Below are 114,364 nucleotides of genomic sequence, written 5' to 3' on the forward strand. Positions count from 1 at the left end.
AAAATCATTTAGCATTAGTAGACAGGGAATCCCACACTGGATTTGATGTCTGATGTGTCGCTGCATGAAATTTTCAGCTATGATGGTGTGAATGAGCATGCAAAAAAAGATTGGTTGATAAAGATGATCAGAAGAGAGCAATATATCTAGATGAAATGGGGAACCAAAAAAAAAGGAACATTGGCTAAATATTTAATTAAAAAATGAAAACAAGACGGAATTCCTTGGAGATGCAAATAGATCTTTAAACCCCTGCCAATAGGGTGGACGTCTACACCTTCAGAAGGGGTTGTATATGGCAAGTATTTTCCTATTGCTAATTTCAAATTTGCTACAGTCACTGTCAAAATTTGTGGATTTGATTCAATAATATATTTGCTTGAGTGGCTTTCATAAATAACCACGAAGGTAAAAACTAGGAAAAAGGTTCGGTTGATCGATACAAGAATAGTTGATATACTGACTACCAAAACATATTTCAGAGTGGCTGATCTTTCACACATTGCTGAGGATATGGAAGAAGACGATGGTTTGATAACTTCAACTCCCCACTAGACCATCGGTGAACGAGGGCTACCTCAAGTTTCCTGACCTGCAAACATTTTGCCCATCATTAGGAGAAGGGCAGGAAGCAGATGTTATTCAAAGAATCAATCAACTCTTGATCATTTTGTATCATATGGCCTCTCCATTCTTGGCAACAGATTAATATCATCAGGAAATAAGCAATCCAGAACTAGGCGTTCAGTTTATAGAAATCATGGCATTTTGTTGGGACTAGTCTTATCGGTATGGTAAAATGGAAAATAAGCTCAGATTCTCAGCTATATACATGGGAAGCAATTCACTGATAGGGCTCAGGATATATCGCATCTAAGGAGTATCAAAATGCACACACCTAAAACTTAAGGAGTTACAACAAAATTATTTTACTAGAAAAATTTTATAAGTACATTCGGTAAAATGTAGCTGGTCATGTGCTTTATCAAATTACCATCACATTCCCTCACCCTCGGGTTTTCTAGGTTAGAATTGAGAACAACAGTAAGGGAGCGGCACAGGGAAAAGAAGTTAAATCTCAAAACTTGGACGCCAACAGATAAGATGGTCCTATAAGGTAATGCCGGCTCCAATATGCAAAACTTGGACAACAGCAAATAAGATGGTCCTCTAAACTAATGCTGGCTCCAGTATACAAGGGAATTCATGGAGCAGGGCACTAAAGTAGAGAGTTGTAGACCTTCAGAATTGTTAAAGCACATATTTAATTCAGAAACTTAGCAATCCTTGATAACTAGCAAAAGACATTTAATCATCTCTCCTTATTCCGTAAGCTACTGACAAGAGAAAATAAATGAGGTAAGGATGCCGAGAAATTAATAAACAAATGGACTAACCCCCCCCCTACCCACCTCTCTCTCTCTCTCTCACACACACACACACAAATCATCTATGAGCGGGCTACTCCAGGAACTAGACATTGAATTTGACAGGGTCCAAGAAACTTGAAGTATTCACATATGGAGGGAGTTTATCGCAACTCACCCAACTTGACCTACTCCATAAAGAGCTAAACAAAGATACAATCAGCCAAGATTAGTGATTGCAAGACCACTCTGACTCAACCGAACAAAGCCTTGTAACATGAGAGTGATTCAGGTCTTCTACTTCCAGTCTTGAAATAAAGCTTAATTCTGGCATAATTCATCGCAGAATTTATCATTCCCCACTTTCCGGTATTTCAATCTCTTAGACCCATTACCAAGTATGTCAAAAATGTTGATTTTATGTGGACTTATGAAGATAGAAATTCAGTCAAACAGAAGATAATCACTCGTATCAACTTCTCCATCAGCTTCACTACCTCAACCCACTCTATCACACTCTCCACTTCCCCATCCCCCTCCACCTCTCTCCCAAATAATCAATAAACATGGTGGAGCAGAGAGATCACAATAATCAAATGGGTCTGACAGCATCTAACTCCAGCAACAGGAGTGCAAAAAATGTGCCTCTTTGGCCACCTTATATGGGATCTAAAAATCTTTCCCTTTTCTTCAACCTATAGCTAGTTTGGGAGTTTAGAATAGAAAAGAAAAGAAGAGAAAGGATAAGTTAGAAAAGAAAAGAAAGGATGGAAAAGGATCCAAGTTTCTATTGAAGTTGTTCGAGAGTTTTAAGAAAGAAAAGAAGGTAAGTAGTTTTCTTTTGTTTAGGAGTTGAATACAAATGAAAAGAAAAGATATTCAAACAAGTTACTTTACAAATATGCCCTTTCTATAAAAGTGAAAGGAGGTGCTTTGGTGAGGGTTTTGTAGTGGGGGGACTCATCGGGGATTAAAATTTTTTGTATCAGGATTTTAAGGGTAGTTTTGTCATATTTGAAAATTTACTTAAGACCTCCGCACTTTCCTTCCCTTTCTGACCAATTTTGGATGGAAAGTTTTCCTTTACGTGAAGGGAGATGAAATCTTTCCAAATCTTTTCTTTTCCTTCCCATTTTTGCTCCCAAACAATGGAAAAACTTTATTATCCTTTCAAAACCTTTCTTTTCTTTTCATTTCCTTCCTCCCAAGTTAGCTACTAGACTATGTATTTCGGACCATTATCTGCAGTAATCTTAGAAAATTTTGGCCAATGTGGGTATGGATAGAAAATGGACTAGTACTTTCAATCGAGTGTTGGTTTTCTGACTAATTATATCTCGAGTTTGGGCCCAAATTGAGTGTTGGTTTGGAAGATCAATGAACATTTAATGGTGAAAGGGTTGTTTCGGACTATTTTGGGTTTTTGAGGTTCAAACCATGCTCTGCACATCAAAAGGAGTCTATGCATGTAAAGTTTGTGTGCGGTTTGTCATCTTGTTGAGTGGCTCTGACTCTGGTGGAGGTTGTGTCTGAAGCCTAGCCAGCAGCATATTTGCGATTGCAGTGGGAAGTGAGCAAAGGAAAACAAGAGAAGCAAAAAACAAAAGGAAATATAAGCAAAAAAAGAAAAGAAGAAAGTAACATCGATTCCATCTTAACACAGTGTTCAAACTCCTGTATGATACAAAAGAGAATTAACCAAATCCCAGTATCACGGACGGCAGGTCTTGGGTAGGTTTGATACGTCAAATTTCCCATTTGTAGCAAACTAGCCCTGAATTGTTCGACTCCAAATTCTCAGGCATACACAAAAAACTATAATATACAGCATAAACATTATCCTGGTGAAAGACAAAATTATATGAACATTCAGATCAACCGTATGCCTACTATGGCCAAGGAATTCATAAGAGTAGATTCAATTATAGATATTTAGGTAATGCATCATATCCATCAAGCCAAAATTGAAACCAAAAGGGAAAAAAGAAGAGAACAAAAAACTAGTAAAATAGAAAATGTGCTCCATTATCGAGATGCCAGTCTCACATTTTTACACCATACATATATAAAAGAATCAAGAGAAATATCAGTTGCATTAGATAAAGAATCAACATTATAAAAACTGATAGTACACCAACCTGCCGCACAATGAAAGGTTCTTCTGCAAGGCTCAATGGTTCAGTCAAAATAGTGAGAAAACCATTTCTATTACCATAGACAATATCTGTGAAGGGTCGGTCACCCACCTGCCACAGCCACAGCCACCTGTATATTACTTATGTAACAGAGCAAGAAAAACAAATACTTGAAGATTCTCTACTTTAACAAGTTTATACTACCATTATAAGTCTTGAGGATTCACAGTTAAATTGCCTTTCAATCTCCTCCGCTGTTCCAGCTGGCTTCTTCGTCTCTAGAGTTTAACCAACAAAGAAGCGAATAAACAATGACAATCCATCCAACATTTCAGAATTTAGTTCTATCAAATTAATTACTTTAATTGACAATCAATTTAATCCTAATAGAATCAAATCATCTTCATATTTAAAATAGTACGCCATCAAGTTGCATTATAATCTTAGAAATGAAGAACAAAACTTACTATGCCTAATTACTTTAATGCCAATTGCACCTTCAAGGGCCCTAGCTTTTTTACCATCAGGATCATACTCATGAAGTCCTAAAATCGAAACAAGAAGTAAAAATCAGATACTTGTAACAAAACATACAAAACATGAACACTTGCGAGTCAGATCAAATTTACCAGCGGAGTTGCTAAAGACAGCAATATTGTTGCCAAAAAGAGATTTACACTGTTCTACAGATGATTCAAGAGGTGGCCACAAGCTCAAAGAGTAAGGAGCAGTAATTGTGTTATCCTTATCAAAGACTACACCTTTAAACCCTCTTCTCTTCAGCTCAGCCCAATCAATGTACCTAATATCAGGTATCGCAACATGCGGGATAACCAAATGCTTATCTTTAGCCACAATCCCAACAGAAGAAGCAATACCCTCCATGTTAATTCTCTGCCCTAATGCAGCTTTCAAATCTACCCACCACATGTTTGTAAAAATACCCGAGTGGATCTCTAAATCACTATATGGTGTTTCTAGATATTCTCTTTTCTGGGTTCTCTGAGTTTCAATGGAAGAGTAAAAACCTTGTGAAAATGAGGTTTTTTTCTGACATGGGTACTGGGGGTTTTTTGGGCTTTTTCTCCTTTCCTGTTCTTTGCTGCAACTGTTTGTTGCTGTAAGTGTCAGAGGGGTCCTGGTGAATAACGTTTCTGGGGAAGAGAGGGAAGAAGCATTGCTCGAAAAATGGAGATTTTGAAGGTAGAAACGTTTAGGGATGGGATAATAGCAAGTGTTCCATGGAGTAGCCGAGGTTGTTTGCATGTTCAACCAATACTACTGTTTTTCTGATTAATTTAAGATCAAATATGGTTTAAAATGTCGCGATTGGAGATTGGATTTTTAATTTTTCCAGCGGAGATTCGGCTAATAAAATCCAATGCTGGCCTAAGCCACAGAAGCATGATACTGGAATGAATTGATGCTGGGTCAGTGCAGCAGGTTCTGTGCCAACCATAGGCGACGTTCTTGATGGGGTGATGAAACTTTCTGATAAGTGATGAAATCCGGTTGTCTTTATAGTCCGGCCTGTATTTCCTTTTGGGTGAGATTTGCTCTCGGGCCTGATTATCCAACCAGGAAAAGAAATGAGAGAGAGAAGTTGAAGTTAGCGTCTTCTGATGAGTTTCCTTAGTTGGGACTGGTCGACTGTTATCACCATGGCAGCTGACGGGCTTTATAACATGGTTTGCACTTGTTTAGATTTGGGCCTACTTAGGTGCTTCAACCTCATGTCATAAAACCATTTCCTTAAAAAAAAAAAAGTTTCCAGTAAAAATTTAACATGCCATAGAGTAAAGAGTTATTCATAAATTAATTATTTAAATAGATTTTTAAAATGAATAAAAACAACTAATCTTACATTCAACAAAAAAGTGGAGAAGACCTTGCATTATTTTGACTGGAATGCAGCTATGTAAACACATTTATCCAATGTTCTCTTAGAATAAAGATATCTATTTGGGATAATTTCAGAAACCTCCCTTAAAGTTTCATGAAATATCACCTAGCTCTTCTGAACTTTTCAAAATCTTACTTAGCACCCTTGAGTTTGAAGTGATAGTAGGACCATATGCTAATATCAAAGGTGATGAATTGTCAATAATACCCTCATATTTAAATTTTCTAAACTTGTTTTTCTTTCTCTAAATGTCAATGAAATATAGGATTTAATCAATGAAATATTCAGTACATTTGGAGAAAAATAACTGCAGGTTCTTTTTTTCCCCTTTTTTTGTGTTTCACAACTTTATTTATTTATTTAGTTATTTGTTCCTATTCATGTAGAGAAATAAAGTAACTAAAACTCCGAACTGCAATTTTTCAAATTCTGAGTTTTTTATAATAAATTTTCATATTTCATACCCATAAAAATGTCGGTCTATTTTGAGTAAATTCTCTGTATGATATTGAAGTTGAATTTCATCTATTGCTGAGTTTTTTTGGCTCAAATGTATGATTTTTACATACTAATTGCCTTTAATGCTATGGAGGGTTTTATTTATAGAAATGGTTTAAACAAATATTTGCTTTTACTGTCTCTCTCTACTATAGAAATGATTAGTGGTTGTAACATAAAATCTTATCAATTTTCATCTCCTCACTTTTAAGATAGTTCCAATTTAGTACTTTTTTTCCTTGGTTTGTAAAATGTTCATTTTTCTATAGCCTAAGGGTATTAAAGGCACTAAAATAATCTCTCTCTTCAAACATGAATTTTTTAATATTACTTTTGGTTAGAAGGGTGACAATGTTACCAAAATGTCAATTCAAGAGATGCTAAATGAGATTTTGAAAACCTCAAGGCAACTAGGTGATATTTCATGAAACCTCAGGGGAGGTTTCTGAAATTATCCCTATCTATTTTAGGTCTCCACGATCTAACCTAGTAAGCAAAGATTAATTAGCTGATCAATTCGACTCTTGAACTCTTTCTTTTTTCCCTTTTTCCTTATAAAGTTTAGAGTCTCTTAATTTTTTTTAAAAAAAAGGACTATTGTATGCAATAAAGCAGCGATGGTATATAGCACAAGTGTAGCAAATGAATTCAAACTTAAATTGTTTTCTCTATAATTATTGGTTTTGAATGTTTAAGGTTGATGCCAACCCCTCCCCCCCCTCCAAAAAAAAAAAAGAGGTTGATGCCAAACCAAATTCACATAACCCTGTTATGGTTTAAAAATAGGAGGCACCATCAATATTAAAAAGCCAAAATCAAACAGTTGAATTGACAAATTTACACTTTCATTATTTCTTAATCATTTTGTTTTGTATTTTTTTTTGTAGTCATTTAGGGTTAAATGTCTCAGTCCTGTTAATCGGGGAGAAATCGTGTCGCGTTCTCCCTGGGGTGAAAACGTTTCTTTTGTTTTAGTAGGCACACGACTTTGTGCATTTCTTCTAATCAACGGAATGTCACCTTGAAGCTGCACAAAATAGTGAAAACCACGGTGTTTTCAATCCAATGAATTGACTGATTAGAGGATGGTACGGTATCATTGATTTGTTTGATGAGTGGCATGTGAAAAAGTTTCCTTTACCAAAGAAGAATTAATATTTAAGAAGAAAAATTTTATTAGGACAATGGCCTTGTTTGGATTGTTATTTTTCTTCAAAAAAATATTTATATTTTTCGTGAATACATTTTTTAATCACCGTTTCTTATATCCTTATACTATATAAGAATGAGTTTAGAGTAAAGATGTTCCATATCCTTATACTATATAAGAATGAGTTTAGAGTAAAGATGTTCTTTGGATTTCAACCGTAAGGGTAGGGCTATTTTGGGAATGTAAAAGTATTTGAAGTGCAATTGGAGTATTGAATACAAGTCATTATAGCTAATTTAGTTTTGTTGTAATTACTTAGATGTCCTTTTAGACATTTAAAGCTAGGGGTGACAGATATCCGATTGAACAGTAGGTATAACTAAATTCAGCTTGTGTTTTAGTGAAATTACATAAAAGCCCTTCTAATCATTTAATTGTATTAACATCAAGTCTCTTAATTTCCTAAAGCATTTCTCATCAGTTATTTGCAAACTTATGCTATATAGATATTAAGACACAATTACTGCTAATTAGTAGAGAAGTTTGCTTTCTTGGCCGTTACCTCCATCTGTTCAAATTCATTTCATTTACTTACAACTTTTTTCCACCACAATCATGTAGCCTATTAAATTCGTATGTTGCTACATTAGCTACTCATTTTGCAACACCTTTCTCAATAGGTATATTTTCTTTAGCCAATCTACTTTTTGGTTGTAAGAAATCTCAATAGGTATGTTTTCTTTAACCAATCTACTTTTTGGTTGTAAAAAATCTGTAATCTTGATGGTTGTATGTGCGATAATTTTTTAGTGTTTTAATTCAATTGTCCATGTTAGATAGGCATGATAGGGAGGAGATCACATTTGTTAATTATTATTTGTGATTTAAAGTAAGTTTATCATCATAAATTTTTCCATATGCAGATTGTATCTACTTTTGTTGTTTTAACTATTAGTTATGATAATTTTCAAATTGTTTGCTATTTTATTGATGATTCCATTTAGGCAAATCTTTCATTTCATTTGATTTGCCAATAGGTTTAGCTATCTACTTAGAACTATTTGGCTACAAATCTAAAGTATGTACTTCATTACTTTTAATTGTTTTCTTGAATTGAGTGGTCTAAGATGTTTTAATACTTTATTTGATGTGGTTATTCCTCTAAATTAGCATGTTAGTTGTTGTATATCTTTGCAACTAGATCAAAAACTGATATTTAGTGATTGTAATCCCTATCGAGAAGGAGATGCTTTACTAATGTTCTAAATTATACAATAAATCATAATTGATTGATCGGTGAATGTGGAGGTCTCATGATGATATGTTCTTGGAATCAATATAAATTCAAGAATTTGGCTTGCAAGAACCGAAATTCCACTAGCAATAATTTTCTTCAAATATGCTAATTGTTCAAATCTCACTTATATGACAAGATAATGTGATGGACTGCCCTTATATTAAGATCAAATTCAAACTAAACAACAGATTTTAATATCCATAGAGTGCATGAGCAGATATAAGTAGGTCTTTTATTTTATTAGGTTAGGTGCAAAGTAGTTGATCATAGCTTATAATTCTGTTTCATTGCATATTAGTATATTTTTTAACTCAATATGTAACTTATGATTTTTCTGTTTAATATCATATATTAAAATTGTCATACTTCAATTCTTATACTATAAAATACCAAATAATAATTATTAATCATCTTTAATTATAGGCACTAAACTCCCACGCGTCGTGCAAGCTTTTCCCCCCTAGTCTTATATATATATAAAGGAGTTTGTAGGTGACTGTTGAAAAATTTTCATCTGTCATCTTTGGGGATAATTTAGGTAACGAAAAAATCAAATACAAGTGATTAAGCCAAATGTGCAACATTATAATGTATAGTTGAGTTGGGTTTGACTATTGTGTCATCCCATTTGCAATTGGTTTTATATTCCACGTGATTATAAAACTTTTAAGTGGTGTTTAAACCATTTACAAATGTAATTACAACACTCTTCATCTTCTTTTATAATTGTTGGGTAGCTTTTATAGCTACAATAATAAAGGGTCTTAATGCTAAAGATGATTGGTTTAGGAAGTACTTAATAATGAATATGATTGGTTTTGGTTCATATTTTCAATCCGTTACAAATGTAATTGTAGTGCTCTTCAACTTGACAATAATGGAGGCTTTTAATACTGAAAAATGTTGCTTAAAGTACATGTGCTCAATCTTTTGTTGTGGGTGTTTAGACAGGTATGCTTATTTACTTCCTCTCTTACTTGAGTTTTGAATTTTAACTGACATAATAAAAACTGTGCGTTTTCTACTGTAATATTTTCTCAATAGCTATTGTGTAAATATGAAAATTTCATTATGGAATACATGATACATGCATATGAACATCCATAGGAACCTTTTTATAGTTTCTAACTATATTTTCAAAACTAATGTTTATGGTTGCAAGTGGTTAAACTGCGACTAAAGATTATCTATTGACTGCAATTTCATGACTAAGGTACGATCTAAATCTGATCTTATAGTTTATGCATGTTAATTGTTGATTGGATATGGCTATGATTGTGTTATAATGGTGTAGTAACAAAGGTAATGACATTTTTGCTATTGTTATTGTTGTATGGTGTGATTATCTACTACAATCCTATTTCTTTTACTTACACAATTGTTTTCCTTATAAATTTGTTTTCCAAAATCTGATGTTGTGGTTGCAAGTGGTTAAATTTGTGACTAAAAATTATCTATTAACTGCAATTTCATGACCAAAGTAGGATCTAAATCTGATCCTATAGTTTATGCATGTTAATTGTTGATTGGATATGGCTATAATTGTGTTATAATGGTGTAGTAACAAAGGTAATGATATTTTTGCTATTGTTGTTGTGATATGCTGTGATTATCTACTACAATCCTATTTCTTTTACTTATAAATTTGTTTTCCTTTATAAGTTTGTTGATTTGGCCAATTTACTTATAATTTCATGCACTTCAACTGATTCAATTAAACCAATTACCATGAAATTCTAATTATACTATCTTTTTTATGAATTTATTTGAATAAATATTTTATCACATAGGTCAAAACTCCCACGCTTAGCGCGGACTTTCCCTCTAATTATCTCATATATATTAAATCATTATAACACTTTTTTTTTTGTATAAAAACCCCATAAAATATCAATTCAAATGGCCTCTAACTTTGAGTGCATCGTGCTTGCTTGACGTTCTATAGATGTACAACACCATGTACTTGAAATTAATCATGTAACCCGAAGAAATGCACAGATGAGGGATTTCAATAGATATGGTTCTAATTCTTTAAGAAAAACCGTGGAATGTTTTTGTAAATAAAACTAAATAAAGATCTTATGTTAAATTAAGTTGTATTATGCGTATATTTATATACCTATACACTAGATTTTGGCAAATTTTTTACAAGTGTTGAAAAGTTTAAATTTGGCAATGTTGAAAGCCAATGAAACAAGTTTGGTGATAGTTATTGTTAGGGCAAATTACACTTTATCCCCCTGTGATTTTTTTTTTAGAACCCTCCTATGGTTTCATAAACTATATATAACTTCCTCATGGTTTGAATTAAAGTGTTAAAGTAACAGAAATAGTCATTTGTAACCGAATTTTTAAAAATGTCGAAATTACCCTTATAAATACATGACACACTAACCAGTATGATTTGTGTATTTCACCATATGGTCTAATACTTTACCATATAAGCACCTTATGATTTTTAAAATATACACATAATCCCCCTTGGTTAATAAATAATTTTCAACTTTATATAAGGATATTTTTGACATTTTAGGTGACTCCGTTACAAATGATCAATTCCGTCACTTTGACACTTTAATCCAAATCATGAAGGAGTTATGTATAGCTTTTGAAACTATAGGGGAGTTATGTAAAAAAAAACTAAACCAAAAGGGGATAAAGTGTAATTTGCCCTTTTTGTTAAGTAGAGATGCATTGCAATTCGAGCTGTTTCAAAAAGTTAACCAGATGATTAGTCTATCAACTCAATAAATTGGAATTACTACACTTTTATGGTAACTCGCCAAAATGCATGAAGACTTTTGGTTGTGTCATTAAGACTTTGAAGCTGGCTGCTCCTGTCATGAGACTTGAAGGAAAGCAGCAGAAATTGATTTCAGGCCATGATATGACATGCTTCTGCCCAACTTATGATAATAAATGCCAATATATACACGTTTATTACAATACCGAAGAAGGTCAAATTGTCCAGAATAACGTTACAGATTCTCATTCCAGCTTCGTTATCAGCTAGACAAGGTCTTACCAGTGTGGAGTTTGGTCATGGCCATGAGAAACAAAATCCCACCAGAGAAGCCTCACTTCTTCAAGCCTATCCTTCCAGGCTTCGAAGATGGTGTCGTGAGTTTTTCTCTTTGGTCTTCGAATTAAGTCCAGGTTTATCGGTTTATGCATGTCATTTATATTTGTCAGTCCAGCTTTACATCTAGAAAATGTGCTAGCACTACGAATCAAGTTCAGGACAACTGAGCCCAGTAAATTTTTTCTTTGGTTGCTTTTTAATTTGCAGAAAATTCCAGATTCTTTCTTGAAGTATTTAGATGGAAAGATACCTCAAAACCAGGCAGTATTACGAAGGGGTGATGAGGAATGGAGGGTTAAAATTAGTGACCAGTTTCTGAGAGAAGGCTGGAGAGCATTTGCTGTGGAAAACGAGTTGCATGTGGGAGATTTTGTAGTGTTCGAACATGAAGAAAATATGGTGTTCGAGGTTTTGGTTTTTGATCCTAGTCATTGTGAGAGGCAATTTCCATCTATTGATGATGATGGAAAAGGAGGTTCCGAGAAATCTAAAGCTGCAGGTTAGATTTTTTTCCCCCCCACTTTATGCTTGCACATGAATATGCGTTTGTCATTTCTGCATGCACATGTTAGTTGATGGATACAAATGAAATGTGATCAATGTTCTTCTGAAGAAGCTGAAGAGATTCCAAGAAGCAAGAAAGTTAAGTTGGAACAGTCTGATGATCAAGAGGAATCTGATTCTACTGATCAGATTTGCTGTCCGTATTTTATCTCTACCGTCAAGCCAAGTACCCTTCTCTATCATCGATTGGTAAATGTGATTTCTCTCGGTTTTTCTTTTGATATATATGAGCTCTATGTCTGTAGATCTATGTTGTTTTCTTTTTGGCTCATTAATCATAACATATTATCTATACTCTGGAAAATAAACAAGGAACTTTGTCATAATATATTGATCAGCATGCTTTTATACAAAGAAAATAGCTATGCAAAAATCTTGTGATCAAGTTAAATTGGTCAATAAGCCGTGACAGCTCATAATCCAGGGATATGCTCCATGAAAAATACATGAAGTTCTCTGTTTTATCGCCCACAAAACAGCTCCTACAGGCAATTAGCATCAACTGCTATCCATATTTGTAGAAATTACCTTGTCTTAGTTTTGATTTCAGCACATTCCTATGGATTTTGTGAGGGCGAATGGTCTCCGCAAATGCAACATGATGCTTAGAGATCAGAGGGAAATTCTATGGACTGTAAAGCTAAATTTGGAGCCTCGTCGTGCAGTGATTAAATGTGGATGCAAAAGTTTCCTCAAAGCTCAAGAGATGAAGGAGGGAGATGAATTCATGTTAGAGCTGATCAGGAATGGAGAGACGCCAGTCTTCAATTTTTATGGCAAGTCTCTGCCCTCTAAAACATTTGTTGACCTTCAAATGTTCAGGGTGCATGGGAATTCCCTCCTCGCACCAATACCAGTGGAAAAGTAATCTTTGACGTCCAGCACTAAAACTTTTTTATTTGTAGTATATCATATGATAGATTAGATATATTTTGGTATGACATTGATGTATCAGAAAGTGTTTCTGGCGAATAGTAGTGGACAAGGCATGGTTTTTTTAAGCGTTGAGCTTAAAAAAGTCGTTTATCATGCATGAGGAAGTGAATAGAAGATGGAGACTTTATAATAGTTCAAGTAATTACTACTCGTAATTGATCTTTTTCACCAACGAGCATCTAGGAAGAACATGCAAGATAATATAGAAGTGCACCAAATGGTCTGCTCACCCTCATTATCCTGTTTTCACTGATGAAGCACCTGAGGATGCCGTATATCTACTAGTCATATTGATCATCATTTTTTCAGTCAAGATGAAATAATTGAGTTTTCCAATGCAGCACTCCATACTTCATAGTCAAGTCCATTCCTTGTAAAGGAGGGACGCTTCAGGATTTTAGACCATGCATCAATGTATAGCAGAGACACTAGCTAGATAGAATGCTCGAGAGTTTTGAGAGTTCTCTATGATGATATTGACTAGCTATGGAAAATCAAGTCAAACAGTAATTTTTTGCAATCAAGTTGTGTGTTGTAAATGAGTTCTATCCTGAACTCTTTTTACTCATGCAGCCAAAGAGGGGTTGTCAACTCGAAAATCAGGACACAAGCTGTCTTTATATGATAAAGAACCTGGTAGTCCTCAGTTTATATCAACAATTGAGCCTCACTGCATCAAGCGTCGTATCTTGGTAAGCCTTCTTATCTCGTCACTCAACTATTATGGCACATTGTACCTTAATTTGCAACCTCTTTGGAAAATCCGATGCAGTATTTTCCAATGGAGTTTGCAAGATCAAATAACTTAAGCGACAGAAGCTGCGACTTGATCCTCAGAGATCCGAAGAAGAGGGTATGGCATGTAGAACTCAAGGCAAGAGGCAGGCGAGTTTACATCTTTTGTCATGGATTGGACGAGTTCTTTACTGCAAATGGCCTCAAAGAAGGAGACGCTTGCAAGTTTGAGCTTGTGGAAAATGGAAAAACACCTATTATTAACTTCCTTGCAGACTTGACAAAAGATGATCAGCCTCAGCCTCAGCCTCAGCCACCTTCATTCATGAAGACGAATAGCAAAAACAAAGCCAAGAGACTTGAGGCTTCTTCTGAGCCCGAAAATGACGATCATACTTCTTTTGTCTCCACCATTAAGCCTTACAACCTCAAAAAATACGTACTGGTAAGCATTGGAACTTCTTAAACTGTCATAGTCCATTTATGTAACAAGCTTTCAGTAACTCTTGGGATTTCTAAGATGATTTGCCCTGTAGCGTCTACCAATGAAGTTTGCAAGGCGGAATGGTTTAACTGAGATGAAGGGAGATATGATCATCAAAGATGAGAAACAAAGGCTGTGGAAAGTAAAATTCGAGCATAGGGCAAATGGAGTTGCGATCTCACGCGGATGGGGTTATTTCTCCAAAGCAAATGGCCTTAAAGTAGGAGACAGGTTCAAGTTTGAGATCATCAAGAAAGGAAAGAGACCTGTTATGAATTTCCATTGTGAGTAATGCATGCATTCCACCAACCCTACGCTTTGTTGGTTAACCTTGTATCGTGTATGCTATTTTGATTCCTTTATTTATCATGCACCTTGATTTGAATATTCAGGTGTATAGTACTCTTCAGTGATTGCTGGGATATCCAATTATATAAATTTAGAAGAACAAAGAGGAATAAAGTTAGTGAATTAGACTTTTAAAACTCACAAGTTTACTATAGTTGAGCAATACAAGTACGACTACTGAAAGCAAATCAGCACATTATCATGCAAATGATCTCATCCTGCTTCAGTGGTTTTGCGTGTGAATTTTGTGAATTAATTTTACATTCTTCAATCAAGTTTTATGCTTCTCTTGATGTGTGTTAGCTTAATCGTTGATCTTTCTGAAACTGATGTGATTTGCAGGTAACTTTCCTGAAATATGAAGAGGACAGTCCACCCCAAATAGATTCAGGATTCCAACTTCAAGTACATTATTGGCACTGTTCAATTTCTGAAACTCTGTGCTTTCTTTTCTGATTTCTTCTTTTAAGAAAATGTTATGTGCTAGAGTTTTTGACTTAATTAAACTCGCTTGTACCCCCGCTCTTAACCGTGCTTTTCCGTTCCACCGGACGAATAATTTAGATGGAGAAAGAGACGTGATTTTTTTCTTATTATCGTATTAAACATGTAGAAGACAAAACACAAAAAAAAAAAAAAATTATGAGGAATGCATGGTACTGGCTTCTGATAACCGTCATCAGCAAAAGTAAAATAATGTGTAAAATGAATTCTAAAAGTCATCATGGAAAATTTCTATAACTTTGCCTTTCGTGGTACAAGAAGTTCAGAAAGTTTCGGTATAGAGCACAGTACTTAGAATACTATGCTTCTGCAGTACATTCCTAAGAAGAAAGTAATTCATCAGGGGACTAAAAGGCATGAAAAGATAGCAACTTATTTAAAAAGATATATGGTGGATGATATATCAATTCATGTATTACGATTTAGCCAATAGACCCAAAGGGCACTCGTTCACAGAGTTTAGTTTCAGGTGTTAGCTCTTTGAGAAAGTGTAATTAATTTGGACAAGTATCTAAATCTAGGGTGTAGTAATTTACTGCTAAATGACAACATTAGCACCCTATCTAAATGCAGGGCATAGTTTATTTTGGTATTTACTACTAAATGACAACATTAGCACCCTATTCTTGACAGCTATCGCCTATCAAGAATGCTGTGAACAACAAAGGGACTCCTGACTCTGTTAGCTCCGTCACTCCAAATCAGAGAACCCGAAACGATGTCATTATTAGTCACCTTGAAGCATTGGGACTCCCCTACTCCTAGTGTTTGGAAAGACAAGATTGATGGTTCCACTTGGATCACAAAACCTGTAGGAGCGTCAATGGTGACTCCGTAAGTGGAGGTCGGACTACCTACATTAGTCACGTTTCTTGACAAACTTTCAGAAACCCAGGTGTTCTTTGGTGCAAAGACAGTAAATGACGGGTAATTCAGGTCCGAGATAGATTTGTTAAAACCAGGGGTGCATGTCCTATTATCCCCGGTGATCAGCTCCAGGTATTTTGTCCCGTAACCTTCACCACAAAGAGCTTGCAGAAAATCTGGACTGTCCAATTCATAGACCAAGCCTGGAGTTAATGAATCCAGAGGACTGATCTTACCCGCCCCGTACCCAAATTCGGCAACATAGTTAGCTCCACCATTGATCATGGTGTAGCTGTATTTGAAGAATATTTTTGACATCAAACAGACAACAAATGACCAATTAGCAATAGCACTTGTAGCCTAGTCTTTAAGTAGCTGGAACCTTTCCTAAAGCTATAGAAAGCCAAAGCCTTACCTGTAGTTATCATTGCAGACATGATTGCCGATGGCGACCAAGTGGGATGAACACTCTTGATGTACGCTGCAACGGCAGATACATGAGGACATGCCACTGATGTCCCCGACTGAAAGTTGAAAGTGGACAAGTCGATCATCTCCTTGTGCTGGTGTGAGGGCAGCATTTGGCCAAGCTGCCAATGTTAGTATATTCAAAGACTTACTCTACAAATCAGCTGCGTCTATTTGGTTTCGTTCTAAAATTGATTATTGGTCCGGTAGTCTCATGCACTGTTATCTAGTTGCAGAATGTTACCCAGTTATCCAGTTAGAGGTGCTCTATCTCGATGATCGTATCAGCTTCCAAGCAAGCGAGCACAATTCTCAGTAGCAAGTTTTAGACAATGATACAAAGAATTCATGCAGCATATATTACATCAGAATGGATAAGGGGCTCTAGAACTGCCAAAACAAAGTTTAGAGGTAAGGTTGATGATGGAAAGACAGACCAATTTGATTTTTTTTCTTTTTGGGAGTATTGATTTTCAGAAAAATTTAAACACGGCGGTTAAGATCCATGGTTGATAAAGTTTTGTCCTTTCAAGTGCAATGCGACTTCGAAAAATCCCGAGGAACACCAAATTATTTGGTGCCCCATGTAAGAACATCCTAGAGTTGCAACTTGCAAGTCGAACTCGTTAACAAAAATCTCAGCAATGCAGATAAGCATCTATGCTCAATGGGTAGAATGGTGAATTCACAAATTTCAACTTCAGAGAGCAGACTATGCATGTCAATAATGGAATGATAGTGTATGGTTACTTTTTGCAGAATTATCTTCTTCTCTTGAATATTTGTATCGATGACTTTTCCAAATTCATCAAAATTTAGCCAATTTTGCATTTTTATTCTGACAACCGACCAAAGCCTATGATTCTTCTCCCCGTACTGAGTTAAACTGACCCAAAACTGGAAAATTCTACAAAAAGATGACAATTTTAACCCATAAATTGTATTATCTGCAGTGAAGCCAAAAAATGACAAACAAAAAGAAAGGACAAAACATAATGCAACCCACCAGTTAAAACCACAACTAATCTTCTGTCTCATTTTCTGTGCCACACTATGTTCCACTTTTTATTATGTTGTTATTTTCATAGTTATTAAACCCGATCCGACCCACACAATTGAATTGGTCGGCCCCGATGATCCGGGCATCAGATCGGACTGGGTCTCTAGTTTAATCGGACAAGCAATTGGCGTCAAATCCAGATAAATTCATTTGATCCAGTGGTTCGACTAGGAGCCCGTCCAATTTTTCAATTGACCCGGTTTACCTTTTTTTCCTAATAATTGTGGGTCTTTTTTTTTTAAACAAAATGTATATATGCGTTTGATAAGTTTTGTACATTGGATCTTCATTTAAATATGTATATAAAACTTTACCACTTGCTTAGTTTTTATTTGATAACTAAATATTTTTTTAATAAATTTTTTTATTTTTTTATCATACAATTAGTCCTTTTAACTTTTAAACTGACAATATTTGATTAGTTAGAAAATTACTTTGTTTTTAAACAAAACATAAAATAATGAAAAAGTAATGCTATATTTTAAAAAATAAGCGATATAAATTTTGTTTTATACTTGACTATATTATTTATTTATTTAAAAGTACGATAAAATGAAGTTAAATCTTCTATTAATATCTAAATATTTATCATATATCTTTTTAAGTATAATAATTAGTATCTAAAAACTCTTTATTATATATTTTATGTATATTAAAATTATTATTTTATATTTATAAATATGAAATTAATATTCACCGATTCAACCAGACCCATTGATCCAGTCCCTCTGCCAAGTTCTTTATTGGGTCGGGTTTAATAATTATGACTATTTCTCCTTCATAAACATTACATTTTAGTTCTTTTTTGTTTTATTGAGATCCAATAACTATTAACTAAGTAAATGAGATTTTTTATGAATTTTAATCCAGTTAATAAAAAAAAAAAGAACCTCGGAAACAAAAAATCTCAGAAACCTTTTGTATGGGACCGGTATATGGGGCCCGCGTAGTTGACCTTACTAGAAAGGAAATGTCCAGGAGATAGATGGTAGGAAGCAGCAGCCAGCATTGCAAGTTTAGTTTGTTAAACACAAGAGTGTGTTTGCATATGCAGAACATTTCCTTCTTTTTTTTTTAGAAGCTTATGCAGAACATTTTCAGATGAATACTACTGAGGAAGGTCTGAAGTTAAACTATTCACCAACTAGATTATCTCGGGGAGTCGTTAAAATGAGAGCAAAACCAAATTGAGCTGTCTGAACATATCACAATTTAAGGTCTGAAGTTCTCTCAGGATTGAAAATCATTCCTCTATTGTCTGGTTAATTTTTCCTAAAGGAATACCACTTAAGGTAACAAGACATGCAAATTGCTTCCACTTAAGGAATCGTGTATCGCCCTGTTCTATAGTTAACAAGATAAATTTGTAGTACTAGCATAGCCTCGTGGCCAAGAATTAGAATGGATTTTTTTTTTCCCAAGAATTAAGTTAATCATTTGCAAATAATGGTATTTACGAATTGAATTGCAAATCAATGTTTAGGAGTATTAAATTACAACTTTAGATCCTAGGAGCTTCTATTTTGGCGTTGAACTTTAAAATGGTCGGCCAGAATGGTGATAAAGGAGAGTAAGAGAAAGGCAAATGTCCAGACTTGCAAGTTAGAAAAACTCAAGACAACCAAGCGTACAATGTAGAAGTCTTGCTCAAATCAACATGTTGGGGAATCAAAAAGATGCCCTTCAAGGATGCAACAAGCTTGTAGCCTTCAGATCAAACAGACTTTGCTGGTATAGATCTGAAAGAGCAATAAAGAACTCCAAAATTTCAGGTGTTACATAGCTGTCTCCAGTTTCCACATAGAGTGCTTGGGAGCGTAAAGCACTGGATTTTGAGCCTTCTGAAAACCGAAATCTCACCTGCACGGGTTTGCACGCTCCATCCTCTCTTTTTCTCACTAAACTATTATTGCCAACTCATAAACTTGTTGGATGCTTCCTAAACGTAAAAGTCAGCGAGCAATTCTTCGAAACCCTACCTATATAAAGGCATCCCTAAGAAAACCTCAAGCATCAGTCCATCACGGTGCAAATTACATAGTAATTGCATATCCCTTCTACTTTTCTTTAGCGCTCAAAAGACCTGGAAATGTCACCTTCAGGAATGCTTAAACTTTGCATACTAATGGCTTCCTTCATCTTGGAAGCCTCAGCAGCTTGTAACTTCTACAGGGATGTCAAGATCAATTTTGGCGATGGAAGAGCTAAGATAGATAAATCAGGCCAGCTTCTCACACTGTCTCTTGACAAATTATCTGGTTCTGGTTTTGAATCCGAATATGAATATATCTTCGGTAGATTCGACATGCAAATCAGACTTGTACCTGGGAATTCAGCTGGCACAGTCACCACATTCTTTGTGAGTGTCAAACAAGCTCTCCTTTTTGTATTTCAAATTCATAAGCAGAAAATCAAGAGTTTTTGCTGTCTCTTAACTCTTTTCTGACAAACAATTTTTTGTGCTATCAATGCAGTTATCTTCTCAAGGCGAAAGGCATGATGAGATTGATTTTGAGTTCCTAGGTAATGCATCTGGGCAACCATATACCCTTCACACCAATGTTTATGCACAAGGAAAAGGAAACAGGGAACAACAATTCCGTCTCTGGTTCGATCCAACAGCAGCCTTCCACACTTACTCTATAGTTTGGAACCCCCGGAGGATTATGTAAGTTACAGTCTCCTTGAATTATTTCTAATCAGCCAAAATAAGCAACCATTTCAGTAGTTCCTGATATATTTCCATTATCTCTGGATGTTTGCAGTTTCTTGGTAGATGGTAGTCCCATCAGAGTATTCAACAACGATGAAGGAGCTGGCATTCCATTCCCAAAGAACCAGCCCATGAAGGTTTACTGCAGCTTATGGAATGCAGATGATTGGGCAACACAAGGTGGACGGATCAAAACAGATTGGACACTAGCCCCTTTTTTGGCCTCTTATAGAAACTTCAACCCTGATGCTTGTGTATGGTCAGCATCAACCGGTTCATCATGTGCTTCCAGATCCCCTGATTCTATCAATACACAAGCATGGCAAACTCAAGGACTTGATGCTAAGGGAAGAAACAGAATGCGATGGGTCCAATCCAAGTTCATGATCTATGATTATTGCAATGATTCCACAAGGTTTAATGGACGTTTTCCTGCAGAATGTAGGCGTTCAAGGTTTCTTTAGGACCTCAAATGGCAGTTCCCTGTTTGAAATCAAGTTTTTTATTCACTTTGTACAAAACTCATATGCTATTCATTATTCTTTTCAAGAACTGGAATCAAAGAAGCACTATAATCGGACAAGTACTTTTGAGACCTCCCATGTAACGATAGGCATATCAATTCCTTGGCAAGAACATATCCTAACAATTAAAAGGCAAACCTTAAGATGCTTCAGAAGGAGAACGCTTCACAAGCCTTGAGATATTTCATTACAAAATAGGCTATATTTGTTCAGGAGTTCAAAACACTCTTTCTGGGAGAAGTAAAACAAACAAGGAAAACTAGAACTCTCTGGCATTTCTATTTTCTAACTTCACGTAGTCAAAGATTAGCAGCACCATACTAAACCTATGGCTCTCGACACATTCTAGCAATAAACAGGCAGAAATCAGTTTTGAAGCAGATTCATCATTCTCATAGATAACGCAACCGAGCGATAGGGTCTTGGGAATGGGAAGGCAAACGGAGCCAGGAACTTTGATCAGAAACGGACCACTCAATTTGAGAACCACAAATTTCTTGCAAGTATAAAATCTAGGCGGCAAAACAACTGATACAAAGCTAAAGCTGAACTTGAAGATTTATTGGTTTAGATTGGCATCAGAACCCCAGATTGGATATCATGTTCATGTATTTATGGCCAAGCTCAAAGACAGAACTTGTCGATTGATCGAGCATTGTGCTGAAGCAAGAACCGATGAACAAAATCAACAAAATCCTTTCCAGTTTCACTTTCAATAGAATAATCATAATCATAATTCTAAAATTCCCACTTGTCATCTATAAATTCTAGGCTTTGAACATTAGTCCACATATATGACCATCTTTTGGATAAAACACCAGACAGCATGTTTTGTGGGAAGAAGTGAAAAAATATGTACCAAAATTGCACCTGGCAAACTACTGATGCTATCAACTGAACCCGAAAATTTGTCACATTTGAAGCTTGAATTTTGCAGCAGAAGTTGGTTGATAACTACCCGTCAACCCCAGATGTAGAAAAACACGCCCCAATTAGGAATGTTTTATCTACTAATGCAAAGTTGTCAAGGTTGGAAAATGATTTTTAGCATATACACTACTACATGACTGAAGGCACAGATTTCTAACGTTTTTAGTGAAAACCTTAAAGTACCTAAATGAGTAAATATCCAGATGGATGTGGTCTAGGTTCCTTGTCATCTGTGACATCTGAATCGCCCCGTGATAGATGAATAGTCCGATATTAATTCTCGATTTCTTGTTCTTTAAGGGTTGGCAGATATTCTAGGTATGTTTGTTTGAAATCCTTAGATGTGAAAAAACAAACCAATATTGATAAATTCATACCGTTTGGAATAATAGAAGATCCCTTTGAGAATTTTGTTAGCAATCTTGTTAAACAAATTGACAGATATGCAGTCTAATCAACTCAACTGCAGTAACCTTGTATTAGATCTTCCCTCAGGTCACATGAATATTTTTTTGGGTATATTAGCTAAAGATACAGTACTTTGTAAGTTGTACTTCTTAAAGGTTAGGTGCACTCAAACTCAACTCCATTTTGAACTTCATGAATTTTCAAGAATCACACAAAAATAAAAATGAAGTGGTTGAAGCCAGCCAAAAATGGTGATAAAGAGGATTAAATAAGGCAAAGAATGAGACACCTATTAGCGGAATGAAGAGTAACTAGCAAAAAATTCATTCATTTTTGGGTCATCATCCACTCAAGCTAACAACTTGAGGATATACGCAACCGATTGTAGAATGGAAAAGTTTACTCAAGGCCTATTACAACTTCAATGAAATTATACCCTTCTTCCTTTTCAGATAAGAGAAACAACTAGCACCTTCAGATTATATACAAAATTTGCTTGCTGTTTTCGTAATCAAAATTGCAGGTGCTAAATATCATTTTCCAGTTTCCACAATGCTTGCTTAGACATGCAAAGCAATTGGATTTAGGTGTTTCTGAAATTTGAAACTTTACCTGTAAGCATTTGCACATTCTGCCATCAATAATCTTTAGTAAACTATAATTGTCAACTCGTAAGCTTGTCTACATCTAGAATACTTCCTAAAGGGAAAGGTCATCCCTAACAAAACTTCAAGCAAAAATTCTTCATTGCATTGCATGCTATCCCATTTTATCTCTAGTTCTCAGAAAAAGCTCTCAAGAGTCGCATCTTCAAGAATGCTGAAATTTGGGATTCTAACTTCTATTGGCTTGCCTAATCATGGAAGCCTCAGCTAGTAATAAGCCATGAAAGCACGACATTTTTTCTCAAACCACATGGTCTCAAAAACGGTTTAAGCGTTTTTTACAATTTCTGTGTCATGATCAAGTCTTAAAACTTAAGCTTTTTTACTTCTAAATACACTTTTAATGTATGGCTCGGTTGACTCGGTTTGTCAGCCAAATCAAAATCAAGAATTGATTGTTGTCCCTCATAACAGGACGCTTGCAAGACTTACCACATTTAGGCCATCAAGTAATTTTGTAATCGATATGCAAAAAGTTGGACTTGAATTAACACTGAGTTGAACTTCACAACTGGACTAAGATTAAATGGAGCCCGAAGTCTCGAGCCCATTTACGCACACAAATCAGTATAGTACATTAAAATGTTCTGCTTAAACTACACACAAAAAATTAAAAACAAAAACAAAAATAAAGCTTTTAAAACAAGAGAGTAGTATTTGCAAGCTAGGCTGAGTTTAAATAACTTGACGTTTTCTTTGCTTTATTATTTGCAGAGGCTGAATGAATATAGAGATTAAAAACGAAAGAAAAATCCAAAAGTTATTATAAAGCATCACAAGTTATGATCGTTGGTCATACATGAAAACAACTTGCAGTTTTGAAGAAATAAAAAATCCCTTATGACTTAGGTTGAAACTTCAGAAATTAAAGGTTTTAAATTTAATTCTCTCCTTCTTTTATCCCGCTTCTTAAAATCCTACATCTCACCTGTTAAAAACATAAAAGTTTCCTAACATCAAATATATGATAATTTCAAGAAAAGGCAGATGTTGTGTCGCAAATGAAAATCATCTATCCACAATATTAGAATTGAGAGCCAATATTAGTCAAATTTTGATGAACATTGGGCACCGACCATTACCACTACTGCCACCACTTCCAAGTTTGGATGGCAACTATAACTTAAAAGTAGGGGCAGCATTATGGAGAATTTCCAAAGGAGTTGAGTGCTCAGATTGTCAAAACATCCAACAGTCAGTTACTGTCTGGCAGAATCCAGCCTAAAATCCAAGAGCTTTAGGCACTTCTAATGCTGTTAAATCTCGATTGTTACTTAGGTCTTTTATTTGACCAGCCAACGTCTGGCGATTTCAGAGCTGGATTGTTCTGCCGTTTTGACCACCTCAATTGAAAATCATTTGCGTATGGCCAGTGGGGATAATGTGCATTTTCCAATATTGGTCATGTTCAAACTCAATCAAGAAGAATTTCTTAAAGACACAAAACTAGAAATACTTGGGGAAACCAACAAAAAAAAAATGATGAAATAAAATCTTTGAATAGGTGAACTAGCTGCATTATGTATAAGAATGCCAAGAAACTCCTTGGAACTTACCAAAATCTGGTGAACTGAATTAAATCAATAATGTCTTTGCTCCAATTTTTTTTTTTGGTTCAACGAAGACGCTTTACAAGACAGGAGGAGGCTTGACAATCCAATACAGAGTCCATATTCAATATCTTCACCAGATGAATCGGATCTTGAGGATGAATTAAATCAATTTCAATTAGATAAGAAAAGTTATCACTACTAACGTAAGGGCTATGTTGCCGTGCAGTTTGTAAAAATATTTATAAATAACTTATGGTACCGATCTAACCCATAGTGGTGATTGGAGGCGAAACCTTCCAAACTTTTACGCATCGAAAAGAAATTATCGCAATATATTTTCCATGTACCATTGATATTAACAGTAACGATGATGACTCTACTAGTAGAGATTAAGAAAAAAAATGGAAGGAATGGCAAAAATAGTCTTTGCTAAACTGGCGGTCTCTGTCACCATCAATAAATTTTTTAAAGCTTCTTTACTCCACGCGCAGCAACGCGTTCTTGGTTGCATCAACTTTATAATTGATTATTCTGGAGTGAACGCTAACGTTTGCCAGCTAAATAGTAAATACTACGTTTGCCGTCTGACTTACAGTTGTTTATTTGCCTTTCTAGGATACCTCTTCGACAGCACACGGACAAGAATTTTGACTTTCGTACTAGGAAGCAGCCATCAACTATATAAAGCCTTCATTTGTCTACTCCCAAGCATAGCAAACTGAATACGCAAAAACCTCTCCTTTCTTCTGAAGCTCTCCACTTTTCGTGTCCGAGTAAAAATGATCTCCCTTGCCTTCTTTAAAGCTTCATTCCTCCTGCAGTTTACCATAATTGCATCATTTCTATTAGCTGCCTATGCTGGTAATTTTTATCAAGATGTTGCCCAGACTTTTGGGGATCAGAGGTTTAAGATTCTCGAGGGTGGCCAACTTCTCACGCTGTCCTTAGACAAAACTTCAGGGTCTGGATTTCAGTCCAAGAATGAGTATTTGTTTGGAAGATTCGACATGCAACTTAAGCTTATACCAGGCAACTCTGCTGGTACCGTGGCCACATTTTATGTAAGTCCGAAAATTTTCCATTTTTCAGTAACTTAGGATTGTTTTTTCCATTTTCACACAAAATTGCACCATCTTTGGTACTCAGCTCATGAGGGATTGTACCTTCTTGTGCAGTTATCGTCCCAAGGACAAGGACATGATGAGATCGATTTTGAGTTCTTGGGAAACTCTTCTGGACAGCCTTACACAGTCCACACCAACGTTTATGCTCAAGGAAAAGGTGGCAGGGAACAACGGTTTCGCCTGTGGTTCGATCCCACAACATCCTTCCACACCTATTCAATTGTTTGGAATCCTCAAAGGATCATGTAAGCCCTTTTCATCAATTCATCATCTTATTCAATTCACTGCTCTGCCTGGAAAAAAAAAACAAAGAGAGACAAAAATCTTGTTGCTTAGCAGCTTTTTTTCTTTATTATTATTAAATGAGTTTCTGGGATTTTTTCTTTTAATCAGATTCTTGGTGGATAACATACCAATAAGAGTCTTCAACAATCAAGAATCAAATGGAGTACCATACCCCAAGAACCAGGCCATGAGAGTCTACTGCAGCTTGTGGAATGCAGATGACTGGGCTACACAAGGCGGCCTTGTTAAGACTGATTGGACGCTTGCCCCATTCACTGTTTCTTACAGAAACTTCAATGCAAATGGATGTGTTAAGGTGCCTGGATCATCAGCCTGTGGTTCCACAAATTCGCTGAACAATGATCAGGCGTGGCAATCTCAAGGGCTTGATGCTAAGGGAAGAAACAGGATTCGATGGGTTCAGCAGAAATTCATGATCTATAACTATTGTAGTGATGCTACTAGGTTTCCACAAGGCTTTCCTACTGAATGCAGGGGCTCTGGGTTCTAGATTGCTGGAAGATTGTCTTTTCTTTGTAAACATCAAAAGTGAAATTCTTTATTCGTTTTGTAAATTTTAGACAGATATTGTGAAATTCTTTATTCTTTGTAATTTGTGGAATGAAAATGAATTTTGATTACGCGTTACATTGTTCGAGTAAAAGTTGAAATAGATTCCATTTTATTTTCTAGTTCGGCTGAACATCAATAATTTTTCTTTTGACAGTCATACACCCTAAAATAAGTCTTTAAGACTTCATGTATGCATAATCTGAATATATTCAAATTTTTGGACAAACATTTTGAGTTTTAAGAATGTGCTTAATCAGCTGAAATATCCCTAGCCTTGAATTTGTAAATAAAAGAGAAATACAAGAAATTTCTCCACAAGCATTTGATAAAAAAAGAACATAATTTTTGCAATATATCTACTAAGGGGCATAGGGCATAGTTCATAGAGAAATTTCGTGCAAATTGAGTTTTTAATCTGATGACGTTGTCAAAACATTGGTTAATCTGCCAGATTAGCAGTTTTTACTTATCCTTTTTGGCCCTTTTGATGTAGCAAAAGATATTAATAAGTCAAGTTAAATCTGGCTACTTTGGTCGGTTTGACTAATTTACTTGACAATCGTTTTCCAATTGGGAAGCTAAGAATCGTTTATCTCTCTCAGAACTTGATAAAAAGTGGTCAAAACTTAGTTTGAAAAATTAGGCTGGGCTAATTAAGCTGAAAAAAAAAAAACTGTTCTTGAATTAAAAATATTGGGATTGTAAGTTATTTGGGATTATTTGGGATATTTTTACTGTAGCACTTTTTGTGATGTGATGTATGTGAGATAAAAAGATATTGGGAAGATAAAAAGGTGTATTGGAAATTGTAAAGATGATGTAAGCAAATAAAATTGGGGAAATATGAAGCAATCCAAACAAACCCATTACTTGCAGTGCTGCAAAATGGGGTAGAATGAATTTATTTCTTTGGCTGTTTGTGTATAGGAGAGTTAAAATATTTCTTTTTTTTCTTTTTGATGCAGTATAATTATATAAAACTTTTGATTGAGGCATTTGAGGAAAGATGTGAAATCCCTCTAGCTGTTTACATTATTTTGGAGGTATTTGATTTTGTAAATTATCAATTATTTTAATAGTTGGTGTATTATAAACTCAAATACCTATTAAACGATCCGAACAACTAGAGCGATTTAGATAAATTTCAAATCCTTTATCAAATTCCTCAATCCAAACAAAACCACAGTATATGTAGTATCTCGCAAAATACACACCATAAACATGCTAAAAAAATGTACATAATAAGTGAGAACTACTGTAAATTAAACAGTGCCAATCATAAGAAAGCTAACTACATATACTTTTTGGTATGGACCGTATGGTATAAATACGAATTTCTGCCATGACATTGGAGAACTTTATTAAGGATTTTCATGTTCTGTACCCTTAGGGTCCGTTTGGTTCACGAACCAGATGAGATGGGATGACTCATTCTTAGATTATTAATCCTGAGTTGAGTCATCCTCAGATAAATAATTTCAATTATCTGGTATTTGGTTAATTCTGGATTGGATGGGATATGGTGGAAAATAATCCTATCTTGTGTTTGATGGGAGATTGGATGAGATAGAATTACTATTTTAATGACCAAAACATCCCTTAATTTGTAGATTATTTTTAATAAAATAATTTAATAAAAGATTTAATATTTATAACTTTTATTAAAATAGAGTAGTTTGAAACTTCAGAATTATAAAGCAAATCAAGGGTTTTGATATATAAAAATTTGCATTCACTCAAACTCAACCCATTCGATCCCTTAAAAATAGATTTTGACCAAGTTTTTGAACCTAAATTTGAAATCCAATTAAATAATAGGCATAGTTTTGACTAAGTTAGGGTTAAATCGATTAAAACCTAACCCATTTAAGAGCTTTAAATGAGTCGAACTCAAGCTAATATAGAAGACTTTTCTTTAGACCGAGTTTGAACTTATTGAAGTCCTCATTCGTACCAACAAGGGTTGGTCCGAGTGGTAAGTGGCTCGGATTCGCTTAAGCAGGTCTCGTGTTCGAGTCCTAGTGTACGCAGACACCCCTGTTAGAAGACTCACCCACCATAGCCAGGTGCGCGACGCAGGTCAGGTCCGGATTAGTCGGGGCAAAACTTCAGATACGGGGCGGGCAACCAAAAAAAAAAAAAAGAAGTCCTCATTCGTAAACCCAATTGATAAGGGTATGTATTTGTGTAGAATTTGGTTTAGAAAATAAGTTTAGTAAGGGTAATTTAGTCCAAGGGCAATATATTCCCTCTATTATGATGTTAGTATGGCACATTAGTCAAAAATTTAAATTAAATAATATGGGTAAATTATTCAAAAATTTTAAAATCATGAATAGGGTCAAATTAGTCAAAAAAATTTAATATAATTAGTATGGGCTAATTAGCCCATTTATTATCATATTAATAATACGTGAGAATATAGTTATATAATAGCGAGTATGAATTTGAATCATTCATAAGGGAAAATTAGTCCAAATATTGTTATGTTGGTAGTAGGAACAAATTAGTCAAAAAAATTTTAAAATTAATTAGTAGGGGCAAATTAGTCCATTTGTATTATACTATCGTGTGAGAGTAAGATTACATAATTATAAGAGTATAAATTTGTATTTTTTGTAAGCATAAACTAGTTTAAAATTTTATCATCCTATCTGTTAGTTATTCCGGAAGAACTAATACTACCCCCCCCCCCCAAAATGGGATTATTTTATCCCATGAATAAGGATTATTTCGGTTAGGAAGGATGTGTCATACCATGTATAAAATGCAATCAAACATGAGATAACACAGGATAATTAATCCAATCTTGTATCATCCCATGAACTAAACGGACCCTTAAGGCACAGGATAAGCACACAAAATATAATAAATGAAAGAACTTCAAATTTTAAACATTATCCCTAAATTTAGGAAACTTGCCAAAAAATTTTAAAATTTTCTAGACAACTAACACTTGGACCCATTTTTTCTTTTTTTTGCACGTGCTCTAAGGGCACAAATAGAAGAACCATTTATTTTATTAAATTAATGTAAAGTAATAAGCCATGGCAAGAATATGGCTTTGTTAGACGGCGTGTCACCTCTATTTTATTTTGTTTTATTTTATTTTATTTTATTTTTATGGGGAAGGACTGCTCTCCTGGATGTTAGGCATGAACCCAGAGGCTTTCACATCAAAGTTAGCTCTTCCCATGGTCCATACTCCATACTCGGCGACGCGTTATTCCGTTGCTGTGCATGCCTGATTCGCAATAATGGTCGTAGTCAAAATCATTCGAACTTTTATAAATTAAAAATAATTATTGCAATGTATTTTTCACCTGAATATTATTATTAGTGACGATGATGACACCTAGATTAAGAAAAAAGAAAATAAAAGGAATGGCAAAAATGGTCTTTGTTAGACGTTTTCTGTCACCATCAATAAATTTTTTGAAGCTTTACTCCTTGGCATGAAAGCGAATAATAATTGAAAGGAGCTTTGAAATTAAAAGTTTAGCTCTCCAAGCGCAGCAACGCGGTCTTGGCTGTGCCAACTTCATAATTGATTATTCTGTAATGAACGCTAACTTTTGCCAGCTAAATACTACGTTTGCCATCAGACTTACAGTTGTTTATTTTACTTTTCTAGGATACTTCTTCGAGAGCACACGGACAAGAATTTAAGCAGCCATCATCTATATAAAGCCTCCATTTGTCTACTCCCAAGCATAGCAAACTGAATACGCAAAAATCTCTCCTTTCTTCTGAAGCTCTCCACTTTTCTTGTCCGAGTAAAAATGATCTCCCTTGCCTTCTTTAAAGCTTCATTCCTCCTGCAGTTTACCATAATTGCATCATTTCTACTAGCTGCCTATGCTGGTAATTTTTATCAAGATGTCGCCCAGACTTTTGGGGATCAGAGGTTTAAAATTCTTGAGGGTGGCCAACTTCTCACGTTGTCCTTGGACAAAACTTCAGGGTCTGGATTTCAGTCCAAGAATGAGTATTTGTTTGGAAGATTCGACATGCAACTAAAGCTTATACCAGGCAACTCTGCTGGTACCGTGGCCACATTTTATGTAAGTCCGAAAATTTTCCATTTTTTAGTAACTTAGGATTGTTTTTTCCATTTTCACACAAAATTGCACCATCTTTGGTACTCAGCTCATGAGGGATTGTGGTTGGGGTTGGGTTTGGGTTGGGTTATAAGTCCTCGGGACACCCTCAAGAGTTGCCGGCTTTTGAGGACTGTTCTGGGATTAGATTTATAGTTTGACAAAAAAAAAAAAAAAAGCTCATGAGGGATTGTAACTTCTTGTGCAGTTATCATCCCAAGGACAAGGACATGATGAGATTGATTTTGAGTTCTTGGGAAACTCTTCTGGACAGCCTTACACAGTCCACACCAACGTTTATGCTCAAGGAAAAGGTGGCAGGGAACAACGGTTTCGCCTGTGGTTCGATCCCACAACATCCTTCCACACCTATTCAATTGTTTGGAATCCTCAAAGGATCATGTAAGCCCTTTCCATCATTTCATCATCTTATTCAATTCACTGCTCTGCTTGAAAAAAAAAATCTTGTTGCTTAGCAGTTTTTTTCTTTATAATTATTAAATGAGTTTGTGGAATTTTTATTTTAATCAGATTCTTGGTGGATAGCATACCAATAAGAGTATTCAACAATCAAGAATCAAATGGAGTACCATACCCCAAGAACCAGGCCATGAGAGTCTACTGCAGCTTGTGGAATGCAGATGACTGGGCTACACAAGGCGGCCTTGTTAAGACTGATTGGACGTTTGCCCCATTCACTGTGTCTTACAGAAACTTCAATGCAAATGGATGTGTTAAGGTACCTGGATCATCAGCCTGCGGTTCCACAAATTCATTGAACAATGATCAGGCATGGCAATCTCAAGGGCTTGATGCTAAGGGGAGAAACAGGATTCGATGGGTTCAGCAGAAATTCATGATCTATAATTATTGTAGTGATGCTACCAGGTTTCCACAGGGCTTTCCCACTGAATGCAGGGGCTCTAGGTTCTAGATTGCTCGAAGGTTGTTTTTCTGTGTAAACATTAGAAGTGGAATTCTTTATTCGTTTTGTAAATTTTCAACAGATTTTGTGAAATTCTTTATTCTTTGTAACTTGTAGAATGAGAAAAAAAAAATGTTGATTAGATAATTATTTTTTGAGTAAAAGTCGAAACAAGTGTGAACATGAATAAAATCTTTCTTACAAATTGTTCGAGTCTGAACATGAATAAAATCTTGCGAGTCTTTCTTATTTTTTGTCTGCAATTATTCAAGTGTGAACATGGATAAAATCTTTCTTACAAATTGTTCGAGTCTGAACATGAATAAAATCTTTCGAGTCTTTCTTATTTTTTGTCTGCAATTATTCAAGTCTGAACATGAATAAAATCTTTCTTGTAAACAAAATGTTCAAGCATCAGTTTTTCATCACATTGCATAGTATCCCTTTTATCTTTAGCCCTCAAAAAGTTCCATTGAATCTCATCTTCAAGAATGCTGATACATGGGGTTCTAATGGCTTGCCTAATCATGGAAGCCTCTCAATCACATGGTTTTTAAAAGGTTTAAGCGTTTTAAAAGTTAAAGCTTTCAAAACAAGAGAGTAATATTTGCAAGCTAGCTAAGTTTAAATAACTTGACGTTTTCTTTACTTTATTATTTGCAGAAGCTGAATAAACATATAGATATTAAAAACGGAAGAACAAACCAGAAGTTATGTCTTTGGTCCTAAATGAATAAAGTTCCAAAGAAACCGAAAAATTCTTAACGGTTAAGGTTATAGTTCGACGAATTAAAAGTTTTGGATTCAATTCACTTATTAAATCCCCCGCCTCACTTATTAAATACCATCACTCCACTGCTAAAAATTGAGCAAAGAAAAACAGAAAGTTTTTAGGCATCAGGCTTATAATTTCAAGAAAAGGTAGATGTTGTGTCAAAAATGAAAATCAAATCACAAATATGAGAATTGAGTGATGATGATGGCAACTACATAACTTAAAAGTAGGGGCAGCATTATGGAGAATTTTCAAAGGAGTTGAGTGCTGATATTGTCAAAACATCCAACAGTCAGTTAACAGTGTGGTAGAATGAGAATGGGAGAATTTTACTTCTCCTCAGTAGCCCCTCCCCTCCTACATCCAGCGTATACAATTCAAGAGCTTGGGCCATTTCTAATGTCGCTAAATCTCGATTTGTTTGGTAGTCTTCTTGACCAGCCACTGTTGCTGATTAATTCCAGGTCTGGATTGTTTGGCAGTTTTGACCACTTCATTCGTATGGTAAGGTCAATGGGGAAAATCCCATTCCCAACACAGGTCATGTTCAAACTCAATTGAAAAAAAAAAAAATTTTCTTAAAGCCACAAAACTAGAAATGCTTGGGGAAACCAAGAAAAAAAATTTAAAGATCTTTGAATAGGTGAACTAGCTGAAGTAAGTATTAGCATGCTAGGAAAGCCCTTGGAACTTAACAAAAACTAGTCATGTCCCTTTTTTTCTTTTTTCTGGTTCAAGAAAGACGCTTTACAGGACGGAAGGAAGCTTGAGAATCCGATACAGACCTCACATTCAATATATATCTTCACCAGCATGAACTGGGTTTTGAGGACAAATTAAATCAATGTCAACTTCTGGTATCAACTTTGTACAACTAATAATACATCTGTAATGAACGCTAGCGTTTGCCAGCTATAGCCTATGCTGCGTTTGCCATCTTATTCGCAGTTGTTTGTTTTACCTTTCTAGGATACTTCCTCGAGAGAGCACACGGACAAGAATTATGACTTTTGTGCTAGGAAACCATCGACTATATAAAGCCTTCTTCATTAGCCCACTCCCATGCAAGACAAATCTCTTCTTTCTTCAGAAATTCTGAGACTTCCTAGCCAAGTAAAAATGATCTCCGTTGCCTTCTTTAAAGCTTCAATCACCCTGCAAATATCTGTAATTGCATCACTTTTACTAGCTGCCTCTGCTAGTAACTTTTACCAAGATGTCGACCAGACCTTTGGCGATCAACGGTTTAAAATTCTTGAGGGTGGCCAACTTCTAACATTGTCCTTGGACAAATCTTCAGGCTCTGGATTTCAGTCCAAGAATGAGTTTCTATTCGGAACATTCGATATGCAACTTAAGCTTATACCTGGCAACTCTGCTGGCACTGTGACCACATTCTATGTAAGTCCGAAAATCTTAAATATTTGGTAACTTGGGGATGTATGTTTTTTCAATTTTCCCGCAAAACTGCACCATCTTTTGCACTTCGCTAATGAAGAATTGTACCCTTTCGTGCAGTTATCATCCCAAGGACCAGGACATGATGAGATTGATTTTGAGTTTTTGGGGAACTCTTCTGGACAGCCTTATACCATTCACACCAATGTTTATGCTCAAGGAAATGGTGGCAGGGAACAACAGTTTCGCCTGTGGTTTGATCCCACAACATCCTTCCACACCTATTCAATCGTTTGGAATTCGCAAAGGATCATGTAAGCCCTTTTTATCATATTCATCATCTTATTCATTTTACTTCTCTTTTATATATATATATATCTTGCAGCTTCGAAGTTTTTCCACTACGTAACTAATTGTTTTCTGGAAATTTGCTTAAATCAGATTCTTGGTGGACAACATACCAATAAGAGTATTCAACAATCAAGAGTCAAATGGAGTACCATACCCCAAGAACCAGGCCATGAGAGTCTACTGCAGCTTGTGGAATGCAGATGACTGGGCTACACAAGGCGGCCGTGTTAAGACTGATTGGGCACTTGCCCCATTCACTGTTTCTTACAGAAACTTCAACGCGAATGGATGTGTTAATGTGCCTGGATCATCAGCCTGTGGTTCCACAAATTCATTGAACAATGATCAGGCATGGCAATCTCAAGGGCTTGATGCCAAGGGGAGAAACAGGATTCGATGGGTTCAACAGAAATTCATGATCTATAACTATTGTAGTGATGCTACCAGGTTTCCACAAGGCTTTCCTAGTGAATGCAGGGGCTCTAGGTTCTAGATTGCTGGAAGATTGTTTTTCTTTGTAAACATCAAAAATGGAATTCTTTATTCGTTTTGTAAAATTTCAACAGATGTTGTGAAATTCTTTATTCTTTGTAATTTGTGGAATGAAAATAAATTTTGATTGCGTGTAACATTGTTTGAATAAAAGTTGAAATAGATTCCATTTTATTTTCTAGTTCGAGTATTTTTCTTGTGACAGTCATACACCCCAAAATAAGTCTTTAAGACTTCATTTAAGCATAATCTGAATATATTCAAATTTTTGGACAAACATTTTGAGTTTTAAGAATGTGCTTAATCTTCTGAGATGTCCCTAGCCTTATAACTAAAAAAGAAATACAAGAAATTTTTCCACAAGCATTTGATCAAAAAAGAACATAATTTTACAATATATCTACAAAGGGGCATATTTATAGAGAGGTTTCATGCAAATTGAGTTTTTTTTTTAATCCGATGACGTTGTCAAAACGTCGGTTAATCTGCCAGTTTAGCAGTTTTATTTATCCTTTTAGGCCCTTTTGAAGTAGCAAAAGATATTAATAAGTCTAGTTAAATCTGGCTACTTTTGTTAGTTTGACCAATTTACTTGACAATCGTTTTCCAATTGAGAATCGTTTATCACTCTCAGAACTTTGATAAAAAGTGATCAAAACTATGTTTGAAAAATTAGGCTGGGCTAATTAAGCTAAAAAAAAAAAAAAAACTGGTCCCGAATTAAAAATATTACTTGCAGTGCTGCAAAAGGGTGTAGAACGAATTTATTTCTTTGACTTTTTGTGTATAACAAAGTTAAAATATTTCCTTTTTTTTTCTTTTTGATGCAGTATAATTATATACAAGTTTTCATTGAGGCATTTGAGGAAAGATGTGAAATCCCTCTAGTTGTTTACATTATTTAGGAAGTTTTTGATTCTGCAAGTTATCAATCATTTTAATTGTTGGTGTATTATGAACTCCAACACCTATTGAGCGATCCAAACAATTAGAACGATTTGAATGAACTCCAACACCTATTGAGTCTCTGCTCTGCTGGATTCCTCCGCGCACATACCGTGCTTGGGCTGGGCTGGGGCCACTGGTCGGGCCACAGGGGATTAGTCGGGCCCCGTAAGAATTGACCCGGACACCCCTGTGTAGACAAAAAAAAAAAAAAAGAATGAATTTCAAATCATTTATCAAATTTCTCGATCCAAACAAAATAAACAGTACATGTGAGAACTACTGTAAATTAAATAGTGCCAATCATAAAAATGCTAACTACATATAAGTTTTTGGTGTGGACCATTTGGTATAAATACGAATTTCCACCATGACATTGGACAATTTTATATGAATTTAGTAAACTTTAGCCGAGAAATTTTAAATTTTTCTAAACAACTAACACTTGGACCCATTTTTTTTTGCACGTGCCCTAAGGGCTAGGGCACAAACAGAAGAACCCATTTATTTTATTAAATTAATGTTAAGTAATAAGCCATGGCAAGAATATGGCTTTGTTAGCCGGTGTATCACCTTTCTTTTATTTTTTTTTTATTTTTTTTTAAATTTATAAGGAAGGTCTACTCTGGCTGTTAGGCATGAACGCGGAAGCTTTCACATCAAAGTTAGCTCCCCCCATGGCCATGGTCCATACTCCATGCTTGGCAACGCGTTATTCCGTTGTTGTATCTTCTTTACAACTACTACTACAGAATAAATCAACACTGCAATTGCCAACTCTGCTACTTTTGTGCCATCTGATTTACAGTTGTGGCCTGTGGGTGGTTTCTCACTTTCTCTCCCTTTCTAGGATACTTCCTCAGGAGCTAGCTAGCTATCATGTGACCTTTGTATTAGGTAACCAACAACTATATAAAGCCTTCGTTGCGCTAGAACCCAACCATTGCAAACCAGAAATCATTTTCTCTTCTTTCCTTCAAACATCCTACCAAGGCTACTGCAAGCTTTTCCTGATCCCGAGTGAAAATGTTTCCCCTTACATCGTCTAAAGCTTCATTCCTGCTACATTTCTCTCTAATTGCCTCACTTCTGCTGGCTGCCTCCGCTGGTAACTTTTACCAAGATGTCGACCAGAATTTTGGGGATCAACGGTTTCAGATTCTTGAGGGTGGCCAACTTCTTACGTTGTCCTTAGACAAGTTATCTGGTTCTGGATTTCAGTCCAAGAATGAGTATTTATTCGGGCGATTTGATGTGCAGCTCAAGCTTATACCTGGCAACTCTGCTGGCACAGTCACGACCTTTTATGTAAGTCCAAAAATATTCCAAATTTGCTAAATTTTGACATATTTTCAGTTTCTCATGAAACTGCATTGTATGGACTCCCCAATGTCTAACCAAGAAACTCTTTTCTTTTTGACAGTTATCATCTCAAGGATCAGCACATGATGAGATTGATTTTGAGTTCTTGGGCAATTCTTCTGGACAGCCTTATACAATCCACACCAATGTTTATGCTCAGGGAAAAGGTGGCAGAGAACAACAGTTTCGCCTGTGGTTTGATCCCACAACATCCTTCCACACCTATTCAATTGTTTGGAATCCTCAAAGGATCATGTAAGCCCTTTTCATCAATTCGTTGTCTTATTCATTTCACTTCTCTTCCTTTACACCTTGCAGCTTAGAAGTTTTTCTACGACGTAACTAATTTTTCTCTGGAAATTTATTTAAACCAGATTCTTGGTGGACAACATACCAATAAGAGTATTCAACAATCAAGAATCAAATGGAGTACCTTACCCAAAGAACCAGGCCATGAGAGTCTATTGCAGCTTGTGGAATGCAGATGACTGGGCTACACAAGGCGGCCGTGTTAAGACTGATTGGACACTTGCCCCATTCACTGTTTCTTACAGAAACTTCAATGCAAATGGATGTGTTAAGATACCTGGATCGTCAGCCTGCGGTTCCACAAATTCATTGAGCAATGATCAGGCATGGCAAACCCAAGGACTTGATGCTAATGGCCGCAACAGAATCAGATGGGTTCAACATAAATACATGATCTATAACTACTGCAATGATGCTTCCAGGTTTCCACAAGGTTTTCCATCGGAATGCAAGGGTTCTAGGTTCTAGCTTTCTCAAAAGTCTTCCTTTGTAAACATCAGTTCAAAATTCTTTATTCATTTTGTAAATTTAGCCCAGGGTAGAAAAAATTCATTATTCTTTTGTAACACATGGTATCAAATAAAATGGAATATGTTATTCTTGCAAGCACAAGTTACACTTTTATCCATTGCTTTGGTAATAGATTCTGGCAGTTTGGCAAGCTTAAGTTTACTTCAAATCAACCAGAGTGCTGATTCTCATGCTGCCGATTATACACCACTTTGAAATCCAAAGTGTTAAATTTTAAACCCCTTCTATTCACATTTATTCAACATATTCAAGTTGGGACAAACAATTTTCAATATTTCACCGCTGCTGTCCAATTGGTTTTGAGATTTGACCAGCCTAAGCTATTTCACCACTGCTGTCCATACGGTTTCTTCTGTTTTCTGAAAAAAAAAAAGACTTAAATTGGGACAGGCGAGAGTGTTTTTCTTGAGAGTTGTAAAGATTGACCCTTAAAAGAAGACGAGCTACAAATAACCTTAGTTTTCAAAACTCAATCTAAATCTACCCGGATCAAACACAGATAGAGCACAGTTCATAGATGCATGAACTGAGAAAATTAATAAGCAATAAAATATGTAGTATCCTAGAGTTCTTTTCACAATACTGCGTAGAATGAAATGGAAAACGTAGAAAAGTTATTTCAAGTAAAAGGTAGAATCCAAGCATCGAGAGCTGCTAAATAAAATAAGCTGCAGGCACGTATGGTTCTCGCAACGTGGCCAGAATGAAAAAATGTAAATACAAGCAAATTTTAATTAATATTGCTACAATGCTCAACCGGGGGAGAAAATAGAGTGTGACCTAGGTAAGTTGTTGCTCAGGGGCGGGGAATTCAAGATGTTTCTATGAAGTAAGCATATCATATTACTATGATCAAAGGAAGTTTCCAGCGTCTCATGTGTATTAGATCAGTCTAGTTTAATGTAGAAAGTCAAAAGGATGGCAATTGTGCATGGATCCTAATGTCAAGGCACTAAATCAGCAAGTGAGTAAGCAAATACACGCTCTTCAGCTCCCAAGACAAGAGGCTCAATAAGGGAAGGCTTATTTGAAACCATGGACTGTGGGTCAATCTATTCTACTTCCTTCACTTCAGTTTCATCTAAACAGTGTTTGTCAACTTCAAAACCATGCAATCGCAGCTCAGCTCCTCAGTGTCTGTACCGGCTCTTTTCTTCCTCTCTCTGGGATGTTTCCTACGAAACAAGGCTGATGGATGGTGGTCTAATGACACTGATATTTAAAGGCTTCAATTCCCAGTCTCGTCCACCATAAAGTAACTGAACGTGCATCTGTTTAGCTTCTTTACCTGAAAATATCTTTCTTTTCCCACTCTACAGCTATAGCATTGCTACTAATCTCCAGTGCCCTGAGTACTCTCATGGCAGCTTCAGCTGCAAACTTTTACCAAGATGTTGATATTAATTTTGGCAACCATCCAGTCCATATGCAAAATGGTGGCCAACTTCTCACGCTGTCACTAAACAATTACTCTGGCTTTGGTTTCCAGTCCGAGAATGAGTATCTCTTTGGAAGGTTTGACATGCAAATCAAGCTCGTTCCAGGTAACTCAGCCGGCACTGTGACAACATTATTAATAATACATCCTTACAATCATTTCCCTATTGTCCCCAAACATTTGATGTTCTAGCATGCTAATACATCCTTTTTATCACGTACAGTTATCTTCTCAAGGATCTACCCATGATGAAATTGACTTTGAATTCTTAGGCAACTCATCTGGAGAGCCATATACACTTCACACCAATGTTTATGCTCAAGGCAAAAGGAACAAAGAAGAACAATTTATCTGTGGTTTGATCCCACAATATCCTTCCACACCTATTCAATAGTTTGGAATCGTCAGCGCATAATGTATTTAAAACTATATATTTGTGTATTACAGATTTTTGGTGGAAAACCATCCTATCGGAGTACTCAACAATAATGAAGCAGTTGGGACTCCATTCCCAATGAGCCAACCTATGAGAGTCTACCGTAGCTTGTGGAATGCTGATGATTGGGCAACACAAGGAGGACGAGTGAAAACAGATTGGACAAAAGCTCCTCTCTTTACATCCTACAAGAATTTCAATGCAAATGCTTGTATTCAGTCACCATCTGATTCATCATCTATTTCAACATGGCCCAATTCTTGCAACACACAAGCATGGCAAACACAAAAACTTGATGCCTTTGGCAGAAGAAGGCGTAGATAGGTGCAAAAGAAGTGTAGAATCTACAACTACTGCTCTGACTGGAGGCGGTTTCCTCAAGGTCTACCTGCTGAATGCAGACGTCCAAGATCCTAAGACTACCTTGCACTAAACAAGATAATACGATAATACAATAATACGTGCATGAAAAGCTAATTCATTATATTCAATCCTGTAAACAAGATAGTACAATTAAAGTGGTAACTTTAGTCATTATTTTTACTTTTTCAAGTCATCAGATAAGACATGATAGTCTCACCAGTAACACAAAAAAGAAGCTTAGGGTGAAGGCAATAATCACCAATTGGCAATCTTCTAAGTTCTTGCAGGTTGATCAATTAATTTTCAATGTGGAATCCAAAGCCAAATTAGAACCTGAACCTAAGTATGCAAGTTGGCAGGTAGCTCACTGAGTCACCTGACACTAATAGTCTAATGTTACAATTTAGCTTAAAAGCTTTTGGACAAAGGCAGAACAGACGAATCATCATATAATAGTGTTGCTCAGGTGGTAAAGGAGAACAATTTTGTTTTTAGTTTTTGGACAGCAGCTACTACTACTAGGAGCCAAGAAATCAACTGGGCCGGCAGGAAAGGTGAGATCTAAAAGAAAGAAATGGAAAAGATTCTGAATTGCAGAAATGGATCTCGGTCGGCTAGTCCCACCAGTGACCACAGACAAATTTAGCAGCTTAAAGAACAAAGAAACAGGCACCAATCCATAAGATTAACGAAAGTTAAAGCGTTTGCCCACGATCAGTACTACTAAAAGCTGAAAATTTTGCAAAAGTGAAGCATGTCTTAAAAGCCATCAAGTTTTAGCTGCAGTTCACTAGAAATTTACTCTGAGCAATCACATACACTTTCTGGGCTAAGTTCAGTAACGCTTTGTTCAATTGCACATTAAACCATAATTGGTCTATCCATTTACAACAACCCAAATGAATATTACCATATTTAGACACACTTAAGGTGCTAATTAATTTTTAACTTCTGAAATTTTCTTTTGTTTATTTTTCAGAAAAGAGGTTTAAACCTAACTGCTTAGAGTAGAAATAAAGCGACTATAGTATGCATCCCAGCCATACAATTATCTGACAAGTGAGAATCTCACGAACTTCTTCTGGAGGATCCAGTAGCAAAGTAACAAGGCATTCGCAGAGGAGTTACCATCCCTCTAATACTGACTTAAACTTGCCGAAATTCTTTCCAGTGCAAGTAAGAATAAATAACTGGCATCTACCCAATAGTAGAGTGGAACTTTCTTCACCTACATAATCGAACGACTTGATCACTTCTCATCCAGGCCAAGCTGCAACACAAGCATTGGATGACAGAGTATAAAACCCAAATGTACGTTTTCCTAGTCAATGATTCCCAAGAAAAACAACCGAATGTTTGGACAATGCTTTGATAATTTTGGGACCAGATTCTCCATTAAAGAAAGAAAACAAAACATATATGGTGAATCTTGAAACTTGGGAACACAAAAGAAAACGGGGGTTGTTAGCTGATTTCCTTGCCCAATCAATCATTTTCAGATATATGGTTGTACTCGTATACAATTGTTGTATGCAACCTTGAAGAAAAAGATGTGGATGCAGCTACAACCAGTTGGAAGACTTTCAAAACTTCGATCTTCCATCCAATTCAAGATTGAATGATCATGAAACATCATTAACTTCTTGTCGCCGTGCACGTGTCGTGGGACAGACATATTAAACCGAGAAGTTAGAACACTGATGATTTCTTCCCACAAGTCCGAAAAATATATAAAATAAAATAAAGTGAAGGGAAGGGCTGAATCCGCACCCTTCCATTCTAAATTCACGCCTTAACCACCAATTTGACAAATAAGTCCCTATCATTTAATGACTTTCGCTTATAACTTTTTTACAATTCTAGAATTATCGTTTCATACAATAACAATTTGCCGTAGCAATAGTCTTTCAATTATTCTCTAATTTTCTTTTAATTCGATCCTTGTTCTTTTTCATAATTTATACTACATTAAGCGTCTTTAAACAATTATAAACTCATGAAACCAATCAAGTTAGATAATAGAGTTAGAGATCATAGGTACTATGAAAGTGCTACTACACAAATAATTTCATCATTTTAATGTAATAGGTATGCATCTAGTAAAAGAAACCAAAAAGAACATCTAATAATCCATGAATTTCGTACAATGTTCGATAAACAACCAAAACCTCCAATGAGGTTGTACATAAATGTCAGAAGATTAGAAATTTTTATGATAAAAAATTAATAATATGATAACTTTGTTTGTTATATATTGAGAAAAACAAATTAAGAATACACATTATACATCTTCTAAGCTCAAAATTTCTCTTACGCCGCGCAAATTTTATTGAAAATATTTAAAAGATAAACTAACAGAAGAAATGGCTAAAAAAATCGTGCTAAGCAAATTGCTCGTAGCGTGTTTAAAAAAAACACAAATTTAAAATTGCAAAACGATAGAAGAAAAACCATTGAATATTAAAAGTCTTAATGTCATATTAACCTTTAAGGCGTAAATATCGAATGCAAAGACGTGAATTTTGTTCCTTCCTAAAGTAGGAAGGTAAATCAAGTGATCATCCGACAAACACAAACATATTTTTAACTTCACTACAGGCCCATTTCATCGAGGGCCCAGTGTGTTCCTTTAACCAACAATTCTTCTGTGGTTTCCTGAAACTTACCCTCGATTCAAATGCGAATCTGCCACCGGTTATGAATCATGATGGGTTATCGACTTTCGAACAAGTAAGAAATTTGGATTTACCATGTCTATATCATAATTACACCCTTGATTGAAGCTGTTGATTTTCTAGATTAACGTTTTAAAAAATAAAAAACCAAAAATGCAATTTATGGGGAAAAAAGATTTAAAAAAAGGACAGATGAAAAAAAAAAGGCAATAAATTGGACAAAGAAACGGTTACCGTTATTCAATCAGCTATGGCCTACGTGCGGGTCGAGAACTCGAGATGAGACGAGACAAAAATTCCCCACGCGGAGCCCCGTCAGCGGATCATAGGTCAAATCATTTGAATCTTGTAGTCAGAAATTTTTTGAGAAGTTAACTCCCTTGCTAGTTTTCTATATTAAAAAAAATTGAGAAATTTTTGAGAAATTAGATCCCTAGTTAGTTTTTTTTTTTTTTTGAGAAATTTTTGAGATAAAAAGTTGGTTAAAAATATAAGGAAAGTGATTAGTGTTTATAATATAAGTAAAATAATTTCTTTAAAAAATTTTGGTACGAAAACACACTTTGATTTCAATGACCTCCCTATGTATCGTACTCGAGTATTAATGGAACTAAGAACTTTTCTTAACTCACATCAATATTTAAAAGGGCTCATGTGAATGAATGAGGAATTCTTCGTCAAAACTATATAGTTTAGTTTATAGTTTTTTTTCCTTTATGTGTTGTAATATTCTTTTTTTTTTTAATCGACAAACTCCGCACACGAGAAGGAGTGCCAGTCCTTACTCTTTTGTTTTATGTGTTGTAATATTCTTAACTTTCTAGTACATAAAGAAAGCAATTACTATGCACATGAAATGAATTATTTTATTGATAATAGTAATGCACAATGTACTACACAAAAAGTTGCCAAAAATAAAAAATCATATTTGTAAAAATAACTTGTCTATTAGTTGTTCACTCAATGCTTGTTAACATAATTTCAAGTGTTAGGTTTTTTCAAAAAAAAATAGAAATTAAATTAGGTAAGTATATAAACTATAAGTGGACAATAAATGTTAATACATACATATATATATATATATATATGATATGTATTAACGGTAATTAGTACACACCTACTAAAAAAAGACCCTTAAAGAGTTTATTTGGATGATTTATTTAAGATAATTACTGTAGCACTTTTTATGGTGTGATGTATGTGAAATAAAAAGGTGATTGGAAATTGTGAAATAAATTATTTTACTTCAAATCTTGTTTGTCCAAACACATCCACTACTTTTTAGAATATTAGACCTACCCAAAGATGTTTGCCATATTAATTCAAAGCATAAAGAACTAAGAGTTTTTCTAACGGATGCCTTTAAAAGCACTCGTTAATATATTTAGTATTTATCTAATCTATCATATATTTAAACATATTAATAATTATTATCTTCTGTTACATTTATATACTTTTTTATTTAATTTTACTTATCATCTCTTGTATTTATTTATTTATTTTAATTAATCTTATATTTTAAAAAATATAACATCTAAAATATACTCCTATCTTACACATAGTACACCCGTTGGACAAATCAAGAATTAAACATGAAATTTCTCTACTACCCCAAGAGGCAAGAGGGAAGTTTCCTTTCACAATCAATAGAGTTAAATTGAGCTCAAGAAGGTGTAGCAGGGAAAGGACCGCCTACAAGTACTTGAAAACAAACATCATCCCCCCATTTCCGTGTCACAGATTCCATACTAGTACAAAATAAAGACCGAACATTTTCGCCAGCTCAACAACGTATACGAATCTGCTTTCTGCGCCTACCAAACCCTCCTTTGCCCTACCCTACACCTACCTGACCTCCTCCTGGCCTTTCTCTTCTGGATAGTGGATACCCCTCCTCAGCCCTCCCTCTCTGGTCTCATTCTGACAGGTTTTTGGGGTTAAAAATTCAGTCAACATGGTTTCATTTTAGTCTAAATTATTGATTAAGAATATTACTGGTCAAAGCCCACAGAAAGCAATCCACTTTTTCCACTCTTTCACCCCGCAAATTGTTCAATTAGCGTTTGATTTGCTTTTGTCAATTTCCTCATCAGGGTCAGCAACAGCACTGGTGACCAGTGACCACCACACCCCCCCCCCCCCCCCCCCCCCAGTTTTGATTAAAAACCAACTTTGCCATTGCCAGCCGAGTCCTTTTGCATTAACTAGCCTTGATTAATCTGTTGCCAGCTCCCTCCCATTTCCATTTTCCCATTAAAATTCCAAACTTTCACAACTTCCAAGAGCCCCCCTATTTAAGCATTGCCATTCTCTCCATTTCTCTTTCTGATCCCCAAATCTCCATTCACTCCCCAGCTTTCTTTTTGCTTAAAAAAAAAAAAAAAAAAGAGCCCATTTCTTTTTCTCCCCTTCCCATTTCAAAAGCAGCAACAATGGCTTCCTATACCATTGTTCTGCTTTCATTATTCATTTCTTGCTTCTCCATTCTTTTGCTTTCTTTAACCTTATCTTCGGTACTGCTGGTTTCCATTACAACTGCAGGAAGCTTCCACCAACATATAAACATCAACTGGGGTGAAGAGAGAGCTCAAATTCTTGAAAGTGGTCAACTTGTAACGCTAACTCTGGACCAGTATTCTGGCTCTGGATTTCAATCCAAAGATGAGTACTTGTTTGGCAGGATTGATGTGCAACTCAAACTTGTTTCTGGCGATTCTGCCGGCACCGTCACGGCATTTTATGTAAGGCATTTACGTGCAAATCCCTTTCCTTAGTTTTTGCTAGCATCCCAGATTCAACAATGTCTTTCTGCTCTATTTCTTGGGCATTTTAACCTCAATTGAACAATTGGTGCAGTTGTCTTCTCAAGGGCCAGCCCATGACGAGATCGATTTTGAGTTCTTGGGTAATGTGTCAGGGGAGCCTTATATTGTCCACACGAATATGTATACAGAGGGGCACGCAGGCAGGGAAGAGCAATTCTACTTGTGGTTTGATCCTAGACAAGATTTCCACACATATTCAATCATATGGAATCCAGGAAGGGTGATGTAAGTCCAATTTCCTAATACCCTTTTGAAATTCTTCCAAGATTTTGTCTTGAAACCGCTCTAATTTTTATTTTTTATTTTTAATTATTGGTGTCAAATTCAGATGGTTAGTAGATGACATTCCTATAAGAGAATATACTAATCATGAATCAAAGGGAGTACCATACCCAAGTAGGAGACCTATGAGGCTCTATTCAAGTATATGGAATGCTGATAGCTGGGCTACACAAAATGGGAAAATCAAGACTGATTGGACAAAGGCTCCTTTTACAGCTTCCTATAGGAACCTGAAGATTGATGCTTGTGTTTGGGAATCTACATCTTCTTGTGAATCTGAGGAGTCCACCAATTCCCCACCATCAAAACCATGGATGAAGCAACAGTTGGATGATGGTGGCAAAATGAATCTGCAGTGGGTGCGAAAGAAGTACATGGTCTACGATTACTGCGTAGACTATAAGAAGTTCGTATATGGCATCCCACTTGAATGCAAGCTGCGAAAAATGCCTGGCTAGGCTCCTGGTGCAGATTATTGATTCTACATTTCCAAAATTTTGTGATTCTATGGTGGGAAAATTGTAAATAACAGGTGCATTCGCAATATTTTTGATTCGATTATTTTGTGTACATGTAAGAGAGACAGTTGATTCAGTTGCTCAATAGTACCTCAATTTTTTGTAGTCCGAGATTTTAATATTAACCATTTCAAATTGCTCAAAATATTAACAATATACCCTTACTTGATAAAAACCCCAACCCAGGGCCGAAGTTAGGAATAGCATAAGTCATCTCAGTCTTTATGCGCTAAGTATATCTTTTGACGAGGAATGATTAAATCCTCAGTGTCGCAGACACGTGTATAGTTTAACTTGAGCTTTTGCTCATTAAGTGTATATTTCTTACACAAGCTAATATAATCAATTATCGTTTTCAAAAAAAAAAAAGATAAAAACCCTAACCAACAACAGTCCCAAGGGAAAAAAAAACAGAGAGAAAAAATTATCAGCAGAGTCAAGAATTGGCAATTAGGTTCTGCTGTTTGATAATTGTAGCATTTAGATAGTGCCCATCTGTGGATAACATCCATTTAGCTCATACATTAGACTACTGCAAGCATTTTGCAATTGGAAGTAAAAAGCCATGTGGGTCAAAGAACAAGCACCAAGGAGAACTGTTGCAATAGAACGTGTTCCACTAATCATTGATCCTACCCATCCAACGTCTTCCAATGATTCAGATTTACTTAACCAAGCACTAATGCATAAAGCACCAATGCTTACACATCAGAATGCCATATCTTCATTATTCTATATATGAACGAACTTTCACTTGCCCAAATGTATCATGTTGTCGAAACAGTTACAGTTTTTCATGTCAACTAGCTATTTAGAAGAATCTCACCAATAAACTATCCAACCTGGAGGAATATCCTGTACCGAGCGAGACCAACCACATCTGCAACCTATGTCACTCTTTCTTTACATGTATATAATCATATTAAGACATATATTCTATCCAGAAGATGCGCACGTCCTTGGATGATTCCTTCTAATTAAAAAAAAAAAGATGAAACGAAGAAGAAGAAGTTATTACAAGGGCTTTGACGAGTGAATTACAAGGGCTTTTAGAAGCAAAACATGACTTCAATAGCGAAAAGGACCTTTGAAAATTAGCCACTACAGATCTCATGAGATGTAAGCATGCAGGCACATCTAATATGTGATATAGTCAGTCAATGAACACCTTAACGCTAGAAGGAAAGAAAGAAAACAATACAGAAACATTTTCGCTTCCGCGAAGGTTTATGATATCCTAAACACAGCTCACCCTCCACAATCCTAGACCCCTTACCTTTAAAAATGCAAAGAACATCTTTTAACCAGCTATCCATCACAGTGAAGACAAAACAGGTGGCTTGCTATAATTTCAATGATGAGAGCAGCAACTACCACTACTTGAAGACAGGATCTAATTAAGCTGATAGATCATGGGCTGAGCAGTTCTTACCACCCGATCCGCAGGTGAGGAAAGAGATATCCTCTAAAGATTAAACAGAACACACTTGAAAATGAACAAAAATCTAAATAATGAATATCTACTGCAAGATTTGCAACATAACGGTAAATAATTGTTATGGCATGAAAGATTTTGTCCACAAAGAACTTTTCAAATATAGGTCCTGGATGTAAGTGTGAGAAACCACGAGGATGCTGCTCTTTCAGGACAAGAAAGTCATGAAACCTTACCCTGGATAAGGACCTCTTTAGCAACCAAGCATAAGCAGGAAGCTTAACTTCCAGAATGAATTTTTAATTCTCTTGAAAAGCAAAAGAAAATCATACCAGAAAGCGACTGAGAATTCTTCTTTTAGATATTCATGCAGCTTCATATACGAATCTGAAATGGTACTTGAACTTTCTAAGGCACAACATAGTTGCAAAACTCAAACCATGTAGATTCGAGAATAGCTAGAGCCTCTCAAAAGAAAAATAGTACAAAAGGCCAAGTCATGGAAGCCCCATTACAGGAAATGTCAATATATTACAAAGTTGATAGTTTCGCGGACCATTTGGCTTCATCCCACCAATTTACCTATCATTTTACATTTTGAACATGCAAAAGATAGGAAAATTATTTGGAATTTAATGCTGATAGCTTCACATCTTTGAAGTCAGCATCGGAGCAATTTCTTGACCTGGCAATTCACGCAAACATGTAAACAAAATGAGTCAGTTCAATGTGGATAGAGCAACAATAAAACCAAGTTTAATGACAAGCACAACTAACCTCCTTTATAAAGTAATCTACTGCATGTGAGTATAACAAAGAAGCTTAATCGCTATGCTAACTTTCAGATTGACATATCTGTAGAATTTCCTCAAATGCTTGATCGAAAATCTTTTTTGCATTCATTCCTAAAGTTTAATGATCAGGAATTAATTTATTTAATCTGAGACTTTCTTCTACCAATAATACCACTGGATCTTATATATGTAATACAGGAATACAAGTAAGTACAACAGTTTAAGATTAGCAACCATAGATCCTTCGATCACATACTCCACTTATGCTTTCCACAAAAACACAACCCTATGATAAAATTCTTCAATCCATACTTTACACAGCAACCTGTTCTTAAAATTCTTCAATCGAAATTTTAATTCAACAATCATCTTACAAGATAGCTAACCAAATTTGTATATTCAAGATCCACAATCCACATATCTCCTGTTCTAGATTTCCAACCTCAAATTGCATGGTTTTTTCTCATAGGATATACATCCACATCCACTTGAATGCACATAAACACTCAAAATACACTTCTATACATGTGTTGAAATTCTTTAATACCAAGAGAATCAGCATATAAGAAGATAGCATTAAGTATGGAATGCAAAAGTTTTGGGCAAAATGTACCAATTGCAGGAATGCAAAGAGGATTCAAATAGTTAGTAAATCTGTTTATTACCATTCAGAAAACAAGAGCCACCATCCCAAATAACACAATCAACATCCACCATCATCAAGTCATGTTCAATGCCTAACATCTGCGCACACACACGCACACAAACAGAGGGCCAGAGAGAGACAGCTAATTAGAAAGTGTTCAGATGCAGTGCTCTTGTTTGATCTCTTCTAAAGTCATCTTGCTTTAGAAAGCCCTCGCGCTACGTGTCAGATGTGTCGGTGGCTTTTGGAGGAATCCTCTACAAGCGCAAAAAGACAAGAAGGAGACGTGCAAAAAATCCTCACCATATATTAAGTTAAATGGCTCCAGTTGCATATTAACCCCAAGCCACTAATTCAGAAAGAGTTCCGATGCGGTGCTCTCATTTATCTCCAATAATGGTATATTGCTAACGAAAGCCATCTTTCTCTCTACGTGTCAGATGTTTTGGTGGGTGATTTAGGAGAAATCATTCAGAAGCACCCAAAAAAAAGGGAAAATTTATCAATGCATTTAAGTTAAATTACTGACATGGCACCAGTCAGTCACTTATCCCAACCCTCTTCCATTTCCCCCAAGGGTTGGCCTTCTGTGTGACAAGTTGTTGCTATACCCCAAAGTGATCTTGAATTATGGTTGTCTGGTCCACAAGTCACAACTAGGCAATTGTGATGCACTTGGACTACAAACAGAGGTGAAGTCGATTACCACTATTGCATGATTGTACTACAATACTGCACCAATGTTTTGTTCGTGGCTACTCATCCAGTGATAAACAAGGGGAAGTTATGGACAACGTTACCAAATGAAAGGGGAAGTTCAAACTGTGTAATTCTTCCCACCAAAGGTCCAATTGGTGGATTTCTCAAGAGGAAAATTGACTAAAATTGAAAAGTTTTGGTTTCTGCCGTTAGTATAACTGTTGATATTGAAGCCCTCAACCTATTCAACCAAAAAAGTTCTATACAAATGAATATTGTCATTCATCATACCATTTTCACCATGATACCTCAACTCAACCACTCAGTCAAATTCAACACACAAGACTCACAGTAATTATAATGCCTTCCTCTTCTCCCATGATGCAGCTCTTGGAAATTCATTCAGCAAGATTTTACCATGTATTAGCAGACTCTTTCAAACCACACATCTGATCCTAGAAATCTTCAACATATTCACCTCCAAAGAGATTCTTTTATCATTTATCTCCCACTTAATCACAAGTTTTGAATGGAAGACGTTGCTTGAAGTGGAAAACTAACAAAGAAATCAACACTCCTGATTTCACAACATTGTATGGGAAACAACCTCTCTGTACAACAGGACCTCATCTCAACATGGTTTCTAATGTACAAGCATTATAATATCATGACTTCATAAACTTGCCTCAATCTTTTACCTTCCAGGAACTTAGGTTTGCCAATGACTACACTCTTTCATAACCAATGCCACTTCACTTTAGACCATAGATTCTGGACCTACTCTGGAAAGATACTCAAATTCTTTTTCCAAAATCAAAACTTCAATTGTTAAAAATTTTCTAGAATGGCTCAGCAAATCTTCAAACTCGCTTCCTTAATTATTTCAAAATCTAAGGCAAACCTAGTAAGCATAGCTCACTCACCATTGTAGCGTCCAAGAAGGGCAAACTGTCTTAATTAACCTTAATGCTTACCCAAGCGTAAATCTCCCTGTACTAACACTATATTCCGGAAGAAAGAAAAGAAATATTTAAACAGAAAGTTGAAAACTTTAAGCAGGCTCTACACAAATTAAGCTTAATTTTATCATCCATTACACATAGTTGACCAAGAATCTTATAAAAATTCTGCACACAAGTATAATTACACCTACATTTAGCGCACAGAGAGAACATAACGAATCAAGCAAACTAAACAGATACTTACCAACAAAGTCAGAATGTGCAAGCAAAAAGCAAAGAACCTAAGCCACTTCAGACTAAGTACTTACAACTAAACTAAGGAAAACCGAAAATGTAAAACAAATCCACGAAAGAACAACAAAAATCAAGAAAATAGGTATGCCAGAATTTGCTTTTTTTTTTTCTTTTTCTTGTAACATTTTTTGTTTACCTCTTTTGAAGCCAGTAGAAACACCTGGCGAGAAAATGCACTATTTGGAATGCCATGGCCTCAAGATTTTTCTGAATTTACCGCTTTAAAACCCTAAAGCGTTAGCAGTTCCTTCACAAAAGTCACAAAGAATTGAACCCCAACCCAAAAAAAAAAAAAAAAGCAAAGAGGGTTTTATTCAAAAGAATTTTCTGACTTGCCCCTTTCTTTTTTCTGCCTTTGAAACTCCCTCCTCCACTGTCTTTAAGATAACAGTCTGAACAGTGCAAAATGTGTTCTTTTGGGTGTGAGTTTCCTGTGGGTTTAAGCAGGGGTTTTTGTTGTGTGCACGAATCACGAGGAGGGAAAGAAAAGGAAGGGACAATGACACAGAGGGGAATAAGTTAGCAGATGGGTTTTCATCCGTTCATAAATTGTCAAAGACTCGGCCTAAGGAAAAAAAACAAATAAATAATGCAGTACGCTGGCCTTTGCTTTGTTTGCTTTGCTTTGCTTTGCATGGATGAGAGCAATTTCCAGTTATGCGTTTATTGTGAGATTTTTAATTGAATATCTAAAAGTTAGTATTAATTACTAATTATTTTAAATAATTCTACATAGGAGGCCTTTGTCAGATACTAGTAAAATGGTTAAGATTGAGACTATGTATTTAATTCACACAAGTTTTATAATTTGTTTCACGATAAACTGTGCAGTTTGTAGTATACGAAATAAAAAGATAATTGATAAATATATTTATAAAAAACGTAAAAATTTTTCTACTAAGAACTAGAGTCTAAATGAGACCTAATAATTAAACTCAATGTCTGTCAAATTCTAGGTCCTTTCATTTGTTTGAACATGCTCCAAAATATTCAATGTCTAAAAGCGCATAAAATGGTGTTTGGGTATTTAGTTATGTTTTTTCAAGTTTTTTCAGTGCTCTGACCTTAATGTTGAAGCCGCCTCTTTGCAGAGTGGGGTATTGGTGTTTGAAGTGTGTATTTTATTTTTCAACGACTGCCGAAATTGGAGGTTGGAAATTGTTATTCACCTGGAACGCAGAAATGTAGCTTTTCATTCACTGGTAGGATTCCATGAAGGAGCAGGACATTCCCCCCCGCCCTCTCCTTTCTTTTCCCTCCTGTTTGCTTCTTTTGATTTGTTGAAAATTAAAATAGGGATAACTTAGAAACCTCTTTTGGATTTCTGACAATTTCACTGTCCTCCTTTGAAGTTAGTTTTAAAATTTTCAGTTACCTCACTTGTCAATCATTTGAAATCCAATGCTTACGTCACTAATAGCTAATTGACTTTATTACCCTTATAATTTAGGATAATTACACATATATATATGTGAAGGAAAAAAATTAAAATTTTGCAAACTACATTAACCATAATTTGGAATGTAAAAAATTAATTAATTTGCCATTTAAACGTAGAGCCAATATTAGGTGCATCATTTTTAATTTTTATATGCTTACAAATAAAAGAAATCAAACGTAATGTAATTGAAATGTAAAAAAAAAAAAAAACTAATTTTGGCATCTAAAGGAGATCCAACAGTAGGCATCCGTTTTCCAATTTATGCACTTGATAAATAAAAGGAATCAAATATAAAGAAATTTTAGTTGAGTTAATTTTTTTTATAATTGTGGTGATAGCAAGAATATTAAGGTATGGAAAAAAAAATGTTTTGTTAAATTTTGGAAGTTGTTATTTTTTGTTATGGCTAATGAAAATTTTTTATTGGCCATATATAGTAATGGCCCCATAAATAAATTAACAGGTTAGATCAAATATTTAATCTAACTAATATAATAGTTGAGGGGCACTTTTGGCATAAACAAATCTTCTCACATCTAAAATTATTTTTTTTATTGTTGCTTTTTTTGAATGGGACTAAAATGTTACAAGAAAATTGGTTCCAAGAAAGATTAGTGATATATTTAAAATCACAAGGAAGGACAATGAAACAGAGGTTTCTGAAATTATCCCATTAAAATACCTAAGGACAAAGATTCTTATTTCTATTTATTATTATTTAGAAAAAGAAAATACTCAAGAATCTAGATGGCCTCTTCTTTTTAGTTACAAAAGTTTCAAAAGCACGTAATGACTAAGGAATCGGATCATTCAGAAGACCACCTGCAGGTGGACACCACAATCTAATCCATTATCAGGGCATTCTCGCAATGGGAATCTGCAACTGCTAAAGAATGGAACAAAAGTTCATGTGCACTATAACCAAATTTTCCCTGTAGTGAAATCATACCAGGAACGAAAAAGGAATATACATTTTGTAGGGATAAGTTAATACAACAAGGTAAAAGTATCAAATCTGATATTGCCGTGCAGTCAGTACCACTGCAGCAAGAGACGAAGTGTCAACATGAACAGAGTAATCAGACCTCAATTAGTATATGGTATGTGGCTTCATACAGGTCTTGAAGCTCTTTTAAAGTTGGCCATGAAAAGGGCTAGACCTGCAAGGCTTTATTATGCATCTGCTAAGCAGAAAAAAGGCCGTCTGGAGGCTGCTTGATGCTAGATTGGCTCTGTAAAATCAGGTCAAAGATGATTCTTGGTCCAAATATTAATAGCCATTGATGCAAACACAGTTCACTCCATTCAAGATTCCAGTTTACTTGAGACAGAACAAAGTACATTTATACTCCTGACTATGGGGTCAGTCAAAGTTTACCATCGTTGTCACAGATGTGCTTGTGCCACTCCAGCCACGGTGAAAAATTAGTTGGCAGACATAAAAAATGATTTCATAATAAGATTATTAATCAAAAAGAAAACAAGAAGACGTGTGCATAAAAAAGCCATCTGTCCGCACATTAGCTTTGTAAAAGGAAATCCTTGTCAACATTTTCTGCACACAACCAAGCAATCACCTGTAGTTACAAGGGAAACATGAAATCCAAAGATTTCGAAAATCCGTCTCTGTACTTGCATGCAAAAAAAAAGAAAGGCACATGTATTAATAGTACATCATGCATTACAAATTCAACCTATTTGCCGAAAGTATTAATACATATGATGCTCTGAGCCTTCGACTTTTTAATAATACATGTATTACAAATTCAACCTCAGAAAGGGAGACTAAATACATCATTACAACCGATCATCAAGTTAGAAAGGTAATGCCACAAAGCTGAAAAACTAATAGTGTTTAACAGATTGTGATTTGCTGAAAACACATTCATCCTTGCGAGCACAACACAGAGCTACACCAATTAGTACTATTTCACGCACTTCCATTTTTCAAACAATGTCCAGTAGATCATTCCCAAAAAAACAAGAAATGTTTCTTACAGAGATCTATAGTAACATGCATTAAATGCTAATTGCAAATTGATTACTACTAAAAACCCATGAAAACAACTTTGGATGCTTCACAACGAGACAACAGTGGTTTCATGTTTCTTCGAATTTCAAAAGAAGATTAATATCGGCAAACAAAAGAACGAAAAGATGGAAAACACCAAACATAGCCATCATGACACAGATTTACATAAGCTCATCTATTGTCAGTATATGCACGTATCTATGAACTTAAAATATCAGCTTATACATCTTCAGAAAGTTGGCACACTAGGAAAAAACCATACATCATATGGAAGTAATAAACTTCACTAAATGGCAAATTCATCCTCAGAAAGTTGGGACTTTAGGCAAAAACCATATAGAAGAAATAAACTGCAAAAAATGGCAAATCCATCTTCAGAAAGTTGAGACTTTAGACAAAAACCACATGTCGTATGTAACTAATAAACTGCAGAAAATGGCAAATTTGCCTGCACAGCAGTAATTCCAAAGACCCATAAATAAAATCAAGGACAATCTCAAATGATATTAAAAGCGGATTGTGAGTACCAAATCTAAACCAAAACTGTAGACAAAGCCAGATTTACAGGAATCTTTGGCAATGCCTTGAACTCAGAAGAAATCCTTCCCAATGCCTTGAGCTCAATACTACTGCTGGCTGATAGGTAACAGTTGCTTACTTGAACATTATACTCAAACACTACTCTTGATTCTCTTAGCTTTCTTAGATATTGAACTTCCCCTCAACCTTGATTCAAGTTTACTCTTTTTCTTCTCTTTCTTTTCGCTGTAACTTTTGGCAACCTTCTCGATATTTCCTGCTTTCTTCTGCAACCCCTTCACTGATTTTCCCTTCTTTCTCTTCTTAACCCCAGAATCATCACTGTCAAAAATCTCATCTGCCTCTTCATCACTCTTCTTCCCCTCATCTCCATCTCTTTCACCGTCACTATCCACATTCTCTGCTGCAAACATTTTTAGTTTACCCTCATCATCATCATCATCCTCACTCTCCAATTCACCTACACCTACACCAACATCCATATACCGGACCTCGTGAATCCTCCCTTTCTTCTTCTTCGTCCTCCCCATTATCACCTCACCTCCACTGTTCTCCTCCTTCACCTCCACAACGCCTCCTTCACTGTCATTCACAGCCTCAGTCTTCTTCACCCCATCAATCTTCAACTTCACATCAGGCAATGCCTGATAAACAGGCAATGCCAACGAGTCTGAAAACTTCAAATGCAAACTCCTTACACCACCCCATTTCTTAGGCACAACTTTAACAACCTCATTAATCCCTTGCACTACATTTTCCACTATCTCCTCATTCTCCATTGAAACCTTCCCAACTTTCATCACACAACAAGTTCCTGTCCTCATATACAACAGCCCACATCCCATAGCCCTCTCAATTTGCTCTTTCCAATTCTTATGACTCAAATCCAATGGTAAAGGCAATTTCTTCTTCTTGAAAAAAAACTTGCCAAGCAACTTTGGAAGCAAATGAACAACCCTTCTATCAACCAAAAAAAGATCATAGGAATCACAAAGTTTCCTTTTTGCCTCGAAGGGTTTATAATTTGACTTGAGTTTGGATAGTTTAAGGACTTTGGCAACAGGCAGATTCTGGGATTTAACAATCTTTTTAGCAGCCTCCGAGGTGAGATTTGACTTGGGCCTATCATCAATTATGAGACAAAGCTCGGAATCGGGATCAAATAGGGGTTTTGGTAGGGGGATTTTGAAGGGGTTCGTGCGAGGTTTTGGTGGGATTTTCTTGAGAGTCAAGTTGAGGTAGATGAAGTCGTCTTCAGGGAGGAGTTGAGGCTTTTGGGAGGCGGATTGGGCTTCCTTCCATTTCTGTAAAGCGTTCACAGCTGCAACCACTCTTTCCCTGGGAACCATGGCGGCCATGGAGGCGGCAGAGGTGGAGAATGGTGGCGGAGTGATGAGAAGTGACAGAGGAAATTTGGGAAAACGGCTAGGGTTGAAGATGGGGGTTTAAGAATCCGAACTTGATCCGGGTTATGAACTTATTTGTGTGTTTTTCAAACTGGACCCGGATCCAAAACGCAGGCCAACAAACACTTTGAATACAAAAGCCCAAATATGTCACTTTTGGATTGACTTCAGTTTGGATGGTCCAAAATCCATATTTGCGATTTTGAGCAAAGGAATTTCTTTTATGAGTCTCAAAAAAGAAAAGAACTTCCACCCACACAAATGGACTTACAATTCACAAGAAGGATCCGAATGAAGTGTTGTGAAGTTTAACTACTTTTTCTTTTTCTTTTTTTTTTCCTGATGAGGAGTTAACTACTACTCATTTTTTGAATTTTTTTTGATGGGCTTTTTTTTTCACATATGATGCAATTGAAAAAAAATATGTAGTCACCATTTTTTTTTATTATTTTTTGCATGAAGTTCGAGAAAATCTTGTTGAGATTGAAATATTCCATGGTCATCCTCGTATATGCAAAACAAGACAAAGTTGAAGGAGTATAAAGAAAGAGTTAGACCCTGTTCGGGTTACGGTGCATTTATAAGAAGAAAAAAAAAACGCTTTTAAATATTATTAGAAGTACTGTTAAGTGGTCGGTAATTAATTTTCATAACTTAAATAGCTTAGATTTAGTAATTTAAAAGTATTTTTGTTAAAAGTACTGGTGTCAAAAGTGCCTTTGTTACAAACCGACTCGATCCGAGCTCTCTTATATGCTCATTTCTCATGAGTGTTACAAATGTTTTGTAAAAAAGAGTGCTAATTTTTTAGGGTTGTAATCAATAGGTCATGTACATTATGACTTTATCCCATTAAATGACTTTATGGATAGAAAACTAATATATTCTTTCCTATCTTCAAAACTTAAGAATCTGATGCTTGGGGATTTTCGTCTCATTTTTCCTTTTGTGGTATAATTATCTTTCCAGTTTTCTGAATTTGGCCTGTATGTTCAAGACTGTTATGGTTAAATAAATGCTTTGTATTTCTAAGTAATTGCTACTAGTACTTTTCATTCAAAAAAAAAGAAAGAGAAAAAGCCAAAACAGCCACAATATAGTCCCTTTCAAAAAAAATTAAATCCAAAAAATAATTGACGTCGGACTAAAAGGTAACCATCCGTTACCTTACCCACCTTTCAATTATTGCTATTAAATACTTCAGCATTAAGTATATTATAATCAAGAAAAAACCCCCCAAAAAAATTTTTTTTTTTGAGTTGGCTTTCAAGTGGCTGAGAGCTGTAAAGGTTGCTGACAATTACCGTTTCAGAACAAAAACAGTAAAACGATTCACAATCTTTTATTCTTAAACCTACAAAGAAGTTAATGATGAAAAGAAAAGGGTAACCTGGGAACTTACAAATTCTACTTACTTTGCAAGACAAACAAAAAGGGATCAAATCAAACATCAGGCTGGCTTCTAAGCTAAAACTACCGGTCATAAGTGGGAATTTGAGAGGGCAAAACTACATGTGCACTGCTGGCAGTCGGTTCCCATTCCCAACTGCCATTCAACTTCTCAACGGGCCTACGAACTCCTGTACCACTCTGCTCATTTCTCCCCATCCTCCATCTTGATGGTCATCCACTCATATCAACAGCCCCCTCCTGTTTTTTTCTGATATTTTGTACATATCTGTTTCTTGAATTCTTGAATAATATTTCACGACCAAAATTCTTTAAGGAAAGTTCTTGCCTCCTTCGCAGGGGGGGAGGGACGAATAAAAACAGACAAAAGAAGTTTGTTTTTGCTGAGAAATGGAAGGTTCAGAGAATTCCAAGATAGAGAATAGACAGAAAGTGAAGATAGGTGATGGCTCAGAACAAGTAGAGGTGCAAGAGGTTGATTTTGGCGAAGTGATCGAGCTCCCTCCAGAGCCAGCAGCTATGCATAACGAGCCAGTAATTGTAGCTGAAGAAAAGAACACTATGGAGCAATCAGGATCTTCTGAGGTAACTGTAGAGGAGAAAGGAGAGGAAAACCTGAGCGTTATCTCTGAACCAGAGGCTACTGTGAGAGAGTTGGCGTTTTCCGAATATGGGCAGAAACAGGATGGGGTTTCTGCCGTTGCATCTGAAGCAGAAACAAAGACGCAGGAGGAGGCTCCATTTCCAATTTCAAGTACTAGTGTTGCGGAATCATCAGGTGTTCGAGATTCAATTAGCGAAAAAAATGTTGTTGAATTATCAGAACCAGTAGCTGTTGTTCCTGGTGATGCTACTAATGGTGGTGGGGGTCGTGACTCATCAGAAAATCCCAGCAGCACTGACAGAGAGGTGCTCAATTCAGTTGGCCTCTTCTTAACATATTCTTTTTCCGTTTGCTGATTGTCCATATAATGACCATCTTCAGATTATGGGATCCAGAATTTTCCTTTTTCAATAATATTGTTTAATCTGCTGACTACTTTTTATGTGTTGAAACATTTGAACAGCCAGCTGCTGTTTTGACTCCTCACACGCGGACTTTTTGGACGAGCTGCTGTGGTTTATTTGATGCTCTGAGGGGCTCAAATCAGTAATTTTAGGTGAATGACTTTTGGTACGAGAAGATTCTTCTTGATCAACTTTATGCACTCAACAGTTGAAACTTTTCCAGTAACTCTTTCTGCCGGTTTTTACGAGCATCATTTGGGCTTTTAGCCAGTTTAATATCTAGCATTTACTATATTCACTGTACAACAACTATAAGCTGTTTGGTGATCTGTTACATTCTCCTCCTGATGAAATCACTCGTATACGTCTGTGTGGAGAAAAAATGATTGCTGAAAACTTGTTCATCTGTACAAAGACTAGAAACAGAGAACTGCAGGGAGTAACAAAGCAAGTAAAAGATGGTTGTGGATCTGTGATCAGGTTCAACATAGCTATGCATACACAATGCTTTATATACTCAAATCTCATTTCTTGGTGGTAGTGCCTGGAATACATTTCTTATAACTAAACTATGGCAACCAGAACGCAAAGGTGCAGAGAGCAAGTTAAAATTTGTAAACCAGAAACTTTTGCTAGTCTAATATGCATGACATACGAGTTGTTCCAGTATGGTAATTTGATCTACCAATTGAAGGAGCAAGCTATTGATATTTCACTACTACATCTGATGTGCTTGATTGCTGTGCAGGAATCTGGAGGAGCATTGTTGGTTGGTTTGCTACTTTGATTTTGTGGAGTGCAGCGTGAGATCCTAAATTTTGAATATTTTTGACGTAGAAGAAGAAAGGTACATCCACTCAGGATACCATCAGCCATAGAGTTGTTTTCGTTCCTTAAATGATAAGACTTTAAAAGCTTTTTGTAATTTCATTATCCTGCAACCGGAGCTTGAGCGTGCAGCCAAGAGTCTGTGCTATGGTGAAGTTTCCTCTTGGTCTTGAGTGTTGCTCTGTAACCTGTGCTGATTTATTGTAATTTTATATCTGAGAGCAAACTGTGAACAGGAACTGGATATTATGGTATGATAGAAGTTGATTCTTTCTTCACTTGGATTATATACGATCTCTCCTTACCCCTGTACATCTGTTTGCTCCCCAAAAGAAAGATACGACTGGAAACCATATACAGTTTACCGTATCTTAATTTTTTTTTTTTTTTTTTGCGGGGTATCTTAAGGATTTTTGAGTTCAGTAACTTTGGCTCCTACTAATTTGTAAGTGCAACTCTACAAAGTCTCAGATTCTGAACTTGCTCTCATTCCCTGCCCTAATGACGAGTCAGACCTCGCACATAGCAGTAAAGCAACACTGCTATCACCAAGCTAGAGTCTGATAAAATGGACTAGGGGAAGGATCATAAAAGTTCTAATACTACGTTGCGATGGACTAGGATGAGAACCAAGCAACCTATTTCAAAAGACACAAAAACCAACCACCAGTTTATTCACAATTCATTAAAGACAAAGGTTTCCCAAGTAGCAAACTCTCTGCAAGTATACAAGGAGGCGACTTACTTCCTTTTGAATGAAGGTGCAAGAGATCAAATTCCATCGCGCATAAGCTGAACATTATTGGCACAACTGCCAAACAGGCGGACAAGATGTCCAACCCAATTCGTAATATCCAAAACTAACAGCAAATTTGAGTAGGCAATTAGTGATTTCCAATATGAATAACACAATAAGGAACCTTCGGGCTTTCACAATTTCGATGGGCTTGGCAAATATAAGTTCAGTCACCCAGTACTGCAACAAATTGACTATCAATGATATCACAAGGAAAGAGTTTAAAGCAATTAATGCTTAAATTTATCAAGTTTAACGGGGGACATGATCAAATATTTTCCACTCTATACTTCATTAAATTACCATACAATGACCGCATTTGCTGTCTTCTACCAAAATTGTCAATTTGAACCAATTGACGGAACTCAGCTTCGCCCAAGAGAGAAAGTCGACTGTGTAGCAACACTTAACCAAGAGGGCTCCAATCATAAAAAAGACCACACAACCAACATATCCGTTGGTAGCAGAAAATGCCTGGGGGTATGCTTATGGCACTCAACAAAATACAGGGCCACAGGTATTCATCAAAGCCTGGAGAGGAGAAAAAGAAAAGCCATCTCATGCACGGCTCATTTCCTTCATTTCTTTGTGGTTAAGTAGAGGTCATCAACAGAGCGTCCACAACCTAATTTTAGGGAGCACTACTCCAAAAATATTACCACCTATGGTATCCACAAATACAATGTCACCTAACACAGTGTCCTGTTTCTTTCTCGTGCAGACATGTAAAGCAGAAAGCAATATAGTCAAGCACTCTAAGGCAACCAAAATTATAATGATGTGGGGATCTAAGAAGCAGCCATTCACATACCATCATCACAAAAGACGTATACTGTGAACACACAGACAAGACAATAAATCATAGAACTATATATGCAGTAAAAATATAATCAGCATCAAACCTTACCAAAATGGGACAAAAAAAAGTGGTTATTGCAAAGCATCCAACAAACTGTCGTTACCCAGGCAAAACATATCCCTTTAACACTGATTAACAACAATACTACTACATCTATAAGAAATTATCCACTAAAGCTAGAAAGCTTAATAATAATAAAGCCTGACACAACCATCAAAACCGTCAAAATTGAGCCATTTCCTAACTCAAGGTCAGCAACAAAAACCCTAACCTGCAAGCTTCTCTTCCATCTTCAAACTACAGAAATTCACCTTTTCTTGTAATGAAGATAACACAGCACCCCTGTCAGAGCCACAGCACTGACAGCAGAAACAGCCACCACAGGCCACTCCCCCTTAAGTCGAGCAGCGCAATTCTTCCCCCGGCCCTCGACCACACTCCCCACATCCTCCTCCACCACAGCCACCTTCCCATTCTCCAGACCATCAACCTCCCTCTGTTTCACTTCCAACCCGTTAATCACCCTCTCTTTCTCCTCCAACTTCCCTTCCAATTCCCTTACCTTTCGCAATAACTCCTCTCTCTCACTCGCAGCCAATTTCAACTCCTCAATCCTACCCTCCAAAACCTTAATCTCCTTCTCCTTTTCTCCAACTTTGGCCTTCAAGTCCTCCACTTTACCAATCAACAGATCCCTCTCACTGATAACAGCATCCAGCTTAATTGACTTCTCCGTCGCCCCATTCTCCAAACTCTCCACCTTCGTTTTCCACTTAGAAACATCACTGTTAGCCTCGTCCAAATCACTCATAGCAGAAATCAGATCATGCTGCAGTCGTGATACTTCGCCCTCAAGCTCACCAGCCCTAGCAGCTACAGATTGCAAAGCCTTGCTCTCCGAGCCCAATTTCTCGACCTGGCCCTTCAGTTCCTCATTCTCAGAGCTCAAATGCTTCATTGATTCCTTCATTTTCTCAATCCTATCATTAACAGTCTTATTCTCATAAACCACCTGCTGCTTTTCTTTCTCCAACGCCTCAATCATCTCTGAAAGTTCAGCAACTTTCGATTCGTAACCGGAGATTTCCTCTCCAGCAATATCCACCGTTTGAGCATCCACAAATTCGCCGTTCACCATATTCGAATCATCAGCCATCTTTTATCCTATCAGAAATTAAACAAGGAAAAATCATCCAATCAATTGTTCATATATTTAAAAAAAAAAACTATAGCCCCCGTGATTCCACTTTTTCCTAGGCTAACAAAAAAATTAATTAACAAATAAAAACGAAGAAGAAAATGAGTTATGTAAAAAATTAAGTAAAAACAAGTTTGATTATTTATGAAGGCGCAAAAAATTCTCGAAAACAAAAGTAAAGCCCGTTGATCCAAATATAAATTTGTCTGCGGACAAAGATTAAGACAGCAAATACTCAAAAAAAAAAGTAAATATCCTTGAATTCAAAAGTATTACCAAAAATCCCAATATCTACACCAAATATTACGAAAAATAAAATTAAAACCGAAAAAAAAATTTGCATTAATGTCTGCACTGTATATACAGAAAATATTCAAACAAAATCATTAAGGGAAAAAAAAGATAAAAAACATAAATAGAATTGGAGAAATTTGTTAGAGAGCTCACCTGGAGTGTGTGTATTGTGCTTGTGATTTGTCTGCAATTGAACGTCTTAATAATTTAAAAATATAAAAAGGATAAATGTTGGGGTAATTAGGGTTTCTTGGGAGGAAAGAGAGAAAGAGAAAGGTAGAGTCCTGAGATTTGTTATGTCGTCCAATCTGCAATAAAAAAAAGAAATGAAAAGCCAATAAGGATATGGGCCAAAAAAAAGGATAATTAAAAAAAAAAAGTAGCAATAATGATTAAAAGAAAATAAAAGGGGCTTTTTCGGGTGCTTGGGTGTTTGAGTGGTGGTGGCAGTCGTAATGATCATCGATTGTTGATGGCAGAAATGAACGGTTTAAAGTTGGTTTGAGATTCGCTGATGATATGATCATTCATCCTCATCATCCACGTGATTAAAGTTGTGGGACCCGGATTCGGAATCCGAATGTGGAGGGACTGTTCAACCCGTCACGACGAATGGTGATCCGGCAAAAGGCGGTTCATCATTGGGCTTTTAGTGAGGGAACTCAAGTTTGGGCCCTTTAAAATCCAAGTAAAATGGACGTATTGCTTCTTACTAGTCGTATGAAGTTTCTCCATTTCTCTTTGTTTTTTTTTTTGCACTTTTTAATTTTTTTAAAATATTCTGAAATTTGCTGGTTTATTAATCTAATTTATTAAATCCTTCCAGCTAAATTTCTATGTGAGTAATTATTTCAGGAATTTCTTTTTTTTAATATCTCATTTGTTTCGTTATAAAAAAAAATTTTGGAATAAGATGATTTCCCATCTCGTCAAGTTATTTTTGCTTTGTTAAAGCTAAGGAAGGAAATAATTGGGTTTTGTTTGGATCGAGGCTTATTTACAAAATATTATTTACTTGTATCATAAATACGCTTTTCAATCAATTTATCTTTTCAATTAGTTTTTTATTTTACATACATAACGTCATAAAAAGTATTACAGTAATTATTTCAAATAATCTCCTATCTCAAACAAGACCGTGGAAATTAAGGGAGCCCTACTTCTAATAACGTTGGATTATCAATTTCCTATTTGCACAACTTCCAAAGAAAAACAATGGGGAAAAGGGCTAAAAGATGGAGAATGAAGCATATGCATATTATTACAAGAGTAACATGCTATTGGCTGCCCACATATAATTCTGTGTTTTATTTAGCAGACAAATTGGCAATCAAAACTTGACTTCCCAACTTTAGGGTAGGAGAGAAGATGTCGACTGCTTTCTTCCCTGCCAATGTTTAAGAGCTTCAAAAACATTTTCCACCGACTTCTTTTTTTGTTTTTTGGCTTATAGTTTTGGAGTGTTTTTTTTCATTTGTTTTCTTTTTTGTCGTTAAGACAAGCACTATTAACCTTCGTGGCCTTAATTAAAACTTAAAAGAGACGGATCAGACAAGGGCTGGTCCCAAAATCCTAAATCCGATCCTTGCCACCAATCTTGCTGTGAACTTTTTCTTTCTTCCATCTTTATTGGCCAAAGATCCTATTGCCCAATTGGGTAAGCAGAAAATTTTGACAAGCAAAAGTGTCAGCATGCACTTTGAAGAAAGCACGTTCGAAATAATTCTTGCATACACACGATATATACACTCCGTCATTTTGAAATAATTCTTGTATACACTGACACACGATATATACACTCTGTCACTATGTATGATAACTAATAGTATGAATTTAAAATTTAAAATCTAAGCCTTGTTTGGATTGTCGGTTTCCGTCGAAAAATTGCATCGTTTTCCGTGATCACATTTCCTTATTACCTTTTTTCCTCACATACATCAAATCGCTACAGTAATTTTTCCATGAAAAATCACGGAAAATGCAATTCAAATACAACCTAAATTTTACAGATCCAATGATAATCGTGTGCTATCAAAATACTCTACTACTTATTATGACATTCATTTTCACGGTAAAAATCCTCAAAATAGACATTTCAATAATGATTTCAAAGCCCAACTAAACTCCAATCTTAAGATGGCCCAAGCTATACAATGAAATGGATATGGATGAATTTAGTGAGAAAAAAAACAAAATAATGCATCACAATACCATATCCTAGCTAGCCAGAAGCCAGAAGCCAGAAGCCAGAAGCCAGAAGCCAGAAGCCAGTATAGCCAGTATAGCCAGAGCCACATGCATGCTTTCCGTCCGTACAGTTGGTACCACGAGGACAATTAAAGATTTTCTGTCCCTTTTTTTTTTGCTTTCTGAAATCAATTACTACATCACCAGAGGAATTCATCACTCCCAACAAGTCATCACCATATCATTTTGCAACAATTTAAACATGGCTTCCCCCAATACATTTTCTCTCCCCCAAATTTGGTCATCAGCACATTTCTTTCTCATCATTTATCATCAACTCAACTCAACTCTACTCTAGATTTGAAAGGATTTCCATTTCCACACTACTATCTTTTGAGATTTGCTTATGGCCCCCCTTTATCATGATTCATGACAGCTACAAAATTGCATACCATACACTACAGTAGTAATTGTGTATTTCATTGACCAAGATTAATTATGATTGTAATACATCTTAGTAATTGGCAAATCCTTGTTCATCATAATCTAATTGATGAAAACTGGTTGGGTTGGGACAGCATTTATGCCAAGTGCACTTAAATTGGTTCAAATCTTGAAGCATTTAAAACTGTTAATCCTCAATTAATGTATGCTAACAAATAACTCCACCCCAAAAATCCTCATCAAAAATTGGCATAAACATCTTCCGCAAAGGGAAAACCAACATTTTTTGCTAATCTCATTCACGTAATACCAAATTAAGCATGAAATCAGGAGCTGAAGTTCGAGCACGAACAATAGCAATAATATATATTTCTTCAAGAATGTACCAAGAGTAAATTCCTACAACATCAAAGATTCATAGCTGGAAAATACAAATCTATCAGTACTTGTACTACTATTACTCTATCATCATCATGTGAACTAAATTTGATTTCCCCTCCATTCCTCTACAAGGAATTAAGCTATCCAAGGTTGAAGGCTTCATGAAATCAAAGAAAGAAAGAAAAATAAATAAATAAAAGAAGATAGAGAGCCCTTAGTTTTAATCCCCCACCCTAACCCCAGCATAAAATAAAGGGCATTAAAGCATAAAGAAAAAGGAAAGAATTTTCGTAACAATTTTCTCACCACCAGCCATCACAACTAAAGGCAATGAAAATCACATTAATCATAAAATCAACCTCCAAATTTTCTCTTTTCCTTGTCAGAACTTTCAACAAAGCTTGCAAGAAACTTCAAGGCTTTGACTTGATACTGCAGCTCCATTATATAACCGGCAGTTTCCTCAAACAGCTTATCAACCCCTAATGATTCACCGCCTGGCACAATTTTTTGTAATGCCACAATCTTTTTCTCCACCTCAGCTTTCTCATCTTCTTCGCTACTTGTGTCCTCCTCGATTGATGATGCTAACTTCTTAGCATTAAAACTTCTCTTTGATGATCTTCTGCTTCTTCTACTGTTCTTCTCCTGGAGCTTCGCGTGGGGGATGACAGCTAAAGATTCTTGACCTGCATTGTCCATATTCGTGCTGGAGTTTTTCCGGGTGGTCATTCTTTCTTTTCTTGATAATGTGGCTGAGTTTCTTGGCTCTTCAGGACTGCTACCGCTACTCTCCATGAATTAACGGCAAAGGAGGAGAGAAGGGATTGTTGAGAAGGGAGAAAAGGCTAAAGGGTCATAGGAGGTTGTGGAGATGAAGAAGTAAAAGGTTGTGGGAAGAAGGGGGAAGGAAGGTGGTGGAGGGTTGAGGAGAGGAGGAGGCTATGAGGCTTTGGAGCATGGTGTGGTGTTAAATTATTGTTTTGAGTTCTGGAAATGTCAATGCCAACGAAGCTGGTCCTACCAATTTTGGGCTTTGGCTTCCTAAGACCCCTGATTATGGTTTTCTGGACAAGTAATGGCATCACGCTCTTTGTTGCCGATGTTCACACACGGATGTAAAACATGAAGGAGGGACTAACTCCACTTTATCATTATTTTACATTAGTATCACCTTTTTATCTCATTAATTATCATATCTTTGTCGTTTATTAGATTTAAATAGGACAATTTTTTTACAGTTTGGAGTGCAAAGTATTTGAAATTGAAATTCAGAATGCAAAATTAATAAGTTGCGTGTTTACTTGTTTGGATTCCACATTAATATCTTTTTATTCATGTCTTATACACATGATAATCTTTAATAATGTATGGATGAATTTAACCAATTGTATGCATCTACTTTTCAACAAAAATTTCTTTATATTGTCAAAGAATTTTTTATTGTTTCGATTTAAACGAAATACAAAAGAAAAAAAAAAGGACAAACAAGAAATGACATAATTGTTTGATTAGTATTTTTACAATCAAACAGTCTTAAGCACAACAACTCGTCCCAATTTGAACACGTTTCCTAAAATTTACGATACACTTGAAAGTCAAATAAAGTTGAAAGCAAATAAATGATTTTTTTGTTTAGCACTTTCAAAAAAAAATGTACAAGCAAACCAATAATCTTATATTAGTACTACATTTTACTTTTACTGCATGGCATGCATGAGCATGACCAAGAAGATAACAATATGGGTACAAGTATAGGAGAGTGTTTGATTCACTCGCCAGCGGCATGAAGGTGGAGAAGGATGAAGGATGAAAGAGTGGGTGGGGTACTGGGGAGGCTGAAGGGAAAACCGGATAGAGTATCGCAGGTGTAACAAGGGCCCACGAGTCAAAAAAACAAACGGAGAAAGCACATGTGATCACATGAATTTCTTGAACCTAACACACCCCATGTGCACCCCTCGTCTCTCCCTCCTCACTCCTATATATGATCAAACACGTATGTATCATGTATGTAGAGGCCACGTTTCACTTTCACCTTTGAGCCCCACAACCCCCCCCCCCCCTTCTCCAATGTCAGAGAGAGAGAGAGAGAGAGTTTTTTTTTTTTTTTTCGGGTTGGGGACCCCATACGGTCGTGGTTGTGGGTGGTGGTCACTTGGTGGTGGTAGGAGGTGGTGTTTCCAACGAGGGAACAGCAGTCGGCGGTGGTTTTGAGGTCATTGGGATTGTGTTTTTAGTGTGTGAGATGAGAAGAGAAGAAAAGAAAAGAAGAGATTTTGGATTTTGGATTTTGGATTTTGGATATTGGATATTGGTTGGGTGTTTGAGTGTAGGGCATTTGGGACTCAATGCGATCAGTTCAGAGCTACCAAATCTTGTGTTCCTGCCGCACACTACAGACTACATTACATATTTTTGGTTGGTCTTAGTAAACATAATAATGATATTAAATGGTTCGTAGCAGACTAGTTGAATATCTATCTTTATATAGGATTATCAATTTGCTACTACATCGGAAGTACCAATTTTCTTGGATCCATTGCCAATCCCCCCCACCTGATGATATCGTGTTGGAAACCATCTTTTTCTTCTACATCACAAAGAGGGAAAAAAAATACTTCCTCTGTCTCATTTGATAGTCCTAATTTTTTTTTTTCACGTAATTTAAGAAAAAGTAATTAATTTTGTTGAAAAAATAAATTTAAATTGCTATTTTCTTAAAATACCCTTACATTAAATAAAGTTGGCATTTCATATATCAATATGTTTTGAAATATCTAAATGCATTAAATGGGGTAGGTAGGTTATATTCAATACTAACATTCTTATATTAAATAAGGTAGTTTATAGTAATAACAACTTACATTGAATAAGAGTATTTTAGAGAAATTAAAAGACAATTACATTTTCCAATTGGAAAGTGGATTACAATTTGAGACAGACGAAAAAGGTAAAACAGGACTATCAAAGTGGGACGGAGGGAGTATGTCATTTAATGTAGGTATTCCCCTTTTGACAAAATGTCGTCATTTCTTGCTTGAAATTTTAACAAATTGTGCTAATTTCCTCTTGGTAATAACTTATACAAAAATTTAAAATATCTATACTCATCTATTCATGTGCGAATATGAATAAATTTAACTAAACGGGTTCATTTGCCACCTATAGTAATAAGCAAGTTCGGATATTTGCGAATTTTTGGAATATTACTATAGTAAATTTCTAACGTAATTAGTATGAAACCCAAAAAAAGAAAAAAGTTGAAAAGATAGAAAGTTAATTCACCAAGCCCTACAAAACTGTGGTCATCAATCTTAACTGGATTGATTCGAAGGCGTAAGATGAGGACATCGACCAAGTCTTCCTGATAGTAATGTATCAAACTATGGTCCTATTCTGTTCAATTCCAAGTGTCAAAAACAGTGTAAAATTGTACGTTTTCTAAATTCAGGTTTGTTTTTTTTTCTTTTTTGTCCAAAATGTCTTCATGATAAGAAGGGCCCTTGCTGGCACATGGTATAATTTTAATTGCTCCATCATCGCGTTTGTCAAATTTTTCATCCTCATGTTCCAATCAGTCTTCTGTTATCACCCATAACTATTACATATTGACATTTTCCCCCCTTTCTACGTATACATAATCAAAATATGAGTTTTCTCTGCGAGTGTCATGCTATTATTTTTGCCTCTTTTGGTTTTACAATTATTCTACATAATTTAAGTTTGGTTTTACAACAAACTAAGTTCCCAATTGATGATCCTATTCCTAGGAACTAAAGATGAGCTTGGGGACTACTATTTTTTTGCTAATTAAGATGCAATGCATGTATCCAGCTAACCATCAGAAGGGATGCATGCATATCCCTATATACTCAGAGAGTCTGCAAAGAGATCATCTTTGTGGGGCATTTCCGTGACAAAGCAGGGATGCAAATCAGGATAGTCCCAGAAAAGCTGTGGGCTGTATACGTATGGGGATGTATTGAATTGTATGGAATAATAATGATTTAATGAGAAGAAAGGGAGAAGAGCTGATGATGCATCCATGCCATAAAATTATGTGCTGCAGTACAGTACATAAATGCAATCACAAGAAGAAGCACAGGGGCATGGGGACGATTGTTTGGTGGCTGGGAAGTCAGATATTGTTTGCGTGGCACTTGTTTTGTTTGGTTGGTTGGTTGGTAGGTAAATGTGACCACTTTTGGCTCCCAAAAAATACAGCATTATTTGGATAGCTATTATTTGACTCCAAATTATTTATTTGCATCACAAATACTGTACTAATTTTTTGACAAATTTTTTTTTATCTTTTCGATCACTTTTTCATCTCACAGCGTAACATGTGTTGCAGTAATTATTTCAAATAATTTTCTATCCAAACACACACCACGAATTAGCCAATTATACGAGTAATTCATCGATCTTTTCTTTCTACATTCTTGCCCTTTAAAAGAATTTTTAAGGCAAACCAATTGTTGTTGTCCTCCTCCTCTGGGAGTCGATGCTTTCTTGTGAAGAGTTTCTACTTCTTCCGAAGCCTGACCAAATAACAACATCAGAAGGTTTCTGCTGCAACGTAAACGCCACAGAAGTGGGGAGTTGCTGCGCTAACTGCTACTGTATGGAATGGCTCCATTTTTGTTCATTAAGTATATTTTAGAATGGGGAGTCGCTTTACCAATTTCTTGCCGTGTCAACTAATATGATGGCTCCAGAAATATGTATCCCGAGCTCACCAAAAACACGCGTGAATCTATTTCAAATTACCATTTAATTCCAGTCTCGCAGGAGTTGGACTATTTTTCTTTTAGAAAATGGAGTTGAACGAAAAACAGGAATAAAAGAGAGCGAGTAGAAGGCTCAAATCAAACCCATTTTCCATGACGAGGACCAAACACCCTAGTGCACCAGACACGGCATTCCTCTTGGAGAGCGTATGGCTTAAAGATAACCCCGACAACCGACCGACCTCAGAATGCCAATTAGCGAGCGGTAATCCTTCATCGATCTACTTCAAAGACAAAGACACTCTCCAGTTATCCTACAAAATGATCCTAATACAGCAGCAATTGTCCCGTATGCTTCAATTATCACGCCTGATGGAATTGGACCAGTCGATAGGAAGCACACAACAGACGCATGTGGAACCATGAATGTTCCCCTTCCCCTTCCCCCCAACCCCAAAAAGACAAAATCCATGACAAGCTTCTCATCCTTCCAAATCACTAACATCCATTTGACAAAACAAGGCCGACTTTGTGGTGTGGTCACCCTATCTCTTCCCACTCTGCAACTTGCAAATTTGCCAAACTTTGTTCAGGATGATGTCTCTGTATCAGCACCCGTACATCTACAAACCCAGACTCTTGAGCCTTACTCAAGAGTCTAAGACTTCCCCACCCGTGCGCCCGCGAATTCCACGAAAAACAAGAATCTCAGGCCACACCCTAAGAACACGTGCCATACACAGCAAACTCACAGAGAGACAGAGAGACAGAGAGAGAGAGAGACTGACGCAAGGAGGGAGTGAACGAGAAACCTGGAAACCAAAACTGGGTTTATTGTCTCACTAATATTTAATATATCAGGCGAAAACGTAAAAATTTACTGACAGCAAAGGAAGTTGGACCTTTAAAGAGGACAAACATGAAGAACCCTATGTACACTGCGCCACCAGTTCCGAATACTCGATTCTCACCCTCCCATAAAAGGCCAACTTCCCCAGTATACATCCCTATTACCAACTCCTCCATCCCACCTACACCACATTTCACTAATACATCCTAGAGAAACCAAACTGAACAGTTCCTACTTTTCTACTCGCAGCGGCACTCGCAGCTGCTGCAACTCCTATTCCACTAAATTGAGCTTTTGCCTGCAACAAGTTTGTGTCGATTGTGATCCTATCATCAACTTGGTCCACCTTTGTCCCTGGAGTGCGTGTCATGTAAAATGGGTTGCCGTCAATGTTTATTGCTATATCAGGGGCCATTTTTGCAGCCATGCCACATTGAGGCATTTGTCGTCCTTGTGAAGACAAGTTCCTCTCATTCTCCATCACAGATTTTTCCTGCTTTACCGTACCACTACCATGATAACAATATGCAGAAGGGATGACCTGTGGTGGAGGTTGAAGGACAGGGTTTCTGACAACTGTTCTAGGATCGTATGCTTCTTTATTGACATTTCCATTCTCGTATGGTAAGACTGGCCCCACCGCCTTTCCTGGTTTAGCTGCATATCAGGAATTCAAATGTTTAGCCAACAAATGTCGAACACAAAATCCAGTTAGCAGATTGCAGAGAGAGAGATGAGCTGACTTAGTGATGGACAGAGAAATGCTCATGCGAGTAATAGATGCTGTTGTTTTACAACAGTTATGTTCTGGTTAATCAATACTAACTCATAAGGATGATGAACAATCAATTAAACAAAGAGATTGACATGAAAGAAACTGCACCTTGAGGGATCCTCTGCTGTGTCTGCAACGTTCTGGACAGACTACCAGGAAGCCCATCAGAATCTCTGGGATTTCTACAACATGGCTCTTCGCCGTTTTGCCTGTCCTTCAAAGTAGGAGCTCTTAACTGTTCTTTAGAAGGAACTGCATTCGAATGTACAATAGTAGACCTACAAAATATAAGGGAAAATAAAAGACACACACATTGTCGCCATCATTATGCACAGCCAAGTAATGCAATACAATCAAGCTATTCCAGATATGCTCCAAGGTCACCATATCTGATGGACCAGAAGCTGATAAAGCATGTCTCATCATAAAGACAACTTATAGCAAACAAACACGGAACCACAAACACAACTTCACAATAAAGTGTAAATTTTGATCAGATCAAACCATCAAGCCACTTGCTGTAGTTTCCATAGAAAAGGAAACATTTTCCCAATGATATAAAGACAAATTCAATTAGCTTGTCAATAATAACAATCCATTTCTAAGTGAAAAAATTTAAGGCAAATAAAGTTCATATGTATTTCATCTTTTATCAGACAGACTAGGATGCAAAGTTCCAATTTGGTTCATGAAGCAAGAGTCCCCTCACTTTTCTCCAAAGACTAAATATGAGGCTGCTGCTTAATGACCAAAGTACTATTTTGTGCCCCCCCGGGGGGGGGGGGGGGGGTTCTGGTGCAATCCAGGAAACCTTTTGGGAGTAAAAAAGGAAACCAAATGCATACGGTCTTTCCATAAGCTGTAACACAAGGGAATAGACTGTATAAATTGGATATTCAGTACAATACACTACAGCTTGGACGTTGTTGAACCATTCACTGGACAAGTTTTCTCCAAGTTCCCATGGGGAAAACTCCTCTATATTCTAAACAGGTTTTCTCAATCAAGGCGAACAATCAACTATACATCAACATTTTCTCTAAGCAAATGGAAGTGCTTAACCACGAAATTGGTTGATAACCATCCCAGCCCACAGTTAAACTACTTCAGATTAAAAACTTTAGATATTCAACACATCAAGTTGAGCAAGAAGCAAAACAAACATAAAAGATCTAAAGTTACCTAGGAAGAGAGACATGCTTTCTTTCAAAGGGGATCACTGTACCATTTTTACCACCATTTTCTTCTAGATGTGCAAACTGCTTTCTAAATTGATCGACGGCGCTGAAGAGAGCAGATACACCAAATATCAGTGACAACAAAGTAGACAAGTTGAGAGAGATGCACCACATGCATATAAGATAAGGCACAGAGAAACTCTTACTACCTAGGATAGAGAAAATTAGTCCTTTCTATTCCATTCATGTAATCTTTCAACAGCTGAGGATGATATTCTAGTATTTCGCGGAATATTAATTCCCTTACGTCCTCCTTGGTAACCCTCCTCCTCTCAAATTCAAACTCCATCTTTGAAATAGGTAGACAAGATGGTTCTCTTTCAACTTTGGCTAGTCCCCTGAAGTAAGGATCAGCTAATGCCTATCACAAAATGGTTAGGATGATTATCAACGTTTTATGATCAACCAGCTAGCACATTGAGATGTGAAAACTATCAAAGAGTGGATGGACGAAGCATTGCAGAAAGCAAAGTCTAATAAACTGTACCACAACTTTTTTGAAAAACATGTACAAATCTGAACAAGATAAAGAAGGGAATTTCATATCATGAAGACTAAACCTAAGACTTAAAAGTCTCCGACTTCCATATGAAAAGTAAAGGCAGAAGCATATAATGCCATGACAAACCTCTTCAGCAGTAGGCCGGTCCTTTGGATCAAAAGCAAGCAGCTTTTCTAATAGTCGTAGAGCTAATGGATCTGCATTCGGAAATTTCTGTGAAAAAGGCACAGGCTGTTTCTTCCGCATACTTGTAAGATATCTCCTAGCTTTATCATTTCGAACCTGAACCGAACCCACAACAATCTCAAAAATTCACAGGTATGTGACTGCCAAACATTGAAAGAAGCACATCTTCAAACATAGATCTGTTCTAAAATTAAAAAAAAAAAAAAAAAAAAAGTAGGACCATACTCTAGAAATGGTATCCATAGATGGTGTCCCAAGAAGATCTGTCATCAAATCCAGTTGGTGGACAACATTTTTCCCAGGAAACAGTGGTTTCCCAGTCAAAACCTCAGCAAAAATGCAGCCTATGCTCCAAATATCAATTGCAGGTGTATACTGCATCCCAATGGAACACATTAAAGAAGATAAACAGTAAATGAGCTTCAAATTTTGTGCATATTGCAATATTCTGCACTGAATAAAGCTATCTGGAAGACTTGGACATGCATTTCAGCCAAGGTGTGTCAAACTCACAAATAATTTCCTTAAACCAACAGTTGTTGCCATGAATTTTGACTCCGTTTCACCACAATAACCCGTGGAAAATGTCCCGAAAATCTCAATCTTTCAAATGCATAAGCCAACTATATCTTTATTTTGGTACACAAGCAAAACACCATATTGTATAAATAAGAAAACACTTTTAACTTCAGCTCCATTCAGATTAATTGACCTGGCCAGATGGCACATACTAAATAAAAGTTCACTGTTTCTGTGTCTCAATTTACCAGGTGGCATATACCATGCAGAATCATACCTTGGAGAAAAATGATCCACATAACTCTGGAGCTCTATACCATCTTGTGGCAACATAATCCTGTGATTTGCAGACTATTACTTACAGCAATCGAGGAAAAACAAATCCAAGTTTATCCGTAACGAGAAATCAGAAAAAAGTGACTACGCATAAGCAATGGTTCATTACATACCGTCCAAAACACTGTTGTAGGTGTGTCATTGAATGCAACTCTGGCCAGCCCAAAATCACAAATTTTAAGCTTGCAATTTGCATTAGCCAGTATATTTTTGGGTTTCAAATCTCGATGATAAACATTAGCTGCAGTGTCAGATAACAAACATAAGATGTCTAAACAAGAAGGACAATTATAATCTTGGCACATTTAGAGCCTATAAGAAATAAATAAGCCATAGCAAAGCTAAAAGGAAAATATATAATCCAAGAAAAGTACTACATCAATTTTAAAGTGGAAATTTTACTCAACATTGACTTCTAAAGTTACTTCCCAATCATAAACAATTCTAGGTCTGACTGAAGAAGAGAAGACTCAGATGAGTTGGAAAGTGGAATAAGCATTAGGCAACCTGTGTGAATATATTTCAGAGCACGAAGCAACTGGTAAAGAAAAAACTGGTAATGCTCCCGAGTCAGATCATCATTAGCCTTGATAACCTGGTGGAGATCAGACTCCATGAGCTCAAATACAACATAAATATCTTTAAACTCTCTTCTCGAAGGTGGAAGCATAATATGCTTAATTTCAACGATGTCCGGATGACGAAGAAGTCTAAGAAGCTTTATCTCACGGAGAATTCGGGCCGCATCAGAAATGTGCTCAAAAATGTCATGTATCTTCTTAATCGCCACTTTTTCACCTGTATGAGTGTCAATTGCAGAGCAAACAACACCGTAACTTCCCTTTCCAATCACCTCCTGAATCTTATACCTGCTTGCATCACCATATTCAGAGAAGAAATCCATCTCTGTTGAGCTCTGTGAAATAAAATAAACTCAAATTAGTACAAATAGAGGATAGGGAAATTAGTAAACTTGAGCACATAACTAGTAGTTTGCCACTGAACAAACAACTAATTATTCCTTCCAAAGCAGAAACAAAATAACATTTTCTACTTATATTTTGACTACCCTTAATGCCACAATTGTCTCAGAATCTAATCATATTTCAGAGGGACATTATGCTCACAGCATCTCATAGGAAGAACCGAATTGTACTGTATAAATAAGCATAGAAGGAGGAACTATAAATTCACTTTTGCCAGGTGCTTTTCTTGCAGAGTAATTTTCCATCATGTGATCCTCTGAATAATCCACAACAGATTTGGCAAAAGGTAACAAGGATTCTAGACTCTTGCAGATAACCAATTCCAATAACAAAAAGCTTGAATGTCGAGAAGAAAATCTAAACAGGCAGATGATATCCAATCAACAAAAAAAATTTTGTCAAATAAGAAGTTCAGACCAAATTAAACTATATTCTATCCCACAATATTTACTTGATATTGTTAGCATACTGACATAAGGCCAAAAAGAAAAAAAAGCTTCTTATCCTTTCCTTCAACATTGGGAAATGATCTTTTTCACTACTCGAGTAAATCAAAAGAATAAGAGAAATAAATTCATGTGAATTAACAAAACGAATGACATAACAAGAAAAAAGGCGGAAAAACGACCTTTATACAACAGAATCAGGTTCTTTCATACATACAGAGAGAAATGAAACCATAATTCACAAACATTTCATTCAGGATGTTTAAGATAAGAAAAAGAAGCATTTATTATTCCAGCACAAGAATTGTAACCTACCCACCCCTCCTTAGTGCCCCTCATCAGAATCAACCAACAAACAAATTCACATCATATTCCAAAAAAGAAAAAAAAACAAAGTGATTAAAATATATAACTTTTCCACTTTTTTTTGTCGGTTTTCACATGTATATTGGAAATTTCAGGTTTAATTATGATCTCAAGAATAAAAAAGCTCACTTTTTTTCTATGATCAGGCTGCATTTTGGGCAAAATATCCAAAACCCTCTGAAAAGTCAGGAAAAATTTTCAAGGTTTTCGATCAAAATCAATGGAGATTCGTCCAAAACTTCAGCCACATTTGCCCCAGCGGCCACGGCTACGAATCAAAAACGACAAATCCCACCTAGTCCGCTTCGAGTTATTATTCAATTCAACAATTCTGTCCAATTCCCTCATACACTTCTTGTCTTCTCCTCCAATATCCCCGACTTTTCTAAACCTACCACCAAAAACGACGCCGTTCAATTCGTTTTCCTCCTCGCCGCCAACTAAACCAATCAAAATCATAGAAAAATCCTCATAATTATTCAAAGATAATCAAAAACTCAAATTTTCCTATCCGAAAACACCACTCCTCCTCATCAATGCATATATATCGATTTATATATACAATCACGTAAAGAAGATGCACAGCAATTCAAGAAACCCTAGGAGGAGGAAGGGTCGGAGGTGGAGATCTGTCGGTGAGGAGAGAGAAAGAGAGAGGGTTTTAGAGAGCGAAAATTAAGGGGTGAGGTGAATTTATAGAGAGAGAAAGTGTGAGCTGGAGATTATATAGCCTATACATTCTCAGCCGTGGATCTAGGGGGTTTTGTGTGTAATATATATGTTTGCACGTGTATGGAGTGAGAAATGCATATTTCCACTCAATTTTTTTTGTAATTCACACTTTGTTTTATCATATAATTTAATAATTAAAAACTATGATTAAAATGATAGTAAAAGTGTAATTAGTAAAAGTGAGAGTGCAAATAATATTTTTTATATAAAATTATGCGTGTATTTGGAAGGTAAATTTGTTTATTTATTATTGAGGTTTTTTGCAATATCTTATGTGTATTGACATTTTCTTATTGTTGCAGGTATTTGGGATGTATATTCGTACTTATTATTGAGGATTTTTACAATTTATTATGTATATTGACATTTTCTAATTATTGTGTATATTGACAATAGAATTTCAATCTTTTGACGTGCAAAAACTAAATAGTTGATCGAAGCATAGTGTTTGGACATGTGATTATTTAAAAAGAATTTGTCATTTTTAACTATGGTTTTATCTTCTTAATTAATTTATCATTTACGTATACCACATCACAAAATATATATATATATATATATATATATATTACAGTGAACAATACAAAGAATTTTGAATAATTTTCAATTCAAAGAGACTTTTTTTTTTTGGGAAATTTAGGAGAAGCCAACTCAATGTTGGATTTTTGGAGAATGACAACTACAAGGCTGGAGAATTTCGAACAAAACGATATTAAATTTTGATTTGATTTCTTAAATGGCTCACTATAATTAGCTAGATTTAGGTTAACTGGTGCTTCGAAAGAACTTGTTAATAGAGACCCTCAATGTTAATTTCTCACAAAAGTGAAGTTAATTTACAAAAAAAAAAAAAAAAGTATCTAAATGAAAGATGCAATCGATATAAATATTTATATTCATGTGATAAATTATGTATAAATATAAATATGTGTATTCTCGTGATAAATTAGGTATAATTTAAGTGCAGTAATGGCCCGTGCACTTGTTGGTTGTGCTTGCTTACCATTTGGCATGTACGTAGTTTTCTGGGTAGTGCTCATCTGATATTGGGTTGGCAGGCTATGGTGATATCCACGTGGAGGACAACTGGTAGGAAGAGTTCAAATACCATATGGTTCTGGCTTTTTTTCGGTTTGTTTCTTTCTTTCACTTTGTATTGCTCTTTGACATAAAGTTTGCTAGTGCTCATTGTTTTGTTGCAATATAAAAGAATTAAAGATATAGTGGTAAGTTGCCTTAGATTAGGAACCTTTTTGTTTTTGGGGAATATAGCTCTGTTTGGATTGTAAATTATTTGTCAAAATTTATTTGCTTACATTATCGTTACAATTTCCAACACACCTTTTCATCTTTTCAATTATCTTTTTATCTCACATATATCATATCACAAAAAGTGCTACAGTAAAAATATTTCAAATAATTTACAATCCAAATAAATAAAGAAATGAATGTTGACAACGTAAAGCAACCATTAAAAAAGACAAAAAGGGCAATGAAACCATGCCCCGGAAAAAATGGTACTAATATTTAAAATATAAAATATTGAGCAAATTATCTGAATAGCCACTAACCTTTTTAAATAGTAATATTTAAACCGCTCAACTTTTAAGAATATGTATTAACTCGCTAAACTTTCAAAAGTGTGAATTTTGGGCATTCTGTCTGTTTTTACTATTAAGTTTGCCAGATTTAAGAGTTGCATGAGTTACAAGACATTATCAGATCTAGCAAAATGTTTTATGGTGAAAGTAGGCAGAATAGTCCAAAATTCACACTTTTGATAATTTAGCGAATAAATACATACTCTTAGATGTTGAGCGGCTAAAACTCTACTATTTAAAAAGTTTAGTGACTGCCAGGCTTATTTGCCCTAAGACCTTTAACATGGCCAACTGTGAATTCATTTTGACTTTCATGTAATGCTGCAAGAATACGGAAGTTTCTGTAATACAGGTGCAAAAACAAAAAACGTATCATAATTCAGTGAACAAAAGACAAACAGCATTCCAAAAGTCAATGAAATATGTTTCAAGATCATCATTCTTGAAAAAGCCCTGAAGGAAGGCCAATACTTCATGTCTGTATTGTAGCTTATCAAATTTAGAAAGTTTGCGTTGTACTTGTGCTTTTGTTTTTAGTTGGTAGTTGGGGTTTTATGGGGAAAGCTTGGCAGCCAGGAAGTCCTGAACTGTTTCTAGCTTGGGTACACCCATACGAATTAAACCAGCAATAATCTGCAGCCCTATTTGACAAGTTGGTCGAGGTGGTTATAATCTCCATAATCTAGTAAATTGGTATGGAATTAAATGTCTATTAACGAGAAAGGTTAAGCATTTCTAGTGGAATTATATAGACATGTATGGAATTATATGCTTAACCTTTTAAAGTCAGGAGGTGAATGAGATATCAACGAGAAATTCTCTATTTGCTGTATTTTTTAAGTACTCACAACTCGAGCAGCAAAGTTTCTTCAAATTCTTTTTCTTTTTTTTTTATTTTTGGCCAAGATGTGTTGAAATATTTCTTGTCATTGTTCCAAGAGAAAGACAACTAATAAGCTTTGAAGTTTCTTTCATACTAGTTTTCCTTGGTGGGGGCGGGCTTGTTCATCTGTTGTACCTATGTTTTGTCCTCCTCCTAACCTTTCTTGTTCAATGTTCAATTCTAATTAGACGACCGACACTTGGGTACTTTAGAAGGTACCCAATGATGTTATAACCTAGAATCTTTGACATCTCACTTGTCCTAATTGTACTTCATTTCTGCTAGAATCATCATTTGAGCATTTGTAAATTTAAAGGTTATTTATATGAGTGTTTGGATCGTAGTTTTCTACTAAAAAATTATTATATTTTTTTGTAAATATATTTTTTTAGTATATTTTACTTCATATGTATCAAATCGTTATAATATTTTTTATAAAAATTAAAAAAAAAATAGTAATCCAAACGAAAAGAATTTTATATGAAATTGGGGTTGGAGACTGTACCAACTTTGTAATTTTTTTTTCGGAGATGATAATAATTATATAACCTATTTTATCATAAATTACAGAGGAGAGGAGCCTAAAACGGTTTGTGTTAGAAACTAGTAGGTACGCCGACCTTGTTTAACAAAGACCTTACTTAGATAAAAAGGGGTGTTTTGGTGCCGCCATTGGAATTATTTTCGCTGTAATTGTATCAACTTTACAATTGATGTTGTTCAAGTTTGACTGCAACACCCACTTTGTCAGATTTGTACAGAAGGCTGCTAGTCTGACCACATATTCCATAAACAAAATCAATTCAGTTTTTATAAATTGTACATCTGTTACTTCTCAGTGCCGTGCTTCAGTTAATTTGCCATGCAATCACAAGGAAACGGATTTCTCAAAGGAAATTAATATCATTCAATCATTGATTAGTTTTTTTCTTTAATGACCAACAAAAAAAAAAAAAAACTTAGGGTCTCATTTGACAAGTGAGTTTATTGGGTATTTATCTAAAATTTAAAATATGTAAATTTTTGAATATTTTAAACTGTATAATTTAAAATTTTTAAGAAATTTTTCGAGGTTAATGTAAGTAAAGTTTTTAAAAAATTTGTAGCAGATAAATTTGATAAAAAAAACTCAAGTGCTAGAATTTCAGCGAGGGCAAATAAGCTATATATGATTCGACACTCGTCGACAACTTTTGCCTTATAAAGATCACCAAATGGAGCCCATAGATTAGGCCAAAGTAGATTAGGCATGTAGGAGCAAGATCCGTCGCCAACAATGATTAAAGAACAAGATTTGGCCTAAGAATGAAAAGAAAGAATATATCTTTGGGTTGATAATTACACATGTAAAACACCCAAAGGCCAATAACTCATCAGTCTCAAAGAAAGCAGATGTCCTGTCATTTTCGTTTAGTCATTCACTTTGTCGACAACAAAAGCCGTGTGTGGTTTCATGTTTTCCGGTGGCGTGTGTAGCAATGCATTGCAGGGAAACTCAATGCAACAATTTGGGGGAAGGAGAGGAGCATCACAAATCTTTCTTTACTCAACTGATTTAAGTGATTCCTAATTCGTTTATTAATCCATAGCCTAACATGTAGTTATCATATGTTTAATTCATATGTTTAACTTTTGATTATTAAATACGTCTGAACATATTAAGATACGAATCCATTGAATTTGAATAATTGTTTGCTCAAACTCATTAAGCTCTATTCTTGTGTGTGTGTGTGTGTGTTTTTCGCTTTTTTTATTTTTTGTTATGATGGAATTAAAATTAACCTACAATGATGGGATCAATAGTATATGAGATTAATTCGCTCCAACAGAAAAAAAAAAAATCTAAAATTGCACGAACTTAACGCTTCCCAACAGTAGATCTATTTAAAAATTTTCAAATGTATTGTATTGTTAAATTGCATATCTGATCTGTTAATTCTAGTGCATGTTTAATCCATTATTAGAACACCAATTTATGCTGAACGATTTCTAGCAATTCGTTAATGAAATCTGCTTTTTATTAAAAGAGAAAAACACTTCCCAACTGAAATGTGACATGCACAGCAAAACCCCTCCTTAGAAAACTGCCATCCTTTGTTTTACATCGTTAGGAGCTGTAATGAACCTAATAGGCAATCTCTTACCTTTTCTTGAAGCAAACCCCACGTCCAGTGAACGTTGTTTAACTTCATTATCCAGATTGAAAAATGGGACTTACCCATTCTTTGCCCTTCCTTTAGATAGATTACAAGTTTAGCAATTTCTCAAGTCTTATTGTCAAATATTAGGACGAGGACTTGTTAAATGTTTGTTAGCACATCTTCTTTAGACTATTTCCTGCCTATTGACTCCATTCTTTAGTCAAGAACCAGACTTGAAGTCTAAGGTATCAAACTTGCCTTCTCATCCGACATCCAAGGGCAAAAGTGAAGAGGACGCGGCAGCATAAATTCCTTATTAGGGTAATCTTTCTTCATGTGAAAATTTCAAGTATCGTGGTTTACTTTCTTTTTTTTTTTTGTGGGAATTTTGGATTGTTTCAATATTAGAAAATGGATTCCAAATTATGGGTCTAAACAAAGATAATTTGCAGATACCAAAGCTTTAGTTAAGACGAAAATCTAAAGTTAATTTAGTAAGGAGGTTGGAACATCTAAAGTACTGGAGACAAGAATAATGTGCATTTCTTGAATTCGGATTGGAAAATCTTCCTGAATTTTGATGCCTTGGAGTATCTTATCTTTCTTAGGTGAAATTAGTTCTAACAAAAACATGATAAGTGAAATTTTGTCTTAAAAATGTTGGATTTAAGTGAATCTGCTCATAGTTAATTTTCTAAGAACCACAACCTCCTGTGACCCGAAAAAAGGATGAGACCATATATGAGAGCAACTTGCAACTAAGCTTTGATTGGAACCCACAACTCCCTTTTCATCAAATGGGAGCCACTCAACTAATGAATGTAATAGCAAAGTTGGCTTAAAAGAGGAACAAATAGGCCAAATGTCTCATTCGTCTTTGTACCAACTGAAATGGGATGATAAATAATAAAGATCACGAGGAGGAGTTTGGGCATTAATTTAACCTTCATTTCCCCTTTTCATTTCCTATCGATCATTTGTACTTTGTTCAAAGTGCCAAGAACAGGATTGTTTACCTGACTCAGGGCATCAAGTTTTTCTTTTCTTCTTTAGTATCAGAACAATAAAAATATATACACGACCAATAGATACTACTATAAATGGCAAGATAATTAAGCAACCGAAAAAAAAAAAAAGATTTCCTCGGCATCTTCTAATTTGTGTTTGAATAATAGATTATTTGGGATACTTTATTTTAAAAAATAATATAACACTTTTTTTATGTGATGTATGTGAGATAAAAAATTGATTGAAAAATGTATTGCTGATATAAACAAATAAATTTTGACAAATAATTCACTATCCAAACAAACCTGCACCTAAATCGTTGCTGAAATGTACACTAGTTTATATAAGATTTGATTAAACTCATGCTTCATGAAGCTTGAAGTCAACATATTTAATTCATCAAACACCACGATGTGATTCTTTCACCCAAAAAGAAGTTTTAATTAGGTAAAGTTTATGACAAGGATTCAACAGCATCAACCTTTTTTTTTTTTTTTTTTAGTTATCAATGCTGACAACTTACGCGGACTCCAAGTAGAAACGTGCATCTAAAACACAACCACTATCTTGTTCACACTGCAGTTAAAGGTTTGTTTGGATTGAAGATTATTGGAACTTTTTTAAAAATAATATTGTACTAGCATTTTTTTATACTGTAATATATTTGAGATAAAAAAAACGTTATTCAAGATAGAAAAAAGGGCGAATTTCCAAAAATAATGCGCTTGAGGAAAAAAGTCAGAAAAATGGTGTTGTTGGCGGATCTTGAATAATTGAAGGGTCGCCGCAAATGTCATTATCGGCTACTGAAAAAATCAATTTTCTTTTCCATTTTTCTTTTGCGATTGAAAAGGAAAATTTTGTTTTCGATTTTTTTTTAATATGCTTAGCCGCATGCCCTTTTTTCATAGCCGCATGCAATAGTGCATGCGGCGACCATTTTAACACCCTTTTTTTTTTTTACTTTTTAATAGCTGCATGTACCAATTTTTTTTTTTTTTTATGAAACCATAAAGTATAATAACTAAACCCTAGAGCCTAATTCCAAATTTATAAAACCTAAACCCTAAATCCAAATTAATAAATTTTCAATACTAATTTATAAAACTGAAATCCTAATTCATTAAACTTGAATCTTAATTTATAAACCCTAATCGTAATTTATAAACCCTTAATCCAAATTGATGAATCGAAAACCCTAATTTATAAAGCCTAAACCCTTTATTTATAAAGCCTAAATTCAAGTATATAAATCTTAAACTCTATTTTTTAAAGTCAAAATCCTAATTTATAAACCCTAAATCCAAATTAATAAATCTTAAATACTAATTTATAAAATTGAAATCCTAATTCATAAAACTTGAACCCTAATTTATAAATCCTAAATCGTAATTTATCATCCTAAATTTAAACTCTAATTTTTAAAGTACCATAAATAATGTAGCATTCATATAATAAATGTTAAATGCAGCAAATTGAAAAATGCACACAACCATCTACGGCTTCCTTTTCCAGTTATAGCAAACCATAAACCAATAATCGGTTGCACAATGTGAAAGCACAAATGCACAACCACAATGCTGGCAGTTCTTCGATAAAAAATCTAAAGATACAATTGCGGCGACACAATGGAAATGAACAAATGCAGAACCACAGTTGCAGGAGTTCTTCAATACAAAACCCCAGCAATAGAACGAAAAAATTAGGGAGACTCACAAAGGAAGAAGTTGGGAGAGATAAGGATGCAAATGGGATCTGGTCGATGATGTATTGTAGCCAAACATTTTGCATCGTTGTTGACTATATCCATCCGTCGATCAATATTTGATCAACGGCCAAAAAAACTGCTAAAAATAACTGTCGGTGGCTGGATTTTAATAAAAAAAATTAACTTAGCACCGTTGATCCACTTTTTATCGATGGTAGGAAGAATTACGTTGGGGTTTTGTCACGCGGTGTCTGAATTTTTTTTTTTTAATAAAAGGTTTGCACCGTTGATCAACGGTGTTGAAGTATAGCTGCAGGTCGCCGCAACGCAGCGTTCTTTTTTTTTATTATTAAAAAAATTTTCTGCTAGGCTTTGGATTGCTAGTTAAAATATATATATATATATATATTGGTCTTAGTGGCATGCACTATGCATGCTGCTATTCAAAAGTAAAAAAAAAAAAAAAAAAAAAAAAAAAAAAAAAAAAGTCTTAGCTATGCACGCGGCTATTAAAATGGTCGCCACATGCAATAGTGCATGCGGCTAAGCATATTCAAAAAAAAAAAAAAAAAAGGAAAACAAAATTTTCCTTTCCAATTGCAAAAGAAAAATGAAAAAGAAAATTGATTTTTTCAGCAGCCGATAATGACATCTGTGACGACCCTTCAATTATCCAACATCGGCCTACACCACCACTTTTCGAACTTTTTTCCTCAATCGCATTATTTCTGGAAATTACCCTAGAGAACAGTGATTGAAAAGTGCAAAATTTTTAAAAAAAAATTATTCAAAATAGAGAAAAAGCAGTTGAAAAGCGTGTGAATAAATCATAAGGTGATGCACGATTCACCTCCAAGCAATCTAAGCACTTGATTTACCAAAATAGCAAAAGAAAAGAAAAGAAAAGACAACCCAAACTTGAATATTAAGTTCCTCCACTTCAATGGATCCAGTCCGCAATTTAGAAATCCATAGCTTTCATGTACGTTTGATTCAAGTATAAACATCAAGATTATAAGTTAAAAACTTTTTAAGTTGTGTGAATTACGCCTAACCAGAGTTTAATATAATATGATACATCCTACATGATATCTTAATTATTCCACAATTGAACTGTTCAACACATCATGGTAATTAGCAAACTCGAAGAGATTTGGAAAGTACATATTGACCCCTGGAAATACCCCTCCAGGCTACAGCTGCCCGAATTGTCTTCCATGGTAATGGTTGATTCCCCTCCTTCCAGAACTCCCGGCTTCGTATCTAATCATTGTCTCTTCTACAGTAACTGTTGAGTCCTCCGCTGCAAAAACTCCCAGTTTCATATCTGCTTATTCAAGAACACGGCCTCACTTCGTCGGAGACTCAAGGAAGTTCCAAAACATTCACTTCCAGTTTATTGGAGATGGCATGCAGCATTATTACTAATCCATGCAGATAAGTGACTAGCGAACGTAAATAGCCAACACTGGGTAAAGTCATTACTGCAAAATCTTCAACATAGATTCTACCGGTTGGCCGAGTTGTGAGTCGCTCGAGTACAGGAGCATTTCGTGCCAAATAGCAAGCGAAATCTATTTCATTCAATGACGCTTTAAATCCATCGAGATCTACCTCTTTTAGACAAGCAAGAGGCTCTGTAGGCCAATTTCTTCCCCTTTTTTGATTTATACCTTCACAAAGGAACTGAAACAAAAATATATTGTTCAATTAGACTTGTCATCTATTCGAGACTTTATTAGCCAAGAAACAAATAGCAGAAGCCACAGAGGATGCAGAAAGAAGCAAAATCAAGATTCAAAGATAAAGATTAAAACCTGCTTTTCTTTGTAAGTCTCAACTCACATCAAAGTTGTTTCGAAGAATCTGATCTACTATTTTTTACTATCTGCTTAATATAGGAAATAGCAGTTTAAAACGTTGCTCTTTCACTTGGTTGGTATACTTTCCTCAACAGCAAGTCTAGCAGAAAGTGGGGTATGTATGAAATAAGCCCCCAGAAGGCTACTTCTAGCTATTCACTTCCCACATTTTAGAAACAATCTCCACTCATAGCTACTTGCAAAACTGCTGTACCATATTGGATAAAATACAAAGCATGTAAATGCGTCAATTTGTAGAGATAGATTAATGTCTTTTATCATTTAACTTAGTTTCCGATCAATATAATAATTTGAAGAAGCAAATTTCTACCTTAAAAGCACAATACATAAGGAAAAGATAATTTTGCACGGTAAGAGATGTTATAAAACAAATCTCGACAAGGGCAGCGCAAGCAATGACAAAAATCAAGCCAAATTCAATTCAACCTCCAATCTAAAACCGAGTGATATTATTTAAACATCTACAGAGGAATACTTGTTTTCCTTTTTCAAAGACTAGCTCTTCACAAGATTCCATTCACACCCCAGTATCATCAGTTATGAAAGTTAAACCTGGTCAGACCAGCAAATATATTATACCCACCACCATCGAGGATTACCCCAAATAACAAAATTTACACCCATACAAGATGATAAGAAATCCATTCATTCCAATTCATCAGCTCTATTACAAAGTAAACCTCACTCTTGATGGAAGATGAGTTGGGCTTGTATCGAGTTTGACTGTAAACCCTTTTGCTAGCCATCAGCACAAATCCACAAATTAGTTCAATTTACAGACATTCATAAATTGTCTTACAAATGTGCTTGCATCCCAATACTAGCGCAAACTTACCAATTGAGGCCAACAAAGAACAGAAAGGTAAATCTGAAAAAGCAGCAGTAGTAAAAGTTGGAGTAATACAAGTAAGATTTAACAAAACTAGGGGACAGAAATCCAGTACTTCACCAAGGATGCATTTAGATGTTTACCTAATAGCATGAATCTAGAATAAGTATCACTGAGACTAAAGGAATCGTTTAAGCATTTGATTGCCCAATCACCCAGCAGAAAAGGACCAGAAAAGTATTAAGCAAATAAAAAAAATAACATGCCAAGCCAAATGTCCAATCTCTTTAGCAAATCTCAAACAAGAAAAGCGCCGAATTTGTTGATTAAATTGCTTTCAAAAAGTGGAGTCAAAAAAAATAAGATTCCTTAAAAAGTTGTCAAGAAACTGCAAATGACAATAATTGGAGGAAAGGAAAAATGCAAAAAGCCAAATCTAACCTGCAGACGAAGTTTCTCCAAAAGTGGGCAGGCCACCAGAATAGGTGCAATATCTAGTTCATCAGCCAAAGTTTCGATAATGGGCACAAATGATAATGTCCTAAGATTGCTGAACATATCCAACTTTGTAGGCACATATCGTATCTGAATCAGGGGGGAAAAAAAGAGAGAGATAAAAAAAACATAACTACCAATACAAGGAATCGGAGGCAAAATAACTAGCACCAAGCATCATAGTGGAATCAGTACAAACCTCATTGGTGCGTATTTGGAATAACAGAAATTTTAACTTAGTACAGTCCTTGAAAACTTCTCCAAACATATAAGGCATGGCATTAGGGCCTCTAACGTGGACACGTGCATCTTCCAGATTGGGAACATCGAGAGAAAATTTCATCATACCCTCCACAAAGCAAGAAAAAGTATTGAGGTTTTTAGCGCATATTACTATCTCCTGTAGCCCAGGACATGAATGAACATAAAGGCACTTCAACTGGAGACACTGGCCAGAGATACATAACTTAGGAGAAAGTTTACAATATGCAACACTCAACGTCTGAAGGTTCACACATGAAGACAATATTCTCGGTAATTCTCCATTACTCATGGGAACCAGGTCTAAGTAAAGGCTCTTAAGTGAATTAAATTGGCTGGTAAACCTTGGTTGGAGAACACATGCACACAGATGCAAATGTTTCAATGTGGCTGCTTTAGAAAGCAGCTGAAAAGAGATAGGAAAAAGGTCAATCGTGCTAGACTTGACATGTTCACAGAGAGGCGAGGAGGAACACAGAAACCTGAGGTGAAGTTTTTGAATATCTAATGTAGCAATAGACTGCATCCATCGAATAAAATCAGAGGTAAATCTTTTCAGAAAACAGCATGAAATTTCCAAACAAGTAATGGTTTGACAGGAACAAAGCTGTAAACAATTGTCTACAGCTTTCAAGAACCTAAGCTGATCCTGACGACTACACTTATCATGGGACTGATTCACTCTAAACATGTCAAGGCAGTCTAAACGCAGCTCACCCGAGTTTGCAAACATTTTTCCACGTTCTTGATAAAATTCTCAGCCTAACAACTTCCATCAGGTCCAAATGCAAGAGGATGCCTGACAGCAAATCATCTGGCAGTTGACTGATCTTATCTTCATTGGTGACAGCATAATCAACCTAATTCAAATTCAATCAGACTACAGAACACGCCAGAGTAATAAAAACCTATTTAGATGACATACAGGGTTCTTCAAAAAATAAAGTACTAAAACAGATTAACATGACAAAGTACACTTATAGCTAGTTTGGGAGTTCAGATTTCAAAGGAATAGAAAAGAAAGGAAGGGAAAGGTGAACTTTTCACGTTTGGAAGATTTTAGTGAGACGGAAAAGAAAAGAAACGAACGGATCTTGAAGAGAAGCTAAGCGCTGCTACAGTGCAAAAATTTTCTGACCAAAACGGGCGGAAAGCGAAGGAAAACTGATGGAAGCTTACAAATTTTTTTTTTATCCTTTCTTTTCTCACATAACTTATCATTTCTCTTCTTTTCTTTTCTATCCTCAACTCACAAACTAGCTATTACTATCTAAAGAATATCCTCTTCCCAGAGGAAAACAATAATATAGAGAAGTATAATGACAAATGCAAGTACAGCATAAGTGACCAGCTAATTTTCTTCATCTCACATTCATTTACATCTTACCAACTAATGGTATATTTCCTTTCATTATTCAAGAGCAAAGAAGTTTCAATGCTTACAATCACCAAACTCAATTACTCCATGGATAGTTACTCAACCATATTAAAAACTTCAGCTAATTACAACTAAGCTAAAGAAGAAAGGCTCAGAATTATGTCCACATGAATTAATCATCTCCGAAGAACTAAACATCTTGTAGAAATAAGTTCAAATATTAGAGAATCTAAAAGACCCTATTCGCCTGGCTTGGTGAAAGATTTGTACCTCTTATTGAGCTCGGAAATAAATCTGATTGTTATAAAGTTTCTCAATAAAACATGCACCCAGTACAATTCAAACTAAGCTTTTATTTGAATCCTGAACTGCAAATCATAACACCAACTTGGTTGTACGTCTGTCTTTCTTCCTGTTAAAAACCAATATTCTCTTCAATGATATAGGTTCTTTAAGTAAAAACAGTGTCCAACTTGCATATCTAGTCAACATCTCACTCTAACCAGACATATCCAAAACTGCCAGCTTGTCTTTGTTTCAAAACTAGTCCACTTGATAAATTGACTAGGTTCAGGTTTCCCAAGCAGAGGTGCCTATTTAGTATCCATAGCTATTCGGTTTCTCTATGTTAACCCATAAAAAAGGCTTTGTTATAATTAGGAAAGAAAAATGACATTTAAAAGAATACACATTGTTGCATATTTTTTCTAGAAGACTTGATTTGAGTAGCATCACGCTAATAATTTCTTAAGGCTATTTATTCTAGAAGACTTGATAGATGTGACTAGAACCAGCGATTCAAGCTCATGCAACTTGGGAACAAAGGGTTGATAAGAAATATAGGCAGCTAATATGAGTAAAGATGTGAAATATTCATCTTTACTAACTGAAAATGTCGTCTAGGAAATAATGAACCGCCTTCAAAATGTATACTAGAACACGTAAAACAGTTGAGTTGTCTAGTGCTTGTGATAAAGCACATATTTTACCATATTCCATAGTCATCCCATGCTTAGCATCTAGCAATTATAAGTGAAGCAGTGACAGAAACTGGATAATGCGATTATCAAAGAGAAAGAAGGAACCTTTTGAATGAAATCTTCCTCATGCTTTTCCAACAACGGAAATGCTTTACCGTGCAGAATTAAAAATTTAATTGCTATTTGAACAGCAGCTCCCCCTGCCGCCGTGAGGACAGCCAAAGGAAAAAGTACATTTCCCAAAGAGCTCATTGTAGGTTTTTCCTGAGACATCCAATAAAAAACAAAGAAAAACACTTCTTAGAATGTTGCCAGAAAATTTATTGACTTTCACTAGCTCCAATAGAAAGATCCTAAAAGATGCAATTTTGACGTGCCAATTACACAAATATCAACAAAGATGCAGTTTTTACATATAAATATTGGCACAATAAATTAGATTAACCACCTCCGACCACAAGAATGGAGAAGGCAATACAGCAAAGATACCATTTTTTTGCATGTTAATAAGCATAAGATAACAAAAGTTTCCCACAACAAAAACATGCAAAAAAAAAAAAAAAAAGGATGACGGCTTTAAAATGTTAATAGGCAAAATTACATAAAGACAAACAAGACATTTTTACACGTTGCTCACACCAATCGTCAATTTAGCTGCTCCCAACACAAATACGAACAACGATGCAATATTTACAAAACTTTACTATTTATTCAGAACCTTATTCTTAAACGCATCTCAAGAAGACCAGTATTTAACAAATGACAAATCAATTCATGAATTTCAAAATTCGAATACTAAAACCCTAATCCATACGCACAAATTTTCCAGCTTATATGAGCAAAACAACCAGTTAGAGATGTAAAAATCAAATTAAAAAACTATTCTTCCACACAAAATCCAAAGTAGAATCAACAGTCCAATCTATCCAAAGTAGAATCAACAATCCCAGCCAAAATTTTTTTTAAAACAAAAAAAAAAGGATAGAAAAGAACTAATTTCCTTTACTAAAGATGTGATCGAAACCATCAACGAGTAGAAGTTACCTGAGCTTGAGCTTCTGGTGTTTAGAAGGGTGGATTAAAAAGCGGAGTAGGGGCGAAATCAAGGAGGAGGTAGAAGGGCGATAGAAGAGACCGGATGGTAGCTAGGGAGAGGTGGAAGAATTCGATGCTCTGCTGGGGAAGAGAGATAAGCGATGGAATCTGAAAGAGGAGCAAATGAAAGTACGGTATTGCCCACCAACTCACGACGGTTCATAAGTCATCGTCTTGTATTATTATTATTTGTTAATAAAGATATTTTCTCGTGTCACCCTTCACCTTGGACATGGATTTTTATTTTTATTTTTTATTTTGATTTGTACAACTTTCCACTCCCCGGCCCCGCGAGTACATGTTGAATGTGTCAGTAAAGGAATGGGCGGTTTAGATGTGTGGAAGCACATGTTGTTGTTGGTCCCACCACAGCTACGTTGTATCTAAATACACCTCACTGCCCATAAATAGGTTTTCGGAGCCGCTATAAAAAGAAAAAGTGCGTTTGCGTTGGGATAATTTAATAAAAAATAATTTACTTCATAAATTTTAATATATCTATTTATCTTTTTAATCACTTTTTAATGTCACTTAATCACATCATAAAAAATATTATAATAATTATTTCAAATAATCTTCTGTCCAAACAAACTCTAATTTAGTAAGTGCGTTTGAATAGGAGTTTATTTGAAATATTTATTTAAGTGTATTTGGTTAGGAGTTTATTTAAAATAACTATTATATAGCATTTTTTGTAATATTTTTTATGATTTGATATATGTAGCACTTGCGATGATGATACGATGTATGTGAAAAAAAATGTGTTAGAATTTGTGTTTATAAAAGTAAATTATTTTTTTTCAAATCATTTTCATGCGCACAATCTTTTGATTTTTCTGTTTTGTTTTTGTTTTTGCTTTTGCTTTTTCTTTTTGACGTTATTTTTTCTCTCCAAATTTGCAGCTTCAATCTCATTGTCAGGATCAGGATCCGTCCGCATTGGTACAAAAACATTTGGTTGGTCCTTCGGCTATAAAAAATCTATTCCGGTTTGTTGTGTCCTCTTCTACACATTGCTGGCTGTTTATTTGGCCGTCTTTTTGGTGATGAAACTGGTAAATATTTTTTTCCTGGTACTTGGCATGCACATGTATAAATATTTATTTATTGTGTGTGTTTTTGGGTTTTTTTGTTTGGTGCAGTGGGGAAAAGAAAACTAGTAAGTTATTATTAACTTTGTTTGTTGATATTTTGCTTTAGATTTCTAATAAGAAGTTTGTCTGCTTGAAGGTTTGAATGCAAAACTGCCGGAAAACACTTGAAGATATATGGTGAATGGTGATGATCTATGCTGTCTATTGGTGAACTATAATTGTTGTGTTTGTATTTTGTGTACCGTTTGGAACTAACTGACGACTAGAACAGTTGTTCTGTATTTTGGGTGCCGTTTGGAGCTGGAAATTTTTTTCAGTTGCACTTTTTTAGAAAAGAGGGGGAAAAAATGCATTCTTGAATCTCTTCTGCTGTGGCACTTTGCCTCGACGTGCTTAAATGATTGAATTGAACGGGATGCCATGAATTATTTGTATATGATAGTACAATTTAGGATAACCTTTTTTGCCTTAAAAGATAGTAGTACTCCTTTAAAACGGTTATTGTAGGTTTGAAACTCTATGGGAGGCAAGACCCAACCACATGGTTTTCTGTGGCTAAATATTCACGTCCTATTTAATAGTCTGGAGTTCATTGATTGATTTTGATTGCTGAATCTTGGTGGTGAACTACTCTTGGGAGACCAGCTCCCTACCGTTTCAAGATGAACGTGAATGAATCTCTTTACCTCTGCACTACGCCCCCACTGAGCGAGCATGAGGTCAAGTTTTTGAAACAGAGAACTCGTGATCTATATCAAGTGAATAACGTTATTCTGGACAATTTACCTGCCTTGAGATATGCCACCCAAAATGGAGTTAAAATCCAGTGGACTGGATTTCCAGTTGGCTACATGCCACTAGGTAGTGAAAATGGTTACATCATCAATCACGTCTCAAGTTAAAAGGTTTTCATTCATGAATATGAAGGAGCTGGTGTGCAGATAATTGGTACTGGGGAAGAAGGTATGGGTGTCATTTCTGAGGCCAGATAAAAGGCACGAGATTGTTCGTTTTGAGGTCATCCCCTGCAGTATTAAGTATGATCCTGATAAGATGGAAAAGCTTCATATGTATGACGGTATAGAACCCACAAGTTGTCCATCGGAGCTTGATAGGGCTCAAATAATAAGGCAGGGCAGCAAGGAAGGGTTTCATTTGCTCATGAGCTTGAGTTTGAGAAAAGCAATAATAAAATGTTAGATGGCCTTCTCCATGGGATGCTTATTTGAAGATGGAAGGAGCCCGTGTCCACTGGTTTTCAATCCTCAACTCATTGATGGTCATCTTCTTCTTGGCTGGTATTGTTTTTGTTATCTTCTAGAGCACAGTTAGGAGGGATTTGACCAGGTACGAGGAATTGGATAAAAGAAACTCAGGCTCAAATGAATGAAGAGCTTTCTGGACGGAAACTTGTGGTGGATGATGCGTTCAGGGAACCAAATCAAGTCCAAACTACTCTCTGTGATGGTCGGATATAGGGTTCAGATTCTAGGAATGGCAGTTGCTACTATCATCATCGTCTTTGCAGCCCTTGGGTTTATGCCACCAGCTTCACGAGGTCTGCTGCTGCTGACAGGAATGATACTTGTCTATCTTTTCCTGGGAATTGGTGCTGGGTATGCTGGTGCACGTCTTTGGAGAACTATCAAGGTTACTTGAGAAGGGCGAAGGTCGGTTTCTTGGTCAATTCTCCCTCACCCTTTCGGGAGGTTTCCTGGGTACTAGAGCTAAGCCCATCCAATACACTGTGCTAACTAACCAGATTAGATTCCTAGGGAAATGAAATCCCTGCTCGCAAATACCCATCTTGGCTTCTGGTCCTTGGTGCTGGAACTCTCTTTAATTGAACTTTTCTTGATTCTCTCCAGCATCTGGCTTGGGTAAGAGGCTCCTGTCCTGACGTATGGTTAAACGATGAGAAGCGGGGGCAAAGAAATTTATACGCTCTCCTCGATCTCGTAATGCTGTGCAAATGGAAGCAAGCAGCACATTCACGATGACACAGCCAAACGCTCTGCTACTCCATTATTTATTTATTTATTTTTGATTTGGTAGTTGAAGAAGCACGGAACTTCCCCAGACCGAGCTGACCTGACGAGCTCGGCGAGCTGATGGATAGAGCGCGTCCTAAGCCTAAAAGAAAGATGAGGGGGTGAACTATCAGGGGCCCCGAGGTAGCCCTCGAGGGCGCTCCGACGGTCAAGTTAGTTTTCCGGTGAGGGGGAATATACTAACAGTAAAGCAGTCGGAAGTTGGTTGCCCAGAAATTAGTGAGCGTACCGTGCACAGTCGTTGTGTGTTACAGTTTATACCTGTTGAGGAGTCCGACCTCCGTACGTTTCGGGACTTGCCCTGGATAGCTCCCCATCCTACGCTGAGGGGGATTCTCCCCGCCCTCTGCGAGGTAGCTCTTGGGGGCCCCGCGGAACCCTAGCCGTCGTGCGACCTGGGCTGGTTCCCCATGGGCCCAGAGTCCAAGCCCAACTCAGATCGCCCTGGGCTGCCACGTGTACAGGCCCAGGACGGGGCCTCTGCACTAGCCCCCTAGATTAGGTCAGGCTCCCAGGCAGACCTGATCTACTCCCTTACCACGTGGAAGCCCATCATCGCACTGCTCTGCCGCGGTCACCTCCGGTGCAGTGCTGACATTGGGAAGTGGCGTCCGCGTCCCTTCAGTTGTCGCGTCCCCTCGGTCTCCGTACCGCTATTAAATGTGTTCACATGGGACGGTTCAAATTCAAGCAACCGTTTTCCCCCCATTTGGACCCCTATAAATAGGCATTCCCAGACTTTCTCTAACTCTATTTGCCATTTTTCGCTTCCTTCGTGCATTTTTCAATTTCCGGCAACAAGACTTCCGGCTTCCGGCTTCCAGCGCCCAGATTCCGGCGACTTCTCCATCCCTTTCTTCACTCAGATCACCAGTAAGTCCTTTCCCCTCTTCTTTCGCATTTCCTTTCCTCCTTTTGCCACCCCCTGCATTTTATGTCGGGTCACTCCGACGTCACTTCCACCGCATCCCAGACTCCGGTCCGTCGTATAGCCACCAGAATCTTCATTTCCTCTTCGTCCTCGTCTTCATCTTCATCTTCATCTTCATCTTCACCATCTCCCCCTCCTTCTCCTTCTTCATCTTCTGCTTCCAACCCCAATTTTTCCATTCCTGACTTGCTTGAGCCCATTGACATCATGAGCTCTCCTTCTGCCCGAATCCTGGAGGAGGCGGCCGAGCTCGATGCCTTCATCGAGCACCAAGCCACTTCTGTCCCCTCCCCCAAGTCCCCACATAACTCCCCTGGCGGAGCCCAGGAGGGAGCGGGGGAGGACAGGGACTCCTCCGAGGGGACTCCTGCTGCCGAGCAGGGGGATGATCCTGAGTTCAACTACGGTCACCCCGACCGGGATGAGACCACCATCTTGCCCGGGGCAGTGGCCGAGCTGGCCGCGTCATTCTCTATTCCTCCGGCCTTCGAGCCGCGAGCTGCCGGGCCCACCGACCGGGCTTGCCGACCTCCCCCAGGCTTTGTAGCCATTTACAAAGAGCAACTGGTCGCGGGGCTTCGACTCCCCATTCCTCCGATCCTAACCGAGATCCTGAGCTACTGGGGGCTCAGGATCACCCAGGTCCACCCTAACTCGATCAGGATCATCATCGGATTCCTGATCTACTGCCAGATCTGCTTCATCCCCTATTCTCTCTCTCTCTTCCGTGCTACCTTCGCCCTCAAGGCTTCTCTCCATGGGTGGTACTACTTCTGCCGCCGCTCCACCAACAATCGCGGCGGGAAGGGCGCCCAGGATCTCCTCTACGGGGTCCCCTCTTCCGTGAAGAACTGGAAGGGGGACTTCTTTTTCGTTAAAACCACCCACTATCCTCCCAACGCGTGGAAGGTTGGGGGGGTCGGGGACGACCCCTATCCAGAGGACCTGGACCCAGAGGCCTTCGGCCAGCTGCTGGGCTCTGCGACGAAGCTGTACGCAGCCAAGTTCTCCACTGAGCAGATTTCCGCAGCCGGGCTGTTAGGGAAGCTGTCCGGGTCCCCCGGAGGGGTGGAGTTCTCCCCCGCCGACCGAGATACCTGTAATACCACTCATTTTTCCTAGTTATCTGTTTCCTTGTTATTTGTTTCTCTGACCCGTAGCACTAATCCGTTGGTGTTCTCTGCAGTGACGAGGCTCTCCAGGCTATTGGGCGCGCCAACCGAGGAGGTCGCCTCCACCACACAGCCTGAGGCGGCGAAGAAGGCCCCTGAGGCCTCTGCGACTCCTGGGGGCAGCTCGGCCCCCCAGAAGGATGCCTCTCAAGCTCAGTCCCCCTCCAAGCAGGTCCCCGGCAAGAAGAAGACAACGGGGCCGAAGAGGGGACGAGAGGACGAGTCTTCCCAACCCGGGAAGAAACCTGCGCAGGGCCAGCCCCAGCGCCCCCTCCAGCTGACGTCTGGGGGCCCTGTCCACCTGGGGGTAGGCTCCGCGGAGGAGCACGCCCAGGAGAGCGCCCCCCCGAGCTTGTGGCACTACCGCCACGTGGCCCCCACGAAGCCGGGACAGGCCCCCACGATGCACGACCCCCGGCGCTTCTGCCCGTCCTGGGAGCTTTCCATCAATGACCGAGCCCAGTTCCCCGAGGTGGCTCGCGAGCTGGTCACGAGCTCAGTCCTTCCACGCGACAAGAAGTGGATGGAGCTGGCCAGCCCGTCCGAGCTCCAGGACATGTACTACACCGCCCAGGCCCAAGTAAGACCTCTCCCCTTTTAGGCCCCTTGGGTCCCTGTTTTTCTTCCTCTTTTTTTTGTTCCTTTTTCTTTTTTTTTTTTTTTTTCGGATGGTGTTAGTATTATGCTAACTCTTACTCTTATTTCTTTAGGCCAACGCCGCCGGTGCTGCCCTGGTGACCCGCTTCTCCGAACTGTCTCCCGACTTGGAGAATATGCAAAAGAAGAATCGGGAGGCCGAGCAGAAGCTCGCCAAGGCCCTGAAGGAGGTAGACACCCTTAAGGCCAAGCTGGGCAAGGCTGAGAAGGAGTTGGAGGGGTCCCAGGTCCAGCTCGCCTCCACCCGGTCCGAGCTGGACCAAGAGAGGAAGGGGGTGGCGAAGCTGAGTGAGGAGCACGCCATTGAGCTCTCCGGCACCGTCAGCCGGGAGCGCAAGAAGGCTGTCCGGGACTTCATCTCCTCCGATCAGTTCGTCGAGGACGTGGCCTTTCTCAACCAGCCCATCTTCCAGATCAGTGCTACGCGGGCCCTGGACAAGGTGAAGAGCCTCAACCCACTCGGCTTCAACTTGACGGATTTCAAGGACTACAATCCTGCAGCCGAGGAGAAGCTGGACTGGCTCTTCGATGGGTACCGCAAGGGGCATGCCCTGAAGGACCTGGTGGGGAGGAGCGACGTAGGGGCCGAGCTGGCGAAGCTTCCCCTGGAGGAGGAGGAGACTCCTGGCAGGGCTTCCGGGAAGGAGCCTGTGGCCTAGGGCGGCGGCCACTCCAGAAACCCTTTCCGTCTCCTTATAAGGATGTGACCATGCTCCAGTTGAAAATGCCCTTGAGGGTCCATCAGAAACGGAAAGGCTCCCCAGATCCTTTTTAACAGCCTTCTCCACCCGACCCCCAACATGCTTAAAGTGCACCTTCAGCTCCTATCTCTCAACATGCTTAAGGTGTACCTTCAACTCCCATCTCAAGCAGGTCACCAACAAGAAGAAGGCGTAGCTAGGTCCCCCTTTCCTTGTATAGCTCGGTAGGCTAGGCCGGAAGTTTTGTAATAGATAGGGTCTGAATGTATATATGAGATGAAGTTTTTAAATGAAACTGTCTGATTCGTCCTTCCATTCCCGGCTAACGGCAAACTCTAGTGACCGAGAAAGGAACCCCGACCTCCCGGATCGAGCGCCGGATAGACCTTTCAAGGCGGCGTGCCAACCTCTTGGGTCGAGCCTCGAGCCCTAAGATTTTCGAGTTGTGCCGACCTCTTGGGTCGAGCATCACGTCTCACATCTCGAAGGCTTTTCGTCGACTTGTCATTCCGACTCGTCTCCTGGTCGCCGACCTCCTGGGTCGAACGCCCAAACGTTTGCAAAGGTAATCATGCCGACCTCCCGGGTCGAGCGTCGACTCCTCAGACTCGACTCCTGGTCGCCGATCTCCTGGGTCGAACGCCCAAACGTTTGCAGAGGTAATCATGCCGACCTCCCGGGTCGAGCGTCGACTCCTCAGACTTGAAATGTCGCCGACCTCCCGGGTCGAGCGTCGCGCTCTCAGATTCCCAAGCTTTAACCCTTGCCGACCTCTTGGGATCGAGCATTAACTTGGAAGCTTTAATCAGTGCCGACCTCTCGGGGTCGAGCATCGCACCTCGCAATGGCGACCTGGAAGCTTTAATCAGTGCCGACCTCTCGGGGTCGAGCATCGCACCTCGAAATGGCGCCCGCCGACCTCCTGGGTCGAGCGCGGAATCTCCAGAATCCTTCAAAGCTTTCCAGTCGTGCCGATCTCCTGGGGTCGAGCACTCCCGCATCCATTACTAACCCAACCCTTAGCCCCCCACTAGGACATTTAGTGAGGGAACGCTAAGTGTGCTAGTGTAAGATTCAAAATTAAAAAGTAAATAAGTACAAATAAAATTAAAACTTGAAAGTCAAGCTTTTATTGAATGATGAAACTGAAATTCGGATTCCAAAGAACAGACAACCAAACACCCTAGTCAAACCTACGCTAAAAACAGTCGCAGATTGGAGAAGTGCCAAGTATGGGGTACCTCTGATCCATCTGTTTTTGCGAGCTTGCAGTAGCCAGCTCGGCTCGCTTCTAGGACCTGGTATGGGCCTTCCCAGTTCGGGTCGAGCTTGTTGGAGCTATGCACTCGGCTGACCGAGTTCTTCCTTAGGAAAAGGTCCCCCGGCTGGTACTGTATGGTCCTCAATCTGGCATTATGATAGTGGGCGATCTGGCTTTTGTACTCAGCCATCCGTACCGCCGCTTCCTCACGCTTAGCCTTCAGCTTGTCCAAGTTGTACCTCAACTCTTCCTCGTTGGTCGATGCAACGAAGTTCTGTGTCCGGGGCGAGGGGAGACCGATCTCCGCGGGTACCACCGCCTCTACTCCGTAAGTCAGAGAGAACGGGGTCTCGTGGGTGGCCGTCCTGGGCGTAGTGCGGTAAGCCCAGAGGACACTAGGGAGTTCATCCAACCAGTTGGACTGGGCCAATTCCAGTCTAGTCTTTAGCCCCTGCAGGATGGTTCGGTTGACATTCTCCACCTGACCGTTGGCCTGGGGGTGTCCAACCGAGGTGAAGTGCTGGTTAATTCCGAGCTCGACGCACCAGCTTTTGAAGGAATTTTCAGCAAACTGTCGCCCGTTGTCGGATATTAGGACATGCGGAATTCCAAAGCGGCAGACTATATTTTTCCAGAAAAACTTCTGAACTGCTCTACCGGAGATAGTGGCCAGGGGTTCGGCCTCCATCCACTTTGTGAAATAGTCGATGGCTACCACGAGATATTCGTACCTCCCCGGAGCTCGGGGGAAGGGACCCAGGAGGTCTATCCCCCACTGGGCGAAAGGCCAAAGGCTGTGGATGGGGACCATCTCCCTGGTGGGTTGGTGGCGCAGCGGGACATGCACCTGGCATGCTCGACATTTCTGAACCAGAGCAGCCGTATCTTGGAAAATCGAAGGCCAATAGTAGCCCAGGAGTAGGCACTTCTTGGCCAGTACCCGAGACCCCACATGCGCCCCGCACAATCCTTCGTGGACCTCACGGAGGACGTAATCACCCTCCTCGGGAGTCACGCACTTTAGCCAGGGGGACAAGTATGACCTCCTGTAGAGGGTCCCCCCCGCGTAGGCGTACTTGGCAGCTCTGAGCTGGATCCGGCGAGCCTCGGTTTTGTTCTCAGGGAGGGCACCCGAGCCGAGGAAGTCTACGAGGGGGGTCATCCAGGTGGCCGAACTGTCTATAGCTAGGACCTGGACCTGGTCGATACTTTTCTGCCTTACCACCTCTATCAAAACTTCCTTGTTCAAGTGCGCAAACGAGGAGGACGCCAGCTTCGACAGGGCGTCGGCACGCTTGTTTTGCGATCTAGGCACCCGCTCGATTTCAAATGTATCAAACAGGGCTATCGTCTCCTGCACCTTGGCCAGATATTTCTTCATGACCTCCTCCTTGGCCTCGTATTCCCCGCGAACTTGGAGGACGACGAGCTGAAAATCGCTCCGGACTTTAATCGCGGTTATACCCATCTGGTGGGCTATCCGCAATCCCGTCAATAGGGCCTCATACTCAGTCTCATTGTTAGACGCGGGGAAGTCAAACCGAAGAGCATAGGTCAGCTCTTCCCCTGTCGGCGAGGTGAGCAGCAGACCTGCTCCGCTTCCTTCCTTGCTGGAGGCCCCGTCTACGAACAGCACCCAGGGCTCCTTCGGCCGGACATCCTCTCGCAGAGGGCTTAGCTTGGTTAGGGTCAAGCTGGCCCCCTCAGCAAGGAAATCGGCCAAGGCCTGGGCCTTGATGGCTGTGCCAGGCTGATAGCCGATGTCATGCTCGACCAGCTCGACGGCCCATTTGGTCATCCTGCCCGAGACTTCGGGCTTGGTGAGTATCTGCCGTAGGGGCTGGTCGGTCATGACGACGATGCTGTGGGTCTGGAAAAAAGGTCAGAGTTTTCGGGCAGCATGCACCAGGGCGAGAACCAGTTTCTCGGCCGGCGTGTATCGCGTTTCTGGACCTTGTAAAGTGCGGCTGACATAATAGATTGGCCTCTGAGCCCCCCTGTCTTCCCGCACCAAAACCGCGCTGACGGCCTCGTTGCAAGCGGACAAGTACAGGTACAAGGTTTCTCCCCGCTCAGGGGCGGTCAGGGTGGGTAGCTCGGTCAAATACGCTTTTAGTTCGGTAAAGACCTTTTCGCACTCCTCGATCCACTGAAAGTCCTTGGACGCCTTTAGGACTCGGAAGAAGGGGAGCCCCCTCACCGCGGACCGTGAGAGAAACCTATTCAGGGCGGCCATCCTTCCCGTGAGTCGCTGGACCTCCTTCACATTCCGTGGAGGGGCCATGTCCATGATGGCCTTGAGTTTTTCGGAGTTAGCCCGGATAACTTCTCGGGAGACCAAGAAATCGAGGAACCGGCCCGACCTAACTCCGAAGGTGCACTTCTTTGGGTTTAGCCGCATCCGGCTCTCCCGCAGGATGTTCAAGATTTCCCTCAAGGTGGGGACGAACTGCTGATCAGTTCGGCTCTTAACGATCATATCGTCCACGTAGACTTCCATGTTCCTGCCGATCTGGTCCTGGAACAATTTGTTGACCAAACGCTGGTAAGTAGTTCCGGCGTTCTTCAGCCCGAATGGCATCGTCCGGTAGCAATAGGTCCATTCCTCGGTGATGAACGAAGTTTTTTTCCGGTCCTCCTCGGCCATCTCTATCTGGTGGTATCCCTTAAAAGCAATCAGGAAACACAAAACGTCAAAACCAACAGTAGTATCTACTAACCTGTCGATCCTCGGCAAGGGGAAGCAGTCCTTCGGGCAGGCTTTATTGAGATCTGTAGAGTCAACACACATCCTCCAGGACTGGTCCTCCTTTTTTACCAAAACAGGGTTGGCTAGCCAGGTCGGGTAGAAGATCTCCATGATGATTTTGGATTCCAGCAGCTTTTCGACCTCCTTCCTGATCACCTCGTTTCTCTCCGGAGCGAAGTTCCTCTTCTTCTGCTTCACTGGATTGAAGCGGGGGTCTATGTTGAGGTGGTGGACGGCCAGGTCGGTCGGAATCCCTGGCATGTCCTCGACCGTCCAAGCAAAAATCTGGGCGTACTCCCTCAGGAGGGCCTTCAAGTCGCCCTTCTCATTGGGCAATAGCGACGCCCCTATGCGGATCACCTGGTCCGGCCTATCCTCCTTCAATGGAAACTCTTCGATCTCATCCTGAGTGTCCAGCTGCCGTTCTTCCTCCCCCGGGATGTAAGGCTCCAAGCTGGTCGCCTGAACGACCACCTTCTCGTGTCCCCGGAGCATGGCTAGGTAACAAGTCCGGGCCACCTCCGGAGCTCCATGCACCTCGGCAACTCCTCCCGGGTGGGGAATTTGACGTTGAGGTGGAGCGTTGAAAGAATAGCTCGGAGGGCATTCAAAGCGAACCGACCTAGAAATATGTTGTACGGGGATGGCTGCTTGACCACCACAAAGTTGACAGGGATGGTCCGGCATCTGGGTGCCTGACCTACTGTGACCATCAGGGTAATCATCCCCTCCGAGTTGATGGGTGGTCCCGTAAAGCCTACCAGAGGTGTCCGAACAAGGGTTAGCTGTCCATCTTCCAGGCCGAGTTCCTTGAACACCCTATAGAACAGGAAGTCCACTGCACTTCCCTGATCGACGTACACTTTTTTCACCCGATAATTATTGGTGACGACGTCTATCACGATGGCCTCATGATTGCCGGATACCAAGGGAACCGCGTCCCTCGGTCCGAAGGTAATCTCATCGTCCATGCGCAGACGCTTCAGCGAATCATCTCCGTCTGGGGGGGTCGCCTGTTCTTCCGAGCTGTATGGCTGTCTCCCCCCGTGGGACCCCCGGCTATAGTGTTTATAACTCCTGCCAGGTTCTGGATGCCCTGGCCGGGGGAGTAATCTCGAGCCGCGTCACGCCTCTCAGGTCGGTCGCGGGGGTAGCCCTCACCCCTCTCTTCGCGGTAGGCACGTTCACGCTTCTGGCCCGGCCGACCTGGCTGCACAAACCGCCCCAGGAAACCACGCTGGATTAGGTCTTCAATCTCCTTCCGCAAGGCCCAGCATCCCTCCGTATCATGCCCTACATCACGGTGGAAGGCACAGTACCGGTCCTGATTTCTTTTATTCGGGGGCATCCCCATCTTGGGCGGCCGTCCTCCGAGACCCTCTGCTTCCATTACAGCCAGGAGCTGTGCCCTCGGTCGAGTCAGGGGTGTATACCCTTTTTCCGGGAGCGACGGTTGAGCGGGGGCTTTATCCTTAGAGAGGCGATCGAAAACGTTATTCCGGGCTTGACCGCCCTTGATTTCAGGGGGGTTTCCCCTTCCTCTCCGGTCCTCGAGTTCCCGATCTGACTCTCGTTTCAGGCGGCCGGCCTCCTCTGCGTTAGCGGCGGCGTGAGCCCGGGTCAAGAGCTCTCCCAAATTCTTGGGGGGCTGTTCGACAAGCTTGTAGTAGAGCTCCTCTACCCTTAGCCCGTTCATGAAGGCAGCCATGACCACCTTTTCATCATTGTCCCTGATCTGCAGGCTTTCTGTGTTGAAGCGCGTCATGAAATTCTTCAGGGACTCGTCCGGCTTCTGCTTGATAGCCATCAGGTGAGCCGCGTTTTTCGAGTAAGTCTTCGAGGAGACGAACTGGGCGGCGAACTGTCTGGCCAGCTCGGTGAAACTCCGAATAGACCCCGACGCGAGGCCCTGGAACCAGAGCCGGGCTTTTCCCTTCAGAAACATGGGGAACGTCTTGCAACGGAGTGCATTCGCGGCGGTTTGTAGACGCATGTGCGTCAGGAAGACCGAGAGGTAGTCTTCCGGGTCAGTCGAACCATCGTACAGTTCGATGCTCGGGATTTTAAACCTCCGAGATAACGGGTAGTCCTCCACCTCTCGGGTGAAGGGCGAGGCTGCGTAGTTGTCCTCGTACAGTTGCGGTCGCAGGATCTGCTCGAGCTCGTCCCGGACGGGCTGCCATTGGGGAGGGTCCCGCGGCCGACTCTTGATAGACCGGGCGGGGGAGCGCTCCGGCTCGTTCCGCGCAAGTTTCCACGAGGAGGGATTCCTCAATCGGCCCCCGGCAGACCGGTCGCGAGAATATCTCTCACTGTCCCCGACCACCGAGGCCCGCTGCTTGGGAGGAGTCCGCGATCGTTTCCTCCTAGGGGGCTGGTCCCGTGACTCGTCCTCCGAGAGAATGGGGAGCGACTCCCTCTCCTTCCCCTTCGCCTTAGAGGTCTGCGCACCCCCGGCCTCACCCCCCTCCTTCGCCTGCCGGATTATGTCTTCCAGCATGGGGAGGTTCTCGGTTACAAACTGGTAGATCTGCTGTCTCCGTTCCCCTGAAAGGGTCGAGCCCCCGGCGCCTCTGGCCGCCTCGGCCTCCATTCGCCGGGACCCCTCACCAGCTCCGGGATCAGTGTTATCCACGGTTCGCTTGGAACGCGTTCTTGCCATCAACACAAATACTCGTACCTTCGTTCCCACAGACGGCGCCAACTGAAGAAGCACGGAACTTCCTCGGACCGAGCTGACCTGACGAACTCGGCGAGCTGATGGATAGAGCGCGTCCTAAGCTTGAAAGAAAGATGAGGGGGTGAACTATCAGGGGCCCCGAGGTAGCCCTCGAGGGCGCTCCGACGGTCAAGTTAGTTTTCCGGTGAGTGGGGAATATACTAACAGTAAAGCAGTCGGAAGTTTGTTGCCCAGAAATTAGTGAGCGTACCGTGCACAGTCGTTGTGTGTTACTGTTTATACCTGCTGAGGAGTCCGACCTCCGTACGTTTCGGGACTTGCCCTGGATAGCTCCCCATCCCGCGTTGAGGGGGATTCTCCCCGCCCTCTGCGGGGTAGCTCTCGGGGGCCCCGCGGAGCCCTAGCCGTCGTGCGACCTGGGCTGGTTCCCCATGGGCCCGGAGTCCAAGCCCAACTCAGATCGCCCTGGGCTGCCACTTGTACAGGCCCAGGACGGGGCCTCTGCAGTAGTGTGCGTTCTTCTATTAAAATTCTCCTCTGGAATTTAAGGAGAAAGAAATAAATGTAACCAGCCGCCCACTATCTTTATCACGTGCACACCCATCTGACCAGGAAGGAGTTTAAGTTAAGATCTTGGGAAATCTCTTTTAAGTGGTTGTGCCATTTGTTTGTTTGAGCTAGGAAGCATAAACTGTGCAGCAGAAGCTACAGAACTAAGCTGTTATTATTTATTCAATTGAGAAATTCTCATCTTTTGAAGCAAGATCCCTGTCCAGTAAAGAATTAATCATTTTTAGGTAAATAAAAAGAATTCTCGTCCATTTGAATTGGCCATTTTTTTCAAAAACAAATTTTTCTAATACAATGATACATAATATATATATATATATATATATATATATATATATATATATATATATATATATATAAATAAAAGTAACTCAAAAAATATTTTATTCATACAATATATCAAATATTTCAAAAAATACTTATAGTAAAAGTTTTTCATATATACTGCTATAATAAAAATTTTCAAAAACACCTCCAAAAACGGTTAATCCGAACTGACGAATTAAAAGAGTTCAAACACAACTTATTTAAGAATGACTCTAAAGAAAGCAGGGCTCTTGTACATTGCAACCTAAACCACAAATGTAATAGTAGGCTAAACATCATTTTAACACATAAACAAATGTAATATTGCGAGTGCTAACATTCCATCATTACTTCTTCTAAGTTACCATCTAAAGAATTTTTACTAACAAAATCCTGGAACCTATTCAATTGAGACATTACAACCATCAAAAGAAGCAAAACAAGATCAGCAGGTTCTTGATTCTAACAAAATGCTTGCAAAAATACTAATAAAGTTTGAAACTGCCATATTTAACTGATGAGTTTTAAAATTTTAAGAACAAGGGATATGCAACATGCTAAAATCCCGAAGAAATCTAATATGCCAAACTCAATAAGATAAATGCCCTAGAATGACTTCTCAGAAGGGTCTCCAGAAGAAAACACATGAGAGTAGTAGTCAACACTTTTCTTCCTTCAGCAGAAATCCTCCTAAATGACCCTAAACCCGTCGATCATCCTGACATGCTTCCTTTTGCAGCATAACAAAAATCAGTTTTCTCAAAGTTGTCGTTATTTCCTGTCAACTCAGGTGTTGGATTTGACACAAATAGAAGCTTGGGTCAACCTTCATAGATCTATGTTGATTATTACAGCAAACAGCCGATTGTCTTTAACAAGAAGAATGCATCAAGTTTTCTCATCGCAGAATGTTAATGGCTCATGTTTGACCAATCATCCTCAGGCATCATTCACATGACATTTACTTAGAATTGAACTACAATGGTCATGGCTTCTAACTATTTTGCCACAGTAGTCTTAACAAAAGTATATCAGATCAGTCCTTTAAAATCAAACTTAAAAACTGTAGCAAAGGTTGTGCTAGAACTATCCATACGCTAAGCCAAGCCTCAAATTCTCATCACCAATGACCTGTAGGGAGAGAGTAATTCTTTCATCTAAATATTAGAGATTCACAAACATGCTCCAGCAAACCATTTTTGCCACACACTATTCTCTATTTACATCACTTTCTGCATTCTAACTATTAACTGCACCACCCATAGCCATCTAATTCTGTCCAGGCACAAATGGCAAAACTGAAATGGAGATAGTACACAATTGATGAACATAGTAAATGACAACAACTGCAGCCTTGTGTAATGAGAGAATATTTAAAGAGAGAAGTATGTAATCCAACAATCTTGTTTGCTGTTGTAATTTGCATAAGATACTTGCCATTTGAAAAAGTAGGCTTCTGAGAAGTCAAGAAAACTCAACTTATTTAAGAATGACTCTAAAGAAAGCAGGGCTCTTGTACATTGCAACCTAAACCACAAATGTAATAGTAGGCTAAACATCACAGTTTACCGTTTACCCCTGAAAATCCCAATTTTGAAAGTTTCAAATTTCCCTTCCCTTCCACCTTCCAATCTTGGACGCAATTCTTCGTCACGTTCATCAACTCAATTGCCCCTTTCGCAACCAAAATAAAAAATCCAACTTCAATTGAACGACATATTTCATTTCCCATTGCACCTATCCACCAACGGCGGTCTCTTTCGCAATTCTGGCGCACTTCATCTTTCAGATTGATGATATCTTTGTGCATCTCGGATAGTTTCTTCTGCATGTCATGCGACTGTTTCTTAATGGCTTCCAATTGTTCGTAGAGGTGCAGCGGGTCGGCATTCTGTCTCTCCAGGGATCCAGTACTGCCCGGAGATGCAATACCCTTGACATCAGTCATCCCTTTCAGTCGATCGTCGATAGAACTGAGGTGGGACGGCTCGCCATTCTCTCCCTCCGGAGACCCAATCTCCTGGACATCAGACAATTTCTCAATATTCCGTCCGTCGACGATTACATCCCTACAGCGGAACACATCCATCAGTTGAAAGCAAATGTGGCGGCTTTCTTGACTGCTGTAAGCCTAGGGTTTGCTGTCTTAGCGAAAGAGAAGTAAAAGAAGCTGTACTAATTTTATAGTTTTATTGGCGGGTCATTGCCGATTCCAATTGTTACAAATTTGGGGCGTTTAGAGAATCTGACAACATTTAACCGCTTATAATAAAGGTGTAAAAAATCTGTATTGACTCACAATCGTCCTTACTATTATTATGTGTTTGCGTGAGTTATTATTTATTAATCAAGTATCCAAAATACTAATGAACATTTAGAATACATTAATTTTTTAAATATATTTAAATCAATACATTTAAATTGGAATACATTAATATAGATGAACATATAGGATTATTGTTAATTATATTTAAATTATTTATATTTGTATATATTCATAATAAATAAAAAAAGAAGACCGTGTTAAGATACGAACAAAATTCTAATTACTCATTAATCATCAAGTATCCAAAAGAGTAATGGCAGTTGAATGAGACATCTCGTATTTGGAGTTTTTTGCCAAAATAACACTCTTACTAAAAAATATTCTCAATGTGATTCACTTTCAAATTTTATTACCATAATGATATTATTGTTCCCATCTAGTTATCCTGATTGCCATGTAGGATAACAAGAAAGGAAAGTTCTAATCCAGTTTATAGTTTACAACATTAACTAAAATTTTAATTTTTTTTATTATAGAGGCACAAGAAGATTGCATAACTTTTATAATTTTCTTATAATTATCTAAAATAAATTTTACCATTATTGACCTTACTATTATTGGTCTCCGAATTTTTTTAAATGTATCAAACCTATTGCATATATATTTTTTCAAAAAATAATTTTAAAAATACAAAAATTGCACCAAAAATTGCAACAAAAAATGTAATCAATTACAAAAATTTCAAGGTTATCATATTTGTTTATGTTATCCTTCCTACTATTTGATAAGACGAAAATAATCTTCATCTACCTTAAGATTATCGACTTGCGAAACATATTTTTTAGATGCTGTTAATATAAATATTGGCTTCCTAGATTATGTTTGACAAGGGAAAGATAACGAAAGAAAAAATTGTGGGAAGCTTTATAGAGAAAATTGAAGAAAATATTAGATGAGAAAGAGAAATGGAGGACGTCTTTATCTCTATCCTGACACATATGCAACCTAAGTGGCAAAAAAGGATCACAAAGGTAATAAATTTTAAAATTAAGTTACTTTGAGTATATATTCTAGAAGAATAGTTATTTTGGCAATAAACTCTCGTATTTGTAATAACAAATCATTAGGGCTACGTGACAAACAGAAATTGGATGGCAATTAAATAAGGAGGCGAAGGATGACTAATCATCACCATCTTTGTACTTGGTAATGATTTGCAAACAATTTAAAAGTCTCAACTTTATCCAAGAAACCATTATTGTAAAAATGAATTTTATGAAGGCAAATGAGGATAAGAGGGTGGAAAATATATTAGTATTAGTATTAGGTATTATAAACCTCGAAACTCTTTGTGTTTGTTACTGAAGTTCCTTGTTATTATGGTGATAAAACATGATGCAATAGAATGGATTAATTGGACAGTGGCTGCAGGGAGGTAGTCAAGGATCAGGGAAAAAATTATGCATATTGGGTAAAAATTAATTACATGAAACATGTAGAATTAATTTTCCTAACATTGCTGATGTATATATCAGAGTTTTGGATGTGTGATAAACATACACAGTTTTTGCTACTGTCAAACATGCCTCACGTTGAATGGAAATTAAAAAAAAAAAATTCGGTTGTAGCTGATTAGGGCGTTAGACTTAATAAAGGTTAATCATCTACTTTAATCAAGTTCTACCTTTTTACGGAATGAATTAGCCGAGAATGAGAGCAGTCATCAAACGTGATGAATTTGTAATCAGAGAGTTAAACACTCCTTGGTGACCTAATCTGAAATGGTTCTCTTTTCTAATCTAGGCCCTTCATCTTTCCCATCATATTATTATGTTAACGTGAATCATCACAGGCAGCCTATAGTGTTTTGTTCATGGTCCGGTGAGCTATGGAGAACTACTAGGAGAAAAATATGCACATGAGTTGGCCAAAATTAAAAGTACAATAATAATATATACTAATTCATTTAGGGGACAAAATATGTAGTTTTGAAGTGCAGAGTAGTGAAGCGTTACCATCCCATAGATTGTAGGAGACAAAGTATTATTAACCCCATTTTATATGGTGTCTACTTTCAGTTGGGCTTAAAATTAGAAACTCTCTTAAGAAGACAAATGATGATAACAGTGCGTGAAGAAAATGATAAACCTATGAGTAAGTGGGAGGTCTTGAGATCTCAAGATCTCCTCCTTACAGTCCATCATGCTTTACTATTCAATTCAATCCTTTCTCAAATGATATGACTTAAAACAAGTGTAATCCTCCATTAATCGTGTTTTACTCTTTTACGGAATGTATTAGCACAAATGAGAAAAGTCCTTCATGTATTCTAGACATAACCAAGTAATTTTAAGATCGTTATTAGTAGGGGTACAAACGAATCGAGCCGCTCGCGAGCCGCTCGATTCAAGCTCGACTGGAACTCGATTAATATCGAGCTCGAGCTGGTCAAGCCAGAATCGAGCTCAAGCTCGAGCTCAAAACATTAAGCTCGTTAGGCTCGCGAGCTCGAGTATATATATATATTTTTTAAATTTTATTTTTAATAGTAAAATTATATAAATATTCTTAATATTTTATTATTTATTAAGAAAAATTATTATTTTATTTATTTTTTAAAAATAAAATAATTATTTTTTATTTTTTCGAGCTCGAGCTCGAGTTCGAGTTTGATGAAATTAAATCAAGGCTCGACTCGATAAGGCCAAAGCTCGACTCGATTCGGCTCGTTTGCAGCCCTAGTTATTAGATTTTCAAAGGCATTTTCTTTTTTGATATATTTTTTTAATTTGTTTTGCACATGAACGGGAGCATTCATAACTAGGAACGTACATTTCCAAGAACGTTGCTCCAGCCATTCCGTGATCAACTACGAAAAGTGGTATTCAAATTAGGAGTGAAGCAATTGTCATTCATTGGCAACCAAAACAAAAAGAAAAAAAGTTGACAAGGGGAGGCAATAGAAGTTGCAAATCCAGAGGATTTTATGTGCCAAGTTTAACTTGCTAGCAACTAGAGCATGTAAATTAATCAACTCAACATTTCAGCCTTTTAAGGTAAATATGATTCCTCAAGATGCTTTCAATGTGGACTTGAAGAGTTTTACTAAGAAATGATTCACTTGGCAGCATTAGTTATTGATTTGATCCGTACCTTGTAAGCTTGTACAATATCCCATGCAATTAAACCTATGGCTAAGATGTTAAAAGTTCAAGATTTGATGCACATAAATATCCCATGAAAGGTTTAAACACCCCATCTAAACTAGATTCACATGTCTGGATGACAAATAGATGACTCCACCCTATGTTGTGATTGTAGGGAGAATATTAACAGTCAAAAAAAGCAGTAAATAACTAATTGAATATAAATGATATAAATGTTGATGTAACCAATAAGGGACCAAATTCCTCTTTGAACTGCAGGTTGGGGGTTTGAACTTTATCTGTAGTGAAAAAAATCTAAAGAAGTGATAGAACACCTCTTTGATTGATTTAATCAGATTCTTATATTTACCACCCCTTATGATAGTTTATGTTACAGAGATATTATTGTTGCCGTAAAAAAAAATATAAATGTTGATGTGAGTTGACACAGATATACATAGGTACTTACATAAGTGGACAGGACATGTACTTTTTTTTTTCTTTGAAGAACAGGACATGTACTTCAATGTAGGTTTTGGGATTTCAGTGTTACAGTTGTGACGTTGTTTGTAATCATAGTTTATTTTTGTTTGAGGAACAAAATTAGTACATGCTATGTACTAAATTTAGGCTGCAAATTCTTTCTTTATTCTATTGTTGTCCTTTCCGGACAACAGAAAATGATGATGTTACCTTTCACTCGCTCCTGCGTGAAACATTAACTCAGTCGACGTACCTATCAGGATATTCTAATAGCTTATTCCGATTTTATAATTTTTTTTATATCCGCAAATAACATGACTTCTGTACAGGTGATTCTGTGGATCTAGTTTTAGGTGCCATTGATTGAGGGGTTTACAAAATCTTGTATTAACTCACTGTTATTTTAAGGGTTTTTCTAATATGTACTCATGATATATCTAGCATTCACCTAATCTACTATATGTATATATATATACTAATAATTATTACCCTCTTATGCATTTATATACTTTTCTTATTCAATTTTATCCACATTTCATTGTATTTTTTATTTATTTTTTCTAATTAATCTTATATTTTAAAAAATATGACACTTAAAATATATTTTAATGAGTACCTGGGGGGGCACTAATTATTTATTTTTATAATTAATCTTATTACACTTTCAAAATATGATACTTGAAATATATCTTAATGAGTACCTAACGGGCACCGATTAGACAAGCCGTTATTTTAATATGTGGAAGCGACTTGCTAATCAAGTAGCCAAAATAGTAATGGCAGTTAAGTAACACAGCATGGTTATAATAACAAACTATTAGGGTTACATCACAAACAGAAATTGGATGGAAATTAAATAAGGTGGTAAAAGATGACTAGATCAATCATCACCGTCACTATACGAATAATGATTCGCAAACAATTTAAAAATCTCAACCTTATCCAAGAAAACATTATTGTAAAAGATGAATTCTATGAAGACAAGTCATGATAAGAATGTGCAAAATATGCTTTATAAACCTAAAAACTTTTTCAGTTTGTAATTGAGAAGTTCTTTGTTGTGTGTTACTAAAACATGATGCAATAGAACGGATTAATTGAATACTGGCTACAAGGAGGCAGTCAAGAATCAGGCAAAATTATTCACACTGTACAAATTACCCAGATGAAAAATGTAGAATTATTCACACGGTACAAATTAACCACAAGAATCAGGCCAACACAAAGTTGGTTTAATTGGTAAGGAAGAGTCGCTATCTCACAAAATATCGTGTACTCGAATTAAACTGTTGACTTGAGAATTGTATTGACGAACGATTTGTAACAGCTTTTATAAATGACATATGGTCTCGATGAATGATTTGTATCAACCTATGGTCTCGGAAGTATCGCTTGACTTGTAACAGTGATCGGAGTCGAATTCATCCAAATTTTTTTTTATATAAAAAAAAGGAGGTTTAGATGCGTGACTCACATATTTGCTACTATCAAACGTGTCCCACAATGAATGGATATTTCTTTTATGGGATTAAATTTGTAATCCGAGTTAAACAGTGTTTGGATACCAAAATTATCTCAAATAATATTTATAGGAGTGTTTGAATATCAAAATTATCTCAACAGTATTGCAATTAATTCTTAGCCTCCAACTGATAGAAAAATCACAAATCTCTCTCAGTCAGAAAATAATACTCGTATAGGATCTGTTGTCGCTTCCGACACTTCAGCCAATTTCTTGGCTTTTGCGGCTCTATTCCACATGATCATTTCAGCCGCCAGTCCTATGTACTAACTATACATACCTGAGCCTTATTTTTTTATCCCTCTTCAATTGTAGTAATTACATAATGCATGTCTATCTTTGTCTGTACCAATTCATCTTGTTTTATAACGTGAGTTTATGTAACCACAGTATTTGCATTTCATTAAGATAAGTCACCGGTATTCGTGTTTTAGATAAGGGAGACTAAATTGGAAAAAGTATGTAAATGGGATAGGAGACAATAATGCGTTTGTATTAGCTATTTTTTGAGATATTTTTGAAAAATTTTACTGTAGCAAAATTTTTATAGTATATTTTTAGAAAATATTTTGAAATATTTAAGAGTAGAAGAGTTTTTAGAATATATTTTAGAATATTTTTTAAATATTAAAAAAAATTTAAACTACTTTTTAGATTATTTGAAAAACTCAGCAATCCAAACAGAGCCCATTTACTACAGATTATCTTAGCAGACAGAGATCAGAAAACCCTTTGTTTTCTTTTATCATCGTGTTTTTCCCTTTTGCTTTTTTGGTGTTTTTCCTTATCAGCAAGTCCATTTGGTTTGCTTTTCCTTGTCAGCTAGTCTATGCGTTGTGCTTTTTATCCTATCACATTCATAGTAGTAGCAGAAGATTAGGAGAAAATGTTGATCTACACGTCTATTCTTAGCATTTTTGCTTTTTTTTTTTAGCATGAATATCTTAAAATGGTTCCTTCAATCAAATTGGCAACATATACAAACTTAGAAAGCTCAAACATGCATGGAGCATTGATTGGGTAGTCTTCATATGCCTAAAAATTGATCCATGCAAAGCTACCTATAATCAAGGGTTTGTCTATTTGGTAATACCGTAAAAGTGAGTCCATTGTGTTATAATTTTGACAATTTTTTTTTTCGTGCAAAAATATTTCAATTCAGGAAGCGGGTGATAATTTTAAAACATTAATAGTTGATCCACTTTCCTCTTTTAATGTGCTTACTTGGTGTCCCAAATTAAAAAAAAAAAAAAACCCATCATCAAATAACACCTAAAATTATCCAAAACAGG

General features: G+C 37.5%; 16 protein-coding genes, 1 long non-coding RNA gene and 1 pseudogene across 24 annotated transcripts; 10 read left to right on the forward strand and 8 right to left on the reverse strand.

Moving 5' to 3' along the window:
* Positions 1–220: 220 nt before the first annotated feature.
* LOC140006657 (phosphatidylglycerophosphate phosphatase 1, chloroplastic/mitochondrial-like) lies at positions 221–5,066 on the reverse strand. 3 transcript variants are annotated; one of them, XR_011814391.1, is made up of 6 exons: positions 4,132–5,066; positions 3,970–4,047; positions 3,707–3,780; positions 3,506–3,613; positions 1,546–3,141; positions 221–592 (listed from the first exon to the last, which is right to left on the reverse strand). XR_011814391.1 is itself a non-coding variant. In XM_072048960.1 (5 exons), exons 1-5 carry the CDS (start codon positions 4,766–4,768, stop codon positions 479–481), a joined length of 1,011 nt encoding a protein of 336 aa, XP_071905061.1. In that variant the 5' UTR covers positions 4,769–5,057; the 3' UTR covers positions 221–478. The 3 variants fall into 3 exon arrangements, 2 of the variants coding, with proteins under 2 accessions (XP_071905061.1, XP_071905062.1); XM_072048960.1 differs by lacking the exon at positions 1,546–3,141 and having other exon boundaries at positions 4,132–5,057; XM_072048961.1 differs by lacking the exons at positions 221–592; positions 1,546–3,141 and having other exon boundaries at positions 3,506–3,632; positions 4,132–5,058.
* Positions 5,067–11,392: 6,326 nt separating this feature from the next.
* On the forward strand, positions 11,393–14,861 carry LOC113689553 (B3 domain-containing protein REM14-like). Its single transcript, XM_027207313.2, has 8 exons — positions 11,393–11,470; positions 11,640–11,931; positions 12,046–12,185; positions 12,547–12,772; positions 13,506–13,624; positions 13,705–14,112; positions 14,204–14,435; positions 14,842–14,861. The coding sequence occupies exons 1-8, from the start codon at positions 11,393–11,395 to the stop codon at positions 14,859–14,861; spliced, it is 1,515 nt and encodes a 504-aa protein (XP_027063114.2).
* Positions 14,862–19,429: 4,568 nt separating this feature from the next.
* Positions 19,430–20,708, forward strand: LOC140006321 (xyloglucan endotransglucosylase/hydrolase protein 22-like). Its single transcript, XM_072048145.1, has 3 exons — positions 19,430–19,757; positions 19,873–20,066; positions 20,164–20,708. Exons 1-3 carry the CDS (start codon positions 19,488–19,490, stop codon positions 20,573–20,575), a joined length of 876 nt encoding a protein of 291 aa, XP_071904246.1. The 5' UTR covers positions 19,430–19,487; the 3' UTR covers positions 20,576–20,708.
* A 4,212-nt stretch (positions 20,709–24,920) lies between these two features.
* LOC140006658 (xyloglucan endotransglucosylase protein 1-like) lies at positions 24,921–26,248 on the forward strand. The gene is made up of 3 exons (XM_072048962.1): positions 24,921–25,252; positions 25,367–25,560; positions 25,709–26,248. Exons 1-3 carry the CDS (start codon positions 24,971–24,973, stop codon positions 26,109–26,111), a joined length of 879 nt encoding a protein of 292 aa, XP_071905063.1. The 5' UTR covers positions 24,921–24,970; the 3' UTR covers positions 26,112–26,248.
* A 3,640-nt stretch (positions 26,249–29,888) lies between these two features.
* LOC140006659 (xyloglucan endotransglucosylase protein 1-like) lies at positions 29,889–31,447 on the forward strand. Its single transcript, XM_072048963.1, has 3 exons — positions 29,889–30,237; positions 30,482–30,675; positions 30,805–31,447. The coding sequence occupies exons 1-3, from the start codon at positions 29,956–29,958 to the stop codon at positions 31,205–31,207; spliced, it is 879 nt and encodes a 292-aa protein (XP_071905064.1). The 5' UTR covers positions 29,889–29,955; the 3' UTR covers positions 31,208–31,447.
* A 1,580-nt stretch (positions 31,448–33,027) lies between these two features.
* LOC113688017 (xyloglucan endotransglucosylase protein 1-like) lies at positions 33,028–34,395 on the forward strand. Its single transcript, XM_027205590.2, has 3 exons — positions 33,028–33,374; positions 33,492–33,685; positions 33,813–34,395. The coding sequence occupies exons 1-3, from the start codon at positions 33,036–33,038 to the stop codon at positions 34,213–34,215; spliced, it is 936 nt and encodes a 311-aa protein (XP_027061391.2). The 5' UTR covers positions 33,028–33,035; the 3' UTR covers positions 34,216–34,395.
* A 1,699-nt stretch (positions 34,396–36,094) lies between these two features.
* LOC113688015 (xyloglucan endotransglucosylase protein 1) lies at positions 36,095–37,436 on the forward strand. Its single transcript, XM_027205588.2, has 3 exons — positions 36,095–36,467; positions 36,583–36,776; positions 36,896–37,436. The coding sequence occupies exons 1-3, from the start codon at positions 36,186–36,188 to the stop codon at positions 37,296–37,298; spliced, it is 879 nt and encodes a 292-aa protein (XP_027061389.1). The 5' UTR covers positions 36,095–36,185; the 3' UTR covers positions 37,299–37,436.
* A 960-nt stretch (positions 37,437–38,396) lies between these two features.
* Positions 38,397–39,559, forward strand: LOC140007087 (xyloglucan endotransglucosylase protein 1-like). The gene is made up of 3 exons (XM_072049799.1): positions 38,397–38,559; positions 38,681–38,876; positions 39,247–39,559. Exons 1-3 carry the CDS (start codon positions 38,397–38,399, stop codon positions 39,557–39,559), a joined length of 672 nt encoding a protein of 223 aa, XP_071905900.1.
* Positions 39,560–44,547: 4,988 nt separating this feature from the next.
* Positions 44,548–46,003, forward strand: LOC140006660 (xyloglucan endotransglucosylase protein 7-like). The gene is made up of 3 exons (XM_072048964.1): positions 44,548–45,014; positions 45,130–45,323; positions 45,427–46,003. The coding sequence occupies exons 1-3, from the start codon at positions 44,706–44,708 to the stop codon at positions 45,836–45,838; spliced, it is 915 nt and encodes a 304-aa protein (XP_071905065.1). The 5' UTR covers positions 44,548–44,705; the 3' UTR covers positions 45,839–46,003.
* A 1,659-nt stretch (positions 46,004–47,662) lies between these two features.
* On the reverse strand, positions 47,663–51,280 carry LOC140006661 (uncharacterized). Of its 2 annotated transcripts, none has more exons than XR_011814393.1 (2): positions 50,865–51,280; positions 47,663–48,018 (listed from the first exon to the last, which is right to left on the reverse strand). It is a non-coding gene; the product is annotated as an uncharacterized lncRNA (long non-coding RNA). The 2 variants fall into 2 exon arrangements; XR_011814392.1 differs by lacking the exon at positions 50,865–51,280 and adding an exon at positions 48,793–49,548.
* A 3,400-nt stretch (positions 51,281–54,680) lies between these two features.
* On the reverse strand, positions 54,681–56,205 carry LOC140006662 (putative ribosome biogenesis protein C8F11.04). Its single transcript, XM_072048965.1, has one exon. It carries the CDS (start codon positions 56,097–56,099, stop codon positions 54,873–54,875), a length of 1,227 nt encoding a protein of 408 aa, XP_071905066.1. The 5' UTR covers positions 56,100–56,205; the 3' UTR covers positions 54,681–54,872.
* A 1,422-nt stretch (positions 56,206–57,627) lies between these two features.
* On the forward strand, positions 57,628–59,671 carry LOC140006664 (uncharacterized). Of its 2 annotated transcripts, none has more exons than XM_072048969.1 (3): positions 57,628–58,466; positions 58,625–58,717; positions 59,314–59,671. In XM_072048969.1, the coding sequence occupies exons 1-2, from the start codon at positions 57,948–57,950 to the stop codon at positions 58,709–58,711; spliced, it is 606 nt and encodes a 201-aa protein (XP_071905070.1). In that variant the 5' UTR covers positions 57,628–57,947; the 3' UTR covers positions 58,712–58,717; positions 59,314–59,671. The 2 variants fall into 2 exon arrangements, with proteins under 2 accessions (XP_071905070.1, XP_071905069.1); XM_072048968.1 differs by having other exon boundaries at positions 57,631–58,466; positions 58,625–58,731.
* Positions 59,672–61,101: 1,430 nt separating this feature from the next.
* On the reverse strand, positions 61,102–62,998 carry LOC140006663 (uncharacterized). Its single transcript, XM_072048967.1, has 2 exons — positions 62,694–62,998; positions 61,102–62,212 (listed from the first exon to the last, which is right to left on the reverse strand). Exon 2 carries the CDS (start codon positions 62,202–62,204, stop codon positions 61,356–61,358), a length of 849 nt encoding a protein of 282 aa, XP_071905068.1. The 5' UTR covers positions 62,205–62,212; positions 62,694–62,998; the 3' UTR covers positions 61,102–61,355.
* Positions 62,999–65,819: 2,821 nt separating this feature from the next.
* Positions 65,820–66,497, reverse strand: LOC113688987 (transcription factor PAR1). The gene has a single exon (XM_027206816.2). The coding sequence runs from the start codon at positions 66,348–66,350 to the stop codon at positions 65,907–65,909; it is 444 nt and encodes a 147-aa protein (XP_027062617.2). The 5' UTR covers positions 66,351–66,497; the 3' UTR covers positions 65,820–65,906.
* Positions 66,498–71,098: 4,601 nt separating this feature from the next.
* Positions 71,099–77,235, reverse strand: LOC140006665 (mitogen-activated protein kinase 20-like). The gene is made up of 10 exons (XM_072048970.1): positions 76,619–77,235; positions 75,199–75,607; positions 74,805–74,932; positions 74,633–74,692; positions 74,062–74,211; positions 73,777–73,932; positions 73,298–73,509; positions 73,093–73,194; positions 72,019–72,188; positions 71,099–71,792 (listed from the first exon to the last, which is right to left on the reverse strand). The coding sequence occupies exons 1-10, from the start codon at positions 76,640–76,642 to the stop codon at positions 71,332–71,334; spliced, it is 1,872 nt and encodes a 623-aa protein (XP_071905071.1). The 5' UTR covers positions 76,643–77,235; the 3' UTR covers positions 71,099–71,331.
* An 8,371-nt stretch (positions 77,236–85,606) lies between these two features.
* Positions 85,607–91,616, reverse strand: LOC140006666 (uncharacterized). 4 transcript variants are annotated; one of them, XM_072048974.1, is made up of 6 exons: positions 91,433–91,616; positions 90,494–90,652; positions 88,748–88,890; positions 87,969–88,118; positions 87,716–87,859; positions 85,607–86,248 (listed from the first exon to the last, which is right to left on the reverse strand). In XM_072048974.1, exons 4-6 carry the CDS (start codon positions 88,113–88,115, stop codon positions 85,928–85,930), a joined length of 612 nt encoding a protein of 203 aa, XP_071905075.1. In that variant the 5' UTR covers positions 88,116–88,118; positions 88,748–88,890; positions 90,494–90,652; positions 91,433–91,616; the 3' UTR covers positions 85,607–85,927. The 4 variants fall into 4 exon arrangements, with proteins under 4 accessions (XP_071905075.1, XP_071905073.1, XP_071905074.1 ...); XM_072048972.1 differs by lacking the exon at positions 88,748–88,890; XM_072048973.1 differs by lacking the exons at positions 87,969–88,118; positions 88,748–88,890.
* Positions 91,617–93,183: 1,567 nt separating this feature from the next.
* Positions 93,184–94,465, forward strand: LOC140007088 (transmembrane 9 superfamily member 12-like; annotated as a pseudogene).
* An 8,131-nt stretch (positions 94,466–102,596) lies between these two features.
* On the reverse strand, positions 102,597–103,070 carry LOC140007089 (uncharacterized). Its single transcript, XM_072049800.1, has one exon. The coding sequence runs from the start codon at positions 103,068–103,070 to the stop codon at positions 102,597–102,599; it is 474 nt and encodes a 157-aa protein (XP_071905901.1).
* Positions 103,071–114,364: the final 11,294 nt, after the last annotated feature.

This window comes from Coffea arabica, chromosome 5e (assembly GCF_036785885.1).
Source record: "Coffea arabica cultivar ET-39 chromosome 5e, Coffea Arabica ET-39 HiFi, whole genome shotgun sequence".
In the NCBI taxonomy this organism is placed as follows: domain Eukaryota; kingdom Viridiplantae; phylum Streptophyta; class Magnoliopsida; order Gentianales; family Rubiaceae; genus Coffea; species Coffea arabica.

Coding starts and splice junctions, on each gene's coding strand:
- LOC140006657 (XM_072048960.1), bottom strand. CDS start 4,768: ATGCAAACAACCTCGGCTACTCCATGGAACACTTGCTATTATCCCATC. Junction 3,614..3,706: donor AATCCTCAAGACTTATAATG/GTAGTATAAACT, acceptor TGGCTGTGGCAG/GTGGGTGACCGACCCTTCAC. Junction 593..3,505: donor AACCTTTCATTGTGCGGCAG/GTTGGTGTACTA, acceptor AAATGTTTGCAG/GTCAGGAAACTTGAGGTAGC.
- LOC113689553 (XM_027207313.2), top strand. CDS start 11,393: ATGGCCATGAGAAACAAAATCCCACCAGAGAAGCCTCACTTCTTCAAG. Junction 11,471..11,639: donor CAGGCTTCGAAGATGGTGTC/GTGAGTTTTTCT, acceptor TTTAATTTGCAG/AAAATTCCAGATTCTTTCTT. Junction 12,773..13,505: donor GCCAGTCTTCAATTTTTATG/GCAAGTCTCTGC, acceptor TTACTCATGCAG/CCAAAGAGGGGTTGTCAACT.
- LOC140006321 (XM_072048145.1), top strand. CDS start 19,488: ATGTCACCTTCAGGAATGCTTAAACTTTGCATACTAATGGCTTCCTTC. Junction 19,758..19,872: donor GCACAGTCACCACATTCTTT/GTGAGTGTCAAA, acceptor CTATCAATGCAG/TTATCTTCTCAAGGCGAAAG. Junction 20,067..20,163: donor TGGAACCCCCGGAGGATTAT/GTAAGTTACAGT, acceptor GGATGTTTGCAG/TTTCTTGGTAGATGGTAGTC.
- LOC140006658 (XM_072048962.1), top strand. CDS start 24,971: ATGATCTCCCTTGCCTTCTTTAAAGCTTCATTCCTCCTGCAGTTTACC. Junction 25,253..25,366: donor GTACCGTGGCCACATTTTAT/GTAAGTCCGAAA, acceptor CTTCTTGTGCAG/TTATCGTCCCAAGGACAAGG. Junction 25,561..25,708: donor TGGAATCCTCAAAGGATCAT/GTAAGCCCTTTT, acceptor TCTTTTAATCAG/ATTCTTGGTGGATAACATAC.
- LOC140006659 (XM_072048963.1), top strand. CDS start 29,956: ATGATCTCCCTTGCCTTCTTTAAAGCTTCATTCCTCCTGCAGTTTACC. Junction 30,238..30,481: donor GTACCGTGGCCACATTTTAT/GTAAGTCCGAAA, acceptor CTTCTTGTGCAG/TTATCATCCCAAGGACAAGG. Junction 30,676..30,804: donor TGGAATCCTCAAAGGATCAT/GTAAGCCCTTTC, acceptor TATTTTAATCAG/ATTCTTGGTGGATAGCATAC.
- LOC113688017 (XM_027205590.2), top strand. CDS start 33,036: ATGCAAGACAAATCTCTTCTTTCTTCAGAAATTCTGAGACTTCCTAGC. Junction 33,375..33,491: donor GCACTGTGACCACATTCTAT/GTAAGTCCGAAA, acceptor CCTTTCGTGCAG/TTATCATCCCAAGGACCAGG. Junction 33,686..33,812: donor TGGAATTCGCAAAGGATCAT/GTAAGCCCTTTT, acceptor TGCTTAAATCAG/ATTCTTGGTGGACAACATAC.
- LOC113688015 (XM_027205588.2), top strand. CDS start 36,186: ATGTTTCCCCTTACATCGTCTAAAGCTTCATTCCTGCTACATTTCTCT. Junction 36,468..36,582: donor GCACAGTCACGACCTTTTAT/GTAAGTCCAAAA, acceptor TCTTTTTGACAG/TTATCATCTCAAGGATCAGC. Junction 36,777..36,895: donor TGGAATCCTCAAAGGATCAT/GTAAGCCCTTTT, acceptor TATTTAAACCAG/ATTCTTGGTGGACAACATAC.
- LOC140007087 (XM_072049799.1), top strand. CDS start 38,397: ATGGACTGTGGGTCAATCTATTCTACTTCCTTCACTTCAGTTTCATCT. Junction 38,560..38,680: donor CGAAACAAGGCTGATGGATG/GTGGTCTAATGA, acceptor CCCACTCTACAG/CTATAGCATTGCTACTAATC. Junction 38,877..39,246: donor AATGAGTATCTCTTTGGAAG/GTTTGACATGCA, acceptor TGTGTATTACAG/ATTTTTGGTGGAAAACCATC.
- LOC140006660 (XM_072048964.1), top strand. CDS start 44,706: ATGGCTTCCTATACCATTGTTCTGCTTTCATTATTCATTTCTTGCTTC. Junction 45,015..45,129: donor GCACCGTCACGGCATTTTAT/GTAAGGCATTTA, acceptor CAATTGGTGCAG/TTGTCTTCTCAAGGGCCAGC. Junction 45,324..45,426: donor TGGAATCCAGGAAGGGTGAT/GTAAGTCCAATT, acceptor TGTCAAATTCAG/ATGGTTAGTAGATGACATTC.
- LOC140006662 (XM_072048965.1), bottom strand. CDS start 56,099: ATGGCCGCCATGGTTCCCAGGGAAAGAGTGGTTGCAGCTGTGAACGCT.
- LOC140006664 (XM_072048969.1), top strand. CDS start 57,948: ATGGAAGGTTCAGAGAATTCCAAGATAGAGAATAGACAGAAAGTGAAG. Junction 58,467..58,624: donor CCAGCAGCACTGACAGAGAG/GTGCTCAATTCA, acceptor ACATTTGAACAG/CCAGCTGCTGTTTTGACTCC.
- LOC140006663 (XM_072048967.1), bottom strand. CDS start 62,204: ATGGCTGATGATTCGAATATGGTGAACGGCGAATTTGTGGATGCTCAA.
- LOC113688987 (XM_027206816.2), bottom strand. CDS start 66,350: ATGGAGAGTAGCGGTAGCAGTCCTGAAGAGCCAAGAAACTCAGCCACA.
- LOC140006665 (XM_072048970.1), bottom strand. CDS start 76,642: ATGCAGCCTGATCATAGAAAAAAA. Junction 74,933..75,198: donor TCTGAAATATATTCACACAG/GTTGCCTAATGC, acceptor CTGACACTGCAG/CTAATGTTTATCATCGAGAT. Junction 73,933..74,061: donor CTATGGATACCATTTCTAGA/GTATGGTCCTAC, acceptor GGTTCGGTTCAG/GTTCGAAATGATAAAGCTAG.
- LOC140006666 (XM_072048971.1), bottom strand. CDS start 88,763: ATGTTTGCAAACTCGGGTGAGCTGCGTTTAGACTGCCTTGACATGTTT. Junction 87,860..87,968: donor TCCAAATACGCACCAATGAG/GTTTGTACTGAT, acceptor CCCCTGATTCAG/ATACGATATGTGCCTACAAA. Junction 86,249..87,715: donor TGGAGAAACTTCGTCTGCAG/GTTAGATTTGGC, acceptor TTTTTGTTTCAG/TTCCTTTGTGAAGGTATAAA.
- LOC140007089 (XM_072049800.1), bottom strand. CDS start 103,070: ATGGACGATGAGATTACCTTCGGACCGAGGGACGCGGTTCCCTTGGTA.